Source organism: Pelecanus crispus, chromosome 14 (assembly GCF_030463565.1).
Source record: "Pelecanus crispus isolate bPelCri1 chromosome 14, bPelCri1.pri, whole genome shotgun sequence".
Lineage (NCBI taxonomy): Eukaryota > Metazoa > Chordata > Aves > Pelecaniformes > Pelecanidae > Pelecanus > Pelecanus crispus.
The window spans coordinates 1,217,340-1,338,358 of record NC_134656.1 but is presented as its reverse complement, the minus strand read 5'-3'; the positions used below and the strand labels follow the sequence as shown (position 1 = coordinate 1,338,358).

Here is a 121,019-nt window from a genome sequence, read left to right as displayed (position 1 = left end):
GGAATCCAGCACGTTCCAGTGCCGGGTCTGCACAACCCAGCATGTCCCAGTGCCAAGCCTGCTGGTCCCAGCACATCCCAGTGCCAGGGACTAGGGTCCCAGTAAGCCCCAGCATAACAGCCACGGGTCCCAGTTAAGTCCCAGTGCTGAGGCTGCGCACCCAGTATGTCCCAGCGCTGGGGCTGTGGAATCCAGCATGTCCCAGCGCTGGGACAGCGGATCCCAGCACGTCCCAGCACTGGGGCCATGGATCCCAGCATGTCCCAGTGCCAAGCCCACGGGTCCCAACATGTGCCGGTGCCAATCCCGCGGGTCCCAGTACATTCCAGCCCCTCCCAGCACCGCAAGAGGGAAACGGTGACTCAGAGGCGCCGGAGGCTGCCGGGCTGGTGGGAGCCGGGCGCCCCTTTGGCCCGCACTGGGCTAGCGCTGCGGCCACCACAGCCGATCGCCCGCGGATGCTCCCGGCTCCCCGGCTGCCGCAGCCCCGCGCCGAGCCCAGCCGCGCCGCCTCGCTCGCGCTCCCCTCCCATCCTCTCCCTTTCCTGCGCGCGGACACCCTTGGAAAGGCTCTTGGCTGCTTTCTCTGAGACAGGAAGGTGTCCCCGAGTCTCAGGAAGGAAAAACACTCAGTGCTGAACCCACAAAGACCGTCTCCGAGGGGCCGGGGCTGGAGAGGCTCCAGGCCTGACATCACCTGGGAACTGGAACCAGAACCGCAGCTGCACTCTGCGCCTGGTATTTTTTTCTTTAACTTGTGTTTTTAAACTTTCTTTTTATAGATTTTTTTTTTTTTTTTCCCCTTTCCCTTCTCCATTCCCCTCCCAAATATTTCAGCCTCTCCACAGTTTAACCTTGCCAGGCCAGCAAGGCTGGAATGCAGCAGGGCTGCACCCGCGGCCAGAGCCCGGCGGTGCCGAGACCACGGTGCTGGTGGGATGGTTGAGGCCACATCCAGCCGGGCAAGAGCTGTGGGCAGGGGGCTCAGCCCAGGGCTCGCTCCCTGGTGATGGGGGGGACCGGGACCCTGCAGCCCCCAGCACTGCTGTGCACCCAGGCCAGTGCAAAGGGACCCGCGGTCGTGCCGGGACCCGGGAGGGTCCAGCTGGGCATGGGGGGGTGGGAGGATGGAGCTGCCATGGCGGAGGGGTCTGGCAGAGCCTGCGGTGGGTGGGCAGCGCCGCTCGCCCGACTCATGGCCCCCGGGGTGGGGCAGCGGGGTCAGGCTGTCTCCAACGCCTGGGCCTGAGCCTGCGCCGGCCATGCAAGCAGAGCCAGCCGAGGACGTGGGACACGAAGGCAGGTTTCAGCGCCGGGATCCAGCCCTCCTCATGCCTTGCCCTTTGGCAACACCTTTGGGTGCTGCCTGGCCCTCCGCAGGCTCCTCCTGGAGCAGAGGGTCAGGACAAAGACCCCAGCGTGTCCTACAGCGGAGCAAAGCTCAGCCGCTCGCTGCCCAGGAAACCTCCCTGGTGCAGTGACCACAGCGATCGTCTGAGCATCACAGGTCAGCCCCGGCCCTGCCGGACCTGGGGGCAAGTGGCTGGGAAGGGACCCCTGAGGTCTAGATGGCAGTGGGAGGGGACACGGGGACACAGGGACAGGGGGACAGGGGGACACGGGGACACGGGGACAAGGAAACAGGGCTCTGCTGCCCAGGGCAGGGCAGGGGGAAGGACCAGGGAAGGATGGGCACACCAAGGGCTGGGACGGGACGGAGCTGATGGGATGGGATGGGATGGGATGGGATGGGATGGGATGGGATGGGATGGGATGGGATGGAGGGGATGGGATGGGATGGGATGGGATGGGATGGGATGGGATGGGATGGGATGGGATGGGATGGGATGGGGTGGGATGGACGGGATGGGATGGGATGGGATGGGGTGGATGGAGTGGAGTAGATGGGATGGGATGGGATGGGATGGGATGGGATGGGATGGGATGGGATGGGATGGGATGGGATGGGGTGGGATGGGATGGGATGGGATGGGATGGGATGGGGTGGATGGAGTGGAGTAGATGGGATGGGATGGGATGGGATGGGATGGGATGGGATGGATGGAGTGGAGTGGAGTGGAGTGGAGTGGAGTGGAGTGGAGTGGAGTGGAGTGGAGTGGAGTGGATGGGATGGGATGGGATGGGATGGGATGGGATGGGATGGGCAGGGCAGACCGGGGTCAGTGTGATGGCCCCCAGACCGGGGCGCCGGGCAGTCCCTGTCTCCCCATGCCGGCAGACAGACCGTGCTGACCCCGCCATCACCCTGCCAGGGTCCCCGGTGAAGGAAGGGGGCAAAGGCTCTGCTTGAGCCCCCCCCAGGACCCCCACCAGGTCCCCGCCACCACACCAGGGCCAGCCGTGGCCCTGCAGCCGCTGAGCCCCACGCCAACCGCTCCGACGGCACCCGCGCTGCCGGGCACCCCCGGTGCCACCACCCCGCTGTGTCCCCCCCCGTGCACCGGACCCCTCAGAGCCGCTCGCCCCACGGGGACCCCGTGCCGGCCGCGGTCCCTGGGGATGCGGGCCCTGCCAGCAGGGACAGGGTGTGAAGCTGCGGCGCGGGGTGAACGCCAGGTTAATCTCCCGCTGGAGCTTCCCTCTGCAAACAATAAGACAATGCCCGGCCGGGGGCCGCCTGCGTAACCAGCGGTGCGGAGGGGAAGTTGTAATATTTGGATTTAGCACTCAGTAAATTAAGGAAGAAAAAGGAAAAAGCGCTGGGGGTAATCAGAGCGGGGCTGGCCCCGTGCCCTGCCCCACGGCCAGCGGCCCCGGGGAGCTCAGCCTGGCCTGGGGACAGCCACCGAGCGGGGCCAGCGTCCCCGAGAGCCCACATGGCCAGGCATGGCTGGGAGAGGATGTCCCCAAAGGCCGGGCAGGGGACAGGCATGTCCCCACCACAGGGATGCGCAGCCCGGAGGGTCGAGGCTCGGAGCTCAGCCGGTCTGCAGGCAGCGCTAGCGGCAAACATGGCATCTCCTGCAACACCAGAAAAGGGATCTGGGCCAGGAGTTTATTTTAATCCAGACCTGCTCACGCTCATGGGAAATAAAATCCTGTTTCTGCAGCTGGGGTGGCCGGGCAGGAGAGGGCCCCGGCGGGGGGACGGTCACCTCCAGCTGACAGCGGTTGGGGTGGCAGGGGGTGACAGGCGAGGGGGCTGCGCGGTGCGAGGGGCCCCTCTGAGTGGGTACGGGGGGACCGTGGGCACCGCAGCTCCTGGGAGACGTTTGGGATCGATGCTGGGGAAGGGGTGTCTGGGGGCGGGGGGCTGAACCCCGTCCTGCCGCAGCTCAGCCCCTTCCCCAGCACGGAGCAGGGGCCATGCTGGCGGGGCTCATGTTGGGGGGCCGGGGAAGGGCCCTGCTGTAGGTTGCCCCCGTGGGTGCCTGGGGCAGGGACAGCTCTGCAGGGCTGGGCTTAACCCCTCCAAAATGTAGCAGGGGGGGTCTGGGCTGCCTTCCCACCCCCCGGCAACCCTGCTCCCCCCCAGGGCAGACCCCTGCCTGCCCCAATCCCACTGGGGTGAGCAGGGCAGGGGCACGTGGGTGCTTGTTGGGGGGTGCGGGGCCGGACCCCACCCTGCAGGGTCCGAACCGCGGGCTCGGGAGGGCTCCGTCCCCACCTTGTGCCCTGGGCAGAGGCCTCCCCGCATTTGGGGACCCCAGGGTGGGGGTCCAGTGCGGAGCTGGCAGAAGGGCTGGGACAGATGGGGGAGAGGTGACCGTCAGGCAGCAGCAGGCAGCCACAGGCAGCAGCAGGCAGCAGCGGGCAGCAACACGGGAAGGCCTTCGGCGTGCCGGGAGCCCATTTCCCCACAACAGGGGCCGTTATCAGCGGCCAATACTCAGAGCGGTCCCAGGGGGGACCTCCAGCCCTTCCCCTCCACCTACCCCACCGCTCTCCCGCTCCGGCCCACGTCAATGCTGCCGCGAAGGTGTCGGAACAATCGCCTGACAAAGAGCTATTTTTAGGGGCCGGGGCTCGGAGCGAGGATACGGCCCGGCCGCTGACAATGGGGGGAAGGGGGCCGGGCTTCCCCCGTGACCACTCGGCAGCAGAAGGACCTGTAAGATTTCCTCGATGACCCAGGCCCGTACAATACAAGGAAAGCGCAAGAGGGAGATACCCCCGCCAAGACGAGCTGCTCCTTTACCTAATGGGAGTGACCCGGGGTGAGGGGTTGTGAGATTTGGGCCAGCGGCCTCCCACGGGGGAGACTCCCACACCGGGAGGGAAGCGGGGCGAAGCATGGCCGTGCTCAGCTTTCCACGAGGCCGCGGCTGGGGGGGGGCCGAGCTGGCTCCTCTCTGCTCGTGCCACACACCCGGGGCCGAAGGGCGCGGGGTTCGGGGCACGGGGGGCTCCGGGGGGCAGGGGGTGCGGTTTCAGCCGAAGCAGCAGAGGCGTCAGGTGTGCCTCCATGTGTTTTCCCCCTCCCTGGGGTCTCCGCCGGCTCAGCCTGAGACAGAGAGGTCTGCGGGTGATCTGCTTTGGCCAGCCCTTGGGGGTAAAGCTCATCTCCCAGGCTGCACGACAGGAAATCGGGGCTAAAAACATGAAAGGCAGCGAGGGAAGGTCACCAGGGCCTGGAAGAGCACAGGGCTCAGCCCAGCTCCGGGTCCAGCGCTGCCAATGCTGCGGGGGGACGAGCCCCTTCTGCTGTCCCAAACAGGGCTCATTTAGCCAGTGTGCAACAAGCCAATCTTCACACACTGAGGCGAGATATGGTTTTATTCCCAAAGTTGCACAAGTTTGGGTGCTAGGTGGTAATTCCATGAAGCTAGCGCACTTACCAAAGTTTTCTCTTAACTTTTACACATTATGATTAACACACCACACCTATCTACTACATAATTGTTAAATTAGTGAAGCATACTTGTCTCTGACTGGGTCATATCTTCTTCGCTTAAATTTAAAGGTACAATATGATTTTAACTTATTAGGCATGCTCAAGGAGGGTGGGGGGCTAGTCTCTCTAGTTTTTAATCGATTCGGTGGTCGCAATCTCCCCCTGCCAAAATTACCTTTCCCCTACTTTCCTTCTTGGCAGATCCTTAGTAACTCTTCACGGTTCAGTAGTCAAGACAGTAATGCATCGCCTCGTGTCCTGTTCCGGGATGATTTGCCATTAGCGATCTACGAACCAAACAAAAGCATTTCTAGGGTAGGGCTTTATAACTGACATTCTCTAGCAGCATCAGTTTTGGTTTCGGCTGGGATAGAGTTAATTTTCTTCCTAGTAGCAGGCATAATGCTGTGATTTGGGTTTAGGATGAGCAGAACGCTGATAACACACTGATGGTTTAGTTGTTGCTGAGCAGTGCTGACACCAGGCAAGGACTTTCGAGCTTCCCGCGCTCTGCCAGGCGCACAAGAAGCTGGGATGGGGGCACAGCCAGGACGGTTGATCCAACCTGGCCAGAGGGCCATTCCATACCATACTGCGTCATGGGCAGTATAGAAACTGGGGGGGTTGGCCGGGGAGGAGCGATCGCTGCTCGGGGACGGGCTGGGTATCAGTTGGCGGGCAGTGAGCAATTGCATTGGGCATCACTTGCTTTGTGTATCATTATTATTGTTGTTCTTATTACTACTGCTATTTTACTTTATTTTATTTCAATTATTAAACTGTTCTTATCCCAACCCAGGAGTTTTCTCACTCTTACTCCTCCGACTCTCCCCCCCACCCCACTGGGGCCGGGGGAGCGAGCGAGCGGCTGCGTGGTGCTGAGCCGCTGGCTGGGGCTAAACCACGGCAGATAACGATTCCACCCACCCCGCCACAGCCCCTGCAGCCGCACGCCTCGGGGACACCCCCGGCCGCGGCCCCCCGGGGGTCCGGCGGCGGGGCCCGGCGGGCGGGCGGGCCGGGGGAAGGGCCGCCCCCGCCGCGGGGGCTCGGGGCCCGCCTGGCTCGGCGGGCCGCAGTTGCCACCTGGCGGCAGGCCCCGCGCACAGCCCCGCGGAAGCACCGCGGAGGGGCCCGGGCCCCGGTGGCCTCCGCCGCCGCCGCCGCCGCCGCCGCGCACGGCCAGGCCTTCCACCGGGGGCGAGGAAAGCCGGGACGGGGGGGGGGGGCTGCGGGCCGCGCTGGGGCTACGGCGCCCACCGTTTCAGCTCGCCTCACCTCCCCTCGCCTCACGGGGCGGCCCCAGCTGCCCGCGCCAGGGCACGGAGCGTGGACAAGGCCCGAGGGCCGGGCCCCGCCGCCGCCGCTGCGGCCTCCGCTGCGGCCTCCGCCGCCGCCGCCCCGCCGCGGACTACAGCCCCCAGAATGCCCCGCGGCGCCCAGCGCCTCTGCGCATGCGCGGCTCGCCCGTCTTCCCCCCCCACCCAGCCGCACGCCGCGCGCTAGCGGGCTGCGGGGTTTCCGCTTCCGGCGCGCCTCGCTCTGGTCCCTGCGGCTGGCGGCCGAGCCTTGTGCCTCCGCCATATTGTCTGTGTGCGGCCGGCGGGCGGGCGGCGAGCGGGCGGCCGCGGCAGGTACCGGCGGGCCGCGGCGGCTCCGGTGCCCCTCCTGGGGCTACGCGGCGGGGACGGGCGGAGGGGGCGATGGGGGGGAGGCGCCACCGTGTCTCCCGCGCTCTCCCACCCCCCCCACCCCCGCCCGCCCCGCTGCGGGCACGGTGTGGGCTGAGGGGCCGGGGCCGCCCCTCAGGAGAGCTGGGCCGTGGCGGGGGGCCCGGCCTGGCGACGCTAAGAGGGAACGAGCGGCGGAAGGGTGGGAACGAGCGGGCCTGGCGCGGCGGGGAGGGCAGGGCCCGCGGCCTCTTGCCCGCGGAGGGGGCCTCCGTGCCCCCGGGGGGTGAGCGGGGCAGGGCGCTGCGAGGGGGGCCGCCTCGGCTGCTCTCAGCCTGGCCGGGGATGAGCTGTGGAGCCGCCCGCTGCCCCCGGCCACGCAGGAAGGGCAGGGCCCCACAGAAGGGTAGCCTTCCCCTCCCCCAGCCCTCCGAGCTCGCACGTTCAGGCGGTGTAGGTGTTATTTACTTAAAAGGCTCCGTCTTTGCCTTTTCCCCGCCCTGCCCCAAAAAGCAGGGGGCTGCGAGGTGTGTGGAGGGGCAGGGAGAGGCCTGTTTCTTGCTCCCAGCCCCAGCCGCGCAGGGACTCGGTTCTGGGCTTTTCTGGGCGGAGGGGAAGGTGGTTTTCACAGATTTCCACACCAGTTGCTCTCCTCTTCTGAAGGCAGCGGTGGTCAGTCTCGCCCCTGCTGTAATTTAGTTAATTGTGCCTTGGGGCAACGGGCTGTGTGGCTGTTGGTAAAATATGCTTTGTAAACGAAAGGGCAGATGAGATTATGAAACCCCATGCGTTTTGTTTGTCAGATTACTTTATTCTTTCTTACTAAAGGCTTTGGGTACAACCAATAAAGTTTGGATTATGAACACTCAGTCATCGGTATATTTTCTGCTGACAGCAGTGGTTGATCTATGCAGAGACTCATGAAGGCATGTGCCTCACTTCTGCAAGCTAAATTTATGGATTCTGAGCCTGTGTTGTTCAGTGGTGTGGTCCTTCGCACCCGTGCCGAGCCCCGGTACCTGCAAGAGAGGTCTGCAATGGCACGAGGTGTGTGCTTTTCAAACCTGCTACTGGGTTGGGGTCTTGGAGAGCTGTCCTGCTCTGACCCTCGATGCCAGGCTGCGAAACCGGGTGCTGCGCGCGTCTCTTGGGAGGCAGCTGCGCTGCGTGGTCTGCGTGCGCTCACCTGGCTCGTGCAAGCTTTGTCCCCAGCGTACCCCGTAAACGGCTTGGGAAGAGGAGCTCATTTTGTGCCTGAGGGTCAGCACCCATTGGGGCTGACTGGGGGCAACATCATCTTTTTAGAGAAAAGCAGGTGCAGACAGGAGTGTTTCGGCTTGGGGGCAGGTAGCAATTTAGTTTGCTCTTTGAACACTCTTTTCAAAAACATGATAGTTGCTCAAAATATTCAGGCTCAAACAGAGTTGGTGTTCACGCTGTATTGCCAATCAACCTGGGTGTTGGATCTGGCTCTGCCAGCGCGGATTCTGGTTGTAGCATAGGTAGGTGCAGAGAAGTCATTCGTCCTGTGCATTGTTCATGTTGGTGTGGTGTAGAAAAGGGCGAAGCTTGTGCTAGGAGAGGGGAGACTGTGCTTGGGAAGACTTTAGGCAGGATTTGGGGAAAGCGTGAAGCTCGAACAGCTTCCTAATTAGTCCTAGAATTGGGACGAAGGTAACGTTCCAGTTCTTACAGCCCAATGCCGTGCCTAGGTAAAACTTACCAACAGTGGTATGTCCTCTGTGGAGACACACACTGTGTCTACAGCTGGAAAAAAGAAAACTGGAATAGGACATGTCTCCCACTGGCAGAAGAGTGTCCACTCCCGCGGACAGGGCAGTCTGCTTTCCACTCTCAGGAGAAGATCCGCCCGTGTCTTGGGGCTGGAAGTCTGGCTCTTTGGATGGCTCTTGGCAGAGGAGGGTTTATTGTAAAGGTCCAGACCTTTGTCTGAGTATGAAGTATGTAGACCTTTGGTGGTGGGCAGTGATCCTTCCCTTTCATCTTGGCAATGGAGATTTCCTTCTTTTCACCTTTACCTGGTAATGAAACTTCTATTATTTATGCATTGTTAGTGAAACCTCACTGTCTTCCAGTTCCCAGTGTGGGCGGTAGGAGAGAGTTCAGTGTACGTGTCCTGCAGCTCAGACCGGTGAGCTTGCCGAGTAGGATGCTGCCTGTGAGGAGTTGAAACCGGGGTTGAGGAAGGTAAGCTCAACCCTGGAGTGAGGAAAGTAACGTCATCTTGGCCTTTGCTACAGCCAAGGAGGGGAAGCTAACGTAGCTGAGTAGCTGGGTAACGTATTGTGGTGGGGATAAGCCACAGAATATGGAAAAATGTGGTGAGAGAATCGGATGCTGGAGGAGAAAGCAGATGCTTCCAAGTGGGAGATTCAGAACAGGTTCTCTGGGTTTGGCAGGGCACATGGGTTCATGGATAGAGGAGAAATGGGTTCTGTTGGGGGAATATGGCTCTTTGGAAGAGGGATAGTAAAATTGGCAGTAGGGTCTAGCAAATGTGGAGGAAATTGGATCATGGAATGTTTCATGATAATAAGTGGAGTTTAGTTTTGTGCAGGGGCAGTTAATGGTACTTGGTTACTTCAAAAAAAGCTGATGAAATGTGAGAATGAAGTTGCAAACCTGTGAGTGGGGATTGCTGGGGAAAGACGTGGTAACATACTATTTCCTGAAGGTGAGACATGGAAAGACTTTAGTATTTGAGATTTGAGGCATTTTCCAGTAGAGCAGGTTAACTAGATAGACATGAAATGGTTTTGTGGTAGGAATCTTGGGAAGACAGGGTGTCAAAAGGTAGTTATGGATTTGTGGAGTTGTAGAGAAAGAAACTGTGTTTCTAATGTGATAAAAGGGACGGGGCCGTAATTTTTCCCAATTTGATTAAATGGCGGGTGTCCTTATAGCTTCTACTTGAATTCTTTTTCTGCATTTTCTCTTTACAGAACTAATTTTGTCTTTTTGTCTTTCCTCATGTCCTCTGAGGAATAAGGGAAAGGAAGACAGGAGAAGCAAATGGGTGACATTGTGGTGGTGTGATTAATTTCATGTCACATTTCTGAAAAGGCGAGGATTTATTTCTGGGTTACCAGACCCATCACCTCCTCTGTTCCTCCATTATTGAATTGCCTACATTAAGGTATCTGTTCTGTAAGCTATCTGGGTGAGATTGTTGCCATCTTTGATTTTACTGTCCCGTTAAGGTTCTTGAGAGAATAAACCCCACAGATTTTAAGATCGGGGGGACTGCTGTGGCTTAGTCTGACTACAAACGTTATCTGGTTTTGATTGCAAGACAACTCTTGGATAATTTTTCTGAGCTTGGATATCTCCTTCCAGGGGCTTGCAAGAGCTGACTTTCCTGGAATTTACAGAACCTAATTGGAGAAAAGGAATTCTCCTTTGGACCTAGAAAAACTGCTTTGAAGAGGAGACTGCAGCTTTCTGAACTGGCGTTAGCGCTCTTGCTGAAAGCAGAGTGGTTTTACAAGCTGTATTTTGGACCCCATGTGCCATCAAGGTGCCAAACCTATCTGTCGGTAGGAAAGGTTGATAAGAAATGGGATTGTTGGTGTGGTCATAGGATCAATGGTTCACAGGTATCTCCTGGTGCTCAGGCGTCAGCAATAGAGGAGCAGCAACGTGAGCCTGACGTTGAGTCTTATCAGACTGTTCTGGACAGTTTTATTTAAACAAATGATTTTATTATCCATTTCATGTTGCTGCTTTGGTAAGCTGAAGAGCGGAAGGGAGACCTTGGAGTTCTTTGCAGACTCAAGACAATACCACCACGGACCGGAAGGTTACAATTTCAATAATTTTAATTTTCCACAGAGTTTGTTTCTGTCCTTCTTATGACCGATTTCTAATTTTTAAGGAATATTACCGTTTGCAGGGAGGCGCTTTCTAAAGCAGGCCATCCAGCTGCTTAATCTAATGGCTGGATTATATTATGGCAGTTTACTTAAAGTGAATGGCGAATAAAATGCGTACTAGGTGGAAGTGGAAAATAATTTTGGGCCAAGGTGGAATTTGGCTGCAGGTTGCCAGTTGGATGGTCGTGTCTTCGAGTGTTAACGGCAGTCTTAGAAAAATGGAGTTGTTTTGCGGAGCAGTAGCCCTCCGCCCTTGCACCTTCTGGAACAACCAAAGGGTAAAGTAGTCTTTTTTTTAATTAAGCTAAGTGTAGGGAGAGTCCACTGTGTTCTGCGGTGTTAACACAGAATTAGGTGCCAGAACTTGCTTTCGCTGCATGGGAGAGGCCTCGCCACGCTGTGAAGAAGTGCCCCCAAAGTCCTCCTGCGTGCCCATGGAGGTGAAATGGTGCCTCTCCTGTGTTCTGGCCAAAGCCCTCGGAGAAGGCAGTTTCTCAGCGCATCTTTGCACATGTGTGCGCGAGTTGTCAGTAAATCTTTATTTTTAGTGTTCTGAAAATGGATGAGCGTGGACACACACAACAAATTAATTTCCAGTACAGAAAAGCAAGAGCTCCTGCAGCGTTCCTTCTCTTGCAAGTTTTGTCGCAGATTTCTCTGTTGCCAGTGTGCTGTTAAATTCCAGCCTTGCCTTCTGCAGATTAAGCGGCACTTTGATTGAACTCCAGAAGGAAAAGGAGGTCTTTTTGCTCACTTGAGGAAGTTGTGCAGCATCCAGATTCGTGTCAACTCGGCTTACAAATTAAAAGTTACAAGTTTTGGTCTTTCAGAACGTATGGCATCCAGGCATATGTCCAACGTATGCATCTTACCAGGCATATAAATGTATACTCATCCTAAGCCGTGACTTAATGCCGCGCGGTGGCTTTACTGGGCGATGGCAAGGTGTGAAGAAAGATGCTGTGGAGATGGACAAACTTGTCCTTGTGTGTGGCCGACAGCGGCATGGGTTTGTTTGGCATGGCGAGGGTGGGTTCAGCATTCATGTCCCCGCTGGGTTACACCGGGCGATGAATGCTGTGGTCACCACGCTTCAGTTAATCTCCAAAACACTGGTGTGAAATATTAAAATCTTAGATTTACATCACCTGCAATGTCTGGGAGACCTGCCTGTCTGGCTGTGGTTGTATAAACCTAGCACTCTTGTGTGTTGTGTGAGGGTACCCAGTGCATAATAGATACTGATTTCTGGAGTTTAATAGCTGGTTTTTTCCATTTGATTTTCGGGACGGTTGTAGCTAGGTTCATCTTGTGTTAATAATGATGAATTTTTAGAGAATTATGTTAGAACTTCTACTTTCTGGCAGGGGTTTGCACCGGGTGTCTCTTGCTGAGCCTTCTGGATGCCAGCTGAACTGTGAAGATGGTTTGCAGTGTGTTGCCTGCTCAATGGGAACAGCTGATCACAGGGATTTCCTGAAGAAATGGTTACAGGCGATGTATGCTGGTTTGTCCTTTGGCTCTGGTAACTGTTCCTGCCTCTAGGAATTGCGTGATCAGATCAATTAAAAACTTACAACTTTTACAGATGGTAGGTACAGTTCAGTTGTGTGAGTTCTAGCTAAATCACTCTCCATACATGAACCGTAGGAGTCAAATCAGCTGAACGATTGGCCTGTCAGTACTCTGTGCGTACTAATTAATGAGGAAAACAACTGTGTCACTTAGCAGTAATTAGGAAGGTAGAACTTTCCAGAGGATGCTGCCAGTTGACCTGATGTCAGCTGTGAAGAGCCTCTAGTGGTGCCGAAACATTCCCCTTTGTGAGCCTTCAGGAAGAGTTACCTGGCATTGCCGGGATCTCAGAAAGGGTGGCTTTGGTAATTGACTTCTTGGAAAATACCGTGCAAAGCTCCAGCAGTAGGAGCTTTGGTTTTAGTAACGCTCTTAGAAGAAAAAGAATCACTTCACGTTGGAAGTCCTTGCAAGCGCTCTTGCTTTGGCTTTAGGTCAGACCTAAAGAGATTTGCCTCCAAAAAAACCCCACTGCCTTTCCTGTGCTCCCTGCTCGGCCTGAACTGTCGGGGTGGGGAGGAGATGCCAGCAGACGAGTATTGTCATCGGTTTCTGGTTTGGTGTGTGTGTACTGACAGGTTAGTTTGGCAATTCCTGGTTACCATTTTTATTTGATTGTGTCAGGAGTCTTCAGCACCGGCAGTAATGATACCTGCTGTGATTTGTGGGAGGCTGGGAACGACGGCAGGAGAAGCCGCAGGCGTGGGAGAGCGGCAGAGCCCGCACTCGGCTGCTGGGTTTGGGTGTCTTGATGGTGTCGCTGCCCACTGCGGCTACACGGCCTCGTCCAAGATCAGTCTTGGCGGTTTTGGGTTAGGAAAAGCTTTCCCTTTGCTCCGTGTGCTGTGGACTAGCTTAGCTCTGAAAACAGGAGGGAGAATCTGTGATTTTGGGGGAGAAGTGGGAAGAGAAGATCTTTCAAAGTTGACTGTTCTGTATAAAATCCCTTAGGAGATGGGGCGAGGAGCGTTCCCGGCACTGGCAGCTTCCTGCTGCTGGAGGAAATCCTGGGCGTTCTGCCCTGAGTATGCGTGCTCTTGCCAACACTGAAGTTTTGCAGAGGACAGTTGTCCAACAAGGCTGAGATGCTGGAGACCCATAGAGGGTCTGTGTAAGCTCCGCTAAAATTTAGCTGTTACAGGTCTGAACAAAAATAAAAGACTGTGACAGAACTTCTGCTAGGAGAGCGTGTGGACCACCGGTGATACTGCCAGGGCAACCTGGAGGGTGTCAGATGCGATAGACGCCGCTTTCTTCATTTGTGAGGTGAGAGAGTTAAGTTTTACCCAAGATTGTGGAGGTTATCGTAAAATGCGGAGTTCCAGTAAAACCATTTTGTGGTCGGTCCTGTGACTTCTGTATAGATTGTGATCCTCATTACAAGGCATGACCTCTTCGTTGGCAGGAACTGCAAGGAATTCAGGGGAGGAATCGGTGAAGCTGATGCAGGAAGAACCAGTGTCAGTTTTAGGACATTGCTATTACAGAATTGCTCCAAGATGTTTCTTCCAGTTTAACTTAGCCTGTCAACTGTTTTCCCTACTGACTGGTCATGTCTTATTTTGACAATCACAACTGTTCCTGTTTCTTTTTTAAGAGAATGTTTAAGGTCGTTATATATGGTTGTTATACGTTACAATTTGTTATTTTTCCACAGCCGGACACAGCCAGCTATTTAAAAGAAATCTGGAAAATAATTTTGATGGAAAAATGTAGTTAGAGCAGACTGTGCTGTTCCAAAAAAATACCAAGAGAAAAGTTTTATTTCAAACCTAAGCTTTTTTTTTTACCTCAATTAGATTTTAAAAACTACTTTTCTGTTGATGTTGTCCGTTTAATAGGTAAATGGTCTTCAGGAGAGGATGTAAAATGTCAGTTTTGTTAATCACAGCTTGTTTCTATTTCAGCTATAAAATCATACAAAAATATAGGTTGCAAGGGACTTCTGGAGGTCATCTATTCCATACTCGTATTACTGCAGTTCCAGCATCGTGAAAATACACAAATCAAATTTCTTTTGTGAGATAGAATGTATTTTTTTACAAAGTTGGTTACTATTATGTCTTCTTTTAAAGGTAAGCTGGAGTTTTCATTAATGTTGGATGCCAGGAGGCTGTACTGTGGTATTTAAGCATGTGTTGATCTTTTAATTTCAGTGGTGTTTATCCAGTACTAGATGTTCTCCAAACACTGAAGGAGTGAGTGCTCCTTCCCTGGGAGGCTTACAGGCAAGGGATAAATGGGCTATGTGAAGGAAATCATAATCAATTTTATCTGATAATTGTAATGCTTCCTCTCACTAATAAAGCACATTATACGCTCATGATTTCAGAGGTTGGGTTTGAGCCATTTACCGTGAAAGGTAATGTCTCACTTGCAGTTGTGGATAAAACGGAGGAACAACCTTTTGATTCCAGGCTACTTAACTGCTCTTCTCAGCTGACAGAGGGCTTTTCTTTTTTCAAAATGAACCGGCTGCTGTCTGTCTCGGCCTGTTGACAGTCTTAGTCTGTCGCAATCACAGCTGGTAATGAGCTTACATGGGGAAAGTAGAAGTGAGAGGAAAGTGTCTAGACCTGTTTGACCAATCTGTGCATCTTGCCTCCTCCTCGAGAGGAAGATGAGGTTGTCTGGGATGGTCTATCTGGAATTGATAAAGTGACGGCAGTATTTTCTTGGCTCTTTGAGTTTGGCTCGGTGCAATCGAGGGGCCTTTCTTACTCCTTTGGGACTGCTCTCCACTAACTGAATCTGAGTTCAGGTGGGTCATCTGTAACGATCATGTTTATGTGGTGTTGAACGTAGTTCACCAAGTTCACTCTGCTCTGGATGAACTTGCAACTACTTGGCGCCATTCTGCTCACGCTGAGGGCAAGTTGTGCTGTTAGCAGCAGTCTACAGGGAGGCCAGCGTCAAGCGGTGTTCGTGTTCTTGGGTGCATTATTTATACTCCAACCCTCATCCACAAAGGTCATCGCTCAGATAGCAGTTGGAGGTTCCTCGGGACACCAGTCTTCTGGGAAGCTCTTGGCTTCCAGCTCACTGGGAGTCTGTATGTGTGCTGCGTCATACTGGTGCAACTTCTTAGGTTTAAGGTTCTGAGTAACTGTGTGCTTGAGAGAAGCTCTGTGCCAAAAACATTTCCATTTAAAAGGAGGAGGGGGGAAAAAAAAAAAAAAGATTCTGGTATCTCGGTTATTCTTGACTAAAAAAAGAGAGAGATTAATTTTTACTAGAGGCTAAGTAGGTTTGTTTCTCAGAAACTAATTTGTGTAGATTTCTTAGTTCTGTTTTGTTGCTACTTGCTGTAAGTGGGTACATCTGGAAGGACAGAGGGCCTAGGAAATTCCGATATTAATTAGGTATAGGTGCTCTAAGTACGGATGCTTCACAAGAAATCAATTCCTCCATGGGGTTGGGGGTTGCCATTTGGATTAGAGAGCATTGTAAGGGTGGTAAAATCCCTGTTAAAAGGGGGGGGGGGTATAACAGTGCTTTAAATTAAAATGTTTTAAAAATCAAATTCAAAGTAAACATTGAGAGGCTTTTTACCGTTTTATTGAACTTTAGGCACAAAAAGTCTAGCTTACCAAGCTGCTCAGACAATAGGCTACTGTTAGAATAATTCAAACTTTTCAGAACTGATCTATTTTAATTAATAGACCTTCCAATTAAAAAATTCCTATATGATGGCAGCACAGTTGTTTCTGTATCTTGACTGGGGTGCTCAGGCACTCCTGCGGAGTAATTATCAGTAGTACAAGCAGTGTTGTATTTGGCTGTGTTCTTGTGATTTGATTTTTTTCTCTTTTTTTTGTTACACAGGATGAACAGGGTCCTGTGGGGTGCTGTCGGTAAGGATGCTGAGTGATTAGCTAATTGGCAGTTTGCTAATATTTCAGTGGCGTTTTTAAGAGCAGGCCTAGGTGGGAAAACCAGGTACAGAAATTTTTGCATGTTGCTTATTTGGTACAGCTACCATCTGAGTGCTGTTCGGCGATGTCTTCCCAAGGGGTGTGACAACAAGTGCTAAAACAGAAGAGCTGTTTTCTGTCCTTGCGCGGGCAAGCCTTAGCATTGAACAGTGTGTGTCAGACGGTAACTGGAAGCTTTGTCTTCCTCTCTGTGATCTCTGGTATATTGCCTAGAAGCTCGTGGTTGTGTTTCCTAGTTAAGCACTTCTCTACCAGAGAAATTAAAATTTTCAGACACATGGTGTTTTTTGGAGATGCTCAAGACTACACTGGACATGGCAACCTGATCTAATTAGATCTACTTTGACTAGATTACTTTGAGCAGTCTCTCCCAATATAAATTATTCTGTGATCCTGTCATTAATGCAGGAATTCATAAATGACATGTTCTGTTTGGATTCCAACTGCAGAAACAGAACTGATCTTTTCTAACAAGCTGAGGACACTCATCTAGGTGTAATTGCTGCTCATACTGTAGAATTTCTGCCTTAAAACTGCGAGCTAAACTGACATTTGCATGACCACAACTGTCCCCATTTTTTGTCCTTATTTGTGTCGGTCCCTTCTGTCAAAGAGCTTGGATCCACTGCAAAATTATCCTTCTCTAGGGGCAGTGAAAGCAAATTCCTTAGCATTTTTGAGCAGAGAGAGTGAGAAGCTTTCAGGCAGGGTAAGTTTGTGTGTGTACGGAACTTTGCTTTAAAACCAAATTATCTGTGTAGACTCTGTCTTCCTGTGTAAAGAACAGTAGACAATAATACCTACCTTCGTAAATAGGCATTGTGCGCCATTCTTAGAAGCTAAGGCTGATGATTTCCTGAAAAAGCCCTTCTCTGAGCAGTCTCTTACAACATACGGCTTGTGCTAGGCTAGAGCTACGTGACAAAAAATATCCACTGTGAAATTTGATCTGTCTTTAGAGAATGTGATTGATTTTTTTTCTTTTTTATTATTTTTTTTCCTTGCTGAAACTGATCTTGCTAAGCTGGATGAGGTGGAACAGTCATGTGTTCTTTATTGATACTGAGTTGTGCTTAAAAATTAAAATTGCTAAGTCATTTTAGACATGTATAGGTTCAGTTAATTCTCACACAAGGAGTATTGGGCAGAGGAAATTAGCTAGTGCGTGTCCTGCCAGAAGCACATGGAATGAGGAGGAAATAAAACTGCAGTGATTAAGCTTGGAAATCTAATAAATTTCACTGTACTAAAAGTGTTCTAGTAAACTTGCATGCTCTGTTAATGCCCGAATACATTTTTGGAAGATACATCTAATTTCTGAGTGTGGATGAGTCATGCCACATAAATGGTTTGAGGTCTTAGATGATTGCTGCCTCATTTTCTGAAAGCATATTTTGTTAGGGGACTAACATTTTGTCCGGGAATAGATATTTTTTTTTTTAATTTTTTTTTTTAATGATACTTCATATGCTTCCATTAGCTGAACACCTGGCTGAAGTGCCCCATCCTTCCCTTGTTGGGCTGAGGCCTCAGTCACACCTCTGTTGTGGACTTTGGACTTTTTAACCTTGGGGCTGGATTACTGCAACCCTGTCTACCTGGAGCTGCCTTCAACACCGTTTGTGTGTCAGTAGGTCAAAAAATAACCCACGCTGCTAAGGTCTGTACCACCTGAGGAGGCTTAGTCCATGCCAGAAAGAGACCTCGCGTACGTTTCTGCTTCCATTTCTGCAGAACCAGCTGCTGGGCAAGTTGTGTGACATGGTGAAGGACGTCAGACCTGTGTCCCCCGGGTCCTCCACCATCTTCGTAGCCAGTGGTTCTTGCTGTGGTCCTTGCAGCTGGCTGAAATACTACAGGCCTCGAATAAACGACAGGACACTGCCAATAGAGCAGGATTTTGCTTCTAGAATTTTCTTCCGGAATTTTCTATATCCTGATAGCCTAAGCTAAGTGCTGGGAGCAGATTTCTAGTTATTTCTGAATAATTTCTGATTAATGGGGCTATTACTTCCTCCTGCAGTCTGGCAGTTGCCCATTTCCTGTGAAGGTATAAGATTGGCGTAGCAAACATACGTTATATTTGTTTAGATTATAGCATTGCCCACTGATTGAGCGCCTTTCTATAAACAGGGCTGTGTAGTGTCTGCCATATGCTGCACACCAAACAATACTCTTTCGTGCTCCAATACAGCTTCCTTCCTTGGAAGTTATTTTGAAAGCTGGCAAAGAGTTCTTGTACTTAAACATTTAAAAATGTGTTGGCTTTCACTCGTGAAAGATTTGAGAGGTGCAAAGGCACTACTTTTAGGTAGGACGATATTGACATAAAACGGTAGTAAGTTACTGTTGTCTTAAATATTGAGAAATTAAAGTATTTGTCTCTGACATACAGTAACTTTCTTTTGAGTTATTTTGACTAGTCTCAATACTGATAAAACTTACAGGAGTTTTGCAAAAATCACGTTGTAAGGAGGAAGAAGTGGAGGTGCTTACCAAATCCTTTGGACAAGGAGAATGCAAAGAAACATCCTTAGACTGCTGCAGCAGAATTTTTCTTTCATGTTGGGGTAAAGCATTGTAATCCAACACAGATGTCGCTGTCTTTTGGACAGTCATGTTTAATGTCTAGACTGTAGAAAGTTGTGACCAAAACTGGTGCCCCATCTCAGCAGAACTCTTCTGGCTGCCTCAGTTTGTCGTGAAGTCTTCCAAGCATCCTCAAGCCATTTAATCCCTGAATGGTTCGTAACGGCTGGCCTCGATGAGATCTTCCCGATGTCCTTTCTTGTCTCGCTGCTAGTTGGGGATGTGCTTTTCCTCATGATAGTCTAATTAGTGTGGATGTAGCTTATCACTGTGAATGTCCTACATCTTCTGGAGAATGCTATTGTCTGTGCTAGGACTTAATTGCATTGTACAGCATAGAAGGTACCTGTTGTGAGATGATGGGATGAGATGTCCGTGCAGCAGGGCATGAACAGAGTAGCAAAAGCCGCCTTCAGAATATGTGGAAATGGGAAAAATGTCGTGCTATGAAAATGCCCAGAGTAATGTTCAGACTTCAGCAGTCTTATCTTTGGACAATGTTTTGGTCTTAATGCTGCTTTCAGGTGAATACGTTTACATTTTTATTTTGTGGGGAAAGCAGCATGAGTGATTGTGTTGAAATGCCATTAAGCTCTTTTATACAAGCCTGTACAGTAATACACGGGTGGGAGGGTGCTTAGAACTGAGAAGATCCATGCTCTGACATGGCGTCTGGATTTCTCTGCTGTCCTCCAGAAACCTGCTCCTGAGCTGACAAGCCTTGCTTTGTACATAAATGCTTCAGTTAGTACCTGCATTTTCCAGTAGACAGAAGGGGCAGAGTAGTGGTGGGTCGGTTCAAAGTTTTTTTTTCTTTCCACAGAATGAATTAACGTAGCCACGCGAACCTTTGTGTGTGAGCACGTGAAAGGCTTCAGTCCTTTTAAGATTGCAAGTAAATCCCGAAGTTCTGATTTAAATGAAAATTGGTGTTTCTAGAAGCTGAAACTTCAGAAAGTGCTTAATTTAGGTTGCACGGGTGACCTTGTTGATCTGTTGGCTCTGCAGCATCGTTTGTTGGTGCATTGCAAGAGGGGATAGTTGTGCAACCTGGAGCGAAGGAAGTGTTTTGGTTACATGGAATGGCACAAGGCTTCTTCCTGGATGGGGGAGAGATTGCAGCCGATGGCGTTGTTTTCACTCTGGAGCCGAAAGGAAGGAGTCTGTCTGCAGATACAGAGTACATTGCGTCTCTTCCCTTTTGGAAACTTCTTTTTGCAACCATAAGTTGGAAATTACATGCTGAAAGTTGCAAGGCGGGGCGCAGGGTGTTACTTTTGCTAGCAGGGCCAAGTGGTCCCATCCTGTGTGAGGGAGAGCAGACAAATTGTTTTCAAGCTCTGACAAACGATCCCAGGCCTGTGGCTGGGCTCCAGCCTCTCCTTCTCAGCAGCTTTTAATGATTAACTTAAATATTTTTATAGTATCTTGAGATTTTAACCTCTGGTTTATTTTCTCTCTGCAGGTGGAAGAATCTGAGGCCTTTATCCTCTGTCCAGCTTTGCGGTTCAGGTAGCCTCTGACTTCAGGCATCTCATCATTTCCGCCTGCCAACCTGTCTGATATGTCGGGACCCGTGCCGAGCAGGGCCAGAGTTTACACGGATGTGAACACACACAGACCCCGGGAGTACTGGGACTATGAGTCGCATGTTGTTGAGTGGGGGTAAGTCTCTGGGCTGCCTATAGATATCCCTGGGCTGGGATCGATCCCTGTAGGATCTGGCATGGCGGTGCCTGGGGAGTTCAGGCACCTGTGCCGTGTTAGGCCTTTTCATGCTCCTTGGCAGATGTCTAGCATCTGCATGGCAGTGTTAGGATCACAGTGTTTCTTCGGAATTACAGGAAGGGCAGAATAACCTGTTATGTGTCTGAAAGTGTTTCTTGTCAAATTTTTAAATCCCCAGCAGCGCAAGAACATTTTTAACAGCTCCCTTAAGAGTTTGTTTTGGAGAATTTTTGCCAGGTAGTCAGGAAACTTGTCCTTTCAGAGGGCAGAAAATATTTATCTGAAGCAGTCTAACCAGCCCTGGGTGTGGGGCTGAAAAGAAGCAAAAAGACATCTGATGTTGCTTCTGACTTGCATGAGTGAGGATACTCAGCAGACTTAAATAGGTACATGCTATTTTGTGACTTGTTGCTCAGCTCTCTGTAAGTGACACAGGAAAAGACGTGTCTGCTTCTTTTTGAAGCAAGGAGGTGTCTAAATGGAGCTCATGACTAAACCGTCCAAGAATCAGACAGCAGTAAGGCCAGCTTCGTAGCTCTGCATGCCTGCTTTTGTGTAGCAGGGCCCAGACGAAGTTCTGCCCTCAGCTTTGTTGCAGTTCCTGGTTTCTGAAACGTACAGAGTCTTCTAAGCATAAGTAGTGTTTTGTGCCTAGTCTGGTTTTAAACAGGCTAGCACTTAAATTTTTGGTCTTGTTGGCGTTGTTGATTTTTAACAACATTATGCAAGGGAAAACGTAGCTTCCAAATGTAGAGAGACCGGTGGAAAGGATAGCTCGAGTTTGCTGGTGCTGAAATGCATAGTTTGCCTTATGTCACCTACCTCAGAAGAAATAAGTTCTGGATGGAACCTAACTTGGGCAAGTAGAAGTTCTCTGTTGCTCTCCTAATTCTTAATCATTGCGTTCAGGAGATGTAAGACAGTAGTTAACCCACCTTGTCTGGAAGGTGAGGCAGTGATTTAGTGTTAAGGAGTGGTTTGTAAATTGTGGTGGAAATGACTGAGCTCTTTGGTACTCTTTTTATCTCCACAGAAATCAAGATGACTACCAGCTAGTTCGAAAATTAGGCCGAGGCAAATACAGTGAAGTATTTGAAGCCATCAACATTACAAATAATGAAAAAGTAGTTGTTAAAATTCTCAAGGTGAGCTGGGGATTGGGCAAAAGATAAAATCTGTCTTGAGGTGATCAGGAGGCCAGAAGGTGCAGCATTTGGTCTAAAATGTTCAATGTTCTAAAAGTGAAATCCTTAAAGCCTGGCTTTGGAGTGTCATTTGGTGAAATAGGCCATCATTTTGAGCCTCCTACAAGAATTCCTGCACTTGGTTATTAAGTCAGATCTCTGCCTGTAAGGAATTAGCCTTTATCTTAAAGAAGTCCTAATGCGCAAGACATTTTTACTTGGAGCTAAGCAACACTTCGGCAGCTGACTAGAAAATTCTCACCTCCTCTGAGTACCAGTGCCCTGGCATGCTGTCATGTGCATAGAGGCCTATGAGCTAATGGGATCATCATCCTTCCAAGCCGCTGATTAGATTTAGGGACTGCTAACCTTAAAATTTTCATTTCTGCTCTGCATGTTCCATTGCACGTGTAATATCCTTCCAGACTGAGTAAGGGTCTCCTGAGTGCTGGTTATTCCACAGCCTTGATTGGTGAAATACCTTCATTTAGTGGCCCTCGGGAAGCTCATGGACTTCTATAGTTACACATTTACCACATGCCAGTTAAGAAGTTTTGGACCATCAGATCATGTTCAGACAGCTTTAAAAAAAAAAAAAAAAAAAAGCCGTCATCTTAACCCTCATTCACATGAAGCTAATGTTTGTATCTGTCAGGGTTGTATGGTTAGAAAGGAGACTGCAGATATTTCAGCCCTTGCGGGAATGGTGAGTAGTCGGGTAACATCAAAATCTAGCTGTTTGAATTAACTTGCAAAGGCTTCAGTGTATTTTGCTGACTTGCAGTCACCTTCCTGGGTCATCTGGATGTTGAGTTGTCTATTAGCCTCACTTTACTGGAGTGCTTTGTCTTACACTTTGGGTTTTTATTCTTCAGCCTGTTAAAAAGAAGAAAATCAAGCGTGAAATCAAGATCTTAGAGAACTTGCGAGGCGGTCCCAATATAATCACTCTTGCAGATATAGTAAAAGATCCTGTGGTGAGTATGGAAGGAACTTTAAGGGTACGCTGGGGTTATGGGTGAAGTTGCCGTGTTTGACTTCAGCTCTGATCTGGCTTTTTGTTTTCCCCTGCTCTTAAATCCTGCTTTTGAGTTGCTTAATCAGATCAGCTCTTAATCTGATTAACTTCTTTTAGAGGGCCCTTCCCCCACAGGTCCCTTCAGCCCCTCACTCTGTAAGGATGAGATACCAGTGAACTGAGACAAGTTAATTCATTCTGCAAACAGTGCTGCCAGGGGCTGCGGGCTTTGGCTCTGCTTTCTCTGTCTGAGGGGAATCATAAGTGTGTCTGAGGCAGAGGGGCTTCTAGCAGTTGTAGGAGTAAAAACAGTTTAGTTCATTATCCTAAATGAAAACATATTATATCAACTTAATATGGCTGAACACTTTTCTCTCTGTTTTAGTCTCGGACACCCGCTTTGGTTTTTGAACATGTAAACAACACAGACTTTAAGGTACAGTGTGGGATGTGAACTTCTAATGTTTTCCATTTCAAAGCCACTCGTAATGTTTTTCTGGGGAAAGGCAGGTACGTAGGGGGCAGGCAGGTTATTTAATAATTTCCTTCCAACATAGTAACTGTCTTTAAAGGTCCTAAACTGTCTTAAACACTTGAGACAGAAGTTTGTAATTAGTCCTTTAGTACCATTTTGCCGCAGAAGTTATAAGGTGAGAATCCAGATTCCAAGTGGTATTCTAACCTTCGGAGCAAATTAATCTGGTATCTTGTGGACCATCAGTGCCGGTCTTTTTGAAACATTTTGCTTTTATGTTTGGTATATAACTGTTTATTGGAACCACTTTAAATGTGGACAGCTGTTTCTGTGGCTTTCCATACTTTTGGGAAAAGGGATTTAAATGTTTCTTTGTCCCCTTCCCTACTGACCTGCCTCGGGAGATGAATGACTGTGCAATGCCATCTGGAATAGCTGCTTAACATTGCAGGGCACCCCCGGTCTTTTTGAGACCCAGTCTGCAGGCATAATGCATCGTGCTGGTGGTGGGCGAGTGCAACCTGAGGGAGCTAGTGACAGGACCCAGAATGTACTGTCTGAGCAGAGCTGGAAGTAAACTGTGTGATTTGTAAGGGGAGAGGACCAGACTGGTGAGAGTCGGGTGTGGGATCAGAGTAACTTGGGAGACTTTTACTGTTCCTTCCACTGGGTTTGGAGAACCACAGCAGCAGAGAACAGGGCTGGGTTGTTCTGGAGTGGCAGGGGTGTGATATTTTTCTTGGGTGTTGAACACTGATACGGTGTGTTTGTGTCCCACAGCAATTATACCAGACATTAACAGATTATGATATTCGATTCTACATGTATGAGATTTTGAAGGTAAGTTGGTGTTTTGCTGTTTTATCGGTTTATTTCCAGGATTTGCACTCAGCTAATCCTGTAGAGATGGTTATCACGTTACTAAGGGGGGCGAGGAAGGAAGAGAAAGCCTATGGAAGAATTGGATAGAGAAATACATGTCAAGTCAGTATCAATGGTTCAGGTTTGTTTCTGTAACAAATTCTAGTCCTTTTGTTTTGAGGATAGCGGAGCCTTTGGGTACACTGAGGTAACTTAAGATCCTAAATGAAAAGTACACATAGCTTCTGAAAACAGAAAATTGTAAGCTGTTACTGGCTGGTTTTGTGCCCTAGTGTCATGTGAGTCAAATATATCTGTCCATTCTTCTGAAACAAGTAACTTCTCAGGAGTCTGGAGAAGGGGAGGCTTGTTTGATCAATAGTGGCTAGTAACTCTGCTCTTAGGGACTCTGAAATTCCATTTTTATGAGGAAGTATGTGAGGTGAAGTCAAAACACTTCTGCTGCTGGGACCTCCCTTTGAGAGGGGACTCTAGAGGTCCACAAGTCTAGTCCAGGATATAACACTGGAGAGGAAAGTCTTGTCATCTAGTTAGACTTGGTATATGTGGAAATACTTCTGAATGTCATTGAACTTGAAAGGTTCTTAGGACTCCAGCATCTGTTTCTTTGTATGTCACCTACAGGCTCTAGATTACTGCCATAGCATGGGAATCATGCACAGAGATGTCAAACCCCACAACGTCATGATTGACCACGAGCACAGAAAGGTAATAACGTGGGGCAGGGAGAGGGCCTACTTCTCTCTTGGCCAACTAGGATCCTTTTTGGGTACTCCTGTGTCGTGCTACTAGCAGACATCTTCAAGGGGGGCTGTGCTTCCATCATGTGGAGAAATGTAAAATGAAATTCTGTACGCTGCTTTTCTCAAGTTTTTATGGGTTACATGTAACCCATAAATAGGGTTGGTAAGGAGAGGTATTTTATTTGGACCGGTTGGTGATTATGGGTGTGGGGAGAATGTCTAAAGAGATAACTCTGATCAACTTCAAATTAATTGAAAAAAGAAGATTTGTAAGTGAAGCTTCAAAGTAAACTCACCTGTAGTGTGGTTCAGCCAGTGGAGAACTGGAGCATCCCTTGAGCCTTTTTTCTTTGTTTTCTACCATTTCTAGCTTAGACTAATAGACTGGGGTTTGGCTGAATTCTATCACCCTGGCCAAGAGTACAATGTCAGAGTGGCTTCCAGGTATTTCAAAGGACCTGAACTCCTTGTAGATTATCAGGTAAGAATTACCAGGATTTATCACTGACTTTTATATGGGAAGTCTGTGCCATTTCAAAGTAGCAAACCAGAAATTCAGATATCTAGAGACCTGAAGCTAAAGTCCATGCTAAAATGTATCACAGAATGCAGTGGCTATAAAGGCACTGAATTAAAGAAACTTATGAGTAGTCTCAGGACCTGAGGAAGAGCCGCAGAACTATCATCATGGATCTTAGAATACAAATGTTGAATATTTTTTTAGCAAGGCTGCTTTTACAGTAAGGTACAGGAATGAAACAAAGTCCTTGTGGGAGTAGCTAGTACTGCATGAACTTCTAAATTAAGCTATAAAAACATCCCCATATCTGATGGCAGTTTGTGTTATGGAAATGCTATGGGCTGGAAATAGCAGTGTTACTGGTGACTTTCAGATGCCGGTTCTGAATGGAGGCAGTTCCTCATCTGCCCATGTGCCTTGTGGAGTCCATTCCTTTTGTTGCTTGTGATGCTTCCCTTCTCAACATGTGCTTCTCGGTGATTCATAACATTGAAGTCTGCAGTGAAGATAGAAAAAGGCACTGGTCTTTAGTATCTTGATGGACAAGGATGGAAATAGGATACCTGCTGTTCTGCTAATTGCTGTATCCCAGTTTGAGTAACTGGAACGCTGAGCTGAACAGTGATCTAATGATGAAGATGCATGAAGATATTTCGGTCTGTTCCCAGTGTAATGTGGCCGCGTTTGTATCACTGGAGGGAGGGGGGACCCTGTTAGTATTGGGAGTCTGTTCTGCTTAATTCATTAGAAATTGAATTGTCCTTCTGGTTTTGTACAGATGTACGATTACAGTCTGGATATGTGGAGCTTGGGATGTATGTTGGCTAGTATGATATTCCGAAAGGAGCCATTTTTCCATGGCCATGACAACTATGATCAGGTGAGAGCTGGTCATGTACAATCTCTGTTCTCTTAGCATAATGAAGGTTTCCTGCTTATGCTTCTATCGAGGGATCCAAAGAAGAATTTAAGCATTTCTCTGATGGCTTCTTTCCTCATTTTGAAGCCACATTCCTCTTCTCAAATGTGCGAGATTATCTAACCAATTAAATAGGAATAGATTTATAGTGCTTTGTATTTATGAGCTCCTCAGTGGGTATCTGGAAAATTTATAACAATAGTTATATTAAGGCTGGTGTGTTCTGGTACGTAGATCGACTATTCCTGAGGTTATGTTATGTGGAAAGTTCCTGCCACTATCCACCCTCCCTCCCTTCTGTATAGAAACTGTGAATTTGGTACAGCTTTGTATAGATTCTGAAATCTTTGACGTGTTGCCTTTAGGCTGAAATTTTTATACTTTAACATGTGATCTGCATCTGAACTAACATGCAGACATTCAAGAACAGTGACCTTCTGTTCTCAAACCTTCATCCTGGAGCCCTCCGGGTTGGCGCTTCACCCTTCATGTGCAAGTTACAGAGTTTCTGCTTTTTTGATCGGTTATTCTTGCCTTTGCACCCTGTGGGTTTTGAATATTTTCTTGCTACAAATGGAGTTAGTGTTGCAAGATCTCAAGTTTTAGTGGTGTTAGGGTATGCAGCTCCCTCCTGGCTGCCTTGGGTTGCTAAGTTCGACTGTGAGCGGGGGCACGTTCACGATGTCTGTGACTGTACGTGGCCGGGGACATCAGAGCCACGGGATGACCCTGTGGCTGCTGGCTCAGACCACTGAGGTCGAGTTCAAGCTCCCAAGGGAATGTGCTGCTGTACCTTCACACTGGCTCTGGCATTATCATACCCTCACAGTAGTGAATTATTTTTCTGTTTGTTCCCAGCTGGTGAGGATAGCCAAGGTTCTGGGAACAGAAGATCTGTACGACTACATTGACAAATACAACATCGAATTGGATCCACGTTTCAATGACATCTTGGGCAGGTGAGCCAAGGTCCAGAGAAGCTCATAAGCTCTTGGTGGACCCGGACAGCTACTGCTTTGTCAACAGACCTTGAAGGAAATGGAAACTTATGCTTATGGGAGAAATCGGAGCCAAGATTCTTGAGAACTGTCACTTTGTGCCTTTGATCCCTTTTGCCAGTGCTTCCCATGGTCCTTTCTCTGCAAATGGACCTAAGGAAATGTTTTTAAATGTCATCCAAGCAATAAATGAACTGCTGGAGCATAAAGCATGAAGGGCAAATGCTCTCTCCGGTATTCTGGGGAAAAGAAAAAAACAAAATGGTGTTTGTCAGAATTACAGTGCAGAAAATACAGGGAGCTAATGTTGGAGGCATAAGAGAAGAGCAGAAGCTGGCATTTTAGGCCTGTAAATCCATTCTGAATTTGAGTCCTCATGCTGTCCAGGGCTGTGGCGGCTGTGCCGCCGCGTGGAGACACGGTGTACTGCTGCTTCGTGCTCCGGCACGGCTCAGCCCCGTTGCTGCCACGCCAGGCAGCGGCCCCTCTCGGAGACGGACGTCTGTCGCAGTTCTTGCTCTTTAAAAAAAGTGAATTTTGGCATTGATGTCCTCTGCCTAGCCTGATTTGGGTATCTTTTTCTGCAGACACTCCCGTAAGCGATGGGAGCGCTTTGTTCACAGTGAGAACCAACATCTGGTGAGTCCAGAAGCTCTGGATTTCTTAGACAAGCTGTTGCGATATGATCACCAGTCACGACTCACAGCGAGAGAAGCCATGGAACATCCCTACTTCTGTAAGTATCAGCTGCTGTCATCGTCTGCTGTCCAAAGAGTTCTTCCTCTGCCTCTGGGAAATCTCTGTTCCAGTAGGTTGTGCAGATAGGAGCTAAGAACCGCAACATAATAAGCCCGGTCTTTGCAAATAATTGCGCTGGAGCTGAGGCTGCTTGTCTCTGTGGTGGATAAAGTAGGCCACCGCCGCCTACACCAGCCGAGGAAACAAAGTGTTCTATGCCCGTGTCAGGCCAGTGAATCAGCAGCACTCTGCTAAAGAAGCTTTGGTGCTAAACCCATGCTAATTTCAGCAGGTGTCTGGGTACACGGATTCCTTTGTTTTGATAAAACCAGATAACTGGTTTGTTGAGAAACGGGCCTTTTGACTCCTTTTGTTACTAAATGTGTACCTTCATGAATGGTATAATCAGGTTTGGGTTTTGCAAGCAAAAACGTAACTTTCGCTAGTATATCTTTTTAAATGCTTGCTGTTTTTCACAAGTCTTGATATTTAGGTTTTTGAAACAGCTGTAACAATGCAAAATATGAGTATTTGCTCAGGGTTTTTTTTCCTAGCTGCTGAACAGACTTGTGTAATTAACAGACAGTATAGATCTGTTATGCCTGTGGCAAACATTCAAGTGAAATGCTTTGCAAGTATGAGCATTAGTAAAGCTGAAAGCTTTGAATGTGAGAGTTGGACAAACAGTGAAATTCACTTGTGTCCAAGTAGAGATACAGGTTGTACTGAACTCAGCACAAGGAAGGGCAAAATTTGAAATTCCCTTGTCTGATGCAGTAGGCTTGGGAGGCAGGAAGGGGTTGTCTCTGTTCCGGTTATTTACCCAGAGCTGAAAATAAAGAGTTAGCAAGTAAATTGGGGACATCTTACAGAAGGCAACAGGCTCCAGTGACACTCATTACAACTCACAGGCTGTTGTGGGATGTCTGTAGAGACATGATGTATGATTGTAACTTGTGATAATCTTTCTGCTTGCTACAGAATTTTCTGGGTTTGGCTTTATGCAATTATGCGGTTGCTTAGCATAGAAGGGAGATCAACCTCACCTTCATTTGCTTCAGCTTTTGCGCTCAAGCAGTCCTGCTAAACTCCAAAGCGCATCGTTTTAGGTGACTTCTCGCTGATCGCATTACCTTGGTACCTTCTTGGGTGCTTCCCACTGGAGTTGGTGGAAACTTCTGTGTTCTGGTAGATGATGGTTGATGTTATTTGACGTAGGCAGCTTGGCAGGACTGGCTGAGCACAGAGGTCATGGGCAATCAGTGTGCTTCAGCTGCTGTCTGGCAACACGGTGTCTAAGGGTAGTGTGCTCTTCCTAGATCCCATTGTGAAAGACCAAGCTCGGATGGGCTCATCCAACATGCCGGGTGGCAGCACTCCTGTCAGCAGTGCGAGTATGATGTCAGGTCAGTTCTGCTCTTGACTCTTCTTGGCGCGTGGCATTTTAAAGCATTTATACGCGCTGCGTGGATCCAGGAGGGCGAGTTCTGCAGATGGGGCCTTAGGTCATCTCCTGGGACCCATGACAAGGGCAAGGAGGGCTACGACAGAGTGGGTGGGAGAGCGTGATAAATAAGGCCTCGCTGCAGCCTGACCTGCTTTTCTGGTCTCGTTTTAAAAAGTGCTTTGCAGTTGGATGTTTTGGCAGCAGTTTGAAGGAGGGCGATCCTGCCATACATCTGCCCGTCAGTGACACTTGTGTGCATACAAACCTGTGCTTTTTTCAGAGGCTGCAGAGCACAGTGGCAGATCTTTAATCCCGGCTTATTTTGGCAGCTCTGAAAACGTGACAAAGCGGCAGAAAACTGACCTGCAAAGATACCACTTCATTTAAGAAGCTGAGCTGTCCTGGATAGCGATGCACTGGTTTTACGCTAATTCCTGCTTACCTGTCTCTCTTCCAGGGATTTCTTCAGTGCCAACACCTTCACCCCTTGGACCTCTAGCAGGCTCACCCGTCATTTCTGCCACCACCACTCTGGGGATGCCCGTTCCAGCTGCTGCAGGCGCTCAGCAGTAGTGATGGGCTCTGTCTCCTGCTGCCTGAGCTGAGTCAGGTGGGGAAGAGGTTTCCCCCTCCACCTCTCCTCAGGACGCAGCTCGTGCCTGGCAGGGGAAGGGAGGGGATGAACGCTTTGGAGGCACCGTGTCTGAACTGTTGCTTGTGGATTTATAGTAGTTCAGTCATTATATACAAAATTATTATAGGCTGATTTTTCTTTTTTTACTTGAACTTTTCGTAACTCAGGGGATTCCCTGAAAATACCTACAGATGGAATATTTCTCGGACAGTTTTTTTTGCCCCCTCCCCCCCCACCACCCCCCCCAAAGTACTCTTCATTTAAGAACAAGGATGAATCAACAGCATTTCCAAGCTCTTACATCCTGCTGGAAATCTCTTCTCTTCATGTTCCCACCATTACTCCTCCACGAGCCTACACCTTGGGGGATTGTGCTGTTCTCCAGAGACTACCAAACCAAGTCTTCGTGAGGCAGGGGAGGGGGATTCCTAAAGTACCACTCACTTTAACCCCATGTCCTGCATATGACTCAGCCGGGGTACGCTGAGGAGACAATTCCAGTATGGAGAGGTGGTATAAGCTTAGAAGAAGTAAGTGCAGATAATGTCTGAAACCCTAATTGGATTGAATCATGTCTCCTTAGGAGCCAACCAGAATGCCAACTCACCCCCTTGCATGTAATTTTAGTCTTAAAAGATGAAGTTACTGATCCAATTGGAGTCCTTGCCACCTCCCGAGAAAGGTGCTGCTGTCGAGTAAGCCATACTCTGATCAGCCCCTTTCTCATGGGAGGGTTCTTCTGCCATTGCTTGGCTTGGGTCTCTGGAATTAGTTTGTTATTGGGTATATTGTTTTTAAATTGTTTATGTAGGTTTCAAGCTGGTGGCTACTTAAAGCTGGAAAAATCAGACTGCGCCAAGTCCGATATCACATCTTCACCCACCATCCCCTCCCTCACGTGCCATGTGGTGAGAATACCAGTTACCTCACAGTCTTGTAAATATGCACTGAGAGGAAGGACGGAACAGACGTTAATTTAAACTGAAATGGTAGATCAGTAATTGTGGACAAATATTATCATTGACAGCGGAAAAGCACCCTTGTTACAGCCCTGCTACCCCTTGCGGTGTATGTATATACTTTGTCCTTCATATGTGAAAGATCCAGTGTTGGAATTCTTTGGTGTAAATAAACATTTGGTTTTATTTATCGAGGTTAGATTTAAGTTCCCTGTGTAGAGGCCTCCGTGGGGTGGTGGTACACTGACACGGCAGTGCCAACAGCCCCGTGCGTGCTGGGGAGGCCGTGTCCCCGTTCACACATGCCTTGCGTGGTGAGCGGTGCGGAGAAGCCTTCCGCAAAGGTCACAAGCCAAAGTATCTCCTGGGAGAGGGCTCTTTTGCCATAAAGCCAAAAAACCCTCCTTTATCTCGGCCCTGATGGATGGGGAATGGAGCTGCTGAACCAATTCTTAGTTTTTTGTGTGTGTTGCCATTCATTGCATTTCAGTGACTTGTTTTCAGTCACGCAATGCTCGTGGGGCTCAGCCGGAGAGGCTGTAAGCATGATGGCCCCCGTCCCTCTCGGTGAGCTCCCATCCAAACTCCATCGCAGGGGTTGCTTGTCCTGGGCCTTGAGTGCTTTTCCCGTTCCTCAGCAAGCGCTGGAGCCTTGGCCTTCGGCCTCTGTGTGTCCTCTGAGCGCCCAGCCTCCTTTACTCTTCTGGGGAAGTGATGGCCACGTAATTCCCTGGTATTTCAGTTAATTTTGCAAGGTAGGGTGGAGCGTGTGGGCTGGGTTAAACCGACTGAAGAGAAACTGGGCAGAACAGGAAACACGGCCCCTTTCTGGCAGGGGAGATGAGTTTTTTCATGTGCACCAGGGTAGCCTTCTCCTTGACTTCATCCAGTGGAAATGTACTGTACTTAAATCTTTTATATCCTAGAATGATGTGAAAGCTGGACCATGTTGACCATTTCCTTGATGTGCTGTAATGTAAAAGCACCCAATTACGACAAAAATACAGCTCGTGGTTCTTTGCGCTAGGTTGTGAGCTATGTGGGATGTTCAACCCAGTTCTTTTCCGTTGTTTCAAGCAAGGGTTTGCAAACCCAAGCGCTCACTGCTCCCTCCGTGCGTAAAGCCGTGGATAAGCCGTACGAAGAGGGGACCGCAGGCGGCTGGTGGTGCCCGTACCCCTCAGCCCTTGCACGAGGAACCACGAAAGCCTGCAGACAAGAGGGGTTTTTGGATGGGACGAGCCCTCGCACGAAGCCTGAAGCGCTTGTTCTCAGCGCTGCCGCCATCTCGCCTCTCCTCTTGGCGATGGAAACGCAGAGGAGTTTCTTTAAGGGTTTTTGTGGGGTTTTTTTGTTTTTTTTTAATGGGGTGGCAGCAGCCCCTGGGTGCTGCACCGCGCCGGCGGTCTTATCCACCCCCGCCTGCGCTGGGGAGAAGCTTTGCTGCGGAGCTCGAGGGGTTTTGGGGTTTGTTGTTTTGTTTTGTTTTTTAATAAAAACCTTGAAACGAACGTCCAAGCGCAGCAACCAGCGCGTGCCGCCCTCTGCGCATGCGCAGCCGCACCGTGCCCCCCCCAGCCCACGTGACCCGCCTCAGGGGGAGCTGCGCCTGCGCAGTGAGGCGCCGTGACGCACCTCCCGCGCGCCGCTGGCGGAGGGGCGGGGGGGGGAGGAGGAGGAGGAGGAGGAGGGGGGGGAAGCGGGACGGGACCGGACAGCGCGGGGAGCGCGGAGCCCCAGCCCGGCCCGGTCCGGTTCTCCGGCCCGGTATGCGCCGCAGCGCCTGGGAACATGGCCCGGCGGAGCCCGCCGCGCAACGGTGTCGGCGGCCACGGTACGGGCTGGGCCGGGCCGGGCCGGGCCTGGCGGGCGGGCGGGCGGGCGGGGGGCGCCGGGTCCCTCTGAGGCGCTTGGGGGCTGGAGCGCCCCCTGCAGGCGAGGTGGCGCCCCCTAGCGGCGGGGCGGGGCTCGGCGCTACGCTCGCAGCCGCCGCGGCGGGGGGGGACCGGGTAGGGGGGGGACGGAGGGGACCGGGGGCCCGAGCGGGGGGCTCGGGCCCACCCCCTGCGGCTGCGGAACCGTCCCCCGGTGCGGGGAGCGGGCTCCCTCGCCAGGCCGCGGGGCTCGGGCAGGCGGGGAGCAGCCGGGGCTGCGGTTTGGCCGCTGCCTGGCGGGAGGCCGGGCCCCCCGAGCTCTCCGGGCACGGCTTTTCCGAGCCGGCCGTCACGGCAGTAACCGGGGCGGGCTCTGCAGCAGCGCCGGGGCTGGCCCGGCCTTGCGAAGCGTCGTGTAAGTGCCGGTGCCCGGTGCCTGCGCCTTGTTTCAGCCGTGGGGAACGCAGGGCTGCTTCCCTCGCTGGAACCGCGCTCCGCTGCGGGCCGTCATCGCCTCGGCCCCTGGGGACCGGCTCATGCTCCGCACGCACTCACGACTGCTCGTCGGTGAGAACCGTTCCGGGCGCTGGTTTTAGCCGCGGAAGTAAATAAAAATCCACTCGCGGCCGGTCGGGCAGACCTTTCGTGACCGTACGGCTTGAGTTACGCCACGATAAGCCCCCGCGCTCTGAGCTTGTGTTTCGGTCTCTCCTTCAAAGTGTAGGTTGTGAGTTAAGGTTTTGTGGGCGCACAAAAAAGGTTTTGAAATACAATTTTTTTTGGTAATACTTGCAGCTATCATCCGCTGTACGTTTGAACAGTGTAAATAGTGGGGTATTTGCCAGTAAATCTCAGAAGAAGAGCCTGCAATACGTGCGCCTTCCTTTGTACCACTCCTTAAGTTCTTTGTGCGCGAGCAGGAGTTTCTTCTTCCATAGGCTTTGCCTCCTCCTTCCCGAGGCTTCGGTATGTGACAGCCCAGTGTCTGCATGCCACAGGAGATAGGGAACGGCCAGCTGAGCAGGGCTGGTTTCTGTTTGTGTGCAAATAACTTCGCTTGCACAAGGGGCAGGAAATGAAATAAGAGGAGATTGTCACTGGGTGAGCGTTAGAAGCTTTTTCATTACCAGGAACTTGGTGTTTGGAGGGGAGTTGGAGATTTGTCGTAGGCTGTTACAGCTTGTTTTCATCCAAAAAGTGTTTAAAAAGTACTTTGAGAAGGGATGGCACCCACTGCTTGACCTACTTAGCGTCCGTGTGTCTGAGCAGCCTGCTGTCCTGCCATCTCCCATTCAGACACCGCAGAAAGCCGTGCTTCCAGCCCGGCGCTCGCACACAGCTCCCCGGGAGCAGGGAGAGGGCCGGGGCAGCGCCGAGACGCCGGAGGTGCCACGTGGGCAGAGGAACACGCTCCCCGAGTCGCTGCCGGGAGGGTGGGGCATTGGGAAACAGCTGTTTCTCCATCAGGATCCTTTTAATTCCTCCCACCCCAAATCCTATTCAGACACGTCCCTTATCAAACGAATCCCGTTTGGATCCCAAGAGCAGCGTTAGTTGGATCTGTTGGAAAAAGCCTTTAAGTAAAGGTAGTGTTTGCGGCCTCATCCCACACTCCAGCCCTGCGGCTGCTCAGCAGATCCTCCTTAGTGGAAACTCCTTCGGTGTGGGATATCGGGTGGCCCTCAGCCACCTCTCTCCTTCCTCGCGTGAGGCGGCGGTGACAAATACCACGATGCAGTGTGAAATAGTGTCCCTTCTCAGCTCCCTGGGAAGCGCTCCCGTGTCCTGTAAGTGCGTTTAACCCATCTGAAACCAGAGCACCGTGTGCTTTGTGTGTTATTCCCTTCCCTACCTGCCCCTGAGTTCATGTGCTCCACAAAACGGTGGTGGTTGTTTAATACTGGCTAACCTGCGCGTGTACTAATAGCTGGTGAGTTTGTGTTTGTTGGGAGAGAAGCCAGTGTGCTTGTGATTTGTTAACTCTGGTATAATTAGGTCCTTTCTTGTGACTGTTGCTGTTGGTGGAAATGCTCAGACTTCTCCCTAGGATGCTGTCTAGCTGGGAGTCGGTAGGAACACGCAGTCCCGGTCTTAGGAAACACTTGACACCTGAGCTGGCGGCTGCGTCAGAGAGCAAACAGTTGCAGGGTGGCTTTGCACGGCTGTCGCGGTCCTGAATGGAGCCGGGATCTGTTGGGGAGTCTGGGAGCCGAGGGCAAGGGATCCGCTTGGGCAGCGGTGGCGGCTCCCGTGTCAGGAGGAGCAGCAGTTGTGACTGGCGGGGTTGATAGGGAAGCGGTGGGGGTGCCCTGCGAGCTGTGAGGTGCCCCCGATGCTGAGCCTGTGGAGATGGGGACAGGCAGCTGGTGCGTCACCCGCCGGGGTTGTCCCTAGCCTGTCCCGGCAGAGCACGTGCTGACTGTCCCCTGTCATCTCCCTTGGGGGGACGTCGCTCTGAGTGGATTTTACCCCCCTGAACTGAGCTGCTGCCCTCCGTGCGCTGGCGTTGCCGATTCAGCTTGCCTCTTTGTGGTCTTCTTGCAGACTTTGATTCTAAGAAGAAAAGAAAAGTGGCGGAAATTTATCAGGCCCTGAACAGCGACCCCATCGACGTGGCCGCGCTCAGGCGGATGGCGATCAGCGAGGGTGGGCTCTTGACGGATGAGATTCGTTGCAAAGTGTGGCCGAAGCTGCTCAGTGTTAATACAGACGACCTGCCCCCTCCTCCAGGTACAGAACAGCCTGGACTTGGGTGCTTTGGAAGAATGGCTCGGTGGTCTCTGTGCACGCTAGGGGAAGGATCGCAGAGGTTGAAGCACGTGCTTGCTGACCTGCCTTTTCCCTGCGTACGCTGGTGCGTTTCCCACCGAACTCATGTGCGAAGGGGACTCGCGCTGCAGCACGAACACCGTAGCTTTGTGCGCCGTGTTGCATGCAAATGGCAGGTTTGGAAATACACGACTTCCTAAAAACAATATGTCCGTTGTGCTGTGAGGGTGATGTTATCTTTAGTGACAGTGATGGAAATTAGTTTGCTTTGGATGCAGTTGGTGTGGCCTTCAGCGGTTAGCTGGCATGTGTAAGTTCATCTGCAGCAGAAAGTATCAAACTTAATTTGTTCACTCTCATGGAGAGGTGGTTGTGCTGAGCCCTGGCTTGGCCGAAATACTTCTGAGGTGTCTCTTCCAGGCATAGACGAAGCAGTTTGTTGTGTGAAGCACGTGTGGTGTTTGGTCAGAGCAGAAGCAGGGAAAATGACCTTCCTGGTGAGGTACCTGCATGGTTTTTAAATCTTAGCAATGCAGAAGCTCCAAGTCCTGTAGCTTTAACAGTCACGGTCCCCAGGACAGATTTGGTTGTTGTTCCTGAATCTGTAGCCGTTCAGAAGCGTGCATCCCCCCACGTCAGTGGAGGGCCAGATTGTGTTAGGTGGTCAGAGCTGCTGGAAGACAACATTTCATTTCACGTGACCCCATAGACAGTTCAGTGTGCCAGGAAATTCTTTTCTCTTCTGTTTTAACTATCTCAGCTACCCGTGGGTGGGGTTTTCTTCTGAATTATTTCTATTTAATAAAGTATTCTTTGTGGTCTCCACAGCTTATCATGCCTTGCTGCTGCTGAGTATGCTTTGAATTGTGCAGCAAAATTGTGGAGCAGAGATGTTTCCAGGAATGCTGGGAGTGGTGTCAGTTTAAGCATTTTAACGTATGAAGTTTAAAGAAATAATAGTCTCGTTTCCTCGCACTGAACTGCTGTTAGTGTCAGAATGCGCCGCAGCGCGAGTGAGGGGACAGAGCTGGCATGTGACGTATGAAAAAGGGGACGTACGACGGGGTGGCGTGTCTGTGTGTGCAGCCTCGCCCTCCTGCCGTCAGCAGGGTTTCTCCCGGCTCCCTTGCCCAGCTCTCTTCCCGGTACCTTTGCACTACTCAGTGTTAATCATATTCCTCTTTTTCTCAGCAGGAAAGGAGCTGCGAGAGGACAATAAAGATTACCAGCAAGTGTTACTGGATGTGCGGCGATCCCTGCGCCGTTTCCCACCAGGTGAGAGGGGATTCTCCTCTTCCCGCTCTGCGGGGGGAAGGTCTGTGTCGCGGGGCTCCTCCCGGCTCAGACCTTACTCGGGGGGGTCACAGTAGGGGTGCTCCATTGCTCCGAGAGCCTGACTTCTAGAAAGCCTTTTCCCTGTGAGCTTACAGCAGCTTCTTCATATAGTGGAGCCATTCTGCGGCTATCGGTTTCCTTCAGCTGCCTGTGCTGCAGATGGTTTTTGACGTGGCTCTTCCAACATTAGGCTTCCCCCTGCCCCGCTGAGCCCCTCTGCCAGCAGGCCAGTGCCGTCGAACAGTTGCAGCAGAGAGAGGCCCAGATCCTGCGTGCCCCTCACCTGTTGCGAACAGGGTGAGATTAGGATAGACAGAGCGCTTGGGAAACGTACCATTTGCTTCGGTTTATTTTAGACCGTGGTCTAGCTCAGGGGCATGGAAGGCAGGTTTGTCAGTGGTTAGAACAATTTCTGGTGCAAAGCAGTCTCAAAATCGGGTTCATGCACCAAATTTAAGAGAACTCTGAACCATTAGAAGCAAAATGTTTTTGCAGTTGTTTAGTTCTGATGGGTGGCTGGTGCCTTGTTGTGCTATTTATAAAACATTTAATCCAGCAGCTATCTAACGCTTCAGAGCAGTCGTTATTTCTGGCCAGAATCTGCTTCCCCCTTCTGCTGCTTTTATTTTGCGTAAACAGTTGATTCACTCTGATTCTCTTTTGAGCGTGGATACTGTGTGCGAGCCTGATTCCTGAAGGGTCTGCTACTACAGATTTTTTTGCCCTTGAATGGCAGCCTCCTGCCTATTTTTAGACACATTAGTGAAGCAGGGGAAAAGGAGAACTTTGTCATTGCAGGATCTCCGCTGGGACTTTCTGCTTGGCCTTTGGGCATTTTATCTGTTGACAAGGACTGCCAGAAACTGGCTGCAGCTGTGCGTGGCAGGAACAATGTTTTTCCTGTGACATCCTGTCCCTAAACACATGTTGTTAGCGGGGGACTGATTTAAAGTCGTGGTGATGGAGGCTTCACAATCTGATGCAGTTGGTGCAGTTTCTGTGAAAATAGGTCCTGTATAATTTTTTTCTAGAACCCCTGGGAAATTAAAAATGATTAAAATGTCCTTAGCAGCGCTGGATGTGCAGCGCCAGTCGCTCTTCACAGCACTGTACAAATATCAATAAACCCTGCTCCCATCCTCCACGGTGACTTCCTCACAGGTAGGGGCACTGCAGCTCCGAAGATTAAACAGCCGAACAACTGGCCGGCTTCCCTGCGCCATCAGGGGCTTGCGGGGCAGGATTAGGACTCAGGATATTTTTTCTGCTAGTTTTACCCTCCTCCCCTTTGCACCGCATCCCTTGGGATCGGGCGGGTTGGTAAATGCACAGGTCCTCTCCTTGCACACCGCAGCCGCACTCGCTCCTGTGGCAGGCGCCGGTAGGCAACGCAGCCCGTCCCACCGCCGCCTGGTGCTGTCCCCACAGGGATGCCGGATGACCAGAGGGAAGGCTTGCAGGAGGAACTCATCGATATTATCCTCCACGTCCTCAAGCGCAACCCCCAGCTGCACTACTACCAGGGCTACCATGACATCGTGGTCACCTTCCTCCTGGTTGTGGGGGACAGACTGGCCACGGCTCTGGTGGAAAAGCTCTCGACGCATCATCTCAGGTACTCACTGGGCTTGGCTGGAGGAGAGGAGCCGCCTGCCTGTCCTCTCCTCCGTCCCGTGGGGACGCCTGTGCCTGCGGGGAAGCCTGTGCAGATGGGGCTGGCCTGTCCCGGAGCAGGGGAGCCTGGAAGGCAGAGCCTTGGGTTAAGGCTGGCTGCCTGTCACGTCCGTACCCAGAGGAGTGCCGTGAGACAGCAGCGTGACCACACGATAGCATGTGGCTTTGCAGGGAGCTGTGCTCTAGGGAAGGGATAATTGAAGGCTGTCAGATTAATTTGTAACGTCTCTTGAAGTTGAAAAAGCCAACGTGCGTGCATTATTCATAGTCCTCTGGCCATCTCTGCTGTCAGGGCCTCTCCGGTTCCCGGGGGCTGGCTCAGCACAGTGCCTCCCGCTTAGCCTTGTACAGCCCTGGGCAGCGTGCTCCGTACCGCCAGTGTCCTGAGCCCCAAGGCAAGTGACTCTCCTGTTTGTGCACTGAAAAGGGAACAACCCTTTGGCTGGGCAGTGGCTTGGGAGGGATTCTCCCTCCTCTCCCAGACAGGGAGTTAGGTTTTGGGTGCTGGAAAGGCTTTACGGTTCACGTGTGCACTGCAGCAAAATAAGAAGTGTCAGCTGACGCCAGCGTGATTGTCTGGGTCCGGGTTTTCTGTGCAGATCAGCCCTGAGTGTCCCAGGCAAGTAAGAAGGAGGCTGTCCCAAATAGACAGAATTGCTTGGGGCTGGGGGCTACCCTGCCAGCAAAGCTGTTTATTGCAAGTATGTTTATTTACCTTCTGGCTGCCTCCCTGGAGGAGAGCTCACTGATGTGGTTGCTTGACGGAACTTCTTTTAAATCTTTCCTCAGGGATTTTATGGACCCAACGATGGATAATACCAAGCACATTTTAAATTACCTGATGCCCATCATAGACCAGGTGAACCCTGAGGTGCATGACTTCATGCAGAGGTATGCAGACGTTCCCTCGGAGCCTCCTGGCTCTGCCCTGCCAGTCTCGCGTTACTCTTCACGGGGCCGTTTGCACCAGCGTGTCCCCAGCGCCACAGTGGCTTCCTCAGAGCGACTCAACAGCTGACCCACAGCTAACGGTGACAGTCCAAAGCCACGTGGCACTCTGCTTCCGAGCAGACCCAAACCTATGCTGCCTGTTTTGAGGGGTTTTACGTGGTGCCATCTTCACCCCAGTGGCCTGCAGTCCGTATTGGAAAGGCTGAGCAGTTGCGGACGGTGTCGTACAAAGCTGCCACAACCACTTCACGTGCCCAGTTTTGTGGCTGGTGTCACCTTGCTGCAGTTTGTTGCTAGTTCTGGGGATAATTCCCAGGCTGTGCAATAGGGACACACAAGTGTAGTCCAGGCGGAATAAAGCAGGAGCAGGAAGGTAAGTGGGAAGGTTTGGTCCGGAGTCCTTTTCTGGGCAAGCGTCTCTGTTACATTTCATGGCCAAGATGTCTTTGGGTACCAAGCTTGATTAAAAACTCCCAGAAGTTAGTAAGCCTTTAGGGTGGAAAGGAATCTGTAAAGTTGACTGTGCCGCAGGACTTCAGGTGTCCTCGGTGCCAGACAGTGACGTGGTACGTCACTCATTCAGGTTCTCCTGAAAGCAGACCGTTTGGACCTCTGCTGTGGACCCCACTGGACGTGAGACGAGTAGTGCCAGTACTTTGCCTTGGGGTTGTATCAGTGGTACAGTTCATGGATCTGGACCGAGCGCTTGAGTGCTCTGCTGATAGCCAGGTTTATCTCCCCTCCCAGGCACGGAGGTGCGGTGCAGGGATCGCCCGGGAGCATTTCCGTGCTGTTTCCGAGCTGCTGGCAGCAGCTGACCTAACAGCACTTTCTCTCTGTGCAGCGCGGAGGTGGGAACCATCTTTGCCCTCAGCTGGCTGATCACCTGGTTCGGGCACGTTTTGTCCGACTTCAGGCACGTCGTGCGATTATATGACTTCTTCCTGGCTTGCCATCCACTGATGCCCATTTATTTCGCTGCTGTGGTAGGTACTGCCTGGAATGGTAGGGGGATTAACTGAACCATTGCGAGGTGCCGGTGGTTTGCGGCTGCAGAGGCGGGGGGCTGGCAAACCCAGTGCTGCTGCTGTCCCCGGCTGCTCCCCGCTCTGCAGGGGCCCCCCCAAGGCCAGTGATGTCCTTGATGGGGGGGAGGTAAGTCGTGAAGTCAAGCCCTGCTGAGGTTCTGCCCGCGTCTTTGACCTGCCAGGGGCAGGCTCTGCTCAGAAGGCAGACATATCTACCCAGAAAGGGGCTTTCCACATCTTCGGAGTCTTGGGAAGGGTTTGGCACTTCTCTTCCCAGACAGGGAATGCTTCACTGCAGTGTGTCCCCTTGAGGAAGGGCAGGTCTTTCAGCTGGAAGCGAAATGTTTTTCTCTTCCGGCTCTGAAGTGAGTGCCAGCAAGTGACAAGGAGTCGTCCCTGCTTCCCCAGCTATCCTCAGTACTCTCGCTCCTCTCTGCAGATTGTGCTGTACCGGGAGCAGGAAGTTCTGGACTGCGAGTGTGACATGGCTTCTGTCCACCACCTCCTGTCCCAGATCCCACAGGACCTTCCTTACGAGACTCTCATCAGCAGAGCTGGGGACCTTTTTGTCCAGTTCCCACCATCTGAACTTGCCAGGGAGGCAGCTCAGCAGCAGGCTGAACGGTGAGTGCAGGGCAGCCCGCGCGCCCGCGTGTTCTGTACGTCCCCTTGCCAGGTCTTGCTTCCTCGGGAAGATCTTCCTCCCTGGCAGGAGAGTGGTCCCAAAGGCGACCTGGGGACACTCCTTGACCCGTTTCTTCTCTTGCAGAACTGCGGCTTCCACTTTTAAGGACTTTGAGTTGGCGTCGGTGCAGCAGAGACCAGACACTGTGTTGAGGCAGCGCTTCAGGGAGCGGCTCCGAGGGGAGGAGCGGACAAAATCCATCTTGACAAAGCCAAGGACCAACCGCTTTGTCAAGCTGGCGGTGATGGGGCTGACGGTCGCGCTGGGAGCAGCTGCCCTGGCTGTGGTGAAGAGCGCGCTGGAGTGGGCACCCAAGTTTGAACTGCAGATTTTCCCCTGAAGCCAGAGGAAGGGCCTTCCCTGTCACCACAGCTTTCCCTGGCAGGAAGGGGTGATGTTTGATGAAAGGACATGTCCGGAAACAACCTGCCTGAAGATTATTTTTTATTCTTGCTGCATCCAGTGATGTTTTTGGCCTTTGCGACAGAGACTGATGGGAACCAGCCCAGCGGGATTGTTCCCCACACCGACGCTCACCTTGTTCTCTCCTCCCCGTGCAGGGGGGAGCAGATGGGCACTGCCGCTGTCTCCTGAGGAACCGGAGGTACGGACGAGTCAGGCTCTTCAGGCTGCGCACAGGTGACTGTACGAGCGGAGGGCCGTGCGTGGGCTATGCCAAAACAATCCCGCGTTCTCTGTTGGGGTTAATTTGTGAGAGCGAGGGCAGATCCTCGCCTGGAGGGGAGCGCCACGGCAGGGTTTGGCCTGGGTGTGTGCGTGTGTGGGGGCAAGGGGCTATTAGACTCCTGAGGAACAGGGCAGCCCTCTGGCTCTGCACCGCTCCCATCTGCAGGCTGATGGCGTGCCCCACCGTCCGCGTTCAGCTTCGCCGGTGGCCCGACCCTTCCCTTTCCTATCGCAACCTCTGAGTAGAGCCAAACCTTTCACAAACCCCTGTCAGCACCCAGCCGTGAGGTTCCCTCCAGCGTGTAACGCTCCTTGGTTCTTTTTGCTTCCTCATCTTTGCAGCCTGATCTGTTTACAGGAGGGAAGGGCAGGGGACAGGAGCAGATCCGCGGGACTGCCAGCGGGAGCTTGGCTCTCGGTCGCTGGCGCTCCTTTGCTGGCAGTAGCGCGGTCGTATCTCGGGTCAGCGAGGTGAGACGAGTGTCGCTCGCCCTGCCCGAGGTACGTGCTGTCATGTGCCAGATCACGTCACCGCAAGCCTTAGCGGCACCATAAACACCCCTTGCAGGCTTTTTTTTTTACAGCTCTGGAAGCAGGCTCTAACACGGAGAAAGGCTTTTTCCACCTTGTGAAACACTTTGCACAGGACAGAAGTCATTGTGGTAGGAAACCTGTCATAAATCTCCCCCACGAGCTGATCAGACTTCAGTGTCACCCCTTGGAATAACGCAAGTGAGGGAGGCCGCCCACCGTCCCCGCATAGCTCCTGTCTCCCCACCCAGTCCCATTAACAGTCGCAGCGCTCCTTGCCCTCCAAGCTAAGCAGCAAATCCTTCTAGACAACTCGGTGTCCCACTGAGACAAAGCCAATAGACACTCTATGCCTCTACCTCTCCCCTGAGCTGCTAAACCTCCCGCAAGTGCCCTTACCTGTCCCTTACGGCTCCCGCCCAGCTCCCCTGCCATCGCTGTGTTGTGCCCAAAGCCATCTGTGCCGTGCCTGGGGGCCACACGCCTGCAAATCAGGTGTTGGTTGTAGAGTTCTGGATTTCAGGATAGAGAAGAAAACTCATGCCCTGCAAGACTTGGCACCCTCCTGTCCCAGCACCCGGCCTGTCGGTGCGTAACCACCGCTGGGTAAGTTCTGCTTTGCCCTGTGGGCCCTTGCTTTCGGAGGGGCCGTGCCTTTCTGGCCGGAGGGTGTGCGGGCAGTCGTCGTGCCTGACCCTTGTTTCTGGAAAGCTTTGAGCAGAGGAGTTTCCTTTTGCCTCTGCGGGCTGAAATCCGGAGCGTGTGAACCCGCTCTCGCACAGGCAGGGCAGCGAGACCCGTTCCCGCTGCGGCCAGGGCTGCCCACGCCACCGGTGAGAGCTGGGGGCTGCTCGTGGGTCTCGTTTGCCAGCGTGGTTGAAGGCAGAGCCTGTTCCTGGCCCGCGGGACGCAGGGCTGCGTGATTTAGCACTTTAGAAACTCGTGGTGGGCAGGAGAGTCTGTGGTGACCTGGGGGTGCTGCCGGAGGTGCCGGGACCCCTCTGTACGCTCGCCCCCTGCCCCGAAGGAGGGGGTGGCTGGGGCCCCCCTGGGGGAAGCCCCTGCAGCCCCCCGCTCCCTGGCCGTGTTGCACTTTAGCTCTTGCGTTGTCCCTGGGGGAGGAAGGGCCTGGGAGGAGACGGTCGCTTCGGGTGCTTCAGTTACTCTGTACAAAGACTTATACGTACCCCTGTAAATGCAGATTTGTACAAACCCTATAACTGTAAAATAAACAGTTCCTAAACACGCTCCCTTCCCTCCCCCTGTGCCGGCAGGGGCCGTGGCGTGGGGCCGGGCGTGCCAGACCTGCTCTCGTGGCCCGCCGCGGTGCAGAGCTGCCCCATCCCCGCGTGGCCTCGCGCCCGGCAGCCCCGTGGGAGGAGAAGCCGGAGCGGAGCCAAACGGCGCTTGTGTGCCCCGGTTGCTGTTCTCCTTCGACCTGCCCTACCTTTGGTTAAACGCCAGGACGCATGCATGCTGCCGGCTCTCCGGAACGTTCCCCACCATCCGCGGCGTGGCGGGCAGAGCAGGGCTGTAAATAGCCTGACCTCCCGGCCCTTTTTGCACTCTGGGCCGGGCGCCTGGCTGCGGGAGGAGATCCCGGGCACGGTGCCCAGCGGCAAAGGCCCGGCCGTCACCACTTCCCCCATGCAGCCTCCAGCAGCCAGGCGCGCTCCGCTGAGCCGGGGGGACGCAGCCACCTGCCCGGGGCTGGGAACGGGCTTTGCTGGGTGGCACGAGGCTGGCGGCCGTGTTCACCGGATTGAGCCGGGATGATTTTTAGTTCTCTGCAGCTTCATCTCCGGGAGCGATTTTCTCAAAAGCCCTTTGGGAGGGACGCGCCGGCAGAGGCCCGCAGGGTGTGGAGGGCCACTGGGGCCTCAGCAGGGTTTTGGGGGGCGGAGGGCGGGCAGGGCTGAGGTTTCACAGCGGAGGGAAGCCCGGAGAGCCGGCAAAGCACCGTTCCTCGCCCCACGTGCCTTTGTCAGTGCGTTAACATGATGCCCAGCTCTGGCACGCTGCCGGGGCGGGTGCTCTGCCTGGAGCCCGGAGAGCTGAGGGGTTAAACTGCCCGCCGGGGTCTCTCGCCGACCGGCACAGAGCTGCTGCCCGCTCTTCCCAGGCACAGCCAGGCCTGGCCGCAGGCAGCTGCGGCTGGTTTGGGACTCGGCGGAGAGAGCAGCTCACAAGGATATGTCGCACGTTTTTTATTTCCCCAAAAAGAGCACAAACAGGGAAATGGTGGTCCATGCAAACACCCGGGTCCCTCCCGTGTTGTGCGGGTGCGGCCCGGGACGCTGTGTGTATGCAGGCTTGGCCGCAGCTTGACGCGGCTCGGCACCATGCCGACGGTGAGGGCCACGGCTGCGTTTGGCCTTGCTGCCCCTGCTCCCGGCCATTGCAGCTTTGCTGGTGGCACAGTCCCCCGAGTCCCCCTGAATGCACGGGCCTGGGCACCCGGAGCCGCCGCGGCACCTGGAGCCCTCCCAGCGGCATCCCGGTCCAGGGTTACCGGCTCTGTCCCAGGGATACCGGAGGAGCTGCTGGGTGTCACCGGCCAGGTCCCTCCACCCTGGCTCTGCCGTGGCGTGGTCATCGTGCTCTCACCCTGGCATGGCCGGCAATGGCCTCAGCAGCCTCTGACAGGGAAACTGCGCCAAATGGTTTTGTTCTGGGTTCTGATCCGGTTCTGCGCTGAACTGAATGAGGTGCTGCCGGCAGCGGCAGCAGGTGGTGACCGCCACGTGAAACCTGGCACTCGCAGCATTTCTGACACAGACACAGCGACAGCCACCAGCTGCCAGCAAAGGGGTTTTTTGGCATTTTTTTACTGAGCAGCAGCTGCGGAAGTGGGGGCCGCAGGATGGGGGGACGGCGGGATGTGGCGGCCATGCCGGGACCGAGCCGGGTGCTCCGCAGGTGCAGGTGATCCGGCCGGCTCCTGGGGTGCAGCAGAGCTTGGCCCCGTGCCGGGCATCACCCGTCGCCTCCCCAGCCTCAGGTGTCCCGCCGGGGCTGGACACCGTGAACATGGGAGACGCCGAAGGGCATTGCCGTCGCGGTGGGGTGCCGCGGCGGGGGGCTGCCACGCAGGATGGGGGAGAGCTGCTGCTCCTCTTCCCGGTGTCGGCGCGGGGCCAGCGCACTGGAGAGGAGCCCGACGGCACCCAGCACCCCGGCCGCCGCGCACAGCGCCGTGCCCACCAGCCGGCACGTCCCCAGCGCGTGGTTGTACCGCACCGCCTGCATGTCCAGAACCACGAATTCCTCCTCCCCGATCCCCTCCAGCTTCGGGGGCACCAGGGAGCCGGCAGCCAGCGCGGCGGCCCCCACCAGCAGGAACAGGGTCCCCGTGGAGAGGCTCACCTGGGGACAGGGCCACCCAAACGCCGTGGTGGGACGCACCCCGCGCAGGGTGTGGGCAGGGGGGTGCACCCCAGGGCGAGGCGGGAGGAAGGGTTTTTGGGGGGTCTCTTACCTTGCAGATGAGGGGGGCCCAGGCTCCGTGGGGTGAGGAGCCGTCCCTGTCGGGGCTGGCCCCGGTGCAGTCCTCGTAGAAGAGGTGGAGGTAGGAGCGGACCCCGTACCACTTCCCCTGCGCCACGCTGGGCCCGCGGCCGCAGCTGCAGTCGGGCTCACGGGCGGGCATCGGGCCTGGGGGGCACAGGGGGGCCGGGCTGGGCCGTGGGGAGGGCGACGGGACCCTGGCACCCGCAGCCGCTCCCCTCCTGCGGCCGCAGCACCGAGTCGGCTCCTGCCCTCACCCCGGGGTGCAGGGCAGGGGACGGGGCACAGGCGCTGGGCGCACCCCCCCCATGCAGACGCCGTTGCCTGGTTTGGGGAGCACCAAGAGGGACCCCAAGAGCTGCCTCCCCCCACCGCAGGGCTCTGTCGTGGCCGCCAGGACCCGGCTGGGGCAGCGAGGCTGAGGCCACGTCCTCAGGGTGACCGGGAGCATCGCTGCCCTTATCCCAGCTGTCGTGGTTAAACCAGGACACCGGGGGGGCTTCCACAGGGGATGGAGGAAGGGATCCCCCGCCCCGTGCACTGCGAGGACCTGCCCGTCCCGGGCAGGATCCAGCCCCGGCACAGCCCCCCGGCCCGGCTGCCGCCGCCGCCGCCACCGCCACCGCGTTGGCAGGATCAGGCCCCGACATCAGGCCATCCACAGCCACCCAATCGCCGGCGATGGGGAAGGAGGGGCGGCGGCGGCGGGGAGGGATGCGGCCACCTTTGGGGTGGCCAAGGGGGCCACCACTGCCTTGCGGGGGGAGACACGGCCACCAACGTTGCCGGGGACAAAGTCACCGGCGTCCCCTCCCCGCCACAGCTGGGGCATTGCCATGGGAACTGCCTGCTCGGCCATCGCCAGGCCACCCCGCAGCCTGCGTGTGCGGGGCCATGTGTGTGCGGGGGCATGCGTGTGCGGGGGCATGCGTGTGGAAATGTCAGCCCGGAGGAGGGCGAAGCGGGGGAACCGGGACCCTTTTGGTGCCGGCTGTGGCGCTGAACAAAGCCCTGCGCCGGAGAGGCCTGACGGGGGCGGGGGGAAACGCGCTGCCCCCGGGACCGGTTGTCCCCCAAAACAGCCCCAGCCCCTCTGCCCCAGCCTGGGTGTCCCCAGAACTGGGGACGTGCTCGTCCCGCCCTCCCTTCTCACATGCAGAGGGGTCTGGGGGGGCCCAGCCTGGTGCCGCCATGGTTTGGGGAGGGGGGGCTCAGCCTGGCAACCACCCTGGCACCCATCGCTTTGCCCCCCCTCATCCTGCACCCCCCTGTACCCCTGCACAGGCTCCCCCCTGCCCACCCCCCTGCCTGCTCCCCGCTTACCTGGGGGGGGGGCAGAGGCCTTAGCACATCCTTCCCCGTCCCAGCGCCGTCACCGACCGCGGTCCCGCTGTCCTTGTGTCTGGGAGGGATCCCACGGCACTGTCCACGGGTGGGCAGCCGGCCCTCGGCTTCAACACAACCCCGGCGCCATCCTCCTCCTCCCAGGGATTTGGGGTGGGGATGGCGGGGGGGGGGCCGTGCCGGGCTGGAGGGGAGCGGGCAGAGCGGGTCCCTGCTGCCAGGCCAGGAGCCGCCGCTGCCTGCGGAGCCGGCGAGACACTGCGTGCAGCCGCGGTGCGTGACTCAGAGCCGGGCCCGTGGCGACAACGTGTGCACGTGCCTGCGCGGGCAGCGCCGGGCGCTGGGCACCGGGTACCTGGCCCCGCGTGGCCCCGGCCCGTGGCGAGGTCGGGAGGGCAACAGAGATGGCCAGCGAGGCGGGACGGCGGCCAGGATGGAGCCACGGGCCTCCCCGCTCGCGGCCGGGGACTGCTGTGCCGCCATGCCGGGCATCGCTGCGCCTGCGGCTTCGGGATCGCAGCCGGGGCACCCCAGGGCGGTGCTGGGTGCTGTTGCGGGGCGGGTGCAGCTCTCATGGGGGGGTCACTGCAGCACGGCCACCCCCTGGTCACCTCCACCGCCCCGGGGACAGCCTGGTCGCCAGCATCGCCCGCAGCGCAGGGCAGGGCTGGTGGTACCCAGGGATGCTCCAGGCTCCCCTTGTTGCCATGGCAACAGCTGGGGTTGAGGGTGACGCAAGCAGTGCATGCCCCCCGCCCCTCCCCAAATCCCACACCACCACCACGGGTGGAGCTGATGGTGCCGTGGGGCTGCGTGTGCACAGAGCGGGCAGAGCACATGCGTGCACAGCGCCCAGCATACACAGAGCACACACGTGCACGGCACATGCACACACACACACACTGTGCATCCACGGACCACGCACACGGACCACGCACACATGTGCAGCCTGCACACACACACGGTGCACGCACACGCACGCCAAGCGGGTGCTTACACACATGCAGGGAGACGCACACGCGCGCACATACATGCACACACGTGCCCACGCAGCCCCCAGCAGCGGGGCCCTGCTCCCAGGGGACACCCAGCCCGCTCCGGCTGCTGAGGGTGAACCTTCCCGAGGGGACGGTCGGGGTGGGAGCCACAGGAACCGGGGCTCAGGGTGGGAGCCCGTGGGCTAGGGTGGGAGCTGACGCGCCTGGGAGCTGGATGCTGCCCACTGGGAACCCCGCATCCCTCTGGGAACCCCATAATCCCCTGGGAACCCGACATCCCCCCGGGATCCCTGCATCCCCCCGGGATCCCTGCATCCCCCCGGGATCCCTGCATCCCCCCGGGAGGAGCGAGGCGGCGCAGGAGGAGCCGGAGCCATGGGCAGCAGACCAACACACTTTATTCCATAGTCACAACAGTCAGGATAACCGTTCGCCGAGCTCCCGCAAAACCGGAGCCGGCCACATCGTACCCCCTCCCCGGGCCGGGCCGGGGCTGCCCCTCGGCTAAAAGCCTATTTCTCCAAGACAACAGCTACAGGAACCCTTCACTAACACGACACTACAAAGGTGACCCCGAGCGCCGGTGCCCGTCTGCAGGCTGCGCCGGGGCCCCGCCGGCTCCGGGGGCCCCCAGCCCGCTCGGCTGCCGCCGGGGCGGCTTCTTCCTGAGAGAGGTTTGGTTTATTTTTATTATTCATTTATTATTATTATTATTCGCTTTGTCTCTAGTGATGATGGGATGTCGCACGCGCACGCACACACGCTCGCACACGCATGCCAGCCAGCACCGGGCAGCGGGGAGGCGGGGGGCGCAGCGGGAGGGGGGGCCACACGCTGGGGGGGTCTCTAAGCACTACAACCACACGGCACAGAAAATCCACCACTGTCCACAACGGTTCTCCCCCGACAAATACACCCAGCGAGTCTCGAGGAGGGGGCAGGAGGGGGACGGGGACGGGACGGGGACGAAGCGGATGGTGTTGTGCTTGCGGCCGGGGCTGGGGGGGGCGGGGGGAAACACGGGACCCCCCGGCTCTGGCTCCGGTTCTGGCGCTGACCCAGAACCTGCTCCTGAGGAAACGTTTCGCCTGACAATCCATGGAGGGAGCGCCCCGACCCATGGGTGATGCACGGCACGTGGCGACCGCGCCCCCCGAGAAGGCACCGAGGTGCTGGGCGAGATCCGCGCGCGGCGGAGAGCCCTGGGGACCCCCAGGGAACCCCCAAACCCGGCTGAGGCGTGGGAGGGGGCTTGGGGTGCTCCTGGCACAGGGCTGCCCGGGGGTGGGAAGGCAGAGCCCCCCCGGGGTGGCGGCGAGGTGGGAGCAGGCTGCCGGCGTCGCGGCTGGCCCCGGCGCTTATTTGGCTTTTCCAGCTTGGGTGGGGCTGGGTCCGATGGGGAACGGCCTTTTGGGGGGGGGGGGGGGGGGGGGAATAGGGATAGGGACGAGCTCTATATGGGGAACACGTGTCTGATGCGTGACACCCGCCTGCCTCCGCAGGCTGGCACCCACACCGGGGCTACCAAAACACCGTGGCTAACGCAACGCCGACACACACACGCACAGCTACCGCTACACACCGACACATCTACAATGCTGATGGCTGGCCCTCAGGGAGCTGCCTCCGGGGGACCCCGAGGCCGCCCGGGGCTGGGGGACACCGAGCATCCCCACGAAGGGCCCGGGGACGCGCCTCTCCCTGCACCGCAGTGCCCGGCCCCATGGCTGAGCCAGGGCCACCGGCACCTCCGGCAGCGGGGCCAGGCAGGTGCCCCCCTGCGAGCCGCCCCAGGGGGGTGCCAGGACCCGGTGCGGGGACGCCCTTCCCTGGTCGTGGCTCCGTCCGGCCCCATGGCAACGCGACCTCCTGCGACCGGAGCAACCAGCAGCCCCAAAACCGGGAGGCAGAGCCCCAGGGCGCGGGTGCCCCGCTGCCCCCAGCGCCCCACTGCCCAGGAAGGTTCGGAGGGGCTCCCACACACCCAGAGCCCCTGGGGAATCGGGGCCACGGGGGATCTCAGAGGCGGCTTCAAGTAATGGCCCCAGCCGAGCCCAGTACAGCTCCTCGGGCGCTGCCAGCCCCGGCCACGTCCCCAGCGCTGGCACTCGGGGTGGCCGGGGTCCCCGCCGGCACCCCACACAGCACGGCCGTACCCGAGCGCAGCCCCTGCCCCACAAACGCAGCCAGTGCTGCAGCCACGTGCTCCCCGGCAGCGGGAGGAGGCGGCTCGTTGCGGGAAGGAGCCATTAGGAAAAGCAAAGAAAAACGCGGCTGGAGGAGCCACTGCGGCAGGACCTTCCCTGCGGGGAAGCTCCTCGGCAGCGCTCTGCCGGCGTGCCCCTGCTCTTGGCGCAGCCGGCAGCGGGGCACGGCGTGGTGCTGCGTGGAGGAGCGCCGCGCCGGAGCATCGCCCCCACCCCGCGTGCCCACCGGCATCGGCTGCCCGTTCGGGCGGTTGCTTAAGGCAGATTTCCCGCAGCGTTCCTTCCCAGCCGCCCTGCCCGCTCCCCGCCACCCCGGCGGCATCGCCCACCGCGGCTGGGCATGGCGGGACCCGGCTCCACCGGCCAAGGTGAGCCAGCCCAGAGCGGGTCCTGCGTGGGCACCAGCTCCAAGGCTAAAATGGGGGCTGGCTGCTTCGGGCCCCACCGGGGTTCGGGGTGGCTCCGGGCCCAGGCTCCCCCCACGGCGCAGCCTCCTCTGCACAACCACCTGGCGAGAGGAACAACACAGCCTCCCGCGTCCACGTGCGGATCACGTGCGTGCAACTTCGCTCTTCCCAAAGCGAGCGGCGGGGAGAGCGTGCGCCGCAGGGAAAGCGCGGGAAAAAGAGCCGATTCTGCGGGACACCGAACCCCTGAAGTCGGGGACCCCCCCCATGAAACCGGGCGTCGGGGCAGGGAGGGCTCCGCATGGCTCTGCCGCCCACGGACGTGGCGCAGCCGGGGATCCCTCCCCAAGGGCTGCAACAAGGAAGAGGAGAAAATTGAAGCCGTGCTTTAAACGCAGTCAAAAAGCAAAAGGAATCGGCCATTCCCCGAGGGATGAGGAGGGCTGGATGGGCACCCAGAGCCGGGGCCGGCATGGGTGCTCCCACTGCCCAGAGAGCAGGAGGGAGCACGGGGCAGCGGCCGGCGGGGATGGGAGCGGCCGGGAGCAGCCATGGCCGGCAGCACGGCGGTGGCCGGAGCTGCGGGGGGAAGGGGCCGGGAAGAGGGCACGGACAATGAAAACCCGATCAGACGCTCGCATTTCACGGGCAAATAACCACGGCGGCCAGCCACGCGTCCTGCGGTCGCGAGGCGAGGGCCGGCTGGCCGAGGAGTGGGTGTGTGCCAGGGGGATGGGGTGAGCAGGGAGCTCTGCCTTCCAGCGGCTTCAAGGCAAAATACCTGATTCCTGCATGTAAACAGCTGGTTTCGGTTCTTTTTTTTTTTTCTGGTTTGTTTTTTTTTTTCTATATGACCTGATTGTGTGGAGGGAAAAAAAAAAAAAAAAAAAAAGAGCGTTACCTGCAGAGCACGGGACTCAGTAGGTAAAGACTAAGTCCGAGATGCTGGACATGAGCCAGTCCCCCGCTATCATCTCCGTCACCTCGGGCGTGCAATAGTCCGGGAATTCGAAGTGCGAGGAGCCTCCCCGCGGGAAGAGGTCGTGGTCCTTGTCGAAGACGGACCAGTCCAGGGCCCCGCAGGCGGCACCGGCGGGCGCCCACCCGGGCAGGACCCCCAGCAGCTCTTCCTCCAGCTCCTCATCGGAGGAGCTGAAGGAGGAGGGAGGGGACCCGGCCGACATGGGAGAGGGGGACCCGCTCTCCGGGGACTTCCCCGGCTCGGGGCAGGTGGCAGCCGGGCTCGGGGGCGCGGGGGGACTCCTGGGGACCACGCTCCCCGGTGGGTGCCGCGTGCCGGGCGGCCGTGCCGGGGGAGTCCTCGACGGGCGCCTCTGGCGCGGGCTCCTGCGGGGCGTCGGGGCTGGCAGGCGGCTTGGCGGGCTGCCTGCGGCCGGCGGCAACACGGCCCAGCACGGAGGGTTTGATCTTCACCGGGAGCCGCGGGCGGGACGCGCCGGTGCCCACCTTGCCCTTTTTCCGAGGCCGGTACTTGTAGTCGGGGTAGTCGGCCATGTGCTTGAGGCGCAGGCGCTCGGCCTCCTTGACAAAGGGAATCTTCTCGGAGTCGTGGAGGAGCTGCCAGCGCCGGCCCAGGCGCTTGGAGATCTCGGCGTTGTGCATGTCGGGCCACTGGTCCATGATCTTGCGGCGCTCGTGTTGCGACCACACCATGAAGGCGTTCATGGGCCGCTTGATGTGCCCGCTCGGCGTCTTGCACCAGGCGGGTTCGGCGTCGCGGGTGGGTAACGGGGCGCAGGGCTCCCGCCGAGCCTCCGCGCCCCGGCCCCGTGTGCCGCGCTGCACCATGCCGGGGCCCGGGACCCCCCTCCCGCCGCCGCCGCCGCCGCTTCTTCTTCCTCCTCCTCCTCCTCCCCGCCCGCCGCCGCCGCCTCCCCGCCCGCCGCTACGCACCGCGCCGCGCCGCCCCCATTGTGCGGAGCGGGCGGCGGCGGTGGGGCGGGGCGCAGGGGGCCGCGCCGGGGCCCGGGGGCGCACGGCGGGGGCGGCTCCGCCGGGGCGGCGGCCGCTGGGATGCTCCGGAGGGGCTCCGGGCCGGACCGGTGGGCTCCGGGCGCGGGGATGCTCCGGGATGCTCCGCACCGGCCCGGGGATGCTCTGCACCGGTCTGGGGATGCTCCGGGATGCTCCACACCGGCCCGGGGATGCTCTGCACCGGGCCGGGGATGCTCCGGGATGCTCCGCACCGGCCCGGGGATGCTCTGCACCGGGCCGGGGATGCTCCGGGATGCTCCGCACCGGCCCGGGGATGCTCTGCACCGGGCCGGGGATGCTCCGGGATGCTCCGCACCGCCCCGGGGATGCTCCGGTTCGGGGAACGCTCCGCGCCGGCCCCGGGGATGCTGCGGGCTGCTCCGCGCCGGCCCCGGGGATGCTGCGGGCTGCTCCGCGCCGGCCCCGGGGATGCTCCCCCGGTTGTGTCGGTGGATGCTCCGGTCGGGTGCGGTGCAGGGACGCTGCGGCGGGTGCGGGTCGGGGGGGGTGCGCGGGGGCGGTGCGGGCAGCCCGGGAGCCGCACGCCCCCCGGTGCCGCTCTTATAGCCGCCGCCGCCCCGCCCCCGGTAAACACCGACGCGCCGGTTCTGTCAATGGGAGGCTCCGCCCCCTCCGTCCCATTGGCTGCGGGGCGGGGGGGAATAACCGGCTCCGCCAATGGGCGCCCTCCGGAGAGGGGTTGCTGGAGAGAATGGCAGGGCGGCACGCCCCGGGACCCCCGGGACCCCCGGGACCGCCGCCACGGCAGCTCCCGGTGCCCCCCCCCGGCAGCACAGCACCCCCGGGCACCCCCGTACCTTCACACGAGCGTCCCGGTACCCCGGCCTGGCGACCCCGCTACCCGCCCCGTGCTGCCCGGTGCCCACCCGGGGATGCCCCAGCTACTGCCGGTACCCGCTGCTCCCCCGGTCTGGGCACCCCGGTGCCCCCTACGCCCCCAGGAGCCGCCTCCCGGTCCCCCGGGACGCTGCTCCCGGCCCCCGCCCCTGCCGCTCCGCCGGGCTCCCGGGGGTGCCCACCCTCCCCGGTGCCCCCCCGGCAGCGCCCTGCCCCGGGACAGCCCCCCCTCCCCGTGCCGTCCCGCTGGGGCTTGCAGCGCTCGGCCCCCCGCGGCGTGGGACGGCCGGTGCTTTCGTGGACGCGCGCGTGTGTGTGTTCCCCAACACCCGCCCCGGCGGCGTCTCCCCGGGCTCGGTTCCCAGCGGGGGCGGCGGCCGCCGGGTGGGGAATTCGCTGCCCACGGGGCGGCCCCGCAGCTCCCCCGGCGCCACGAGTGGGGCCTCGGCCCCCGCGGCGCGGCCCCGCCAGGCCCCGCCCCTCCCGGCTAGGCCACGCCCCCCTCTCTGCCAGGCCCCGCCCCGCTGCGGGCGGCACCAATGGCGGCGCGGCGGCGGCCCTGTTGCCCCGGAGACCGCGGGCTGCCCGCCAGGGGCCGCGCCCATTGGCTGCCGCCGCGGCGCGCGGGCCCGCCGCAGGGCGCGCTCCCATTGGCTGCGCCGCCACCGCCAGTTGCTGTGGTAACAGGGGCCCGAGCGGGGCCTGCGGCCTAACCCGGGGCCTGCGGCCTGCCCGGCACCGGCCGCCCGCCACGCAGCTCCGCTGTGAGCCCGGCACCGGGCACCCACTCGGCCGGTCCTCCGGGCCCGCAAGGCTTCGCGCCCACTCCTGCGGGCGGGACCGGGTCAGTGCTCATTAGCGCGGCAACGCCCGCAGCGCCGGAAACAGCCCTGCGCCGCCGTGAGGCGGCCGCCCCGTGCCCGCTGCCGCCATGCGCCGCGGCCGCCATCCTCCGGGCTCTCCCAGCCCCAGCGGCCCCGCAGGCAGCCGAGCCCCGGTGTCACGGCCCGGGCCGCAGGGCTGTCCGGTTCGGACCAGCCCCCACCGGCGCCCAGACCCACCCCCCGGTGGATCCCGGGCTCCCGCCGTGCGGTGCTGGAGCGGAGCCGGCAGGGGGCGCCCTTCCCGCCCCTTCCCGTGAGCGCGGGCCCCGCCCGGTCTCCGTACCCGCCTGCTGTCGCCATGGAGACCGGCCCGGGGCCGGGAGGCGGGGTACGGGGGGGATCCCCGGGGGGCCGTGGGGTACGGGGGGACCCCTGGGAGACCAGGGGGGTACGGGGGGATCCCTGGGGAGGCAGGAGGATGCCGGGGGTCCATGGCAAAGGGGGGGTCCCCGGGGGGCAGGGGGGCTCCCAATGGGACAAAGGAGGGGGCCGGGGGGTGTCCCCAAAGGGGACAGGCAGGAGGACTCCCCGCGGGGCATGGGGTGGGCAGGGGGCTCCCCGTGGGGCGGGGAGGGGGGTGAAGATGGGGTTCACTAAGGGCCAGGGGCTGTCGCTGCCTCTGCGCTGGCTTTGGGGCCTCTTTGGGGCCGTGGTTTGTCCACGGGGGGACAGACAGGGCCGCGGGGCTCGGCCTCCTCCCTGGGTTACGCTTTTCCCTTCCAGAGCCTGTGCCGAGATGGATGCACAGAGCCCGGTTCCGAGCAGCGTGGAAGAGTTCAAGAGAACAGTAAGTCTCTTGTTCCCGTGGGGTTTATGGCATGTACAGCACTGTGGTTATAAACGCGGCGTCTCTCAGAAAGGTCTGGGACTTGCTGCTGATAAGGGGCTCCAAGGGACACCTGGAAGCCCCAGAGGAATTGTGGAGGGGAGTCAGAACTGTGGGTCACGTCAGGGAGGTCTCTGCTCTCAAACCTCCTTCGACTCCCCATCTTTTATGTCGTGCTGAGTTTAGGATTACAGCAAATGGCAGAAGACAGAAGCAGAGGAGAGGAAATCTCCGGCCCGCAGGTTGACTTTGCCACCGCTCACCAATGAGGACAAGAAGAAGAAAGGGGAGAAGAACACGCCAGGTTGGGAGAGATTCCCTCATACACCGCCCCGCTGTCCCTGCCCACTGGTGCCGCTTTTGCATTAACCCAGCGCTTTCTGCTGGGAGATGTTCAGCAAAAGCCACAAAAAGAAAATTACCCATGGGGAAATGTTGCAAATAAAGAGGGAGAACTAGAAAAGACCAAGGAGCGCTTTGTAGGCTCGGCTCCTGCGAGCTGCTTTTGCTGGGGCCGCAGAAGGTTTAATTCAGTCTCTCAGTTCTTCATATTTCCCTCAGCCACATATGACAGGAGAGAGTAGATGTAAGGCGTTGAAACTGGACTGTGAAATAAACACACCTCTTTTTTTCTTTCACCAGTTGCATTTATGCTGAGTAAAAAACCACCCTTGCCTTTGGAGACATCATCATCCCAAGAGAAATACCGAACTTTTAGTCAGAGGAAATTAGCGCTCAAGAAGGCTGAATTAGCTAAAACCTTGGAAGAGATCGAAATTGCCACGGTATGTGCTACAAATCTCCAGTGCTGGGATGTAGGTAGCAAATCCATACAGTTATCCTGGCTGCCTTTATGGAGGAAATTCTAGCGGTCTGACTCTGTCTTGCAAAATGGCATGTGTTTATTTATTAATACACTGGAGGTAATTATGCTGCTCTGCTTAATGCTGGTGAAATCTAACCTTGATATTGTCTATCACGAAAAATTAAGAGAAACCAGGAGAGAGTCCAGACTGTAGCAGTAGGAGGGATGAGATTTAGGAAATGTGACCTGTTAGAAAAGACTGTCGGTATCAGATTTTCTCAGTCTAGCAAAGAGAAGGTTGAGGTGGAGGACGTGACCACAGCTTTTTAGTAGGTGAAAGATGGTTTTAACAGAGACGGTGATCCTGCGGCTGGCAGTAAGGAACGTGGGAGCCGGGGTTGCTGTATGGGGGAAGTCAGTGCCTCGGCAGCGTGGCTGCTGTTACTGTGGGACAGGAATGTCCTGGGGACAGCAGGCGATGCTGAGAAAACTTGAGGCAGGTGGGACTGGTGGAGTCCGCAACGCTTTAATCCACAAATTCCTGTAGAATCTGACTGATCTGAAGAAAAACGCCATCGAGGAGCTGAAGCAGCGCAGTGCCCACCTGGCAGAGACCAACTGCCGGCTGATTAAGGACGTCCAGCACGCTGATGACAGCACTGCCAAGCAAGCAAGGGTCTTGCTGCAGCAGTATGAAATATTTCAGGTGAGACTTTAGGGTTGCCCAACAGACCCAATTCAGCAGAATGCAGAACTTCCCGTTACTCGTTAGTGCTGGAGAGGGGCCAGGCACTGCCCGGCCCCTTCCACTGCAGCGGGCGTGACTGGAGCAGCCCCCGTCCTGCGTCTCTCTGACGCCCAGAGATCCTGTGCAGTGCTCTTGTTTTGTGCCTGTGTTTTAAAGCTGTGAGAGCACCCTGACTGTAACTGTCCCAAGCAAGAGTAGTCACCCCTGTAACAGCCCAAATCCATTGCTTCATAATGTCCTTGGCTCCAGCTGGCTCCTGAAGCACCACTGTGCTCCCCAGAGCGGCTCCCGTGCACGAGCTGGCACCAGCCGCAGTGACGGATTCCTCTGTGCTGCTAACGCAAGCAACAGCACGAGAGGAAGGTCAGGGATGGTGCGGGGGAACGTTTCAGAGCTCTGTGGAATGAGCAGTGACGGGATTTCTCCCTGCGCAGAGGGTGAAGGCAGCGGTGCAGACCGTCAATCAGAAGCGGCTGGATACAGCAAGGGCAGAGCTCCAGGAGATGGAGAAAACAATGGAGAAGAATCTGGGAAGTGAGTTGCCCACATTACTACGAAGCGCAGTCTATACAACCATGTTACTTTTGCTTTCCATCTTCTTAGGGTAAGGACACTGTGTTCATCATATAAGGGTCAAACAATTCCATTTCTGAAAATGAATCCCGTTTGCTCTCTGGGGACAATCTTCCCATCAGCCTGTCGGGAGGGAGAGGGCCCCGTGGCACCCGGCAGCCCGCGCTCAGGCGGTGGGAAGGATCGCCTCCGTGGCAGCTGTTTGCACCGTCCCATTGGGGCAGGGTCTGGTCAATGTGGTCTGACACGGGGTGGCCGTTCCCACTCCCCACGGGGTGTGTAATCTCTGTAGAGAGAAGGGCTCAGGCAAATGCAGGACAGACTCCTTAGCTCAGTGAAGAAGCGAAACTCTGGAACCCCTGGGTTGAGATTTTCTGTTTTGACTTTCAATCAGAGCTACAGCAGCAGCTGGATGAAGTCACGTCAAAGGTAGAGGTTCTCCAGGATGAACTCAGCATCCTGCGGACCTACATCGACGAGCAGTATCCGGAACAAGCCGTCCAGATAGTCCTTCTGCAGCGCAGCATCCAGAACCTGAAGGAGCAACAGCAGGTGCTGAGACCTCTCCTTCCCTGCAGCATTGCCAGGGAGGAAGGAGAGTGCAGGGGAGGAAGGAAGGCAATGGTTATCTTGCCTAACGCTCCTGTTCTTTCTGTGCACTGCTTCATGCCGCTCTCAGGAGGAGATAGACAAGACAGAAGAAATGGGGAAGGCCGTCTTGGAGGAATTGGAAGAGAAGGCACGAGCGGAACAAGAGGCGCTGTTACAGAAAGTCGTGGAGGTTTGTGGAACTCATGTGACATCCCAACAAGGGGAATCAGTTTCTGGGAGCTGGGAGACAAGGCAGGGGCTGCCACACATTGCCCATTAGCAACAGCACGCTGCAGCCAGCGCCCAAAGAGTAACAGAGCATCGCTGCTCCCCTCCTGACGCCCTACTGGAGCTGTTTGTCAAGCTGGGAGGGTACGTGAGAAGCGCTTCTGAGCTGCTGCTGTAGTCTGAGGTGTTGAAATATTCTCAGACTCACTCCTTAGAGTTTGCCACATGGAGGCGAGCGCACTGTGACCCAATGTTCACCCTGCTTTTATGGTCCCTGTTTTATTACATTATTTAGGTAGCTGCTTCGCTAATTGGCTGTGACATCGCTGTGGCAGCGCACATATGTTTGTAATAAATTCATGAGGAAATTAAACTATATGCAGCACTACAGAGCAGGGACTGCTGTCGTTTTTCCCAAAATAGGAGGAACTCCTGTTGCACAGTTCCTGCTCGCATGATGTGTTTAGCACTTTTCCTGGGTTAGCAGCTTGAGAGCACTAAGAAAATATTAATTACTGACTCCGTTTACAGCCTGCTCTGATGCAGAACTGCTGTGGCCTTTTACAGGTGAATTTGTAAGCACAGGTGATGTAAGTTACCCAAGCAATATTAATAAGCTTTCCCTGGAAAACTGGACTGGATCTCTTGAGTTCCTCAGTCTTGTTCCATAATGAGCACAATGTAATCTCAACAACAGTCTCTTTCTAGAGCTGGAACCCAAACCTTGTTCGAGCAAAAATCATTCTCTTGAAGAATGACGTGTCTGGACATGGCCAGCATTGGCAACGGCAGGGCTTCATGCTGGTGGTCGCTGTGGAGTTTCTTCAGCTGGTTTTCTTCTCTTCACCCACACAGGAGGTGTTGCTGCACCAGGATGGCCTGAAGCAGATGGTGATAAACAATCACGTTCTGCGACGGGAAATACTGAGGCACAGGGAGGTGAGCGAGCTGGGGAAGAAGCAGCACGGTGCAGCAGAGCCAGCCACCCTCAGCCCTTGCCCTTTGTGAGGATTTTGTCTGCCTTAGCAGGGTACGGTGCCTTCCATTTCCGCTGGAGTCAGCGGGCTGTTAGGACACCCTGAGGACGAGCAGTCCAGCAGGAATTTCAGGAAGCTTGTTAGGGGCTGACTTGCAGGAGGGATGTTTTCTAGCTCTGCTGTTTGCACAATCTCTAAAACTTGTAATTTCTGCTTCTCTTGCAACGTAAATAACTCTTAGAAATGTCATTCATTCAGATTATTAAGGACCTGGAAGCGGAGATTGGTAAGCTGAAGAGAAGCATCCAGACACTCTGCCAGAGTGCAAGAGACCCAAGAGAGCTGATCTTTGCTGACGTTCTTCTCCGCAGACCGAAGTAAGGCTGGTCGATGGGCATGTACGGCCCTTTCTCTGTGGCCTTGGGTTGCCGAGTCTTCGGCACCGAGTGCTAATAACCTTACCCCATCGTTTCCACAGATGTCACTGTCAAAGCTACACCCAGCCCGGGGTGTAACCCCACAGTTACGTTGGGTTCTGCTTGGGAAGATGGCTGCAGGGTCTCGTGGTCTGGCCTAAGAGCAGCTAGGAACTAGCCGCAGCTCTAATGCTGACGTGCTGTCAGCCTTGGTCACATCTCATCTCTCTTCTGGGCTTCCCTGCAAGGGGAGATTGTTAGCGGCTGCAGCCGGGGACAGGCAGGACCAGCAGAGCTTTTCGAGGCCTTTGTGCCTACACTGACTCTTACTTTGTTGTTGTTTTCACTTTGTAGTTGGGAAACAAAACTGAGGGAAGGGGGCAGGCTCGCGAGGAGCATCCCTGTCAGGGCAGGTCTTGCCCATCTAGAGCCACCTTGCTGGTTGTGTGAAATGGCACCAGCGCTCTGTGAGAACAAAGATGGGCAGCCGTTTCCCTCGTATGTAAAAAAAAATACATTGGCTGGCAGCAAAAATGCAAATCTTTGTTATCTTTCTCACTGCTCTTTCCCTGCCCAGGTTCGCTGGTAATTAATTACTTCCCAAGTGGAGGTTGTGGGGAATCCCCGCTCCTGCTTAGCAGTGTGCGCTGTGCTGATACTGGGTACAAGAATTACAGGGCGTAAGGCGAATCCTCACTTAGCGTTGATGGGGAGAAGGCCCTGCTAGCTCCATCACGGGAATACCGGGCTCTCCTCTCCGGGGACAGACCCAGGCTGGCCAAGTCTGTGGGCTGAAGCATACCAACAGCCAGCTGTGACGAGCTATTTTCCACCATACCTACAGCAGGCTGAAGGCCTAATGCTGCCCCTTGTCCCGTGGCAGCGGGGTCCTGCACGGGACAGGACAAACCACAAAAATCACAAATGATTTAGAGCTGCTGAGGTGCCTCGGCTTTCTGTGCTGTTCGCTGACCAGGAGTACAAACCTGAGAAAAAATGTGTTTAAATCACAAGCATGCCGTAGCCCGAAACACGTCGTTGTGTGCAGAACAGCGGGCATACGCACGTTTATTTACAGCAACTGCCTATACAGATTGTTCTTGGCACAGAGACGTCTGTTAACAGCGTCATTCCTTTCCAGCAGGTCCCGCCGCTGCAGGTGCAGGCCAGCCCCTCAGCTCCTCCACACCTCACGTGCACATGAGGGTTATTTTGCATGAAAATATCATCCCTTGGGATGAGCAGACACTCTCCCGGCAAACCGGTGGTGGTGCGGGCAACAAAAGGGGCTGGATCTCCCGCCCCGGGGCCTGGGTTTTAGCTGGAAGCCAGGTACAGCTGCAGTGCTGCAGAGGCACGAGCCGAAGCAGGAGGAAAACCTGGAACGTGTCAGGATATCGTGGGGGGGAGGCGAGCGGCTGCGTGATGGATTAGTGGAACTTCATTTTTTCCGATAAAAAAATGATAAAAAAAGGGAATTAATTAGTCTCGACAGCTGGTGGGGCTGGGGTTACTGAGGGTGGCTGGGAGAAGAGTTAAAAATAGCAGGAAGGCCTAAGTGGAAAGTTTCTGTAACATCACAAGTCAGGCATTTGGTGCTTACCCGCCCTGACAGGCGGGAGCCCGTGCCAGAGCCCTCTCCGCCATCCCGCAGCCCTTTCCCACTGACCTCCCTGCAACTTTTCACACGACTTCACCAGCCCTTCGTTTTTTCTAATTAACCCTTTGGTTCCAGACACTGGATTTGTTTCTCAAAAGAGCAAAATCCCACACGAGCTGCGCTCAGCCTGGAAGCGTAAGGGTACGTAGGTGCCCAGGACTCTTGCTGGCCCTCCGTGGGTCCCTGCATGCCGCTGGCAGCGCGTGGAGCCCGGAGGAGCTGTAACCCGCTGCGTATCCATTCCCATCTGCATTTCAGTTTCCCCTCGTTAAAAATCCTCTTGCTTCAAAGGGAACCCGGGTGGATTTCACCAGCAGCTTCAAGCCCCGCGCTGGGGGCACTCGGGACGCACAGTTTGTCCTGGACTGAGACGGAGATGGATGAGCGCAGCCCTGAGCAAGCCCCGCTCGCTGTGCCTGTCCTCTCTCTGTGAGAAAGCAGCTGTACCTGGCTGCTCCCGTGGCCTTTCTCCGCTTCTGTTTGTCTTTTGGGATTGACGGTGAGGGGCGGCTAACTTCATTCCTTCTGCCTCTCGGAGCCCCTGGGGTTACATCTGGCTCTGCCTCTCTGGGAAGGCCAGGGAGCAGCGAGCCTGCCTTGCCGTGGGCTCAGTCGCAAGCACGCCCTAAGAAAGGGCCGCGGAGCAGGGCTCCAGCTTGCCGTTGATTTCCTCTGTTGGCAGAGTGGTTGGTGGCCGGGACAGACCGTGAAGAGCGAGCCGAAAAGCAAAATAGTGCTGGGGGGGAGCTGGAGGTCGGGCTGGGCTCTGGTTCGTGCTGACCAGGGGCTGCGCACAACACCCCTCAACTTTTTAAGGGTTTTTCCCCCTGCTCCCCCAGCTGCTCGCTTTGTCCCGTGTCCCACAACAAGTGTCTGGTCCCTCCCTGCTGAAAACCAGTCCCGGACCCTGGGGACACAGAGAAGGTGGCACAGCGGGCATGAGGCAGCCTTCCCTCCACCCGCCCTATGCCCTCTGGTGACGGGGCTGCCGTAGGGGGGGACAGGGCACCTCCGAGCTCCGGGTGGGCTGCATGCAGCACCCGAGCAGTCGCCCACCTCCCGCCCTAGCCACGCAGGAGCTTCTCCTCCTCCTCGCACCGAACCGGCCGAAACACAGCTGTTTACTCCCACTCTTTGCTTTGCCCTTCCTAACTCTCCTCTCTCCCTCAGGTGCACGCCGGATACCGAGGTGATCCTCGCCATCCCCGCCGAGGAGACGCCACTCAGCCCACGCTCGGCCAGGCTCCGCTCGCACGCCCCTCGCCCAGCACGCGGCTCAGCCGGGCTCCGGTGAGATGCCGAGCTGCCACGCTCCTCCTTTGCCGTCAGCGCTTCTCCATCGCAGCCCCACGCAGCCGCCCCGGCGACTCACTGATGTGGTTATATGGTGCAGAAAAGGTGTTGCCGTCATTCCTGGCCCACGTGGGCTGTGCCGCGCTCTCGTGCCGCAGTCCCTTGGAAGGCGCACGGGGCGAGCGCCGCGAGCGCGGCTCCCGGGGAGGCATCACCAGCCCTCCCGTGCTTGCAGCATGACCCGTCCCCTTCATGCCATCGCGGTAACATCAAGGGGGTTGAATCCGAACGGGGTCTCCCAGTCGCTGTGCTCTGACCGGGAGGGGTGTCCCAGGACAGGCCCCGGTGCCATGAGGCTCTGCCAGCCTGTCCCGGTGTGGGCCAGACTGGTGTCGCAGCGCGGCGTCAGCCCGGTGCCCGCGCAGGGCCGGCACTTGGGCATTTTGGTGCCAGCGGTGCCGCGGCCAACCGAGAGGTTCAAATAAAACCAGCTCCTGTTGTCACCCATGCCAAGCGAGCCTCCGGCCGTGCTTTCCATCGCCGGCTCTTGGCGACGGAGCGGTGGCATCGCTTGAGCCGGGCCCCAAGGTTTTGGCAAAGCACAGCCCCGCCAGGCACCAGGCAGGACCATCGCTCGGCTCGCTCCTTGGCGAAGCGGCGGAGCCGTGTGCTGCCCCACGCCGCTGCCAGATGGGGCCGGGGCTGTGGGGAGCACGGCCGTGGGGCTCAGGGGGCCCCTGCCCCACGCAGGAGGGGAGCACTGCGGAGCCCCCAGCCCCGGCGGCGCGTCCCGCTGCGACCCCCGTGTCCCTCCCACGCTGCTCCCCGGGACCGAGGGGAGGACGCGCCCCGGGGAATTCGCCGTGCCCCGGCACCGGCAGCCCCGCGGGGACCTCGGGGACCGGACAGGGCGACCGGGGCCGGTGCGGGCGGGGGTGTGTCCGGCGGGGGAGGGCCCGGGCGCGGTGAGGGGCTCCGCCTCCTGGGCTTTAAAGCCCGGGCCGGGCGGCGGCGAGCCTTGTCCCGGGGAAAGCCGTGCCCGAGCTACCGCTGGCACCGGGAGCGGCACCGGGAGAGGCACCGCGAGCGGCACCGCGAGCGGCGCGTCCGGGGGCTGTAGGGAGCCGGGGCCCCCCGGGGCAGCCTCCCCCAGCCCCGCTGCCCTCGGAGCCGCTGATGACCCTGAACACGCAGTGCGGGAGCAAGAGCCCGCTGCGGAGGAGGGCCAGCACCCCTCTCCCGCGGCCGGGGGTGCTGGGTGCCACGCCACGGGGCGAGCCCGGCCACCCCCAACTCGGCCACTCCACGTCCGAGCCGGGCAGCAGGGCTGCGGCACCCCGGGGCAGCTGGTCCTCCGAGTCCTCGGGCTCCTCCGGCTCCTGGGAGCCCCTCTACCGCGTGGTGCTGTTGGGTGACCCCGGCGTGGGCAAGACCAGCCTGGTCAACCTCTTCGCCGGCGTCCAGGAGCGGGACCTGCTGGAGCAGCACCGAGGTGGGCGCCCGTGGGGGCCGGTTGGGGCCCCTCTGCCGCGGGGTCGCGGGGCCCGGAGGAGGTGGCGGGGAGGCAGCGCGTGTCCGGGCTGCGTCCACGGCTCCGTGATGGGAAAAAAAAAAAACCTGGGCGAGGTGGAGAGGAGCCCGGCACCGGGGCTGAGTCTCAGCTTCCGCAGGCAGCGCCACGCCAACCGGGCTCTCCCGGTGTCTTGCAGAAGCCGCCTACGAGCGCACGCTGTCCGTGGATGGCGAGGAGACCACGCTGCTGGTGATGGACACCTGGGAGCCGGAGCAGCCGGTACGGCGGGGCTGGGTGCTACCGGTGGGACAGGGTGAGCTGGGCCGTGCCCGGGGGATGCTGTACCGGCACAGCCGCTGTTTCGGGGCCTGCGAGCGCCGCAAAGGTTTCCCTGCGGCTTCCCTGGCTGTGTCCAGGGCTCACCGCCGCCCTTGCTGCGGAGCGGGGGACACGCGCTGGGGAAAAACACGGGCTGGGGTCATGTCTCTGACGGGCTCTTTGCCCACCCTTCCGCGGTGTGGGAGGCTGCCCACCGTGCTCTCGCCGGTGAGGGCTCTCATGGCGAGGCATCCCGAGTGCAGGAGCAGTGCTGTGGGCGCAGGGTGCCCCTCACACGAGGGGCAGGGGGAGAAGAAGGGGTTGTGGGGATGGAGCATGGTGCCAGCCTGCTTCGAAATGCCTGGAAATGGTTTGGGGACGGGGCTGGAGGAGCCGACCGGGCAAATCCACGTGAGATAGTGCCGCCAGCCAGGACACGTGCTTCAGCGGGCAGAGCGGTGGCCCCGAGAGCCTGGCAGGGGACATTCCTTCTGCCCAGAGCACGGAGGCATCTCCCGGGCAGAAATGCCAGCGCCGCTGTCACTGCCTCCCTCGAAACGCCCCTTTGCCTCCCTCCGTGCTGGGGCCCAGCGTTCCCATGGGTGCCACTGGGCCGTGACCGCTCCCCAGGAGCCGGGATGGAGCCGGTGCCCAGGCTGTGCGCGTGGGCGCAGCACCCGCGTGGGCTGCGGATGCATTTTGCACATGTGGCTGCACTTTCCAGCGATGCCCCAGCACTGTAACACCCCGACAACCGCCCTTTATTTCCACTATTGCTTAATCCCACCCTGCCCGGCAGGTGCCTGGTTCACACTGGGCGCTGCACCCACGACGCCGGCGTTGCGTGGCCGAGGGCGGCTCCAGCCTCAGCCCCCTGAGCCAAGCTGAGCCCACAGCCCCAATTCGTTGCTGATAGAGGAGGAAACTCTCAAACACCCGCCGAAATCCGGAGCTTTTAATCTGCATTTTTATTAACGGGGCCACGCGTCTGCTCCCACGATACGATCAGACAGTGACATCTCGTTCCCCATGTGGCGGCAGGGCGAGGAGAGCCGGCGCCGCAGCCAGTGCCTGCAGGTGGGGAACGCCTACGTCATCGTCTACTCCATCACCGACCGCGGCAGCTTCGAGAGCGCCTCGGAGCTGCGCATCCAGCTGCGCCGCGCACGGCAAGCCGAGGACATCCCCATCATCCTGGTGGGGAACAAAACCGACCTGGTGCGGTGCCGCGAGGTCTCCGTCGAAGGTGAGCGGTGGGCTGGGGCGGGTGGATCTGGCTGGTGGGGACCCCCGGACGCTGCTGCATGCGGCAGCGCCCGTTCCCCGGCACCCGGGGTGCTAGCGGGGCCATGCCCCCCTCCCTGCCCTTCCCTTGCAGAGGGCCGTGCCTGTGCCGCGGTGTTCGACTGCAAGTTCATCGAGACGTCAGCGGCTCTGCAGCACAACGTGGCCGAGCTCTTTGAGGGGGTGGTGCGGCAGATCCGCCTGCGCCGCGGGGGCAAGGAGGCCCGCGCGCGCCCCGCGCCCGGCCAGAAGCGCAAGGAGAGCCTCACCAAGAGAGCCCGGCGCTTCCTCGACAGGTTGGTGGCCAGGAACAGCAGCAAAGTGGCCCTCAAAGTCCGCTCCAAGTCCTGCCACGACCTGTCCGTGCTCTGAGAGCTGCTGCCTTCCCCACCCTCCGCACACGTAGGCTGGGGACTCTCGCTTGGCCAGCAGCGTGGCCGGCGGCTCTGCGGGTACAAGGAGAGCCCAGAGCGAGCCGGAGCGATGCTGAGGACGTGGAGCTGTTTTAACTGGTGCTGAGGGCTGCCCGGGTGCTCTGGATCTGGCCGCTTCCCCTCCAGGAGAGGGGACCAGTGGACCCGGGTCCCCTGGGCTGCACCAGTGGAGGAGAGGGTGGGACAGGCACCTGGGCTTGGGGTGGTGGGATCCTGACCTACAGAGGCTCCTGGGGAGCCAGAGGTGAGGGGTGGCCGTGCCGCAGGGCAGGGCTGCCTGCAGGGCTGGAGCCGCTCCGGAGGCTGCTGGGAGCATGGCCAGTCCCGTTCGTGGTGCCCATTCCTTCGCAGGGCAGCAGGGACCGGCGAGGGCACCGTAGTGGTGTACACCTCGAGGACACCCTGGAGCCCGGCTGGGGAGAGGCGCCTGGGGAGCTCTGGCAGCATCGCCTGGAACCCCCAGCCCCTCCACGCCGGGGCTTTGTGCCACATCTCCCTGACACCAGTGTTTCTCGGACTGAGTTTTTTCTGCTGTCTCTGTACTGGTGCAATGGGGAAAACCCTCGATCTGCAGAATAAATCGCATCAGGGAGGTGCTGGTCTCTGCTTGGGTCCCTGTTGCGTGAAGCCACATCCCAGAGCCGCGTGGCCGGATTCAAGCCCAGTTTTCTTGCCTGGAACCTGGCTCTGGCTTCAGCCGGGCCTCGGTGGGCTCCGGCTTCACCAGCTGAACCCTCTCAGGGCAGGGAGAGCCTCCGGCCGGGGCTTCCTTTGGCCGCCCTTGGTGGAAGTCCCGATTCCTCACCCAGTGGTCGCAGCATCATCCCCTGCGACGGCAGAAGCCCCCAGCCCCCCTGCACCTCCTGGCTGGCTCTGGAAAAGCCTCTGGGAAGGGCTGAGCTCTGCTGGGGTGCAGGTTTCGAGCCCTTGAGCACTGTGGGAGCCGCAGGCTGGGCAGGGAGCCGGGCGCTCCATGGCTCCTGCAGCCCCGGGAAGGGGCAGGGAGGCAGGAGCTGAGCAGCGTGGCACAGCCGGGAAGGGACGTGCTTGGCCGCAGCAAGCATCAAGTGACCCTGGGCACCCAGGGAGGCAACGCTGGAGCTGCGTGGGCTCCGCCGGTTGTTTTTAGGCTGTGCTGCCGGCGAGCAGCCGGGATGCGGCAGGGTAGCCTGCTCAGCGGCCCCGGGCCAGGCGCCAGGGAAGATCAGGGGTGCCCTCCCTCCCCGGGTCAGGTCGGGAGTTTCCGCTCGCTCCGCGGCTCGAGCACGGGGAGCTGCTGGCCGTGGCTGGTGTGGTGCAGCTGGAGAGGGGGTCACTGGTGCAAAGGGGACGCTGGGATGGGGCAGCGCCCTGTCCCCATGGGAAAAACAGTCTCTCCACAGGCGCAAAGCCCAGTGAGGGCCAGCTCTGTCCCCAAAACCAGGGAAGCCTGCTCGCGCTTCCCTCCTTATTGCTCCGTGCCGCCCTTGAACCATTGGTGACCGTGGCATTGCTGCTCTCCCCTTGATTCGGCTCCGGCTGCTCTGCCGGGGTCCTGCCCTGGAGCTCCCCGTGCCCCCGTTCCTGGCGCTGCTGGATGCCATGCTGCGGTGCACGCGGCATCGGCCGCAGCGGGGCTGGGGGGGCTGCACACCAGGGACAGGGGCTCCGTGCTGCTGCCGGTCCCTCCGCAGCTGCAGCCGGCGTTTCCCTGCGGCAGGAGGCGGTGGCGGGGGGGGGCCACGGGATGGAAAGTTGGCAGCCGGCGGAGAGGGGAGTGGAAAGAATGAGCTCAAACCCAGAAAAATGCGGCCGCGCTGGAGGGTGGGAGGAGAGGCCAAGGGGGGCCATGGTGAGGCGCTGGGAAACGAAGGGAGGGAGGAAGGAGGAGGCACTGGCGGGGGCCAGGGCTGCCTGCGGCCCCCAGCTGGGTCCACACCTGGGGCAAGGGGGTGCTGGGGCTCGGTGGCCCCAGCCCCTCCAGCAACTGCTCTTGGGCGTCCCGGTGCCCTCCGTCCCTGGGTGGCCATCGGCCCCAGTGCGATCACCCCCAGTCCCACCCGCTCCCCGGTGCCATTTGCTCTGGTGCCATCGGTCCTGGTGCCATCCCCCTGCCCCGGTGCCATCGGTCCCAGTGCCATCGGTCCCGGCGTGCACCGCGCTGCTCGCCACCTCCCTGGGACAAGGGACCCGGCTGGCACGCAGCCACGGTGGCATGCTGGCCCAGCGGGCAGCCCCGGCCCTGCTCAAATGGGCTGCGGAGACACAACTATTTTTTTTTGCTCAATTTCCTCCGTCCATGCACAGGACATCCCAACGCCTGTGGCAAAATCTGCTCCCACCTGGCAGGCAGCACCACACAGAGCCCTGAGCGCCGGCGCTGAGCCAGATCCTGGTCCTGGGACAACGCTGGTGGGTGCCACGGCCGGACTGCGGGCACGTGGCAATGGGCGGTGGTCCGACCACTAGCCACCTTCTCCTCCAGCCCCCTTGCCCATCTCCTGCGAGCCCCCGGTCCCCCCACCCGCCACCAGCCCCAAGGGGCCCGTGTCTGCAGGCTCACCCCCCCGGCAGCCTTCACTCCATGCTCCCCCTGGCGCGGGACGGTGCTCCTGCCCCAGTTAACCTGGGGTTTGGTGTAAAAAGAGCAGAACTGGACACTTGGACTCCCTGCCCTGCCATGGCAGCACCCGCGGCCCCGCTGCTCCCCACGGACGCTGGGGGAGCGTCGTGCGGGGGGTCCACGTTCCCGCTATCCTGGGGCACGGTGGAAAGCAAGCGGAGCTGCGGAGCTTGCTCCGAGGGCAGAAACCAAAAGCGAAGGAGAAGCTTTGGGGGATTCCTGGAGAGGGGCTTTGCGGGGGGGGTCACGTCTCGGAGCCCGAAACAGGTCCGGAGTGCCGCAGGGCTGCGGCGCAGGGGGCTGAGCGGCGGGCAAGGCAGGGAGGGCAGCGGTGGCCTTTGTCGAGGGGTCATGAGCCGAGCTGGGGTTTAGGGAGTGGGTGGGCACCAAGGGGGTCCGGGAAGGGGTCGGTAGCTGCCCTAGGCCACGGCAGGCAGCAGGGTGGGAAGAAGGGAGGCGTGGGTGGGCACGCTGCCTGCTGCTGCCTGCTGCTGCCGGCCTTGGTGCCCGTCCTGCTCCTTTGTGGGAGAATTGGTGGCAGGGAGAGGAGAGCAGCCCGGGCGGGAGGCCAGCCCCGCAGAGAGGGGCTCCCGGGAGGCCTTTCCCTCTGAAACACAAAACTATGAATCACCCCTGGTCCCGAAATAGATCCCTTTTTTTTTTTTAAAAAAAAAAAAAGAGGAAAACATTTTAAAAAAAGTTAAATACTTGCTTTTTTAATCCCTGCTGCGCTCCCTTCCCCTGCCTGTGGCTCAGCTCTAAACCGGGGGCAGCACCATTTAACTCGGCTCAGTCTTTATCATTGCGGGCATCTTTGCTTCTGAGCCGCCTCTCGCCCCGGCGAGGGCGAGGGGGACGCGCAGGAGGAGGAGGAGGAGGAGGCTCGGTGGCACAAGCGGGCTGCCAGCAGCTGGGGAGGAGAAGGACTATTTGCGAGGAAAACGCGCGTTTCAGCCAATTTTCCAGCAGTGCCCTGGCCCCGGTCCAGCGGCAGGGAGAGGGCCCGGTGCTGTCCCACAAAGGGAATTCGTTACCCGCTGCGCGCCCACCCAACCCGGGCGCTGAGTCGAGAAGAGCGATTTGATTTCGTTTCTGCGCAGAGCTGGGTGCTAGGTAGCAATTCCACAAAGCCAGCACCCCGAAGGAGACTGTCTGCGCCTTATTTATACACAAAACTTACAGAGTCCGTAATTATCCTTTTTACTATCATTGGTTAGTAATTGCTGTCCCATCTGCTGTTGGTCAACTGTATTCTAATTAGCCTCGCTTGCTCTGTAAATTAGCGCGCATGACCCTTAGGGGTGCGGGGGGGACGAATCCTTTTGGTCCTAAATTGAGCCGGCGGTTGTGATCCTCCCTGCTGGAATTACCTTTCCCCTAGTTCCTGTTTTTCAGCAATCATCCAGTTTTTCCAGCACCTGCTGGGGTAGGATGTTGCCTTTTATCACTTTCTCAGTGCTCCTTCAAGGTCTAGCTGCTCCGGGATGTCTTTGGTTAAAAGATACTGAATGTTTGTTCTTCTGATCAGGCATGATTAAGCGTCCTTTACTTGCCAGCTTACAAAAACATCTTGGCCCGATACGACGTTCGCTGAGTTTCAAAGTCAGCCTTCAGCAGCGGGGGAGCCCCGGCGGCGCGGGAGCCGTCCTTGGGAAGCGGCAAAGGGCAGGAAAACCCCGGGCTGGATGGCGGGGAGGCCTGGGAGCCCCCGACCCGACCTGCTCGGGCTGACGGTAGCTGAAGCCGCCACCTTCCCGCTCGTGGCCGGGGGCTGCGGGGGGCCGGGGACCCTGCGGGGACCCCCCCGCTGCTCTCACCCACCGCGGGGTCATGGAACCATAGAATCATGGAATTGTTGAGGTTGGAAAAGACCTTTAAGATCATCCAGTCCAGCCATTAACCTAACACTGCCAAGTCCACCACTAAAGCTGCCCAGCCAAAAAGGACCTGGGGGTGTTGGTCAACAGCCGGCTGAACATGAATGTTGAACATGAATGAACAGCAGTGTGGCCCACGTGGCCAAGGTGGCCAACAGCACCCTGGCTTGTGTCAGGAACAGTGTGGCCAGCAGGGGCAGGGAGGTGATTGTGCCCCTGTGCTCAGTGCTGGGGAGGCCGCACCTGGAATGCTGTGTCCAGTTTTGGGCCCCTCACTGCAAGAAAGACATTGGGGTGCTGGAGCGTGTCCAGAGAAGGGCAGCGGAGCTGGGGCAGGGTCTGGAGCACAGGGCTGGTGGGGAGCGGCTGAGGGAGCTGGGGGTGTTCAGCCTGGAGAAGAGGAGGCTGAGGGGAGACCTTATCACTCTCTACAACTCCCTGAAAGGAGAGTGTAGTGAGGGGGGTGTTGGGCTCTTCTCCCAAGTAATCAGCGATAGGATGAGAGAAAATGGCCTCAAGCTGCGCCAGGGGAGGTTTAGATTGGATATTGGGAGAAATTTCTTCATGGAAAGAGTGCTCAAGCATTGGAACAGGCTGCCCAGAGAGGTTTAGTGGGCATGGGGGTGTTGGGTTGATGGTTGGACTGATGATCTTAGAGATCCTTTCCAACCTTAGTGATTCCCAGTTTTACTTTCATTAAAAAATAATCCAGCCCCCAAGCCAGGACACATGAAATTATTCCTCTCCCCTTAATTGGTTTAGTGGTGGACTTGGCAGTGTTAGGTTAATGGTTGGACTGGATGATCTTAAAGGTCTTTTCCAACCTAAACGATTCGATGATTCTATGATTCTATGATTCTAAACCAATTAAGGGTAGAGTAGCAATGTCATCTTTCCTGGCTTGGTGGCTGGATTATTTTTTAATGAAAGTAAAACCAGGAATCACTAAGGTTGGAAAGGATCCCCAAGACCATCAGCCCAACCATCACCCCACCACCCCCGTGCCCACTAAACCATGGCCCCAAGTGCCACGTCCACCAGCGGGACCACCGGCGCCGCCCCGTCCCACCGCCCTGGGGCTGCCCTCACGGCCCCGCGGCAGGGGAGGGGCGCGGCGGGGGGCACGGCCTGCTCTGCGGGGGGGGAGGCCAGCCTGGAGCGCGGCCCCGTTCGGGGCCCCGGGCTGATGCGGGACGCGGGCCCCGGGGCCGGGCCAGGCCTCTCTCGGTCTCCTAGCAACGCGGCTCGGGGAAGGGGGGGCGTGGTTAGCGCCGGCGTCGTCGGCCGCGTTGACGCACTTCCGGTGGGTAAGGGGACGTGTCCCTGGCGCGCGCGGGCCGGAAGCGGACCGCGGTGGGAGCAGCTGCCATGGAGGAGGCCGCGGCGCACAACGGCAGCGCCGCCGGGGCCGGGGCTGGGGCCGGGGCCGGGGTCCCCGCAGCCGCCCGCCCGCCCGCCACCCCCGAGGGCATGGCGCTGGCCTACGGCAGCCTGGTCCTCATGGCGCTGCTGCCCATCTTCTTCGGGGCGCTGCGCTCCGTCAGCTGCGCCAAGAGCAAGGTACCCCCGCGGCAGCCCGGCCTCCCCCCGCCGGGGCCTGCAGGCCTCCCGTGCCCGGCAGCGGCGGCTGCTCCCCCAGCCCCGCGGGCTCTAGGCCTCGCCCCCCACCCCCGGCTGATCACGGCCCCCCCGTCCCGCACCGCGCTGCCCGCCCCCGGCCCCGTGAGGGCGGAGAGACCCGCGGCCCGGCGGAGGCAGGGGACCCCGGGGAGAGACCGGGCTTCCCCCGGGGCCTTCTCCAGCCCCGTCCTCACCGTCCTGAGAAATTCAAGTGCTGCAAAGCCCGTAGCCGCTCCCCGCCAGGAGATGCTGTGTTGGGGGGACTCGTGTGTGGCTTCGCTCCCTCCACCCCGCAGCACCGGGGCTGGTCGCTGGGGTGCTGCCCCGCTCTCCTGCCTGCACGCCCTGTGCTGTCCCCGCAGCCCATCGTGCCGCTCTCTGCATCTCGTGCCTGGCCTTGGGTAGCAGCTGGGACTTAAATCCCAACACTTCGGCTCCTGAAGCTCAGGAGAAGGGACTGTTGTACACAGCCTGATTTGTCGCTGTTTTTTGAAAGCCCCTTGTCTGCTCTTAAGTCTTACATCAGGGGTTTCAGCTGATATTAGCGGGGTTCCTGGCAGCCCAAGCAACTGAGGTCTGCGAGCAGGGTCTGGCCGTGGTTCCGGGGGGGATTTCTCTCTGTTCACACCGCAGGGAGCCAGGGGCTCTTTGGGCGCTTGCTTCTGCGCCGCTGAGCGCTGCGTGGCAGCTGCCGTGCCTGGGATAAGCTGCTGTTCCTTTGCAGCGTTGCTTTGCATAAGGGCTTCTGCTGATGTGCACTCTGTCCAGCGCTGGCCGCAGGTGTTTGCCTGTGTGAGATTAGATCTCTGAGCGGCGGGCAGGGGAGCAGGCAGCCCTCTGGCTCTCCTCTGAAAGCTGAAGTTCTCTCCTGGGAAATGGCTTGAAAGGGGGTTTGTTCAGCTGGTGCAAAGATGTATCAGAAGGCGAAAGGGGTTTATAAATCTGGGGCTTTTGAGCACAAGGAGTGTCCCAAGAGCGAGGTGAGGGATAAAAAGGTGGTTGGAGATAAACGTCATTCAGAGGGTGATCGACATATGGTGCGCACAGATGGGGAGGCTGGCGGGGACAGCCGGGCGTGAGCGGCAAGGGAGCAGGGGGAGAAGGGAACAACGCCAGCACAGTGGGCAGGGTTTTTTCCCCTTCTCCAAGAGGAAAAAAGCGGTAAATTGCGGCAGCCCTTGGAAGGATGAGCGCAAGGTTTGCTTTTTCCATCTCAGGCTTTGCCTGTGACACAGCCCCACCTCCGGGAATGACGGGGGGCTGGCGGGTGCCCTGCCCCTCTCGAAACCACCACGGAGCCCCGCTCATTGTGTCTGTTCACCTGCTGCTCAGGCAGGGAGCCAGAGCAGGGGCTGATCCACTCCTGTCCTCTCCTTCCCTCCCCAGAACTCCTCAGAGATGCCGGAGACCATTACCAGCCGAGACGCTGCTCGTTTTCCCATTGTTGCCAGTTGCACCCTTCTGGGGCTCTACCTCTTCTTTAAAGTAAGTGAGCAATGCCAGCAGGCGCCGGAGCTGGTGCCTGCCATCCTCCCCGCCTGGTCAGGAGCTCCTGACACGGGACTGACTCGATTTTTGGCTTACCGTAGTCAAGGGCCCTTAGTATTGGGACAGGAAGTGCGTGAGGCTGCACGGCTCGAGCTTTTCAGTGTCACCACGCAGGAGGATGTCAGCTCTCGCCTGAATTGGCTTGGGGGAAATTGGAGCTTCTTTGTGCACGGGATGGTTCTGGAGAGCTGCCGAGAGGCGAGTTCACCCCTGAGCTCTGCCTGCCTCCCTGGGCTGACCTGACAGTGCACGGTCTGAAACCAGAGGGTGCCAGGGACTGCTGGGTTGCAAATGCTGCCGTCTCTGTGTCGTGCTCCGTGCTGTGCTTCCAAAGCCGTCTTGGCTGCAGGCCTGGGGGATCGCTAGCTTGTGGCTGACGCCCTGTGTGTTCAGGTGAAGTCTTTTAGACGTGCAGAGCCAACAAGCAAAGTAAAATGACCGTTCCTGAGTCACAAATAGGAGATCCCAGGTGCTTTCGGCTGCACGGAGAAGGTGTCTTGGCTTAAAACACCTTTGGCTGCCTGTGCACATCTGGCATGCGGCTGAGCTCCTGGAGGGGCCTGACGAGCCTTGGGGCTGCCGGTGCAGAGCGGTCCTGTTGGCACAGCAGCTTCCAGCCCCGCTGTCCTGGGCTGCCTGCGAGGCAGAAGGGTGCTCCTGGCCAGCCAGGTGACGTTTAATATGCAAAATTGGGAATATTTCAGTTTACAGTCCCTTCTCTGCCCATTGCAGTTACCGCGTGGCAGCCGACTGGTGCTGTGGGCTCCTACCCCGGGTCGAGCTGCCGTGTGGGCCGACGGCCGCACCGTGCAGGTCCTTACCCTGGCGTGGGCCTGCGCTGCACTGGGAGGGCGAGTGTGTGCTGCAGCCTGCCCGGCCACAGAGGTCGGCTGTGCACCGGCACAGGATCGGGCCTCCCTAGCGATATGCCCTGCTGTCCCTGTGGTGAAGTTTAGCCTGTGTGCTCAGCAGGGCCGCAGCTCCTGTCGTAGGTCACCAGTAGTAAAGCCGAGCATCTGCTGAGCCTCTCCTGATGGTGGGCTATGGAGCGACCACCAGACCCTGCCACCGGGCCCCTCTGGCCGCTGAAGGGACCCCCTGCAAGCCCACCCCTTCTCTGTGGCCCACGTCTTGGGGTACTCCACCTCCTCAGGCGCCTTTTCTGCCTCTTGCTCCTGGCTGGGATGGAGACGCCAGGAAAAGGAAGTACTGAATGTGCGGCGTGGCCTCGCTGAAGTCGCTGCATGATCAGCGGCTCTTCCTTTTAATATCTGCAACCTGCCGTGAGCTTTCGTATTCCAGCATCCCCCTTCCAGGAGAGCAGGGGGGACCCTGGGGTCCCCCAGCGCTGGGCTGTAGGGGTGTGATTCGGCGGTAAGGTAGTGTGTGCGTTGGAAGGCAGGAGTTCTAATAATACCCCATTTAATTAGGGCAGGACGCGCTCGGCCCGCCGCAGGAGTGAGGCGGGAGTGCTGCTGCTCCCCTCTGCCGGGACAGCCCCCGGGAGCGGCGCGGTGCCTCGCTCCCTGCTCCAGCTCGCTCTGCGGGCGATGCGCGGGGGAAACTCTGTCCTCCTTTCTGCAGCACAGGAGTTATTTTTTGACCCGAGCGCCTCGTAGATACGCGACAACTTGCAGGCCCATTGTGCTTGTTCTGCGAGGACGTGGCTATTTCTAACATATTTCACATCAGCGGTGCAAGAATTTGGGTTATTCCAGCTATTCTTCTCGTATCCCTGGAGCGCTGGCACAGCAGCTGCTGATCACAAGGTGAAGCGCTTCCTCGTGCTGTAGATGGGGAGAACGCTGCAGTAACTGACCCCTCTCTGGATTTGTCTTGCAGATATTCTCTCAAGAGTACATCAATCTTCTGCTTTCCATGTATTTCTTTGTGCTGGGGATCCTGGCCCTGTCCCACACCATCAGGTACAGCGGAGGGAAGCGTATGACTCGGGCAGGGGCGTCCGAGGCTGCCCGCAGTGCGAGGTAGCGGGGTGTCAAGTTTATTGGGGGGTTTCTAGAGCACCACTGCCTTGTGGCAGAGCCAGGTCCCAGCTCGTAGGGTGTTTTCCCTCGGTGGGCTCTCCAGGAGCATGCTCTGAACCCTTCCTCATGGGACAGCCAAGGGGCAGAACCAAAGTCTCGGGGTCCCAGCAATCTGCTACCCCATGCAGCAACACCGGGAGAGCTTGTGGAGGTGTGGGTGGCCGCTGTTGTAGGAGCCGCTATGGGCTGGCACAGTCCTTGCTGCCCTGCAGAGGGGAGAGCTCTTCGGCACACGTTTTTCTCGTATTGGGACGGCTGAAACAGGCAGTTGGAGCTCACGATATTTGCCGATCCTTGGCACAAGGTGTTGAAAGCTCAGGCTGTTTCGGTAACTGAAAAAGTAAAACTGGTTTCCTGTTTCCTGAGCTCTAGGGCGTTGGGGACCAGATACTTTCCCTAGACTGGCACTGTGGCAAGGGCTTCGCCCCTGCTCCCGGCTCTGCAGGAGGGCCGTTTGGTGGTTGCACAGCCAGTTCGGGGTGACCAGACCCGTACGGTGCCAGGGGGCTGCCGGGGGGGCACAGGGGACCTGCTGGGGTCTGGGGTGGGTCCTGACTTCTTGCGGGTGATGCTCTGTGCCTGTTGCCCTAGGGCATTTTGGGGGATTGTCACATATGGGCAGATCAGACCTCTGGGGAGGACAGGGTCCCGTGTCTGTGGCTTGGTGACTGAAGCTGGGGCTCCTGCCAGTCCCTGACGTGGCAAAACCTGGCGTTTCCCTGTCTCTGGAGGGGGTGTGGGCCAACGTCCGTGCTGCGATGCCGTCATGCAGAGGTGCTGGGCAGCGCGTCCTGCGGGCTTTCTGTCGAACTGCCCTTCTCTGCACCTCTCGTTTCAGCCCCACGATGAACAGATTCTTCCCTGCAAATTTCCCCAACAAACAGTACCAGCTCCTCTTCACCCAGGGCTCTGGGGAGAGCAAGGAGGGTATGTTGGCTCGCCGGTCTCTCTGGGGACCTGAATGTTGCCTGCCTTCACCGTTCTGTTTCTTGCTCACTTGGTGTTTTGACTTTCAGCCCATTGAAACAAGCGTCTCAAAGACTTGCCTCTTGCTCCCCGCTGTGCTTCTGCAGCCAGTGTGAGCCCCGTGTGTCCCCGCAGAGCCGGGGCTGCTGTGTGCATCTTCTTGCACCGGCTGGTGCTCTCCCTCTGTGCTGCCTCTGGCTGGCAGCAAAACCCCAGAAACAGATCCCAGAGTGCTGCAGGAATGGAGCTGTGGCTGCTGTTAAATGCACTGCCTTTATTTAAGCTCCTTGGGTAGCATAGTACTGACTTTTTTGTGCTGCCTTAACTGATCTGATTCAAATCTTTGCACTGGTAGAAGATGCTTTGATAAGTATCCTGCCCAGTAGCTTTACTGGTAAGGAAATACTACTAATGATACCGCCAGGAATTAACTGGTGCAAGAGGAGGGAAAAGATTTGCCTCTCCCTGCCTTAAACAGTGCCTGAATCCAATTTCCTTATTGACAGAAGGATCGCAGATGCTGTCCATGTGGCAGAGTCTGGCTGAAGGAGAAGGTCCAGGCTCGCCAGGGCCGGCTGCTCACTCGCCTGCGGTTTGCATGCGTTTACCGTGGGCACGGCCATTTCCATGGGTACAGTCCCCTCGTTTGGGATGCGAGCGCTGTGGTCTGTGTTGCTCCCTGGCTGTCAAGTCGCTCATCTCTGCCCTGCGCGGGAAGGGGAGCTGCCCAAAATCTGACTTCTCTGTTTTATTGCAGAAATAGTGAATTACGAGTTTGACACCAAGGATCTCGTATGCCTGGCCCTGAGCAGTGTTGTGGGGGTCTGGTACCTGCTGAGAAAGGTAAGCGAGCCCCAGCCCTGTTGCGAGGAGGCCAGGGACCAGCCCGGATCAGACCCGGGCCCCTTTCCACGCAAGGCCTCTGCAGGCTGAGGCCATGGCTCGGCACATGCTGTGGGACCCAAATCTCCTTTTCCTGTCGTTCTCAGCACTGGATTGCCAACAATCTCTTTGGGCTGGCGTTCTCCCTCAACGGGGTGGAGCTGCTGCACTTGAACAATGTCAGCACTGGCTGCATCTTGCTCGGGGGCCTCTTCATCTACGATGTCTTCTGGGTAAACGGGAGCGTTCCTCGGGGCGGACGCGAGTTGCAGCCGTTGGCGGAAGGCATGTGTGTGGCGTTACGCCTCTTCGGAGGCAGCACGCTGGCTGGACACGCGTTTGCAGTCAGGATTTCCACTTTCTCAGCCCAAAAGGGGTGTGGTGGGGATGATGACAGAATCAAACAGTGGCAGAACACGGCTCGGCAAATGCATTTGCTTTTAATCTCTGGCTTAGAGAGCCCAGGGCTGGCAGGGATCTCATAAGGGCTGTTGTGGGGTACCCGGGAATAGTGGAATGCCTCCAGTCTCCTTCCCTCAGCCAGTGCAATGCCCCGACATCTTCCTTTTGAGGTTTTCCTTATCTCTCTGCAATGGCCCTGGACTCCTGTTTCTCCTTGTAATGTCCATATTCCCCAGCCCTTCCTGCTGCCTGCACCTTCTGAATGACTGGGTTTCCAAACATCTGAGAGCCTTGTATACCTTGAGGTCTGTCCAGCAGCTCTGCAGCTGCCTGAGTAATCCTTCCCTATTTAAGCCTGGCTGCTGGGTGTTATTTTGTACTTGGCTGGTGCTGCCCCTGTTTCATAGGCTTGTTAACAGTCTCGGCTCTGTGGTTTGTTAGCCTGCGAGTGCCACTTCCTCCGCTGCTCTCAGCTGGAGAGGATTCAGCCTGCTGGCTTAGCACACCCAGTGCCTTGCGCCCTGCTCAGGGTGCGAGTGTCTTATAGAATCATAGAATCATTTAGGTTGGAAAAGACCTTTAAGATCATCCAGTCCAACCATTCACCTAACACTGCCAAGTCCACCACTAAACCAATTAAGGGTAGAGTAATAAATAATTTCATGTTTCCTGGCTTGGGGGCTGGATTATTTTTTAATGAAAGTACAAACTAGGAATCATTAAGGTTGGAAAGGATCTCTAAGATCATCAGTCCAACCATCAACCCAACACCCCCATGCCCACTAAACCATGTCCCAAAGTGCCACATCTACACATTTTTAGAACCCCTCCAGGGATGGGGACTCCCCCACCTCTCTGGGCAGCCTGTTCCAATGCTTGGCCACTCTTTCTGTGAAGAAATTTTTCCTAATATCCAATCTAAGATATCTTAGAGGATCTTGCTCACCTGGTGCTAACCAGCCCCTGGTTTATGTGCCTGCTGCTGGTATAGCCAAGACTGGAGGCTTGAAGATGAAAAGGAACAGAAATGAGGGTGGTTGAACTATGCGTTTACAGTCCATCCCCCAAATGATGCCAGTATTTAAAGCTGATAGTGCAGTACAGATAAATGACGTCAGAGCAAAATGCAGCTGATCTGACAATTGCTCCGGTCGCCGTTGGAAGCTCACAGGCAGCAGCCTGGCGCTGGCTGGGACACTCCACTGGGAGCTCCTGCCCTCGGATAACATCCTGTGCTGTGGTCAGGCTTTCCACTGAGTTGACTAATTAGAGCTGAACCGACCCACAGGGGCAGGTGCTGGGGAGGGCCGGGTGGCGGGCAGCAGCGTGGCTCTGCGATGTGTGCGGTCTCCCCAGCGCTGCTCTGAAAGCAGGACTGCCACGACGTGCTCACCTCGAGCGCTGTCCTGTGCCTTCTCCCCTGGGTGGTGGGCTCACTTGCAGGACTCCTCTGCCCGCAGTTCAGCGGCTCTTTTGGCTGTTTTCTGCCACTGAGGCTGCTCCGGGCACTGAGGTGAGGCTGTAGCTGAGTGTGCGCGTGTCTCTGTGCAGCTGTGGTCACCCCGGACTCCTCTGTTTGCCTCTAGGTCTTTGGCACCAATGTGATGGTGACAGTTGCCAAATCGTTTGAGGCCCCGATAAAACGTGAGTAGATCTTCCCCGTGTGCTGGAGGGAGGGGCTGTCTGTTCCACTGCAGCGGCTGCCCCGTGCACCCTCCTGGCTCAGAAGGTGGGATGTGAGCAGGAGGGTTTCCTGCTAGTGACCCCTTCGACTGCTGCGTGGTGCCAGCGACCTGTTGGGAGCTGGGCCAGCTCTCTGCAGAGAGATGGTTTGCAGAGCCCTGAGCTGGATGGGTTAGTCTGCACCCCCAGGGTGGGCAGTTTTACCTGCTCATGAAAAAAAAAATTAAAAAAAAAAAAAAATCAAAACCACCAAAAAAACGGCAGGAGGGGTGAATTTCTGCTGTTGTGGAGCGTGCAGTGGCTTGGATCCTGGGAGCTGGGGCTGAAACCTGCACATGGGGCCAGCCCCAAAGCCCTCAGTTTCTCATCCCAGAGCTGTCGCAGGAAGGAGGAGGGGGGAGCTGCGGGAGAGTAGGGGGCCAAGGGCAGGAACAGGGGGCTTGCCCCGCTCAGGTCCCTTTTCACCAGGCACTGACATCTGCTCAGCACAGGCGCTCCCCCTCACTGTTCCCCTCTCTACTCCTCGTAGTGGTTTTCCCTCAGGACCTGCTGGAGAAGGGGCTGGAGGCTGACAACTTTGCCATGCTGGGTCTGGGAGACATTGTCATTCCGGGTAAGGACAGAAGAGGGGGTACGTGACCGGGACCGCCTGTCTGAACGGGCTGTGGGGAGCCGAGGGGGTGCCTTGCTCTGCCTTTGGCCATACCAGAGCCCTGCGGGCCTCCAGCCGGGGCTGGGGGCTGCTTGGGCTGGGGGCTGCGTGGGCTGGGGGGGGTCTCCCACCAGGTCCCGGTGCTGTCCCGGTGCCTTGTGCCGCGAGAGGGCACTGTCAGCCCAGGCACGGCACCCGCAGCCACTGCGGGCCCTGCCCTGCCTCCCTCCAGCCTCCCCTACCACCTCCGTCCCCTCACTGTCCCCTTCTCCCCGCAGGGATCTTCATTGCCTTGCTGCTGCGGTTTGACATCAGGTGAGTGGGCGGCAGGGAAGGGTCTCTGGCAGGTTGGATCTTGCAGCATATTTGAGCTGCTTTTGTAGAGGAAAAAGGGGGAAGGGGAAGCCAGGAGCGCAGTCGTGTGCTCCCCTCCGGGGCTTGGCGTGGAGACCAGGGAGAGCGGCTGGGACAGCTTGGGTTGCAAGGGGAAGCTCTTGGAAGAGTAGATGTGAGGAGGGCTGGCTTTGTGGGTAAGTCCTGAGCGCTGGGGACGAGTTTTTTGAGCTCACAGGTGTTGCTGAATACACTGCAGGATGGACAGGGGAGGGGGCCAAGGTAGCAGGGCACCCCAGAGCCTCACCGGCTCCCTGGCACCAAGGAGGAGAGGGCAGTGCTGCGGCAATGGCATGGGAAAGAGCCAGGAGTGCTGGCACCTGGGATGTGCTTCTGTGGATGCAAATCAGTGCCTGGCAGGGCCGGCTGCCTCTGGGTTGACATTTGGGGAAGCAGCTCCTTCCTACACAGGAAAGCTGCACCTACCGCCGGGGCGTAGCTTTCAGCAGTTGCCCCACACCAAAAGTCTCTGGCTGGGGAGCTGCAGGGAATGGGCCGCTTTGTGCAACTGCAGTGGCGTGGCCCCGCTCCCGCTGCTGTTGCACAGACCCTCCGGTCTGTGCCAGCTCTTCCACGTGTTTCCACCCACATTCTACCTGCGCCTGCTGGGAATCCCAGTTCCCGCAGCCTGCCCTGCAATAAAACAGCACGTGCTGAGAGCGGGATGCCAGCGACCGGCCGTGCCTCCCCCGAGAAGGTGGGACCCTCTCCCTGGGTCCCAGCACCGATTCTTGCCCCCCCGGTAGCCATCCAGCAGCAGGATCGCACGCCACCTTCCCTTCCCCAGACCCTCACCTGGCTGTCGCCCCATCCAGTCCTGCGCCGCTCCCGTGGGACTGGGGGCTGTGCTGGTGGCAATCCCTGCGCTGGCCCGAGAGCACGGGCAAAGCGCAGCTCCCCGTGTCCCAGCACGGTGGGAGATGGGTGAGAACGCTGGGCCGGCTCCGTTTTGGCCACTGGCATCCCAGACCCGAGGTCACTGGGCTCTGCTCCCTTTCCCTACAGCTTGAAGAAGAACACGCACACGTATTTCTACACCAGCTTCGTGGCCTACATCTTCGGGCTGGGCCTGACCATATTCATCATGCACATCTTCAAGCATGCCCAGGTGAGCTCCGCTGCGCTGCCTGCTGCAGATGCACGTCCCAAGCGGGACACGCCAGCTTGGCCACAGGGTTCCTGCATCATGCCAGGAAAAAGTAGATGCATTCCTTCTCTTGGCTTTGCTTTTCCAGTGCCTGCCTGTACCTTTCCCTGCCCAAAGCTTGTGTGCCTGGTTGGAGCAGAGTCCTGTTTGGGGCAAGGCTGCTTCAGGCAGCTGCATTTCCAACAGCAGCACCAGGGCCGGGCTGCCCTGTGTTTTTGTGGCTCTTTGCAACGAGGCTGCCCCTGAAGACCCACACGCTGTGGGTGGTGGCGCTGGTCTGCACGGGGGCCCTTGGTGTGTTCATGGCCCGCTGGGACCTCATGGCGAGGGTTTTGTGCTGCTGCAGCTGTAACTTGGCTCTCCAAGCCGCTTTTGGGGGCATTAACCCTCTGTGCAGCACTGTGACAGATGCCGTGGGTGCAGAGGGGACAGGGCCAGCTCGCCTCGTGCTCCTCCCGGGGGCTGATTCGTGGTTTGGTTTAACAGTTGTTTTTCTTTCCAACAGCCTGCTCTTCTGTACCTGGTCCCCGCATGCATCGGATTCCCACTTCTTGTGGCCTTGGCAAAGGGAGAAGTAACTGAAATGTTCAGGTGAGCGTCAGCTGGGGATGGAGCTGTTTTGCCCGCGGCGCTGGAGCGCGTGAAGCGTGCAGATGTTCCCACGCCTGGGCACATCTGGAGGGACGGGTTCATCTGGGCATGCGTGTGCACGTGTGTGGGTGGAGGGAGCGGGTCTGTGTTTGTACACGCCGGCCCTGGCTCCAGCCACCTCCTCGTAGCTGGGTGGGAGCTTTGGTACGGTACCAACAGGCAGGCAGCATCTGGTATTGCTTTACGCCCCGGTGACAAACTCTTCCCGTACGCTGGCAGGCAGGGGAGGGTGGGACCGCGCACCTGGTGCTGAGATACTTGGTCATTGTGTCCCAGGGCCTGTGGGTGGGGGAGAACGGAGCCAGAGCCGGCTGCGAGAGCAGCCAGGGCCGGTTTGAGCACATCCCAGCCTCCCTGCTCGGCTGAAGCATCCTGGTTTGCAGCAGTCTCCCTGCTCTGGGGACTGTAGGTGCAGAGAATGGGGTCTGTGCTGTTGCGCTCTGGCCCTTCTCGCAGTGTGCCACGCTCCAGGCGTTCGCCTGTTTGCTGGCAGTGGGCAGCTTTGGTCTCCTGCCTGGACTGTCCCCTCTGAGCTGAGCATGGGCTGGCCTGCCTGGGAGCTGTTTCTCCACTGTGCTCGGCTGGTTGCGCTTGAGGCTTGGTGGTGGCCCAGTGCAGTTGCTTGTTTGAGGACGGCTGAAGCCAAGAACGGAAGGGAACATCCGTCCCAAAGCAAGGCCGTGCACCCCCCAGCCTCCCCGCTCCGGGGTGCCTCTGCCCTAGCCCTCAGCCTGCTCAGAGGGAAACCAGCACCCGAGTGGGGTGGCAGTGGGGAGCTGGCTGCCCTCACCTCCTTCCCCTCCCCTGGGAGATGGCAGGTATGCGTGTTCCCACCGGGGCTGTCAGCTGGGCCGGCTCCCCAGCCCTGCCGCACCTGCCCCGTCCTTTGATGTTCGCTTCTGACGATCGCTGCTGCAGGCGCTGAGTGTCCTGGGATCGTCCTTCCTGTGCACCTGGGATCCTGCAGCCGCTCTCCCCGCTGCCATGACTCACCGGCTGACAGCGGCAACACCTCCCGCGCCAGGAAACTGGGGAGAGACGAGCTGCGAGTCCGGCCCGTTTGGCAGCGAGGCACCCTGGGGAGCCTGGCAGCTGGGCAGCGGGGGCTAGTGCCTCACAGAGCATTAGGCACAAGCTGCTCCAGCAGCAAAGCGCTGCCCACTGTTGTTTGCTGAGCACTGCCAGGGCAAGCGCGGGAGGCTGGGGGGTTTGCAACCTTGACAGGCCCTGGGGTCGGACCCCCTTGAAGTCGCTCCAGTTGCAGGCAGAGGAAGTAGGACGGATGGGACTCGTGCCTGGAGGGCAGCGGCTCCCACTGCAGGAATCCCACCAGGTGTAGCTCCCCTGCGCAGCTTCGGTGCGTCCTGCTCCTCCCCCACGCTGACGGCAGCCCGGAGCTCCCGCGTGGTCTCTGCCGGCCGGCTGCCTGCACGCAGCGAGCTGCCTACACGTTGGTGTCTCGCAGCAGCCGTGAGCTGCCCTGGGCGAGGGCAGCGAGGGTCTGATGCAGCGGCGAGTGCAGGCAGCGCTGCAGGGAGGCTGGGAGCGAGCAGATCTGTGCTGCCGGCCCCGGGGAAGGGGTGCCGATGGAGCAGAGGTGGGCGACGTCGGGATCGGTTTTGCGGCTCCTGGCCTTGCTGAGCCTCCCTAGGCAGGTGGTAACCTTCACTCTGCCTCCATCAGCTGTCAGCGGCGGGAAGCCCGTCCTGCCGCTCACACTTGCTGCGGATGCGCTGTCCTCGAGCGGCAGGAAAGGGTCTGCCGCGTCCGTCTGCTGCCTGCATGGCCCCTGGGCCGCTCTGCCCCTGCCTTCCCGGTGCGCAGGCTTGTTCTCCTGTGGGCTCCGGCTGCCTGGCTCTACCCGTGCCAGCGGGAGCTGCCTTCTCCCTGCGTCTCAGCCCTCGCTCTTCCACGCCACAGCCCTGCCCTGGGGCCTGCAGGCGAGGGGAGCGCGGGCAGGACCCTGCCAGCACGGCCCCAGGACCACCCCAGCCTGGGCTAGGGGTGCTGGCAGCCGGAGGGGACAGCAGGCTGCCTGCGCAGGGTGGTGGGTTTGCAGCAGTCTCACTGCAAAACTCTTCTGCTTTTTCTCTCTCTCCCCTCTCTCTCCTTTCTGTCCTCGTCTTCCCCCGTCCCCTCCTGCTTCCTCTCTCTCCTGCAGCTATGAATCCTCTGCTGAAATCTTGCCACACACACCAAGACTTACCCACTTCCCCACCGTGTCCGGCTCGCCGGCCAGCCTTGCTGATTCCATGCAGCAGAAACTGTCCTGTCCCCGCCGACGCCGGCAGCAAAGCCCTAGTGCCATGTAGCAATCGCACGCGGTGCCCCTTCTCTGTCGCTCTGGCCAGGTAGGGGCTGGTCCCGGCTCTCCCCGTTCCCCGGGCAGGGCAGTAGCTGTCACCTCGCTGCTGCGGGCCGGCTTCTCTCCCTGTCTTTGAGGGGAAACTCTGAAGGGAGAAAGGATTTGACATTTTCTGCCCTCGTGCTTCCTGCTGGAAGGCAGCGCTCCTGGCTTTCCTTTGCCAGGGCCCCGGGGACGGTGCTGGGGGGGTTTTGCAGTGAGTCCCTGGGGGGAGTCGCCACTGTCGGTCTTGCTGCGGCTCCCCCCGCTAACTGGCCTCGCTGGCACCAGTGCTCGGCGTGGCAGTGTCGGGGGAAGCGTGGTGGTCTCCAGGATATCCGGCGGCGCTCTCGGGAGCGACGGTGGGTGCTGGCAGGAGGATGGACCCCCCCGGCCATGGAGCTGGCCTGAGGGTTTGGCAGGGGAAGGCCCAGCCCCTGGCTGGGTGCACCCCAGCCCTGGAGCTGTTTGGGGGGTGTCGCAGCGCTCGTCTCCCCGCCTGCGCTCTTCCCTGTCGGGTTCCTACAGCGGGGGGCCGATGGCTGGAGCCCACCCCCTCCTCGGCGCGGCCGCTGCAGCACAGCAGACCCTCGGGCTGGGCTGTCCCTGCCAGGCACAAGTGTCTGTCCCCAGCAGTCTGACCCCGCTCACTCCTCCCTCTTGTCCCTCTCGTCCCCAGCTACGAGGAGAGCTCTACCCCCAAGGAGGTGCCGGGGGCCTCCAAAGAAGAGACGACAGAAGCCACCAAGAAGGAGAAGTGACCTTGCCCGCGGGTGGTGCCCGGTGCCGCTGGGCTGGGGCCCTTCCAGACCCTCCGCAAGTGACAGACGACGAAACAATTGTGCAAGAGCATCGTGTTGTGTGTGTCGGAGCAGCCACCCAGGTGGGGTATCGATGTACGCCGCATAGCCACCCCCCCGCCTGTTTATCTCCTCCGGGGGTACGAGGCGGGTGGGGGGCAAACCACAGGCCGGTTTTTAAATTTTGTATTGTGCATTTGCTTTCTCTCATAATTAAACCATGTCAAAAGAAGGAGTGCTGGTCTGGCAGTGCCGGCGCTGTGCCGATAGCCCTTGCCTTGGCCGCTGCTCCGGTTGTAGCCCCTTCTCAGCTGCCTGGCCCGCACCGGGATCGGCGTCCCAGCTCTCTGGCAGCCTTGTTCTCCCTGTGGGGCCCTTGGCTGTTGTCCGGCTGTTTCCAAGTGACCGTCCCCTTCCCCCTCCTGCTCCTGCTGTGCTCGGCCTTCCCCCGGCCGGCCTCAGCCTGGGCACCCCCCATCTGCAACACCCAGATTTAGGGCTGCGGTCGCTGCCCCCCAGCCTGGCCCCGGGTGGGTTTGAGCTGGGGTCTGGCCCCGGAGCAGGATGAGCGAGCGGGGATCGGGACGCAGGAGCCCGGCGGGATGGGGATGTGCTCTGCCTCGGCTGCTGGGGGGGCTCAGCAAGCTGGGGCTGAGCCCCCACGGCCTGGGGGAGCGGGCATGGGAGGGACGGAGCTGGGTGACCCCAAACCCAGCCCCTGAGTGGGGTGAAGAGGGTGCAGGCTGTGTCCACCCCCCGGGGCAGGGACAGGCAGCGGGGCTGGAGCGGCTGCGGGCAGGGGCAGCTCCAGCAGCAACTTCAGCTGCTGCTGCGGCCAGCTGCTGCGTGTCCCGCAGCACCGGCGGTGTCCTCCCTGCCTGCCTTCGGAGCAGGATCCTGCGTCCCTCCGGCCGTGCCAACTGCCAGAAAAAATAGAAAGTGTTTGCCGGCTTGGCAGCCCCTCCACAAAAGCCGTATTGAACCATTATTCCCCGCGTCGGCTGCGAGCACTAAAAGTGGCGCCTCGCGTTCTGCCATCTAATGACCCTTCACAGTCTCCTACAGATGTTTTCTATGACTTACAGCTCCTTTTCCAACAGCCCTGTCCGCAAAAACAAGAGGGGCCACTTTAATTCCAATTAAATACCTCCAGCTAAGCAAACAGTGTGCAGCAGGGCCCGGGCACCGCACGGCGGCCAGGCCCGGCCCACGGAGTCTCTGAGTCTAGACTCCAGATGTGATTTCACCAGCCTCCAGTGTCCCGTGGAAAACGACGCTGGCTCTGCCGCGGGGCGCAGCACCCCGTCCCAAGCTGGGGCCCCGCTCACCGCCGCGGCGTGACGGCGCGGGTCTGGCAGCGCGTCCTGCGAGGGGCTGCGTTCCTCCTCGGCTTCGGGTGGTGGGAGCCTGATGCCACCGCGGCCTTGTGCCCGTCGCCGTGCGTGCTCCGGAGCCCTCCCCGAGCGTGCAGGAGCAGGCTGGGGGTTGCACGTGGTACCCCCGGCTGCCGCATCGCCCTCCTGCCTCCCTGCTGCCGGGTTTGGGGATGCTCGTGCCAGCCATGAGTGCGGTGGGAGCGTGGCAGCGAGCCAGGAGCTTGCCCGGGGGCCGTGGGGAGCGGAAGGCCTGAGGAGGGGAGAGCCGGCTCGCTGCTCGCCCTGCTCGGCTGATAAGCTGGAGCCGGCCGGGAGGAAGGAAGCACACCGGGCCTTGCAAGGAGCTGCCAGCGGAGCCGGCGCCTCGGTGGCCCCGGGCTCGCTCGCCTGCTGCACCTGGTCCCCGCGGCACCTCCGCTCCCGGTGCTGCCGCAGCCGCACGGCTCCGCTCTGTCTGGGCTACCGCTGGGCCACCTTCCCCTCGCTGCGGGGTCCCTCCGGCTCAGGGGGGCTGCGGAAACATGAACGCACCGGCTCCGGCAGGAAACCTCCATCCGTGGGGCCGGAGCTGGAGTCAGCGTGCCCCGCTGCCGGCAGCCGTGGGGTTTGGGGCGATCCCCCCACGCCCGTGGCCCCTTGGGACAGCGATGCAGGCACCCACTGGTGGGGGCAGCCCCTGGGTGCCCTCCCCTCACGCCAAGCTCCTGCCAGGGATTGCAGTGGGGTGCGATGGGCTGAGCTGGGGGTGCACAGAGGGCACCCCTGGGTGCAAACGCCAGGCAGTGGGATGGTGGTGGCTGGGATGGGGACAGCAGGGCTGCTCGTCCCCAGAGCTCTGCCAGAGCCTTCCCCACCCAGCCGGGAGTGCGTTTGGTGGGATGGGTGCTGGGTGCCGCAGTCCCCCGGGGGTCCGGGGGTGCCGGCAGTGAGAAGCGGGGGGTCCTGCGGGGTGGCGGGTGCCGGCGGTGGCGCCCAGCCGGTGGCCGTGAGCGGGGAGAGGAAGCAGCCGAGAGCAGCCGGAGCCCCGGCCGGCCGGCGAGGAGGGGCAGGAAGCTGGAATAAATCCCAGGAAGGGCCGCCTGGCTCCAGCTGGTCTGGGCTGCAGCGGATGGAGCCGGGAACGGGAAGGGAGAAGGCGGGAGGGGAACGTGCAGGGGCTTTCTCAGGCCTCGGCCCCGCTCCAGCTGCGCGGCGGGTGCCAGTGGCTCCGGCTCAGCACTGTCCTGCGGGCACGGGGGGCTCCGCACAGCCCTGGGGTGCAGCATGCGTGTCCCCAGGGCCGGCACACATGGCATGGGGTGGCGGGACCTGGATGGAACCCAGCTGGGGCAGGAGCAGCCCGGGTTCAGGGGTCCCGTTCAACCGGGGGGGACCCCCAGCCTGACCCGTGGTGTCCGTGCTTCTGTCCTGCTCGCAGCCCCGAGCGCAGGGCTGGGTGCTGCGGTGCTAACCATCGGCACCGCGGCACAGGCAGCCCCGGCGGCCCCTCGCCGGCCTGGTGTGGCCGTGCCCTGTGTGGTCCCGGTGGGGCGGGGGGCGGCCGGGGGCTTTGATGTGCTCGGCTGCTGGGCAACCCCTGCTCGGTGCAAAGCAGCCACCCCCCCCCCCCAGCCGGGCTGAGCCCGGCCACCACCATATGGCCGAGGCCGCTGTTACCGCGCCGCGCGCCCCGTTCCCAGAATTGACATGGAAATGAAGCTATCCGTCTTGCCGGACAACACCGGCCGTGCTGGCCGGCATGCCATGCTGGGCCCCCGCGCCCAGCTGTGGCCAGGGCCGTGTCCCGGCACCACGCCGGCAGCCCTGACCCCGGCACCCCATCCCCAACGCCAGCACCCCAACACGCAGAGGGCTGGGGCAAGGGTGTCCCGCAGTTGGGGACAACCCAGGAACCGGGGCCACCAGTAGCCAGGGCGGCCACGCCACGTTGTGCCACGACACCCCACCACGGCGGCGAAACCCATCCCGGTCCCCACGCCGCCCGGGGTGGCCGGTGCTCGGGGCCGCGGGCAAGGCGCCCGCCGGGGTGCGGGGGCCGGCTCGTCCCGGCCGCGGCGCATTGTTGGTGGCGCAGCTGGCGGCACCCGGCCGGCCGGCGGCACTGAAAGGCATTCCTGCGCACAATGTCCCCGGCCTCCCCGCCGCGGCCCGGCCACCGCCGCCAGATGGGAGCTAATTAGCAGCTTTGAGAGCCGCTGTGGGAACCGGGCAGCACCAGGCCCTCCGCCGAGCCCTGAATGGAGGGGGCGACCCCAGCGCCGTGCCCACCCTGGGAACCGCCGCCGCACCGGCATGGGGGACACAGCGAGGAGGGACAGAGGGAGGGACAGAGGGCTGGGGGGACAGAGGGACAGAGGGATGCGGCTCCCCCCAGCCAGGCTGGCAGGGTTAAAGTCCATCCACGTTCTCCAGGCTTGCTGCCCCCCACCCAAGAGGAGGAAGAGGAGGGGAGGCCTTCAGCTCCCTGCACGCCTGGGGAGGCTGCAGCCGCTCCGGGCACGGGAGGGTCTGGCCCCCAGTCCACCCCCACAAAAGGCAGGGCGCTGGGGCCCTCAGCACCCACGCCGGGGCCAGCCGGCGTGACACGCTCTCCGGCCAGGAAGGACACGAGGTGTCCGGGCTGTCCCCGTGGCCGTGCCACCATGAAACACCATCGCAGCGGTGCCACCGCGGCAGCGCAGCCCACCCTGGCAGCCCTGTCCCCCGGTGAGCGGGGGGCAGCTGAGCACGGCACAAGGCCAGGGTGCGCTGGAGCAGCTTTTTCGGGGTGCCCTGGCCCCGTGCCGGCTTTGTTGGCGGTGGAGCCCGGCGCAGCTTCATGCTGCTGCCAGGATTGCGGTGGCGCAGCCAGGCCCCGTGGCACGGCCTCGCGGGGTATGCAGATGTGCAAGACGGGGTGTACGTGTGCGTGAGCGTGCATCGGTGTGCACGCATGTGTGTGTGTATCTGCACGTGCATTCATGTGTGTGCACGTATGCATGCGTGCGCACGTATTTACGGATGTGTTTGTGCACGTGTGTGCATCCGCGGGTCCATGTATCGGTGTGAATCTTCCCGCGCACGCGTGTTTGTGTGTGTCCGTACATCTGTGCGTGCGTGCACGTGTATGTGCGTGCCTCCACGAGTGCACACATGCACTCGTATCCATGCGCCCGTGCCCGTACACGCTTGCACGCGCGCCCGTGAGCATGTGTAGCGACTCAGAACGCCGCAGCTCACCCCCTATGCGCCCCAGCACCGGTTCGTGCTGTTCGGGGTGGGCTGGGGGGTCCTCGCCAGCGCCCCCGCCCCCGGCCCTGCCCGCCCCCCCCGGGACCCCAAGCCTGGAGCCCCCCCCGCCCGGCAGCTGCCGCCTCCCTGGAGGTTTCGGGACCGGGACTGGGCTGCGAGTGGGGCCACCCCGGCCCGGGAGACCAAGCCGGGGGCGGGGGACGGGCTGTCCCCGTGGGGGTGCCGGTGTCCCTGATGCCCCCGTGTCCCCGTGGGGTGCCCGTGTCCCTGTGGGGGTGCCGGTGCCCCCCTGTCCCTGTGTCCCTGTGGGGTGCCCGCGCCCCTGTGTCCCCGTGGGGGTCCCCGTGTCCCCGTGGGGGTGCCGGTGTCCCCATTGGGGTGCTGGTGCCCCCATGGCCCCCTGTCCCCGTGGAGGTGCCCGTGTCCCCGATGCCCCCGTGTCCCTGTGAGGATGCCCGTGTCCCCGTGGGGGTGCCAGTGCCCCCATATCCCCATGCCCCTGTGTCCCCGTGGGGGTCCCCGTGGGGGTGCCGGTTCCCCCATGTCCCCGCGCCCCTGTGTCCCCGTGTCCCCGTGGGGGTGCCGGTTCCCCCCTGCCCCCATGTCCCCGTGCGGTGCCCGCGCCCCTGTGTCCCCGTGGGGGTCCCCCTGTCCCCGTGGGGTGCCCGTGCCCCCGTGTCCCCGTGGGGGTCCCCGTGTCCCCGTGGGGGTCCCCGTGGGGGTGCCGGTGCCCCCCTGCCCCCATGTCCCCGTGTCCCCGTGGGGGTCCCCGTGGGGGTGCCGGTGCCCCCATGTCCCCGTGCCCCCGTGTCCCCGTGGGGGTCCCCCTGTCCCCGTGAGGTGCCGGTGCCCCCGTGCCCGGGCCGGCCCGCAGGTGCCCCCCCCGCCCCGCCCCGCCCCCGTCGCCATGGGCACCGCCCGCGAGGCGCCGCGCTGACAGCGCGCGGGGTTTTATGAATGGGTGACGTCACAGCCCTGGCGTCTAACGGTCTGAGCCGCCGGGGAGGCGGCGGGGGGCCCGGGCAGTGCAGGGGGGGGCTGGGGGCCTGCCGGGGCACCGGGAGCCGCGGGGGGGGCGGGACGCGGGGGCTGCAGGGAGCCCGCCACCGGGAGCCGGCGGGGCGGTTGCCCACGTTAATGGCGGGGAAGGCGTCGCGGCGGGCGGTGCCCGCACCCCGGTAGCCCCCGCAGCCCCGCTGACCCCCGCGCCGCAGCCCAAGCCCCCCCCTCCCCTCCGCCCATCTCCCCGCCACTGCCCCTTTAAGGCGCTGCCCTGGAGGGGGGGGGGAGAGCGCATGAATGGGGTGGGCGGGGCTTTCCCCGCCCCCGCGGCGCCGCCATTGGCCACGGCGCTCCCCGCGGCCCCGCCCCCGCCGGCGGCGGCGCTCTATAATTGGCGCGGCGGGGCGCGCGCTCGGCTGTCCGCCCGCAGGGTCCCGCCGCCGCCCGTCGCTTCCCCCCCCTCCCCTCCCCGCCGCCCCTCGCCATGAAGGTCGCCGCCGCCGCCCCTTCGCCGCTGCCCGCGGGTGCCGGCGGCGCGCTGAAAGCGGTGCGGCCCGGGGAGGCCGCTCGCTGCGGGCCGGGCCCGGGGGTGCCGCCGGGAGCGTCCCCGGGGGCGGCGGAGCAGGCGGCCGCCGCCGCGTTGCTGTACGACATGAAGGGCTGCTACTCGCGGCTGCGGGCGCTGGTACCGACGCTGCCGCGACACCGGCGGGTCTCCAAGGTGGAGCTGCTGCAGCATGTCATCGACTACATCTGGGACCTGCAGCTGGCTCTGCAGCGCGGGCCCCCCCCGCCCCGCCGCCGCCGGGGACCCCCCCGAGGTGAGTGCGGGAGTCCCCGTACCCCCCCCCCGCCCAGAGCCCGGCGGCACCGGCCCAGCCGGGCTCCCCGGACGGCCCCGCTCTGCACCGCGCCGTCCCCTCCCCGGGGGTGCTCCTTCCTCCTGCCCCCCCCACCTTCCATCCCGGGACCCCCCCCGAGCAGCACTGACCGCCCGCTTCGCCCCCGCTTTCCCCGCAGGCTCCGTGCATGCCCGCTGCCGACCGGATCCTGTGCCGCTGAGACCGCTCCGGACCCGCCACGGACACCCCGGCTCCATCCCGGGACCCCCGGGGCCGGCAGCCGCGCCCCCCCTCCCTGGCGGGGCTGCCCCGGGGGGTCCCCGTGCTGCCCGGTGGCCGCGGGACGTATCCTTCTCAGATTGCTGAGAGCATTCCCCGTATTGTATATTACAATGATGCTGGAGAATATTGTTCTACAATAGCTGGAGTTTTGTTATTAAACAAGCCCTGATGACCAGGCACGCCTCTGCTTTCTGCCCCGGGGCTTTGGGGGGGGGTCTGCGCCCCCAGGACGTGCCCCCAGGGAGTGGGAAAGTGGGGGGAGCCCGTCTGGACCAGTACGGGCTGGGTGGGCATGCTGGGGGGTACTGGTGCCGGGGAGGGGTCTCCCGTGGGCTGGCCCCAGTTCCCCCCCGGCACGCTGCTGTGGTGGGCCCGGGTGTGCTGGGGTCTGTGGGGGGCCTGTCCCTGCCCCAGCGCTGTGCCCCCCCAGCCACCCCCGTGGCGGCCGGGTCCCGCTCCCTCCTCTCCCTCCCCGGGCTCAGACATGGGGCGTCAGGGGCAGGCGCATGAGGGAAGATCGTTTGCACCCCGTTTTCTGCACTGGGAAGATGCGGCAGCGCTGGGACAGGTCTCCCCTGGGCAGGTGCCTCGATGGGACGATGGCACGGAGGGGACAGTGCTGGGGGCCAGCTGTGGGGCTCCGTGCCCAGCTGGGGAATGCAGGGTCCCCGTCCCCATGGGCAGCAGCGAGTTTGCTGTGCAGGCCTGCCCTCGCCCGGTTTTGCAGCCGGGCTGCCTGCACCCCACAGTGTTCCCGTGACTCCCGCAGTCACCGCTGGGTCAGGGCGGAGGCCGGGGATGCCGTGGGGGACGGTCCCCATTGTGCTGCCCCAAGGGAGAGCAGCTGCCAGCCCTGGGGTGCTGCTCGCCGTGGTTCCGGCTCGTCCTGGTGCAACCCCTGCGAGCAGGGCTGGGACTGGACAAGGAGGAAAGAAGGAAATTGCATCAGGGGTTGTGCAAGCCCACGGGCTGGGGTGCCCCGGGCAGCGGCACTGTCCTGAGCTGCCCCGTGACTCAAGAACATCTCTGAGGACACGGGGCCTCCTGCAGCACGTGTGTGTGGGCCCAGCATGGACAAATTGGGGTGTCTGGGGGGGGCCCTGCCACTCCCAGGGCAGGAGGCCAGCTCGGGGCTGCCCGGGCAGGGCCCTTCCAGCCCCCCAGGGTCCTGCAGCTGGGGGTCTCTGGGGCTGGAAGGGGTTGACCAGCCCCGGCTGCAGGTGTGTGCACACGTGTGCCTCTGCACGAGCACTCACGTGTGTTCGCACGGTCACAGCCCCGTGCGTGTCTGTACCCGTGTGTGCGCAGCCACGGTTGCCCAGCCTGGCAGATCCCCTGGGGAACCAGGGCGCTGCCTGGCCCGGCCAACCTTGTCCTGGCTGTGACACAGCAGCAGGGGACACGCTGCGGGGGCTGTGGGCTCCGGGTCCCTGTGGAGGAACCTGTCCATCAGCCCCAGAGTCCCCTCTGTCATCGCCCACCGGGTCCCCTCCATCACCCCCAGGTCCTGTCTATCACCCTCGAGTCCCTTCCATCACTTCCCCGGGTCCCCTTCCATCACTTCCCCGGGTCCCCTTCCATCACCCCCAGGTCCCCTCCATCACTCCCCCGGGTCCCCTCCATCACCCCAGGGTCCCCTTCATCACCCCCCGCGTCCCCTCCATCAGCCCCTGCAACCCCCCCATCACCCCCGGGTCCCCTTCCATCTCCCCCCAGGTCCCCTCCATCACCCCCCGCGTCCCCTCCATCAGCCCCTGCAACCCCCCATCACCCCCGGGTCCCCTCCATCACTTCCCCGGGTCCCCTCCATCACCCCAGGGTCCCCTTCATCACCCCCCGCGTCCCCTCCATCAGCCCCTGCAACCCCCCATCACTTCCCCGGGTCCCCTTCCATCACTTCCCCGGGTCCCCTCCATCGCCCCCGGTTCCCCTCCATCAGCCTCACTGGTGTCCCCCCCAGTCCCTGGGACCCTCCGTCGCCTGCAGCCCCCGGCCCCGCCGGCTCCCTCCCGGTGCCGGCGCCGGGCGCTGCCGGGGCAGTGGGTCCCTCTCCCGGTGCCCGCTCGCACTGCACGGCCGGGCCCGGGCCGCCCTCCCGGAGGAGCCCGGAGAGCTCCGGGGCCGGGAGAAGCGGGGCCTGGGGGCTCGGCCGGGGCCGGGGGCGGTGCGGGGGGTGCTGGGGGTCTTGGCCACGGCACAGCGGCTGCACCCCTGCCGTGCTCCCCGGGGCCGTCCTGCCCCGTTCGCTGCCGGCAGACGTGGAAGCTCCGACTAAAGCTGTGGGGAGAGGGGCTCCGTGCGTGCCGGGGTGTCCCCACATCTCTGCCCTCGACCCCCTGCCCAAACCCCGTGTGCCCCGCGGCTGAGCCCTCGCGATGCAGCCCCGGCCATCACCCCCGCCTTGGGGCGCGGGGACGTGGCACCGGGCTGCCACGACCCAGGGGGGCCTGGCACTGCCAGGAGAGCCGGAGAGCGGGGAAAGGGGCTGCGTGGAGCCGGCCCAGGGCTTAGAGCGGGGCTGGTGGGGCTGAGCCGCCCGCCACGTGCTGGGATGCCGGATGTGGCTGCACCAGGATGCGCTGGAGAGCCCCAGGGAGGGCCCAGCCCTGTGGGCACCTGCGCCCTGACAAGTCCCTCACTGTTTTCACGGGACCTGATTCATCCCGGAAGGGATTAGGAACCGGGGAACCCGGTGACATTCTGGTCCAACCAGCCCAGCCACCCCGGGATGGACATCGGCATTGGAGCCGGTCCCTACAGCTCGCTGCCACGTACGGCCCCGGGGACATGGCAGAGCTGGGACCCACGGCAGGACCCATGGCCCCCACGGCATGGGGCACCACGACCACCCGCCGCGGTGAGGCTCGGCGCAGGGCGGGGGCACCCGGGGATTAGAGGGGCCGTGGTGGGCGCGGGGCCAGGGGCAAGGCAACGCTGGCCTTTGGGATGCTGCTGGGGGCAGTGGCCATCGCCGCGGCCGTGGCCATCGCTGCAGCCGTGGTTGGTGGCACTGGGGGTCCCGGGCAAGCGGGCAGCTGCTCTCGAGGGGTCTGTAAGGTGTGTTATGCAGAGCTGTGGTCCCTCCGGTGGGGTTGTCCGTGGGCCCTACATCCCCCCGTGGTGCTGGGATGGGGCCCTGTGCCCCCCGGAGGGATCCCTGGGTCCCTGGTGCTGCCCCTGGGCCAGATCCAGGTGGGCAGCTGGACCCCTGGCAGCCATAGCCCATGGCACCGGGTCCCGCCAGCAGCGGGTTTGGGAGCGTAAGCAGCTTCTCCCCTGTGGCCGGGGCTTTTTGGAGGGGATTGCACAGTTCTGCTCTCGCTCTGACTGTCCTGACCTTCCCATCACACTGTGCTCTGGGGGCTGCCACCGCAGCCCAGCCACGCTGACCCCCGCTGACATTCGGGTGCCCCAGCGCAGGGTGCCCAGAGCCCTTCCCAAAACGGGAACGGCCGCCGCTCCCCGGTGCAAGTGGGCTGAGCCCCATTCCAGCAGTGCAGCCCCCCTGCCCCAGGACCAACTTGCCACATCCCCCCCGGCTCCTCTGTCGCCCTGGGCTGGGCTCAGCCGAAGGTCCTTGAGACACTGGCCCGGCCGGGTCCCTGCGTGTCCCCCACATGCTGGCCACGTGCCCCCCCATGGGGAGCCCTGGACGGTGCCCCCGGCTCCCGCGCACCCCCAGGGCAGGGGGGCTGGCAGCGGCGTGGTGTGGGACCCTGGCATTCCTCCACTCCCACAACTGGCACGAGTGGGGAACAGCGGGGGAACCGGCTTCCCCTTTGAGTCATGCATTAGGCAAGGCCGGGCTTTCGGCGGCCGGAGTGCCGCGGTGGCCCCTGTGTGTGCGCACGAGGCTGATGTCACCCCGGGGCTCTCTGTCCCCGATATAAGTCCTGGCCAGGCTGGTGCACGGGGACGGGGTCTCCGCAGCGGTCGGTTGTCCCACAGCCATGTCCTCTGCTCCAGCCTCCAGGACCCGGCACCATCCCCAAGGCGCACCAGGGCCGCTGCGGCTCTGCCTCCTGCTCCTGCTGCCCGCCTGCCTGCCCGCAGCCGGCACCAACCCCGGCATCAAGGCCCGGCTGACGCGGAGGGCGCTGGAATTCGGTGAGTCTCGTGCCCCTGACCACCCGTGGGGGAACCGGGCAGCGGGTGGAGGGGGACCATGCCCAGGCTGCCTGGGATGGGGGATGGAGGGGTATCCTGCACCCGGCTGCTCGCCCCACTGGCACCCCAGCCCCTTCCCTGGCGCCGTCCCCCAAATCCCTGCTCTGCCCCAGGCCGGCGGTTTGGGCTGCAGCTGCTCCAGCCGCTGCTGCAGAAGGACCACGAGCTGAACCTGAACGGCTCCTACCACAGCCCGCTCCTGGGGACACTCACCTACACCGTGCCCCGGTAAGAGCCGCCCGTGGGGTCCCCGTCCCCGTCCCCATCCCGGCCGTGCCCCGGGCGCAGCCGTGAGCCCAGGCTGCCCGTGTCGCGCAGGATCCACATCCACGAGCTGCAGATAAATGACTCCGCCGTGGACTTCGCTGAGGATGTGGGGGTGAGGCTGATGGTGCAGAGCGCCCGCATCCAGCTCAGCGCCGAGTGGGGAGCCCGGCTGGGCGCCATGTGAGTCCTCACCTGCACGGGGCACAGGGACGGGGACCTGGGTGGCTCGGGGTGGCTCGGGGCCACCGCCGTCCCCATGCTCACCCGCTCTGTCCCCAGCCAGGACAAGGGATCCGTCGAGCTCCGCATTCGTGACCTGACCATGGTGGCGGTGCTGGGGGTGAGCGTGGATGGCAGCGGCCGCCCCATGGTGTGGAGCGCCGGCTGCGACGTCCACGGCAACGACCTGCACATGGAGTTTCACCATGGACACAGGTGATGCCGGGACCCCCGTTCCCCTCCTGTCCCCGGCACGCGGGGACTCCCCGGTGCCCCCGGCCGGGGCGTTGGGCTGGGGGAGGCTGGGGCACCCCAGGGTGAGCTGAGGACCCCGCTCTGCCCCGCAGCTGGCTCTACAACCTGCTGACACCGCTGTTCCAGAGAGCCCTGCGGCAGGAGCTGAACAAGCAGGTGGGTGCTCGGCCCCTGCGCCCTGGGGAGCTGGTGTCCCTGTCCCCCACAAGCGAGCGGCTTGGGGACCCCCGTCCGTGGGCTCGCTGACGCCCTGCTCTGCTTCCAGCTCTGCCTCAAGCTCAACAAGGGCGTCTACAGGCTGGAGGCTGCCCTGAAGCACATGGATGGTGGGTGAGGGGACCCTGGGGACCGGGGCCGGGGCAGGAGGGGACCGGGCAGGGTGGCCCAGGTGACGCTGGGGGGCTGGCTGGTGCCCGGTGGGGTCTGCGGGACTGGGGGCTGCGGGGGGGTGCAGGGCGGGTGGTCTGGCTCCCCCCCAACCACCCCCGTGTCCCTGCAGTGTCCACCCAGCTGGACCCCTTCGCTGCCATCGACTACTCCCTGCTGGGGCAGCCGGCCATCACGGCGGAGCACGGGGACGTCGCCCTCAAGGTACCGTCACCTGGGGTGTCCCTGGGCCGGCTCTGGGAACGGGGTGCGTGGGGGGAGCCGGGCTGAGCCTTGCGTCCATCCATCTGTCCGTCTGCGCAGGGGGAGTTCTTCAGGGTGGGCAAGAGCCAGGAGAGCCCCTCCTCGGCGCCGCCCGCGGCGCTGCCCACGGCTCTGCCCACGGCGCTGCCCGCGGCGCGCGAGCCCATGCTGCTGCTGGCCGTCACCGAGTTCGTTGCCAACTCGGCCGCCTTCGCGTACTTCATGGCCGGGGCCCTGCGCAGGAACATCTCCGGCGACATGGTAGGGCCGTGGCCGCGGGGCAAGGGCTGCTCCCCGGGGTCCCGCCGGGGCATCCCCGCGCCTGCCCCGTGCCTCGCGGCACCAGCGTCCTGACCCCTCTGCTCCCTTCCAGCTCCCACGGCGGTTCCCGCTCCAGCTGAGGACCAAGAACGTGGGGGCCTTCTCCCCGGAGGTGGGTGCAGGGCAGGGAGCGGTCCCCAGTGCTGGGCGGGGTGGGATGGGACAGGGGGAGAATGGGACATGGGATGGGACGCAGGATGGGTGGAGTGGGACACCAGAACATGGGATGGGGCAGGATGTGGTGGAGTGGGACACGGGATGGGATGCAGGAGGGATGGGATGCAGGAGGGATGGGACATGGGATGGGACACAGGATGAGACACAGGAGGGATGAGATGCAGGAGGGATGGTACACGAGATGGGATATGGGACGGGACACAGGAGGGATGGGACACAGGAGGGATGGGACACAGGAGGGATGGGACACAGGAGGGATGGGATGCAGGAGGGATGGGACACAGGAAGGATGGGATGCAGGAGGGACAGGAGAAGGGATGGGATGCAGGAGGGGTGGGACACAGGATGGTGTGCAGGCAGGATGGGACACAGGAGGGACAGCATGCAGGGGAGATGGGACCCGGGATGGGATGCAGGCAGGATGAGATGCAGGATGGGATGCAGCAGGGATGGGACACAGGCAGGACAGGACGTGGGCAGGTGGAGCATGGGCAGGACAGGACGCGTTGCCCACCCTGCCTGCACCGAGCCCAGGGCATGGTGGTGCTGGGGGCCGGCTGGGAGCCTGGGCTGGTGCCAGCGGTGCCGGCGTCGCTCCGTGCCAGCGCAGCCCTCGCCCCCCCAGCTGCAGGAGCGCTACCCAGACCACGCCATGGAGCTGCACCTCTGGGCCCGCCAGCAGCCCCTGTTCTCCTGCCACCCTGGCGCCCTGCACGGGGCCCTCTTCAGCTCCGCTGAGGCCTTTGTGGTGCTGCCCAATGCCACTCGCGTCCCCGTGTTTCTGCTGAACATCGTGAGTGCTGCCATGGCACAGGGTCTGCTGCCTGCGCTCCGGGCTGGGGCTGTGCTGGGGCAATGCTGGGTGACACTGGGCAATGCTGGGTGACACTGGGGCAATGCTGGGCGATACTGGGGCAATGCTGGGCGATACTGGGCGATGCTGGGTGACGCTGGGCGATGCTGGGCGATACTGGGCAATGCTGGGCGACGGTGGGGCAATGCTGGGTGACACTAGGACAATGCTGGGCGATACTGGGGCAATGCTGGGCGATACTGGGCGATGTTGGGTGATACTGGGCAATGTTGGGTGACGCTGGGCGATACTGGGCGATGCTGGGCGACGGTGGGGCAATGCTGGGTGACACTGGGGCAACGCTGGGCGATACTGGGGCAATGCTGGGCGATACTGGGGCAATGCTGGGTGATGCTGGGCGATGCTGGGTGACGCTGGGCGATACTGGGCGATGCTGGGCGATACTGGGCAATGCTGGGTGATGCTGGGCGATACTGGGTGATGCTGGGTGGTGCAGGTAGGTCGCAGGCACTGCCCTGTTTTTTCCAACATCTCTTCTTGCTGCAGGATGCCAACGTGACGGGGAAGCCGACCATCACTGGGAACAGGCTCGGGGGCACCGTGAGCCTGAGAGGGTGAGTCCCCAGCGCCGTGCTGGGTCCGGCCTCCCCATGGATGTCCCCGGGGAGCTCCCCCCATTCTCCACCTCTGGCCTTTTGCCTCCCCGCATCCCGTATCGCCTGCTCGGACCCCATCCTGCCCCCCGGCTCTTGGCCATGCCTGCTGCCTTGGCACTCGTACCCTGGCTTGGTCCTCAGCTGGACCCGCTCTGCCAGGCTCCCAGTGCTGCCGTGGGGCTCAGCCCAGCCCTGCCCGGGGAGGGGACAGTCCCTGTCCCTGTCCCCGTGCCTGGCTCTCACCCTGCTCTCGCCCTCCAGGCTCAGCGTGATGCAGGTGACATCGCATGTGGGGCCGGTGGAGGTGAGCGGCCATGCCCGGGGCACGAGGGGGGAGCCTGGGGCTCCGCACCGGCCTGGGAGCAGAGGCTGGGGGTCCGGGCGGTGGGGTTTGGGGGTGCTGTGGAGCCTGTGCAAGGCCAGCACCGCCGAGCGCTTGCGCAGGCAGCGGGTGCAGCCCTGGCAGGGGAGCTGAGCCCTGCCTGCACCACGGCCCCCTCCACCTGCCCCGTGCCGGGCTCAGGGGGCTGCCTGTCCCGCAGGTGAAGAGGCTGGAGACCCTGCTGAAGTTCGGGCTGTGGCTTTTTGGGGTGCCCTGGGCAAACAGTGAGTGCCGTCCCCATCCTGTCCCCGTGTGTCCCCTGCACCCCCCCCAGGAGCCACCTCCCCTCACGGCTCTGCTCTCCCCGCAGAGCGGCTCCAGGCTGGCGTCCCCCTGCCCACCCCGCACGGCCTCAGCCTGCTCGACCCCCGGCTCTCGCTGCAGGAGGTGGGTGCTGCCACTGTCCCCTCACCCCAGTGCCCCCCACGTTCCCCCCACCCCGTCTCACCCTGACTACCCACAGGGCTTCGTGCTCATCGCCACAGACCTGCAGTACAAGTCCTGAGACCAGCCGCTGCGTGGGAACCTACTGGCCCCCCGCGAGCCGTGTCCGTGTCCGTGTCCGTGTCCCGCTGGCAGCCAGGGGGGAGCCAATGCCATGTGGCCCTGTGGCTGGCAAAGCCACCCGGCTGTGGGATCCTCCCCCTCCTGCCGTGGGTTCCTTGGCCAGGATTAAAGCCGGGAGCGTGGCTCAGCCTGGTGTGGGTGTATGGTGTTTCGGGGAGCCCCCACGGCCGGGTCCCCCAGGCAGGGTCCCATTCCCGGCTCTGTGCTGCGGCATCGCCGTGTCCCCAGCTGCGTGGGGCTCCGGCCGTGCCGGAGTGAGGGGTCCCCTGCGTGGGGGGGGGGGGGGGCTCAGAGGGGCCGGGGCCGGTGTCTCTTGGGGACGGGGGTCACCCACGACCCTCACGCGTGTGCTGGCCATGGGGGTTCCCCTCTGTGCCCAGCAGCGGCCGCTGCAGCTCCCACGGCCGCTTCCCCGGTCGCCCACGGGATGGTGCTCGTGTCCGTGGCCTCCCACCGCGTCCCGCTGGCCCACGGCCGCTGTGCACCCCGAAAGGGATTTGGAGGGGGGGCGTGGGGAAGGCTGAGCCGCAAGCAGGGAGCGTCCTGCCATGGCTGGGGGGGACACACACACGGATGGCTCGGTGCCCCCCACACTTGGGGGCACCCCGAACAAGCCCTTTTTTGTAGGAGCGAGCCCACCCGGGGGCTTCAAACCCTGCTGAGTCCCCCCAAGCTCAAAGGGAAGATGGTGCTGGGAGGTTTCCCCATCCTCAGTTTCATCCCTGGGAATGCTGGGGGGCTCTGAGCCCCTCTGCCCAGCTCCCCTGTGCCCACAGCCCCAAAATCAGCCCCCCGCAGCTCACCTAAGAGCCTGGACTGGGCTCTGCTGCCCAAGCCAGCGAAGACGCAAGAGCCCGGGCCTGGTGAGAAGCGGAATGCACAGAGATGGGCAGCACCTTGCCACGCCAACCCTGCCCAGCACCGTTCCCTTGGGACAAGAGCAGGATCCCCACCTCCCCAAGCACCCCAATCCTTCCCCGGGGCATGGAGAGGACCCGTCCCGTTCCATCCGTCCCGCTGAAGGCAGCTCCGGCCCAAAACTAGCACGCTGACAAAGACCACGGCACCATCAGCAGCTCCAATGACGAGTTTATTAGTGGGCTCACCTCCACCTGCAAACCGAAGCATTCGACGAGCTAATGCTAATCCTCACGCTCTCTCGCGTAGGATCCGCTCCCGGCGCCAACGGCACCGGGAGCGGATCCTACGCGAGGGAGCGTGAGTCCGTGCTCAGCGGCCAAACAGGACCCCCCCGGGAGCCTCCGGTTTGCCCCCCCCGCCCACCTTGGCCTCTTGCAGGGAGCACGGCCCCACACATAAATACGGACAGACAAGATAACAAAAATAGCATTAAGAGTATTCACAAATGAATTAAAAACTACTCGGATATGTACAGCAGAGCGCGGGCGGTATGTACACAGACAAGCCCACGAGGACAGCTGGGTCTGCCGGCGGTGGTCTCCGAAAGACGAGGGGTTTATTTATTTATTTATTTATTTTTTAAGCTAATTTAAACTCAAAAGCCCCGAGGTCCGGTGCCCCGGCGGCAGCAGGAGCAGCGTGGTGGTGGGGGGGGGATGCCAGGTACATCTGCCACTGCACACACCCATCACAGCCATGCTATGGGGACAGGGATCTTGCCTGCGCTACGGGGACCGGCAGCAAAAGGAGAGGCCAGCAGCTCCCGCTGTCCCCAAAGAGGCTTCCCGGCGGTGGGAACGGCTCTCAGCCGGTGCCAGCCCTCGCTCCCACTTTCCCTGGGCTCACGCGTCTATGGATCGGCCACGGCAGGGCTGCTCCCAGGGCTCTGCCTTCCCCTGCGACCATGCCCAGGCTGGGCAGCAGCATCGCTGCCCCTTCCACCCCTCGGCTCCGTATTCCTGCACTTGCTGGATGCTGCTGATCTTGTGCCAGGGCAAAAATCCTCCCCACCCCCCCTTGCCTGCCTCCCTCCTTTGCCACCCGGAGGAGCGGGAGTGGGGAGGGACGCGCAGTGCCCTGCAACAATCTACATTCAGAGGGAGGAGGAGGAAGAGGAGGATGATCCCTTCAAAGCGGGCACAGCCCTGGGCCTGACATCCCAGCCTCACCTGAGACCGGCCTCAGTTCCCAGCACCTGTGTCCGGGGAGAAAGGGGCTCCGGGGCCGACCGGAGGGCAGAGCTCATCGCCCCGGGGCCTCTGCCTCTTCCCGCTCCCCCCTCACGGCAGGGATGAGCTCTGCCCGGAGGAAGCCGGGACGGGACAGGGATGCCGCAGGGAAGCTTCGTCCCTTTGGGCAGCGGGGACGCGGAGCCTCAACCCTCGCTCTGGCTGGGGAACCTTACATTAGTGACACGTCTACACACACACACGCACGCACTCACACATGCAAAAATAAGTCTGTTTATTCTCTTCAAAGTGACCTAGAGGACCCTGCAGAGCTGGGACACCTTCTAGCCCCCGGCTGCCTGGGTCTCCCCAGCGCCGGGAGCTGTTGGCTGAAGTGCTGCATTGGTCTCAGCGCCTTTAAAACACAATGGAACGGTAAATAAGAGGGACTACAATAAAAGGAGCTGGCGGCACGAGGGAGAAAGCTCCCTGGAGCGGGACGCTCGCTCGGGAGGCGGAAGGGCTGCCCCCCTCCCCGCCCCGTGACGGTGCTCGGGAGCAGAGTGTAGTGGATGTGGCGGTGAAGGCGCGGCCGTCCTGGCGACGGGGGGACGCGGCGGCGGGTCACTTGCGGCTCAGCAGGGATCCCAGCAGAAGCACTCCTGCCACCGTCGCCCCGGTCAGGAGCCATTTGTTGAGGGTCTCCTGGCCCTTCCTCACTTCGGCAGCAGCGTTGTTCCCGTAGAGGTCCACAAACCGCTCCTGTGGGAAGAGAGGAGCGGTGAGCAGGGGAGCGGAGGGGTGGGAGCGGAGCACAGAGACCCTCTCTGCCGCTTTCTGGGGGTCCTTCCTCCTCCGTGGAGCGGTCCGGAGGGGAAGACGCAGCGGGAAGGGGCAGGAAGGCTGCTGGGCTCCTGCGGGCAGGAAAGTGGTGGTGGGGAGCGGGCGGATGACAGACGCCTTGTGCTTCCTTGCGCTGAATCACGCACAGAGGGCGATGGGGGAAGCGCAGGACCAGTCATGAGAGAAGTAGATGCCAGAAAGGATTTGCAAGGAGAACACCATGCGGGCAGGGCAGGAGATGCACCACGTGGTCTAGGCTCTCTAAAATTAGCACCGAAGTGTGATAGAAATCATTGCAGCAGGAAAACGCTGGGCTTTATTCCATGGCCAAGGCCTGGGGGAGCAGCAGCAGGGTTGGTGCCCATGGTTGCGGCAGGAGCCCGCAGCGCGCATCCCCCCACCACTTTTGTGTCCAAAGTGGAGCCTCCCACCTCCCTCTCCCCACTGCCGCATCCTAGCAAAAGACGAGCGCTCCCACGTCCTGGCCATCGCAGGTTACTCTGCAGCATGGTCTGGATCTCGCGAATCCCTGCGGTGAAGGCAGACGCTCTGGGTCCCGAAAATCCTGCCTTCCCCCAGGGTTCGGGAGAGCAGGCCAAGCACGAGGCCCGGCCAGGAATGCAGTCACTCCAGCCCGGCTCATACGAGCCGGCCACCTCCGGTCCTTCATCTCCAGCAACAGCAAGAGCCGGGCAGATTTCAGCAGAGCCACTGCGCAGCAAACAGGCAGAGCCCCTCTCCCTCCGAGGGAGACGTGTGACGGGGCTGGGGACAGATGGCCGTGGCCTGCGCTGAGGGAGTTGGAGGGCAAAGAGAGAGAGAGAGAAGACCACCAGAGCTGAATTGCTCCCGAAAACGGGCTCTCGGAGACCACGTCTGGTCCCTGTGCCCATGCAGCACCCCCATGGCACCATGCCACCCCTCCTGCTGCCCTGGGTACCCAGGGACCTCGGACCACCGTGACGATAGCTGCTCGGGTCCCCGGGCACTGCAGGGAAGGACGGGTCCATGGGCAGGCTACGTGAAGCAGGGAACTTTACGCCCCAGCAGCTCCTGGGTTTATTGGGGCCAAGCAGGAGCACTGGCGCTGGAGGGAGCTGGAGCTCAGGGATCACCAGCAGCTCGGAGCGCCGGGCAGCTCAGCGTCAGCGGGGGCTCGATGTTGTCACACCTCGAGCCCATCTTCCCGGCAAGGTCCGCTGTTCCCTGATAAGGGAATGCAGTTCCAGTAACCCAACTGCTCTGGGAAAGCAGAGATAAGCCCAGCTGACACTGAGCTTGTGTCACACCTTACCACGGCCTCCTCAGAGGCAGGGGCAGCATCCCTGCCTGCCTGGGTCTGGCAGCTCTGCCTGCAAGCTGCCTCCCACGCCTGCCCACGGCCTGGGATGAGCTGCAACTGCCACCACAGGACCTGCGCAGGGTTTGGCACCCGGATCGTGGCTGGGATCAAGAGGCTCTTCAGGCAGGTGCCTCTCCATCGCTCATGGAAACACGGCGCCAGTCCCCCGGCTCCCCAGAACAGCCCCAGCACGGTCACAGCTCGCGGGGCATCTCCTCCCCTTGCCACACGCACACGATCAAGCTCACACAGAGCTTTCCACAGCAAGGCGTGCGACAGACACGCACGCTGGCTCCCAGGGAGACGGGCTGTGCCCTCTCCTCAGCCACAGGCCTCCCCGCTATGGGGGATCAGGTCTTTGAACAAACACCCAGGTGAGCTGAGCACCTCAGCACCCGCCTCTGCCCCGTCAAAGCTCTTCCCTGCCTTCCACCAAACACCATCTCCAGCATCTCACGACTCCCCCGGCTGCTGTTCACACCCCCTCGACCCTGAGGAGGCATCAGGAGACCCAGGGGCAGGGCACTGGGACAAGAGACACTTTGCTAACTCACCCCGGGGCGCGTCTCTGCTGCCGCCTCACTCAGAGTGCTCTTCGGGGACGTGACAACCGTCCCCGTGACTCCGGCCACCTACACAGGGCGGCAGAAAGTAGCTCGCTTCCCACCAGGCTTGCCAGCTGGCGCGGGCTCCGGAGGTGTTGCGCTGCATCCCGGCCCTGCGGGGACGGGCAGGACGGCGGCTCACACACAGGTGCTGTGCAGGGGGGAAGGTGAGGGCTGCTGCTCACTGCCAGCCCCTCCGCCCGGCCACTCGCCCAGGAGGAAGGGCACAGAAACAGCCAGTGATGTGCTGCAGGAGAGGGATGGGAGGAGAGCCCAAACCCCAGGAGGGGATATTTTTAATTATGGCACAGGAAATCCCTCTGCTGATAGGTGGTGACGAGCAGGGGAGCGGTAACAGAGCACGGCAAGTGGCAGCAAACCGAGAGCAGGCTGGTGGAGACGGAGGGCACAGGGGAACCGGGGCAGAAGGCAAGGGCTTGTCCAAAAACGCCAGCTGTAGGGTGCCTCCATCACCCCTACAACATCCCTCTCTACCAGGGCTCTCGCACCCCAGGGAAGGTCCCTCCCTCCCGGGAGCGCTCAGCAGGAGAAAGGAGGCTGTGCCCCTCCTGATGTATTCCCTGGAAAAAGCCATGTTGCTCGGGGATTCGGTAAGGCCTGCCCCACTGAGCCCCACGCGTCTCTGCAGGCTCCTCCTGACCCACGGGAGGGGCCGTCCCCAGGAAGGCTGGGGAGGTGGAAGGGGCCCGGCGTGCAGCCAGCCTCTCCGCGGGGCAGGCACTGGGAGAGGGCCCGCAGCCAGGGCAGGGAGCCGGGGAGAGCTGGCAGCCGAGCCTCCACAACACCTTCTCGATGGTATGTGCTGCCGAGCTTGGGGAAAAGCAGTTCCAAGAAGCGTGTTTTGAAGCCCTTACTTCCAAGAAAAGGAAGTGTTTGCTAAACAAGAGATAAATGGCATACAGTGAACCGAGAGCTATCGGGTGCTACAGACAGAGAAGAGCAAGACAAGAGCCCTGCGCGGGCAGGGAGGGGACGCGAGCCCCTCTCCTTCCCCCGGGAATGGGGCGGCAGCTTCTGGAGATGCAGCTGGGGGCCCAGGGGACAGGAGCAGAGCGCCTTGCCCTTCCTCAGGGAAACGGTCCCTGGGAGCTGCGATAGCTCAGCCCCGGCACAACTGCGATCCCAGATGCGTCCCCTGGGAATGGTGATCCCAGATCAGGGGGAGTGGGAAAACAGGCAGGAGTGTCCTCCCTCCCTGTCCTGGGGGCAGGCTGAAGGTTAGGGAAAGGCAGCTTGCTCAGTTCCCACACCGCCCTGGGGCCTCGGCCGCTCTGCACCTGAAGCCCAGCGCTCCCAGTACCGATTCTGACCTCTCCGGCCTGGTGTTTGGGACCTTAGGCTTGCCCAGACACGTCCAGATATTTCTGGCCTCCCCCAGTCACCTTTATCTGAGAGGAAATATTTGGAATTCCTGAGTCGCTCACAAGGACTATGGTAGCAACAGCACGTCAGTGTCTCAACCGCTCTCTCCACGTGCCCGTGGGCCTCTTCCACCCCGGAGAGGACAGGCTGTTCCACAGCCGAACACCCGTCACATCCCCTTCCCCACCCCGGGTGACGGACACGTCCAAGAGGAGGATGCTCTGGAGCAGGCAATGAGGAAGCAGCGAGAGGTTATGCCTAAGCAAAAGGCAATCCCCCGGCTTCGCCTCTCCTCCCCCAGCGCTGGGGAAGGACAGAACGTTTTCTTGCTGGAGCCTAAACCAGCACGTGCCGGGGGGGGCTTCCCTCCAGCTGCACTGCATGGGCTGCTTGCAGGAGACAGAAGACCTGGGGATCCAGACTCCACCGGTGCCCACCGCCCCGCAGAGCTGGGGCAGGGAGGTTCTGCAGTGCCAAAGGCTCTCAAGACACCTGCAGTGCCCCAAACCACAACCCACCGTTGCGGGGGGGGACGCAGCAGCCATTTAAACGCTGCCCTGCGACGATACACGACGCTGCGGTAGAGAGAAAAGACGAGTAGGTCTGACCCGAAGTACTCTGACTCGGGTGGGAGAGCAGATTAATCAGGCACGAGGTCTGGCTGAGACAGCATTCGCAGTCTGGCCTGGAAAGGGGAAGACCCAAAAGTTCAGCCTCTTGCTGGTACCCAGCCCCCTGGTTCAGCTGGTTTCATTCACCAGCGCTGCCCGAAGCAGCTCCCCCGGCCGAGTGGGAAGGAGAAGAGTTGCTAGATCCCATTCAGGGTGAGCAGAGCAGAGCGGGTTCCTCTTTCAAGATAAGCCCCGACACTGGGGGAAAGAGGATTCAGCCAGCGACACCGACCCATGAGGGCAGGTGGAAGAAGCAGATGCGGGCAATGAATCCCAGCCTGGTCTCTTGTGAGCCAGAAGAGAGTGGGAAGGGGAGGGTGGCAGCTGCTGGGGAGGGCAGAATTTGGGAGCTCAAAGCTTCCCTTGCATGGGGAGGTGAAGGGTCTGGAGGTCACCGAGACACCGGCACAAAGCTCTGAAAGCCAGCAGAGAAGAGGCAGAATCTACCAGGACCACTCACGGTGAACCAGTGGCACTTGGTCCAACTTTGACACGGAGACTCTGCCTCCAGCAGATCCCCAGCCAGCCCGCCTTTGAGAGGGACGCCCACAGCAACCAGCTCCGCACCGACAAAAGCCCTTCCCACCCAAGGATCTTAATGTGTTTTATCAAAAATGAGTTGGTTCTCCCAAACCTCCTGCAGGATAAGTCAGCATTGTTCCCAGACAGATCAACAGAGGTGCGGAGAGATTAAGTGCTTTCCCTAGAGTTGCACACAAGCCAGCAGCGTGAGCCACAGCATCTGACTCCCAATCCAGGCATTCTCATCACGAGGCAATGTTTCATTTGAAAACAAGGCTGTTTCTGTTGTACCTTCACTGTAATTACAGCTGTGTTACTGCTAAGAGATCTAAGACCAATCGCCGGCCAGGAGCAGAGTCATCCGGATGACCAGATATTTGTTAATGAGATGCTGGGGAAGAGTTTTGTGCCGAGCAGTGAGACAAGCACGGAAAAAGAAAAGCAGCAGCTCAGCGCAGACCACAACAAAGCCCTGCATCGACAGCAACCTGCTCCCAGAGCGCCTTCGGGCTGCCAGCTCACCACATGGGACTGGCATATGTGAACCTGGAGGTGAAGCACAGGGGGAAAAGGCAGCTGAGATCTTTCAGAAAAAAACAAAAACTTAAGTATTCCCAAAGGCTGCCACACTAGGATCCTGTAAACACAGCTCAGCCGGTCCCTACAAGCTATGAAAGTGGAAGAGACGTTCTGGAGGTCCTCCCTCTGCCCTGCTCCCCCAGACGCTTCATCCATGGGTGGCCCTGACCACCCCCAGCCCTGTCTGAAGCCCGGGCCCTAAAGGAGGGCAGCGGGGACACCGAGCACGCCCGCGCCGGTCGCACAGCACTGCCCGCAGTATCGGGACTGGAGGTCAACGTGAGCCCCCCGACTCGGGCGCGTCATGCCAAGGAAAGCTGCCATCCAAGGGCAGAGGTCTCGGAGCTTCTCCAGATCCCCAGCTTCACCCCTCTGGTCCCCGTCAGCACCCTGGGCAGGCTGGGGATGGGGTGGGGAAGGGGCTCTGGGGACACGGGGAGGGGAAGGGGCTCTGGGGACAGCACACTTGCAGGTGCAAATGCTCCAGAGACCCAGCTCTAACTGTTATGCAAATGGTGACCTCCAGGGAAGCAGCTGCTGATCTCCATGACAATACCAGGGAATGCCACCCGCTCTGTTGCCTTTGCTGCCTTTCCTGCCTCTCCGCTGCCTCTCCGGCCTCTCCTGCCCTGGGAGCGGGCACTGGAGTCTGCAGGCACTGGGGTGCTGCCCAGGCTCCAGGGCCCCTGCATGGAGAGAAACCTGCGACCCTGTGGGATGCAGCCATAAACTCCAAAGGGTTAATTAAATAAGCACATCTCCGCCTCGCCCTCCTCGCCTCCCCACCAACCTCACCACACAGGGAGCTGCCCGCAGTGGGACCGGAGCTTGGGGCCTCAGTCTGAAGCCCAAGAAACCTGCGGGGCTTCAGCCCAGTGAGGGCCAGGGCCAGCTCTTTTCTAACCAGAAACAAACCCTCACTAGCACATTCCAGCCCTAATCCTCGCTGCGGCAGCCTCCTGTCAAACTGGTTTCATCACCAGCTCCGGGGAACCTGCAATAACCCCACACCATTCAGTACAATTTCAGCATTTTCCAAATACATGAAAGGGGCTACGGTGACAGCTGTAACCCCCGTCCCTGCCCTGGGAGACTGCTGCGCACAGCACGAGATGGAGAGCAGGGAATCGCGCTCTCCGTTCCAGAAATCTGCTGAAACATTCATGTGTATTAAAGCAGGAGACGGTACAAATGACTAATCTACTTGCGTCCATCTTTTGTCAGTGTTTCTCCCAGAACTATCCGGGCCGAGGACTCCCGAAGGTGCCGAAGCCCCGGCCGGCGTCGGGCGTGCTGGGCAGCGGGACGGCTGGCAGGCGACAAGGCTCTGGTACAAAGGCACAGCGAAGAACACATTGGCTGAGCCGGATCCACTCAAGAGATTAGCACCTGCTGGGAATGGGATTGTTTTCCAAAGGGCATTAAGTGGAATAGTCCGAGGAAAGACGGTCTCTCTGATGCTTCTCCCCACCGGACAGATGGTGTCTGAGCCCCGGCAGGCAGAGCAGCCTGCCCGCCTTTTGTGCGAGGGGCACGCACGGGGGGCAGGGGAAGACTCCTGCTTTAATTTCACGGTTATCTGCCGCCTGTGGTGCCGGGGAGCCCGAGTGCCGCGGCCAGCTCGCTGCACCGGACAAGCGCCTCGGCAGGGTCCCCCGCACCCGGGGAACGAAGCTCAATTTTCACCTTGTCATTGCTTTTCCCAGACATCACAGCTCCTGTGCAACCATGCCCTTCTGTAACTGTGGCCAAACCTGTGCCGAAGAGACGTGCCGCGCTCACGAGTGCCTGGCTGTGGAGCCATGTTCCCTCCTATCCGGGGGCCGAGTTGTGCGATGCCGATGGCTCTCCCTGGCCCTCAAGCGCACCGTGAGCCGTACCCCAAACCCACCCTGCAGGGAATGGCGGCATCACCGGAGCTGGAGCGAGCGAGGCTGGGTGCAGGGACGGCCCCTGGGGGAGATGGGTCCCGGGGAAGGGCCGCCCGGTTCTCCCACCTCGAGCCGCTCATCCTCCAGCATCCCAGAGCAGCGCCGGCCAAGCCTCACCACTTCCCACTTCAGCCCCAGCAGCCCACGAGGCTGCTGTAATTCTTACATCCACTTGAATGAAAAAGGGGAAAGGGTGGAGGTGCAGGAAGAGGAGGAAGACGTGCTCATTCTGTTTTCACTTCCTGTTAGTCCACATGAAATCTCAAATGATTCAGGCCACGAAGTCCCTTTTAGCAAAATCCTTGCTGACTGGAGGGCAGGAAGCAGAGTTGGCAGCTGATGCAGCAAATGCGGGAGAGAGCGGTGCAGCATGAGAAGGAGACTTTGTGCTTTGCCCTGGGCTCCTCCATACGTGTTGTTGCATGAAATAATCACTGGCTGGTGCACTGGAAGCTTCTAAATGAGGTCAGTTGCTCTAATAAAAGATATTAGCTCTCCTGCAAGTTTAATACACTGGTGAGCCACACCATTACAGGGTGGAAGCACTTGGAACACTGCTGCGATGGCTGATTTACAGGTAGCAACACCTCATTTTCTCCACCAATAAGTCATATGTCACCCAGATACTACCCAGAGCCACATACACGCCCAGCTCCCACATCCCAGCCCCAACCCTGAGCCAACTCGCCACGAGTTACACACACAGAGAAACGTCACGCCCCGCTGCCAGCCGTGCTCCCTGCACACCGCTCGTAGCATCCCCAGCCTTCCTCAGCCTCAACAATGGCAAAGACCAGAGGGACGTGCAAACGGGACTAGCGTCGTCTGGAGAACTAATGAAGTGATGCAGACGGCTGTCCCGCTCCACCTGAGCGTGCCGTTAGCTGCGTTCAAACCAAACCAGCTCCGTGCCAGCCTAGGCCTCCTCTCTGAGCTTCCCAAAGAGCCCTTCACCCTCCCGCAGAGAAGAAAACCCTTCCACGCTCCTTTGGGAAGCGGCCAGCTCCAGCAGCTCCCTCCACTTGGGGCACAGCCCTACCCCCACCAGACAGGTCCCTGCACGGCTCTGCCCCTTGCACACCTCCCGGCACGAGCAGCTCCCGCTCCGAGCCCTGCCTGCTGCCAAGTTGTCGTGCTTTGGAGTGTTTGATTTCAGCCTTAAGAGCACCTGGCTGGCAGCGGTACAGGCAGGGGGAACCCGCCTGCTCTTTGTTCTCAGCCGGGCGCAGGACGGAGCAGAGGACACCTGCCTCGGTTTCCCCCTGAGCTCAGGGCCGGGGCTGCGAGCTGGAGAGCTCCGGGTCCATCCTGGATCAGGAGCGGGGACAGAAAGACTAAGCCCGGCCCCGCTCCCACCGGAGGCTCCTCGTCTCCAGGGCTCATCTCCCCGAGCAGGGTACTGACGCCAGAAGCTAGCTACTAATTGGATCTACTTAAATCAGAAGCTACGTCTGCAGACACAGCTGAAACACAAGCTTGAGCAGGAAGGAGGGTAATGCAATAAATTCAAGCAGCTCTCCCCAAGGGAATCGCACAGAGCCCTGAAACTTCCTTCTTCGCAGATATAGCCTATTACCCTTCCTTGGGCACGCTGTGTAAATGCGGGGGCAAGTGGCGGTTGAGAGAGTAACCATCCCAAAGCCTGCTGAAACGCCGTGCTCACCCAGCTCCCAGTAGCGGAGGGAAAACAGACCGGTTACAGCACAACGTTCAAACAGTCCCAGTGGCCACGGCAGCCTCTCTAGTTAATGTTCAGAATCCCACTCCTCCCTCCCTCGCTACCCCGGAGGCAGGCAGCAGCGCTGAGTGCACTGGGTTTCCCATTAAAGAGATCCTGAGAGACAGCACTGGGCTGGTACACGTGAGCACGTGTCCGAGAGAAGACACGGGCGGCTGGAGAGATGCTGGCTGCACGGAGGAGCTGCAGCAGGCGTTCCCGCCTGCAGGCAGTCCTTCCCAGCACTGCTCAGCCCTCAGATTCCTTTTCTGCTAACTAAATTAAACATGAGGATAAAATAAGCAAAATACCTAAAAATAAAAAAAAATAAACCGAGCATTTCTACAGCACAACTAGGTCACAGCTCCCTGGCATGCAAGTCATGGCAGCTATGGCTCAGCCCCTTGAGCCTCCCGGGTTCAAAACTGACATCTCTCTTAAAAGGCTGCCTCCCGAAACCCACACCTGCTCCCCGGTAAGCCCAGCTGGAGCCATCTGCTAACGGCTCTGCCTCCCGGCAGCCCTCTGCCCCCTCGCTCCGCCAGGCTGTTCTGCTTCTGTGGCGAAGAGTAACCCTTCTCCCCACCTGAACACGGCGAGGGCCAGCCCGCAGCCTGAAGCTGCCCCGGTGCACCCGGCAAAGCCCTGGCGTCCCCCCTCCACGGGCGCACTGTGGGGAGAGCTCTCGCACGCCTCCAGAAAGCATGTCCCCTAACTTAAGCCCTCGGCATCTCAAGGACAATTAGGAGCGGGACTTCAGAGATCTTGCACCAAGCACCCCTCTGCACATCCTTCCAGGTGGGGAGCAGGGAGGAGGAACGTTTTGCCGGTCCAAGGCCAGGGCAGCAAACCAAGGAGCGCCCTGGCACCGAGGGACACCGCTTCCCTTTCATGCCTCCATTATCTGCGTTAATCTTTAGTTGCTCAGAACAATAGCGTTTAAGGGTAACATCCCTCACGGGAGGGTGGAGGAGGAGAGCGTAGCTACTTTTCCTGCCATGCAAAGGCAGAGCCACCCGGCAGAGCATACCTTCGCACTGAATCAGCCAGCAGCAGGTCAACATCCTGACTGCTATCGGGGTCACCGGACGGGAGAGAGCCGCCGCCCCTGGCCCCTTTCTGCTCCCACAGCAGAAGCCACCATTAATCCCTCGCCTCTCGGTTCAGCGGGTCTGTGACACTTCTACAACTGATATCCATCCCTTCCCTTCCCCCAGCTCCTCCTGGGAATACTCCGGCTTCACAGTTAGTGGGGAAAGAGCTGCTAGAGAAATACTCCTTGCAACGTCAAGATGGGACTGTGCTTACAGCCGTCAACAGCTTGGTGAAAATCAAAGGAGAGAAGCTTAAGTGAAGGCCTTGAAGCATCGCGCCACTGTGCAGCCTGTACCCGGTGCGGGCCGCAGGTGTATCGCTGCTCCCGGGGTTAACCACGTACGCAAACCGTACAGGAGCTCCATGGAAATCAGGCGCAGCACCCCAGACATGTACAGAAAGACGGAGCTTCCACGGGGGAAGAGAGCATGGTGCTCCCTCCCACCCCTTCTGCTGCGGTGGGACACCCCATTGCTGCTGAAACAGGGAGGGACCCGGGCAGCGCTCAGGGGGACCCAGCTCCAGTTTCAGAGAGGAGCAGGATGATCAGGAAGACTGACATGACCGAGAGCAGCTGCGAACACAGAGCAGCAAGAAACAGTTTGTTAATTATTTCACAGGTCTTTTTTTTTTTTTTTTCAAATGACACTCCGTTCTTTGGATTAAAGAACCTCAGAGTGCTTTACGAATCCGAGTTCCCAGTGGCTCCCCTGGGAGGGAAGGAAATGCTGTCCCTTCTGCTGAAAGACTGCGGGGTTAAGTGGGCTGCGATGGGCAGGAGCTTGCCTTCCAGGCGCCTGCTCTAATCACACATCTGAGGAACTTAATCAAACTGCACCGCACACCGAGAGGCGGCAAAGAAAACAGGCAGGGCCCCAAAGAAGGAGAACTGAGTAAATGGGGCGAAGAGCAAAGCTCTGAAAACTCGCCTCTGCATCGTTCTTGGTCTAGCGGCAGGAATGCTGCTGCGGGCCGGGCAGGAAGCTGCAGTGGAAGTCATTCCAATGGCATTTCCTGGAGAGCACTGTTTAAAAGCCTCCCAGGTCGCAGGCAGGGCGAGAAGCTGCCAGGGATCTGCATGCTGAGCCCAGATCTCCAGCCACCAGCGAGGATACAGCTACCTGGGACGGCCGCGCCAGGCAGGACAGCCCCAGCCAAGACCCTGCCAGCAGCCACCGTCAGGCAGGCAGTTCCCACAGCCAGAGAGGAACACGCAGTACTGGGAAGGGACATGAAGGGAGTGTTTTTTTTTTCATCCCAAGCAGGTGATGACAATGGGGACACCGTCCCAGCTGCAAGGGATCCAGACTGTAAAATAATTACAGATGACAAAGTGGAAAGCGATAGCCCAGCTAAGCTTCGCACCCCACTGGTTGGGATTCATCGCTAAGACAGCAAAGTGCGGCCTTGGCTATCCGCAGTCACCTCCTACAGCCAGCTCCGTTGCGTGTTGGCTGGCAAGTAAAACCGATGGCTGCGATCTCAAAGGGGATTAGCAGCGCCGGGGCATCCCCGAAACCCAACGTGTTAACGCTTAAAACGGCAGAGCTTTGGCAAAGAGCGCTCGCCCCAGAGGGAGCTGCGTTCCCCGCACGGTGCGGCGCGCAGGTGTGCCCCTTCCACGCGCGCCGTGCCCACCTGGCGCAGCGCTCCTCTCCGAGTCTCAGGGCACAACAGCTGCAGAATTCAAACCTACGCTTGTCCCACGCTGCCCAAAAAGCTCGGACCGAGAAGGCGCGAGGATCCTGGGGCACCTGGGATCAGCTAGATAACGCAGCGGCCGCAGGGAAGGCTTGCGCAGGGTACCTGGGCAATGGCACAAGGCCAAAAAGCATTTCTGAAGAGCTGCGGATCCAAGCCTAGCTCTCAACCTGAAACCATTGAGAAGGTTGGAGCAAGAGCAGAGGACGAAATCCCAGCTGCGCTCTGTCATATGACATAGGCTGAGTCATTTCCTATCATTCAAGAAAAAAATTAAAAAGACAGAAAATGAGTTTGCTATGTTGACATCTTCTAAGGGTTTTCCCCAAACAGAACCACAAGCTTCCAGTCCGCTGCAGAGCGACACAACACGTATGACCCAGCACACCGAGCCCTGCATGGCCAGGGCCGGCCGAAAGCCCGGGATGCGCAGAGCCAACGCGGGAAGCAGTCCGTCCTCCTTCAGCCTAGCCCAGCTTGTCGGGGCTCAGATGTCACAGACTGGTGACAAAGATGCTGTTCGCTTTCAGTCCTGGCCCGGCACAGACCCTTCATGCTGGTCCCCACCATACGCCCTGCGAACAGGAAACCTCTTGCCTCTATGTCCACAGATCTACCTCCAAGCCCCCACAGAACACCCTCTTTAAACCTCACTCTGAGCATAGATTTAACCTTGAAAGAAAAGCTGTCATCGGCTGGAGGGTCACAGCCAGGCAGGAACTATTGCTCACTTTCCTTTCTCAAACAGATTAAGCACGGTCAGTACACCTCTGCCTGCCAGGCTCTCTCCCACTCACCCCACGTTTTCCCCTCCTGTGTTCCCACTCACCAGATTTCTCCCCCCGTGACGCCCGATCCCCTCTGGCATCCCTGTTTGAACTTCACAGCTAGTGGAATTTGGTCCTGGCCAAAGCAACTGCCTCAGGAAAGCCTCCTCCTCGGTTTTCATGGCTCACCAAGGCAGCAGCTCTCTTCTGCCTGGTTATTAAATGCCCCCCTCGGGTTGTTCTTGTTTGTTTTCTCAGTGCCAGATTGCGGAGAGGAGGGCAAACCAAGGCAGGGCCAGCGAACGTGACAAAATACACCCATATTAACGCTACGTAGCCAGATTTGCCATTTCCCCCTCACCTCAAAAAACAGTTTCTCAAGAAAACTGCTGCAGCCCAGCACACAGCAGCCTTAACAGGCCCCTCCAAAGGCAAACCTGCACCCCGTGGCCGTCCTCCGCTTGCCTTTGTTCCGCTGGTGGGGAATGAAACAGAGCTTCCTATGCAACCAGGCTGTGCGACACTTGTGATGGAGCCACGCTCATTCCCTCTTTCAGAGGGGCTTTCCAGGAAGAGAAGTGCTGCAGCGCTCCAAAACGCAAACCACCTGGTCCCTGCCAAGCAGGCCTGCCAGAACTTGCATCCCTCTCACCGGGACCTGCCTGCTGCACCGCTCGGGAGAGCTTTGTTTGCTTGGGACAGGCTCTAACAGCTCAGATGCACCAGACAGGCTCCCCTGTGCAAACAGGGCGGCAAGAGAGGGACGGCTCCATCACAGCAACTGCAGGCTGGCACTTTCTTCTTTGCAGGGCGAGCTGGCAGCAGGCCAGCAGTTTTCTCCCCGCAGCTGGAGTCGCGTGAGAGCGAAGCGGAGCATCCCCACGCGTGAGGCGCTCGGGAGCTCTCGCGGCCCCTGTGCTACCGCTGCACCGTGCTGTCCCTTCGCCTGGAGCCCCACGGCCGCCCCCCTGCCTCGCAAAGGGACCGGCCACCCCCCTGCCACGCAAAGGGACATGGTGAAACCTGAGCATGTAGGAAAGCTACAGCTGAGACGTCAACCAAGCACCGGTCGGGGTTTGCAACAGACTGGCAGCAGCCACGTTGCCCAGTCCTTTTTTTTTTTTGGTGGCTGGTGGGGTGGGATCCCACCCACTATGGCTTTTACCTCCCTGCCCGGCTCCCCTTCAGCTACCGGCACAGCCCAGGGAAGCAGCACAGCCTGAGCAGTGAAGTTAGAAGCCCCGTTCAAGGTTAAAAGAAGAGAGCAAGGCTGCTCCCCTGGGTGGGAAACACGGCTAACAGCCATCTTCAAAGCAAGAGCCGGTGGGCGGGTCAGATAGAGAGGAGTCCTGACCCCTCTGCAATCTGTTGAACAAATATTTGCTCCAAACAATGAATTTACAGGCAGACACAAAAAAATTGAAGAGTCTTAACCGTGCTGGTTGGGGGTAGGGAACAGAGGGAGGAGGTATTTCATTCCCCGCAAGCAGGGACCAGTGATTTTCCACCAGTGATTTAATCTAAATCCCCCAGAGAGTTCATTTACAAAAAATCAGATTGCATTATCGCCTAGGTCTCCAGGATACAGCCCAATCCGTCACTAACAGCAACAGCCACACTAGCTTGGAAACCTCAGTTTGATCACTCAATTCCAAGACTAATCTGTGGCTTTAAAAGCCAAAGCCAGAGGGAGGGGGAAGGAACTCAGCATTTGGCCAGGGCTGTCTGCAGGATGAGAGAGCTAATGGGCCAGATACAGCCTGATGAAATGGCTAGCAGATCCCGGGTTATTAATCGAAGCCGAGCTCCTCCGCCTGAGCAGCCCCACCCAGGCAGTGCCCCAGGGCGGCCGCATTCCTGGAATTCCTGCACCCTGGGTGCACCCAACTCCCCCTCTTCTCCGGGGTCCCCTGCATCGCTGGCCGGGCTCCAGGAGCCGGGGAGCTCTGCGGGGGTCCTGCACCTCTCCTCTGTCAGGAGGGCGCAGAGCCCAGCGCTGGGCTCAAAGGTTCCTGCCCTCTCCTTGAGATGCAGGGGCCTGGCGATGGAGTAGGAGGTGAAGAGGGCGGAAAGGCCTCAGCTCGCCAGCAAGGCAGCTCCCCGCCGTTAGATGCTAACGCCTGACAGCATGAACTCTTTCCAGCGGGCACCAGTAAAGGTTACAGCAGCAGGGAATCACTAAGATGCAGAAGCAAAAAGAAAACTCAGACATCTGTAGGTCGTATACCTCCCGCTGGCAGTCCCAGGCACCGCACAGCCGGACCCGGAATCTCAAGAATGCTTCCCGAAGAAATGCTTATTCATGTTAATACCTCACCACTGAAAGCCTACTGGGGTTTGCTGCTGGGGCAGCTGGGAGCATTGCTCCCTGCCAAGGAAGAAGCAGCTGCAGGTTTAGCAGCTCCCCAGCGCCGAGGCTGCCCCCACCTCAGCCCTGTCTCCCACTGCACCGGCTCAGGCAGGCCCACCCACCCACACACCCAGATCCGCTGTGGGATTTGCTTCACTGGGAGCACAGCAGAAGGCAAAGTCCTGACTCCAGAATGAAGAAGTAGCTCTTACCCCAGCAGACCGCAGGCCGGCCCGCCGGAGCACTGCATGCTCGGAGAGGAGGAAGCTCCACTCCCTGCTGTTAAATGACACCAGGAACATGCCTGAGAGCAAGGGTTCCCACTTGAAGAACAAGCTTGGATGACATTAGATTTCCAAAGGCTCTTGGAAAACAGGTCTTTTATGTAACATCCAGGGAGAAGGAGAAGAAACAGGGATGGAGAAGGACACATCTGAGTATAAACTGTGTCATCGCCGTGGAGTGACCCTCTTGGGGCAGAGCCTTAAGAGCATAGAGGGAACGGCCGCACACCCCTTTATCTCCCTGCAAGGTCTAAGACATGCGCTAGCCATAAACAGGGAGCCGTGCTCCGGTTTGACCGGCACTGCTGCCGGCCTGGAGCGAGGGAGGATGCGGGCAGCCATCCCCACCATGGAAAGGAGTTCTTACCCATCCGCCATTCTCCTGGATCCAGGGATCTAGGTGGTCGGTCAAGTACGTGGTCATCCAAGATACAATGCGTCCCACCAATACCCGCATCTCCTTGTCAACGCTCTCCACACACAAGGCTCCTCCGAAGGAAAAGAAAGCCACGATGCGACCCCAGTTCACTCCATCACGGAAGAGTTCGTTCACTACCTGCTCAAAGCTCTGATACGCCGTGCCGGGAGTGATGTGGAGCTGGGAAGTGAGGTCGCTGAAAGCCCGCCGGTACCTCAACTCAAACTCATCCCCAGCCTCTTTCAGCGCCTGCTTCACATCGGCTGCTTGAACAATTTCACGGACTTCCAGGCTGCTCCGGTGCACAGTGGCTCCGTTCACTACGTGGCTGGTGGGTGGATGCCAGGAGGGGCTCCCGTTGAGGACGCCGTCCATCTCGGCCTCCTCTGCTGCGAAGTCAGTCCTGTTCTCATCCTCCTCCTCCAGCTGACTCCAGCTGTATCCCTTCTGCGAGAGCTTGTAGGAAACAAAGTCAATCACTAACTCCCGGTTACTGCTGGACATTTTCACACCTGGGACGCCCTCAATGAGTCCATGGTCCGGAGCACAAGCAGATCAGCACTTAGCAGCTCCCGACTCCGCTCTTCTTCACGACCGATGGAAACATCTGACCTTTGCACAGACAAACAGCAGGAGAGGAGAGAGGCAAAGAAACGGTTAACGCCACAGCTCTTAGATGCACCAAAAGCTTATCGCTAGCCTGAGGTCATCCCGCAGGTTTATGCCAAGACTCAGGGTCACCGGATTGAAGCCGCACGGAGAACCGAGGACGGCAGCACCCCCACCCCCCCCCCCCCCCGCCCCTCCCGGGAGACCAACCTCGAGCCCCGGGGGACCCCCCCGGCCTGCTCCGAGCAGCCCCCGGCCCCCAGCCCCGGGGGTCTCACCGGGTACAGGCACCGCCGGGCAGGCCGGTTGCGGGCCGGGCCGGGGCTCTCGCTCTGCTGGAACTGCGGGCCCGCCCGGACGCGCTCCGCCAGTCCCGGAGTGCCGCGGAGGCGGAGGCAGCACCGCCCCCGCCCGCCCCGGCCCCGCCCGTTAAGGGGCACGGCTCCCCCCGCCCCCCTCCGCCGGGTTGCCCAACGGCAACGGATGCGGGCAGGCAGCGTTGCCCAAGGGTTACGGCAACCCCGTGCGGGGCCCGGTTCGACGGTAACCGCGGCGCAGCCCCCGCCCCCGCCGCCCCCGGGGGTTAGCTCGGCCCCGCCGCGGGCGGCAGCCCCCGCCCTCCCGAAGCCCCTCGCTCCCCGCAGGGGGATAAAAGGCTGAAAACCGGCGAGTCCTCGCCACCGGGCACGGCCTGCCCGGGGCTGCCGCCAGCCGGCCCTGCGTGCTTACGGGAGCGATTCCGGTCGCTCGCCGCCGTTAGCAGCGCGCCGGGGCCGGGCCGGGCCGCGGCAGGCGGGAGGGCGGCAGGGGCCCGCCCCCCCCCGGCCACCGTAGCGCCCCTCGCGGCCGCCGTACCGGGGCGGGGCGGGGCGGCGCGCACGGGGCCCGCGCACGAGGGCCGACACGGCGCCCGCCCCCCACCCGCCAGCCAATCACCCGCCGGGAGAGCCCCGGGGGGGCGGTGCCCGGAAGCCGGCTTTCCCATTGGCTGAGCCGCGCGTCGCTCATCGGCCTGCCCCATTCCCGCCCCTCACCTCCGCGGCCGGTGCAGGGTCCGCGTCCTTCCCGCCCCCGCCCCGCGGGCCCGGCTGGCAGCGACGCCGGGGGTCGCCGGGAGCCCCGCCGGGCCTCGGCCCGCTCAGCAGTCCCC

At 59.7% G+C, this 121,019-nt stretch overlaps 10 protein-coding genes across 17 annotated transcripts; 7 read left to right on the top strand and 3 right to left on the bottom strand.

The window, feature by feature from the left end:
- The first annotated feature begins 6,462 nt into the window (after nucleotides 1–6,462).
- CSNK2A1 (casein kinase 2 alpha 1) lies at nucleotides 6,463–35,217 on the top strand. 3 transcript variants are annotated; one of them, XM_075720932.1, is made up of 14 exons: nucleotides 6,463–6,489; nucleotides 19,983–20,182; nucleotides 21,279–21,390; nucleotides 22,305–22,406; nucleotides 22,833–22,883; nucleotides 23,703–23,762; nucleotides 24,429–24,512; nucleotides 24,918–25,028; nucleotides 25,846–25,947; nucleotides 26,845–26,945; nucleotides 27,572–27,720; nucleotides 29,042–29,128; nucleotides 29,627–29,779; nucleotides 35,181–35,217. In XM_075720932.1, the coding sequence occupies exons 2-13, from the start codon at nucleotides 20,082–20,084 to the stop codon at nucleotides 29,740–29,742; spliced, it is 1,176 nt and encodes a 391-aa protein (XP_075577047.1). In that variant the 5' UTR covers nucleotides 6,463–6,489; nucleotides 19,983–20,081; the 3' UTR covers nucleotides 29,743–29,779; nucleotides 35,181–35,217. The 3 variants fall into 3 exon arrangements, with proteins under 3 accessions (XP_075577047.1, XP_075577046.1, XP_075577048.1); XM_075720931.1 differs by lacking the exon at nucleotides 35,181–35,217 and having other exon boundaries at nucleotides 29,627–30,954; XM_075720933.1 differs by lacking the exons at nucleotides 6,463–6,489; nucleotides 19,983–20,182; nucleotides 21,279–21,390; ... (1 more) ...; nucleotides 22,833–22,883; nucleotides 35,181–35,217 and adding an exon at nucleotides 22,893–22,957 and having other exon boundaries at nucleotides 29,627–30,954.
- Nucleotides 34,369–41,880, top strand: TBC1D20 (TBC1 domain family member 20). The gene is made up of 8 exons (XM_075720930.1): nucleotides 34,369–34,423; nucleotides 35,181–35,366; nucleotides 36,597–36,680; nucleotides 38,169–38,355; nucleotides 39,204–39,305; nucleotides 40,210–40,351; nucleotides 40,833–41,017; nucleotides 41,163–41,880. The coding sequence occupies exons 1-8, from the start codon at nucleotides 34,369–34,371 to the stop codon at nucleotides 41,416–41,418; spliced, it is 1,197 nt and encodes a 398-aa protein (XP_075577045.1). The 3' UTR covers nucleotides 41,419–41,880.
- A 3,413-nt stretch (nucleotides 41,881–45,293) lies between these two features.
- Nucleotides 45,294–45,945, bottom strand: NRSN2 (neurensin 2). Its single transcript, XM_075721403.1, has 2 exons — nucleotides 45,775–45,945; nucleotides 45,294–45,662 (listed from the first exon to the last, which is right to left on the bottom strand). The coding sequence occupies exons 1-2, from the start codon at nucleotides 45,943–45,945 to the stop codon at nucleotides 45,294–45,296; spliced, it is 540 nt and encodes a 179-aa protein (XP_075577518.1).
- Nucleotides 45,946–51,676: 5,731 nt separating this feature from the next.
- Nucleotides 51,677–52,568, bottom strand: SOX12 (SRY-box transcription factor 12). The gene is given in 2 exon segments (XM_075721397.1): nucleotides 51,677–52,018; nucleotides 52,020–52,568. Coding segments are annotated over 2 exon segments (891 nt in total).
- A 2,226-nt stretch (nucleotides 52,569–54,794) lies between these two features.
- On the top strand, nucleotides 54,795–60,880 carry C14H20orf96 (chromosome 14 C20orf96 homolog). The gene is made up of 12 exons (XM_075721195.1): nucleotides 54,795–54,824; nucleotides 54,914–54,923; nucleotides 55,222–55,283; nucleotides 55,509–55,626; nucleotides 55,965–56,107; nucleotides 56,675–56,833; nucleotides 57,310–57,409; nucleotides 57,843–58,000; nucleotides 58,128–58,229; nucleotides 59,123–59,206; nucleotides 59,503–59,621; nucleotides 60,802–60,880. The coding sequence occupies exons 1-12, from the start codon at nucleotides 54,795–54,797 to the stop codon at nucleotides 60,878–60,880; spliced, it is 1,164 nt and encodes a 387-aa protein (XP_075577310.1).
- A 2,909-nt stretch (nucleotides 60,881–63,789) lies between these two features.
- REM1 (RRAD and GEM like GTPase 1) lies at nucleotides 63,790–66,100 on the top strand. The gene is made up of 4 exons (XM_075721196.1): nucleotides 63,790–64,105; nucleotides 64,323–64,420; nucleotides 65,486–65,690; nucleotides 65,823–66,100. The coding sequence occupies exons 1-4, from the start codon at nucleotides 63,790–63,792 to the stop codon at nucleotides 66,098–66,100; spliced, it is 897 nt and encodes a 298-aa protein (XP_075577311.1).
- Nucleotides 66,101–72,009: 5,909 nt separating this feature from the next.
- Nucleotides 72,010–85,869, top strand: HM13 (histocompatibility minor 13). Of its 2 annotated transcripts, none has more exons than XM_075720981.1 (12): nucleotides 72,010–72,201; nucleotides 73,648–73,746; nucleotides 75,652–75,734; nucleotides 76,693–76,781; nucleotides 77,578–77,663; nucleotides 77,810–77,935; nucleotides 79,691–79,748; nucleotides 80,317–80,400; nucleotides 80,718–80,754; nucleotides 81,838–81,940; nucleotides 82,485–82,570; nucleotides 85,654–85,869. In XM_075720981.1, exons 1-12 carry the CDS (start codon nucleotides 72,010–72,012, stop codon nucleotides 85,733–85,735), a joined length of 1,125 nt encoding a protein of 374 aa, XP_075577096.1. In that variant the 3' UTR covers nucleotides 85,736–85,869. The 2 variants fall into 2 exon arrangements, with proteins under 2 accessions (XP_075577096.1, XP_075577094.1); XM_075720979.1 differs by lacking the exon at nucleotides 85,654–85,869 and adding an exon at nucleotides 84,792–84,945.
- Nucleotides 85,870–91,867: 5,998 nt separating this feature from the next.
- On the top strand, nucleotides 91,868–92,445 carry ID1 (inhibitor of DNA binding 1). Its single transcript, XM_075721335.1, is given in 3 exon segments — nucleotides 91,868–92,161; nucleotides 92,163–92,204; nucleotides 92,404–92,445. Coding segments are annotated over 3 exon segments (378 nt in total).
- A 4,012-nt stretch (nucleotides 92,446–96,457) lies between these two features.
- On the top strand, nucleotides 96,458–100,900 carry LOC142594923 (bactericidal permeability-increasing protein-like). Its single transcript, XM_075721383.1, has 15 exons — nucleotides 96,458–96,614; nucleotides 96,788–96,902; nucleotides 96,993–97,121; nucleotides 97,221–97,376; nucleotides 97,508–97,571; nucleotides 97,681–97,741; nucleotides 97,915–98,006; nucleotides 98,106–98,306; nucleotides 98,419–98,478; nucleotides 99,169–99,336; nucleotides 99,904–99,971; nucleotides 100,275–100,317; nucleotides 100,556–100,619; nucleotides 100,706–100,782; nucleotides 100,859–100,900. Exons 1-15 carry the CDS (start codon nucleotides 96,458–96,460, stop codon nucleotides 100,898–100,900), a joined length of 1,497 nt encoding a protein of 498 aa, XP_075577498.1.
- A 2,430-nt stretch (nucleotides 100,901–103,330) lies between these two features.
- On the bottom strand, nucleotides 103,331–120,639 carry BCL2L1 (BCL2 like 1). Of its 5 annotated transcripts, none has more exons than XM_075721008.1 (3): nucleotides 120,599–120,639; nucleotides 119,210–119,872; nucleotides 103,331–103,814 (listed from the first exon to the last, which is right to left on the bottom strand). In XM_075721008.1, the coding sequence occupies exons 2-3, from the start codon at nucleotides 119,762–119,764 to the stop codon at nucleotides 103,677–103,679; spliced, it is 693 nt and encodes a 230-aa protein (XP_075577123.1). In that variant the 5' UTR covers nucleotides 119,765–119,872; nucleotides 120,599–120,639; the 3' UTR covers nucleotides 103,331–103,676. The 5 variants fall into 5 exon arrangements, with proteins under 5 accessions (XP_075577123.1, XP_075577122.1, XP_075577125.1 ...); XM_075721007.1 differs by lacking the exon at nucleotides 120,599–120,639 and adding an exon at nucleotides 120,148–120,205; XM_075721010.1 differs by lacking the exon at nucleotides 120,599–120,639 and adding an exon at nucleotides 120,148–120,202 and having other exon boundaries at nucleotides 119,210–119,867.
- Between the last annotated feature and the right edge of the window lie 380 nt (nucleotides 120,640–121,019).

Excerpts from the sequence above, each read along its gene's own strand:
- CSNK2A1 (XM_075720932.1), top strand. The coding sequence starts at position 20,082 with ATGTCGGGACCCGTGCCGAGCAGGGCCAGAGTTTACACGGATGTGAAC. Across the intron at positions 25,029-25,845 it reads AACTCCTTGTAGATTATCAG|ATGTACGATTACAGTCTGGA; the intron begins GTAAGAATTACC and ends GGTTTTGTACAG. Across the intron at positions 25,948-26,844 it reads GCCATGACAACTATGATCAG|CTGGTGAGGATAGCCAAGGT; the intron begins GTGAGAGCTGGT and ends GTTTGTTCCCAG.
- TBC1D20 (XM_075720930.1), top strand. The coding sequence starts at position 34,369 with ATGCAGTGTGAAATAGTGTCCCTTCTCAGCTCCCTGGGAAGCGCTCCC. Across the intron at positions 36,681-38,168 it reads CCTGCGCCGTTTCCCACCAG|GGATGCCGGATGACCAGAGG; the intron begins GTGAGAGGGGAT and ends CTGTCCCCACAG. Across the intron at positions 39,306-40,209 it reads GTGCATGACTTCATGCAGAG|CGCGGAGGTGGGAACCATCT; the intron begins GTATGCAGACGT and ends CTCTCTGTGCAG.
- NRSN2 (XM_075721403.1), bottom strand. The coding sequence starts at position 45,945 with ATGCCCGCCCGTGAGCCCGACTGCAGCTGCGGCCGCGGGCCCAGCGTG. Across the intron at positions 45,663-45,774 it reads GGGCCCCCCTCATCTGCAAG|GTGAGCCTCTCCACGGGGAC; the intron begins GTAAGAGACCCC and ends CCCTGTCCCCAG.
- C14H20orf96 (XM_075721195.1), top strand. The coding sequence starts at position 54,795 with ATGGAGACCGGCCCGGGGCCGGGAGGCGGG. Across the intron at positions 55,284-55,508 it reads TGGAAGAGTTCAAGAGAACA|GATTACAGCAAATGGCAGAA; the intron begins GTAAGTCTCTTG and ends TGCTGAGTTTAG. Across the intron at positions 59,622-60,801 it reads GTTCTTCTCCGCAGACCGAA|CAGGTCCCGCCGCTGCAGGT; the intron begins GTAAGGCTGGTC and ends ATTCCTTTCCAG.
- REM1 (XM_075721196.1), top strand. The coding sequence starts at position 63,790 with ATGACCCTGAACACGCAGTGCGGGAGCAAGAGCCCGCTGCGGAGGAGG. Across the intron at positions 64,106-64,322 it reads CCTGCTGGAGCAGCACCGAG|AAGCCGCCTACGAGCGCACG; the intron begins GTGGGCGCCCGT and ends GGTGTCTTGCAG. Across the intron at positions 65,691-65,822 it reads CCGCGAGGTCTCCGTCGAAG|AGGGCCGTGCCTGTGCCGCG; the intron begins GTGAGCGGTGGG and ends CTTCCCTTGCAG.
- HM13 (XM_075720979.1), top strand. The coding sequence starts at position 72,010 with ATGGAGGAGGCCGCGGCGCACAACGGCAGCGCCGCCGGGGCCGGGGCT. Across the intron at positions 81,941-82,484 it reads ACATCTTCAAGCATGCCCAG|CCTGCTCTTCTGTACCTGGT; the intron begins GTGAGCTCCGCT and ends TCTTTCCAACAG. Across the intron at positions 82,571-84,791 it reads GAAGTAACTGAAATGTTCAG|CTATGAATCCTCTGCTGAAA; the intron begins GTGAGCGTCAGC and ends TCTCTCCTGCAG.
- LOC142594923 (XM_075721383.1), top strand. The coding sequence starts at position 96,458 with ATGTCCTCTGCTCCAGCCTCCAGGACCCGGCACCATCCCCAAGGCGCA. Across the intron at positions 97,572-97,680 it reads GGCAGGAGCTGAACAAGCAG|CTCTGCCTCAAGCTCAACAA; the intron begins GTGGGTGCTCGG and ends CTCTGCTTCCAG. Across the intron at positions 98,307-98,418 it reads GGAACATCTCCGGCGACATG|CTCCCACGGCGGTTCCCGCT; the intron begins GTAGGGCCGTGG and ends GCTCCCTTCCAG.
- BCL2L1 (XM_075721008.1), bottom strand. The coding sequence starts at position 119,764 with ATGTCCAGCAGTAACCGGGAGTTAGTGATTGACTTTGTTTCCTACAAG. Across the intron at positions 103,815-119,209 it reads TCCAGGAGAATGGCGGATGG|GAGCGGTTTGTGGACCTCTA; the intron begins GTAAGAACTCCT and ends CTCTTCCCACAG.